This window comes from Chelon labrosus (genome assembly GCF_963514085.1).
Source record: "Chelon labrosus genome assembly, chromosome: 4".
In the NCBI taxonomy this organism is placed as follows: domain Eukaryota; kingdom Metazoa; phylum Chordata; class Actinopteri; order Mugiliformes; family Mugilidae; genus Chelon; species Chelon labrosus.
This window is the reverse complement of record NC_140340.1, coordinates 3,279,636-3,396,425: the sequence shown is the minus strand read 5'-3', so window position 1 is coordinate 3,396,425 and position 116,790 is coordinate 3,279,636. Positions and strand designations below refer to the sequence as shown.

Below are 116,790 nucleotides of genomic sequence, written 5' to 3'. Positions count from 1 at the left end.
TGATAAATGACTTGTTATGACCTTAAAATCGGCAGCTTTAAATCATTGTTCGCTACAATCCGTGGTAAAAATGTTCTTATGCCAAGTGAGAGAAGGAGAATAAACAATAGCTTATCTATCAAGACAAGAGGTGGACCTAAGATGATGATTGGTGACATCTAGATTTGATGGGTAAATGGACAGGTCAGAGCCTCCAGCAGAAACGGTGCCAACAAAAAATGCAATGAGCAACAAGAGCAAGAGACAAAAGACAAGACACACACACGGGACAAAGAATTCAGACAGTAGTACTTACATAGTATACATGGCAACAGTCTCATGCAATACTCGTATTATTTTGTGCCTGTATTGTGGAACTCTCTGGACCTCCTCTTTGGCATCCAGCTTTGCTTGAAGCTCTTTAGGGAAAGATGGGAGGACAAAAACATCGGGCAGCCTCCCAGCGACCTGAGAACTAGTTCCACAAGACAATATAAAGAGAATTTACATCTGTCACTCTGTCACTTTGTTATAGTAAGTACTACAGTAGCCAAGAGGGGCCACAACACATGCATATTCAGAAAATACTTCAAAATGCAGAAAACATCTTCACTCACACGTGACCCCTCTCAGCCACCGTACTTGGATTTCTTTAAACAGTAAAGTATGAGCGCTTAAGAAAAGGGAGTCGGTGTTGTAGTGTTATAATTGATTGAAACAACACTTGCCTTGTAGCAGCATCAACATCTAGCACTTGAAACGTAATTGTGTGCATCTCCTCTGTGTCCATCTCCTCTGCAAGAATAAATAACGATATTGCATTCAAAAATCACCTTTCCATCAATGAGAATGAAGTGCTGGGGAGGAGGGGCAACTAGAGTACACTAAAGGTCACTACACATCAACTAGTGACATGGTGAAGGAGAGGGTAAAAAGGTGGAAGGAAGGTGGGGGAATTAGGACTACCTGTGCCGTGAGCAGCTGTTACGGGACAGCCTTTACCTGTCTTGGGTTGTGTGTTTTGAGTGGAACAGGCTTCTCCGTCTCCAGGCTGAATCTGTCGCATAATTTGGAGGAATTTGACTTGTTTCTTAAAGGACCCTTTGAACAAATGGTCCAGCATTGCGTCGGTTAACCCAAGCTGTACAGTCTCTCCATCCACTTCATTTTCTGTGGATTAAAAAGCACATTGATTTTGATTGTACTCATGCATTATGGGTATATGGTTATTGCTATTGCTGTCCAAAGCCACATACAAATAAAAACAATACAATAATTAATCTAACAGTGAACAATTTCAAAGAGTTGATTAATAGTTGGGTATATACACAGTAACTGGTTGTCTTCAATTCAGATATCCCACAGATTAAATTTGTACCTTAAACAGTGGCTGTTGCTGCTCTTAGAAATAGAGGAAACTGCTCAAACAAAATGGTCAATTATTACATTGGACGAACTAGCCAGGAAGTCTAACACGTTATAGCATGTTCTGGTTGGAAAAATAGGCTAATGTAATACATTATTGTTTGGTGCATTTTCCGTTATATTTTAGAGGAAGCCGAGCTTCCCCTATAGTTCCAGCAATCGCCTCTGGTAGAGACCCGGGAATTCCACACAACATGGACGCCATCTTCTATCGTTAAACTGTGTTTCACAGGTCCACGTGTACAAATGGAATCGAACATCATCCATCACCTTCATCTTATAAATATGCAATACCCGTAAACTAAACACTAACATATTATATTATCTACATACCTGCAGAACTATGTTGGGCATTAGCTTAACTTTAACTCAACTTTTAATTGAGTACGTTGGCTGAGCGAGGGACATGAGCTAGCTATTGCTATAGCCAACTGTAAGCCAATGGCAAATTATCCAATTAGCTAGCCTGAATTGACTGGCAAACGTTAGCTAAGGTAATCTAACGTTATGCTTTCTTCTTTACAATATGTACGACTACATCTAACAAATGTTAGTGGTAACTAAGTGGTAAATATAACGTTAGCTTGATCTAACAGTAGCTAACTGGCTAGCTACAACGTTAACGTTATTTCGCTGGCGTCAGCATTCTGATGCACCAACTTTAATCAAGTGTCACATTCAAATGTTCGTCAGCTAATAACCGTATTACTCACCTCTAAATTTCTGCTCTTCATCACTGGTCATACATAGTCCTGCTTCTGACAATTTAAGTATGAGCTCATCTGTTGATAACTTGTCCATGTTTCAACTGGCAAGCGACGACGCGGAGGCGTGAACCGTCCGACGCCAAGCGGAGCACGGTTGCTTCCGCGAAGTCCATTAATTAACCCGCTTATACCATGGTCACTTATGAAAGAAAGAAATATTTAATCAATTAATAATACTTTAATGTGTTTTAGAGTTAAAATCGTGAGTTTTTTTATTATTATTATTTTTACAAGTCGAGCGCACTATTTAATATCTACCGTATGCAGGCGTTGCGCAGCAACGTGGCCATAGCGACCCGACCGCAGCAGTTGATCAGTGATGGGAAGTGAGATGATGGCTTAGCCTTACGTTACGTGAAGTTGATGTCCATGTTTTTGTCAGCCAGGAAGTCTCTTAATGTTTTAACTGCCCATTTCGTGGTTTTCTTTGTGTTTATCTCGTCCTTGTCGTCCTCTAATTCGTTCAATTCCTCCGGTGTCACCTCCTTGTGTCGCTTCTCCTTTTTCTTTTCATATTCTCTCTTTTTCTTCTGCTGCATCCCAGTCTTCAAAGTTGTCAAACTCACCAAATAAGTTAAAAGAAATGATAAAATCACTCATGTTTTGTCTGTCTTGCTGTTGCGATGAATAAACTGTGAAATAACGTTGAGTCTCCGTTGCCATGGTTACCATCTAGCGTTTGAGCCAGCGCAATAATTTAGAACTGTCATCAGGCAATTTGACGGAACGTCTTTCCTAGGTGTACATTATCACTTTTTAACCTACACCCTCCAGCCAATCAGAATCGAGTATTCACCCAGACCATGGTATAAATGGAAATAAACCGTTGTAACTCGGATATGTGTCTGAGGTAATAGTACACACCCCTCTGATTCCAAGCCCTCGATTTCATGGAAAAGGCATATCCATTGACTGTATATATCAGAGGATATCCCAGAGGATATCCCAGAGGATTGTGTACCCTTGAAAAAGGTACTTAAAAGCACCCCAGGTTATGTACCCTGTCACGAAAGGTACTTCTTAGTACCGCACAGGAAGTGTACCCTTTCACCGGAATAAAGTACTTATTTTGTACCCTACAGGCTGTGTACCCAAAAGATACTTCTTAGTACCCCTTAGGAACACAATAGGACTTTTAATGGTACATCTCTGAATGTTGTACCTTAAAGAACTAGATTGTACCTTCACTATTACTTTATGTGTGAGAATGTACCTTTTCAAAGGGTACCTATATGTACTTTTCAGCATTCATAATTCATTGTATACCCTTTTCTTTGGAAAGGTACTTATTTGTACTCAGCTAGAGACATGTTAGTAACTTTGATGGTAAAGTTGTGAAATTTGTACTTTGAAGTACTTGATTGTACCCTCACTGTACCTTTATTTCTGAGAGTGTATCCAGTCTATCCAGTATCCAGTCTTCATGGCCTCCTGCAGTTATCCACTCCTATGATTCCTCTTATATTCTCAAACTGTCATGTAACATCATCAGCTGTGTGTTGTATTTGTATCATCATCAGATTCTGCATGTACGCTTGTAGTCAGATATATGTATCTATGACAGATGTATGCTTTTCTTGTTCCTCCTGCTGTTCTGTTCTCTCTCTTTTCTGTCTCTACCTGGCCAGGTGTAAAGATGTGTCCCTCCATATGAGCTTAAGGTTCTGCTCAAGGTTTCTTCCTGTTAAAAAGGAGTTTTTCCTGCCACCGTCGCCTTCAGCCTTGCTCTGGGGGTATTCAGGCCGGATTTCAGACCGGATGTTGTAAAGCGTCTTGAGACAATTTGTATTGTTATTGACGCTATATAAATAAATTGAATTGAATTGACTTTAATTAAATGAGGCAATTGTTTTTATTTTCCCCCTAACAAGCCCACTTTTAAAGCTTTATTGTCAATGCACATCAGTACAACAAAATTATACATGCCACATCTGAACAGTGCAAACTACACAAAAAATAAACATTCACATGGTAATTATTATCTACAGTCATACAGACATGAGGTCAATAAATAATATGTGATTTAAAAATTATAACTGTTATTTAAAATACAATATATTATTGCATTTAATTAAGAAGATTGTCCCCAGTAAAAAGCTCCAGCTGTGTAACGACGCAAACGCGCCGCTAGGGGGAGATCATTGCGGACGGAGCGACCGGAAGTGGCTGCGTCTGGTTTGTTTACATCTCTGCTGTTCTGTCATGAGCTTCAGACATGAACGTGTTCAACAGCCAAGTGGTGGATTTAAGCTGTGGCTCGGAGGACGTTCCTGTTTCTGTCGAAGGGGGGACATGTCCAACATTTCAGGTAGTCTTCCTTTAGCTGGTTTCTCCCTGTAGGTGAAGACTTTTATAGACGTCCAGTAAACTTTAACAGCGTAGACCTTCAGCTTGTTTGACAGACCTAAGTTATTTCTCACATCTGTTATCGAGGCTTAATATTATACTCACAACACTGAACATACATCCTGTCCCTGTCTGTCCCTATGACCAACCACTTCTACACCTTCTTGTAAATGTGCTGTTTTGTGCAAACTTTGTAATATTGGTTCTGTAAATCTGACTAATTCTGTTTACTGTTGTCCTCTTATATTCCTGCTTCTTGTGGCTGAGCTGACCACAACATCTCAGAATCAGAATCAGAATTACAAGTTTAGTTGTAGATGGAAAGAAGCTGTTCTTGTGGCGTGAGGTTTTTTTCTTTTGGTCCTGATGGAGCAGCAGGGTGAGAGGGGGACCGGCTGCAATCTGTCCCTGCCCGCCTCGGACTCCTGGAGGCGTAGAGGTCCTGAGGAGACGGCAGACTGCAGCCGGTCCCCCTCTCGCCGCCGTCTGCCTTTGTCCTTGGCAGTGGCAGCAGCGTACCAGGCTGTGATGGAGGTGTCCACCATCATCATCTTTATCAGGTTGAACCTTTTCAGCTGCTGCAGGAAGTACGTCCTCTGGTGAAGGAGCTGATGTTCAGCTCCCACTTCAGGTCCTGTTGTGACTCCACTGGGTCAACCTGGGAGTCCCCCAGGATGATGGGGGCGGGCGGGTCGGCGTTCCTCCTAAAGACGATCGCCATAAGCTGTAGGTTATGGACACCAGACGATCAGTCTCCCACCTGTAGGCGGACTGGCCCCCCCATCAGAAATGAATCCGATGAGGAGTGGCGTCGTCCTTAAACTTCAGGAGCTCGTCAGACTGGTGACTGAAGGAACAGCTGTTGCTGTAAAGGAGGAACAGCAGAGGACACAGAACGCAGCCTTGATAAATGTCATTGCCCTGTTAACAATGTGTTGATCCTGCACACATGACAAATAAACCTGAATAGTGTGAAAACTTTCACGGGAGATGTTTGGGCTTCCGGGAAAATCATTAGTTACTTTAATGGAGCTCTGTTCTGTCAAAGAGTCTAAATATAGTTTAGAAGGGCAGTGTGGGCCGTAAGGCAACATGTTCAACAATAACATGTGACCTAAAAACAAAAATCACATCTGTATCTGTTCTGGAAGAGATAAACATTTTAAACATCACTTAAGCATGACAGCCCGTCCACCAATCAGCTGATTTGCAGTGAGAAGAAGCTTTGAATCATAACTCTTCTCTCTGCCCTCTCTGTTTGCTCTGTGGATAGATAGATAGAGTTGGTATCCAGTAGCATCATTACATAGAGACAGGAGGAATTACAGTCAGCAACGAGGGTCAAAAATAAAATAAAAGTGAGATAGAATGTATAAAAGTCTATAAAATATAATAATATAATATACATATGTATATACAATATACAAACTATAAATACGATAGATCATTTTTTTTCCTGACATACTAATATTGTGTTAAACTGAACCTTTGACACCATTTACTAGTTTTGTTCTCGTTAAAAGACCGTAATAATATGTTGACTAACCAAAACAACAGTGTGATGGTTTTAAACGACCACAATATGTATTTCTAACTCAGAGATAGTCTCTGTACAGCAGTCTTTTGTTCCTGCAGCAAATGTATACAGAGGTAGCAGTGGGTATGACTCATAAAAAACATCCTTAAAGCTCTGGTATCATATACAATCCTTGAGACACGCCCAAACCGAAGAGAGCGATGCGTTTGTCAATATTAAATACGATTCTTTCTTTCTTTCTTTCTGTCTTCTTTGGCTTCACTTTATTGCCCAGCTTCCGTGCAAACTGTAAAACAAAACAGTATTGAGTAGCTTTAAATATGTCGTAAATTCACTGCAAATCAAACTTTGTTAGTAAAACACGTGAACGGGAAATGTGTAGAATAATAATAAACACGTGCGGATGTACTGAATGATTAGTCTCAAAGTTCTGCAGCTCTGTTTCCAACAAAAGTGTTCAGTCTGTGAAATGTGAATAAAAACAGCCGTTTACTTGCAGCTCACTAAAACAACTGGCCGCATTACAGTATTAAACCATTCAACAAAGCTCTAAACTGTGGAGCAGCTCTTTCTGGTTCTCGACGCCAAGTGCATTATTTTACCAGCAGATGGCAGCAAATCATATCTCATCACATCATCGGCCTGTGGCGCTTTGAATCAAACAAAGAAGTACTTTACTCTCCTTTCCCAGGAGGACCCTCGTCCTTGTTTTGTTTCGTTATAATCCTAAAGACATGCAGTATAATTTATGATACCTCTGATTTTGGTGTAACGGTGGTCTGTTTGTGTTCATGTGGTTGTTATGGAGGTAAATGAGTTTCAAGTAGGCAGGTGCAAAGCATTTACACCTGGGCTCTTTAAAAAAAGAGTCCCATAAATTTAAATACATTTGAATTAGTGCTGCAGCTATTTGTTTTGCTTAGCAATTCATCTGCAGGGTTTTTTTTGTTGTTGTTTATGAGTTTATGAGTTAATGTAATGTCCTCAAAAGATAGTGACCAAACCAAAAATATTAAATCTACAATATGTCACAGCTGAAGGAGCAGGAAGCTGGAGTGTTCTTTTCTTTTTAATGTGTTTGCTGTCTCTTTTCAGTACTCTCCAGATAACGTTCAGGGACCGGGATGCGCCGTAGACCCCAGTGAAGTCACCCTTCCTGGATGCTCCTGCCTGTCCCACACCTGCTGCACCGAGAGCTGCTCCTGCCTGCAGACCCACGGTCAGGCGTACGGCAGCACAGGCGCACTGCTGGACCTCGACAGGGCGGACTCCGGGTGCTGCTCCCCTGTGTTTGAGTGCAACACCCTTTGCCCCTGCAGTGACGCCTGCTCTAACCGAGTGGTCCAGAGAGGGCTCCGGCTCAGGCTGCAGGTCTACAGCACCAGGGACAGGGGCTGGGGAGTCCGGACTCTGGAGGAGATCCCACGTGGGACGTTTGTGTGCGAGTATGCAGGGGAGGTGATCGGTTTTGAGGAGGCCAGACGGAGACAACTTGCCCAGAGGTCTGAAGACAATAATTACATTATCGCGGTACGGGAGCATGCAGGTACGGGCTCCGTCGTTGAGACCTTCGTCGACCCAGCACAGGTGGGAAACGTAGGCCGCTTTCTCAACCACTCCTGCCGACCCAACCTCTTCATGTTGCCAGTACGTGTGCACTCTGTGATTCCTAGACTGGCTCTGTTTGCGGGACGGGACATTGACGCTCAAGAGGAGCTGACGTTCGACTACTCGGGAGGAAACGGTAAACCTGCAGAGCTGCCGTCCCAGCAAAGCGACGCTACTGTTCAGGCCAGTAGGACGCATGGCCTCCAGAGGAAAGCGTGCCACTGTGGTGCCAACAACTGTACACGATTCCTTCCACTGGATTTATCGATTCTCAGCTGAAGTCATCTAAGACGCATTTGTTTGTTTTCATCTGAGTGCCAAGAGATGGATTTCCATTAAAACCAGTAACATCTGATTTTCTTTTTAACTGATATCTGCTTAGCTTCTCAGCCAGCCGCACATTAGACCAAGATAATGCAACACAACGGTGGCGCCACAAACACAATCTGCTGCGTGACTCATGTCTGCGCTCCTCATTGTTTCTCCTCTGGTCCCCCGAGTGTCTCCCGATCGGCCACAGTCTTATTGCTGTTGTCTCCCACTCAGTGTAAGACGATGCAATGAAAACCAGAAAAACACGTTTTCATATTTTGGAGAGAGAACACTTGTTGACATGCCGGTGTTCTCTTTCACTTGTACAATCAGTTTCATCTGTACAGGACGTGTCCCGCTGGATTTACAGTCTTGTAGCTATTATCTTGTCCTAGTAGTCCCATTTCTCACATCACACATGAACGTGGAAGTAAAAGGAGAATCATTTGAGTTGTTTTGTTTAATACGTTTATTCGTAATAGCCTTGCAAGCTACAAAGTTTGTTTTTACATCCTTTCATTTGCTAAGATGAAGGTTTTGTGTCAAACTAAAGTGGACAGTTCACATGTAAAGTCATAGCCGTCTCAATATCAGCTTGACATTTCTTTGTTTTCGTCACGCAAACGCGGCCTCCCCTCGTAGATATTCTCAGCTCCTCATCGCGCTCAAACCTCACGAGACGTGGGACCAATTAAAAAGGGCCAGGGGGTGTAGTTTTTATAGAAACAGACTTGATTCCCCTGTCAGAGGAGGGGCCAAGGTGTCCCACTTTGGCGTGACCATTCTGAAATCAGGACCCTCTCTTCCCAATCTGCCCCGTTTCCAGTCTAGACCTGCTTTCATCTTATTAATATCCACATCTGGGTTAATTAGGATGGAGACCGTGTTTCATCCAGAAATGGGACCAGTGCTCTAGCCACACTGGGGCTAAGAGAGAGAGAGAGAGAGAGGGGGACCAAATGGTGGTGGGGAGGGATGGATGCCTTCTGCTGATCGGAGACTGCTATTTGATTGGTTTTTGTGTCACCCAGTGGAGAGGGAGTGTTGCGTCGACCTATATTTTCTCCTCTGTGAGGGTTACCTGCTGTTATTTCTGGTTTTTGGCACCTGCTCTGATCCACATTCAGGGTTTAGGAACAATGAACAGTTTGTAAAAATGCACTTATCAACTTTGTTAGTTAGATGAGAAGAGCAATGCCACGCTCTTGTGCAGAAGCATAGGTGCACTTTGGGAGCATCTTAATAGTGTATAATAATAACAAAGTGATGAATTCAGGATGTTACATCCTCAGTCTGACTCAAATAACAAAGCAGATGTAGAAATGTAAGTTATAATGGATTCTAAGACACAATACACAATCAGAAATACTGTCTCGTATACTTTCTCTCCCTCTGTGACGGTGTGTACAGTGGTCTGATGTTTCACCTCTTACAGTTGTGCGGATTCAGTCGAGCAGCAGCAATCCTGCAGATAATCAAATTCATGACTCATGTCATTTTTGAGTCAGATGTCCCTGGAATCTCTATGGCAACCGACTGTGTGTACAGGAGGAGGTTTGGACGGCAGCGGTTGGTTCCGAGGTGCACGAAGGCTGATCTCGAATCCTGGCTGCTGCTGCCGCTGCTGAAGAGGAGCTGCGCTGCCAATGAATGGCGCCTCTCCAGCGCTGTCACCTAGCAACCAGCAGTTAATCACATGAGGTGAAGTTCCCCACCGAACTCCATTCACAGCCCCGAACTGACAGACAGACAGACGGACAGACGTGCTCGCTCACGGGAAAACAAACATGGCAAGGATGCGTGTTACAATGCAGGCGCCTTCTATGAAATTTGGAGATTGTGTTTGTGAGAGTGGCGGCTTGCATGACTTGCATTTCAGTCATGTTCCTTGCAGGGAAATCAGTTTTCCTCATTGTTTGGTGAAACTACATTTTTATATCTGGATATATCTGGAAATATGGAATTATCCAAAAACGTTGCAACGTGTAATTTTTCAAATGGACGTGACCACAGTCCTCCCTTCTTTGGTCAGAGAGACGTGACCCTGAATATATATTTCATGTTTTGTCACCACTTTTAGGAGCACTGCTTTCTTTCTCTCTCTCTCTCTCTCTTACTTACAAAATAGCTGAACTAGCTTGCTCACTGTAGTAGCATGTGGTGGTTAACCCAAGCTATTGTTAGCATTGCTGTGTAACGGAGCCCACGACTGTTCTCAGTTTGTGCTGTTTTGGCATGTCGCTGAGAAACACGGGACATCGCAAAATTAAAGCAAAAACTAAGCTAGCTAGAAAGCATGTTTGCAGCTCTCAGTTTGCCCTACAAACAATGTCTCCATAAGTAGTTCACCATTATGTTTAATATTCTTTGATAAGTTGCTTTCTTGTGGAAAGTTAGATCTTAATATCATCTCTGTCTGATGGGAAGGAAGCAAACCAGCAGTTCATTAGCTTAGCTTAGCGTAGCATATAGACTGTAAACAAGAACACAGCTAGCTTTGTCCAGAGGGAACTTGAGCCACATACCAGCCCCTTTAAAGCTCACTAGTTATTTAATATATAAATATGTATTTTAAAAGGATTACATCATTTAGTTTGAAATTAAAGACTCGGTTAGCTAGGCCAGTTGCTATGCAACCAGTAGAGACTCTAAATAGTTACTGCTTCTGACCAATAAAATATATAAAAATATAAATATCTTTATAGGTGGTGGTAGGTGGATTTTGTCACCCCTAAAAAGCTTGCTATTAGCTCCTGTTATTAGTGTTTATGCTAAGCTAAGCTAAGCTAACCTGCTTCTCAGTATAGCTACCGTTCAGCACTGACAGTTTAAAATGCTGAACTTTTTCCTCTAGAGGAAATAAAATAAACCGTGACAGACTTGGTAGCCTTAGTAAGGCCACATTAAGATTCTTATAAATAGGGTGTGTTCACAGCATGAATAATTTGAATGGACAACCGGTACGATGCACCTTGAGGCTTGTAGGAGTCATGCATCACATTGATGAAAGACACTATTTCAGGGGATGAGTGACCAGTGGAGAAATCACTGCTGGCAGTCCATTTGTTCGGAAGTGGAGCACCTCTCTGATGAGGGAGCAGATGTCCTTGCCTTGAATCTTGGAGCCAAATCAAATGGGTGGGGGAGGCATGGCAGCTATCTGCTGGGCCTCAGCTGGCAAAGGCATTTCAAAGTCCAATTTGAAATGCTCTTGACTTTGTTGGGATTGTGGCCGTTAGGAGATAAAAATGTTGGTTCAGGTCTCTTAACATGATGTTTTGGAAGATTTTGTGAGAGGTGACCCTGACGACATTTGATATCCATGTATTACATTACAGATTGTAGCTGAACCAATAAAAGATGAAGCTCAATAATGAGATCTTCATTCCTAAGTAATGAACTTGTTTCTTTGCGCAGTACATGCTGAAGTCTGTGATTGCTGTAACTGCAACCTGTTCTTCAAAGTAGTACTTCAAAGCCGCACGCTCTTGTGTTGCTCTGATGTAATAGTTGTTTAACGGGGTGCGTAATACGACTTGGTTTCACTTCAGCGTTTGGGGAAGGTGTGGTTAACGGGGCCTCTTTCAGTCTGACGCCTCCCTTCACAGATGTGAAGTTAAATTTGGCCCGGGACATCTGTATCTGAGCTCAGCAGGAAGCTCTGGAGCCAACGAAGCACCCGCCTCCACGTCTGCTTTCAGCACTGATCAGACATGCTCATACCAACGTATCTCAACCGCACGTACACTGTAGTTAACAGCGGACAAAGTGACAACTAAGCATCTTTGAGTGTTCAGTTCAGTCTTCAGAACGTCTCAGATTGGAACTTTACGATTATATGGACCATTTAAATAAAAGGGAATCCCTGGGAAGGATGAGTGGAAGCTTTTTATTTTCTAAAGAACCTGCATAATGCTGGGTTTCACCATGACTATAACACATCCCCCGTGATTTCCCCTTGAATTAAAACCTGTCATTATTTCCCACTGCAATCACAATTTTGCATAATGACCTAGCCACACTACAAATGAGCCCATTGGTTCTAAAATGCAGTAGGGAACGTTATGTACTATGTTGTGGGCCTGGTGTTACACTCGTACTCGTGCAGGATTTCTAAAAACATGTCCTGTCTCACCTTTGCAGTGACTTTTGTGCATACATTTTTGCATAACCTAAATGTGCAAAAGAACAAAAAGCAGTATAACGGCTGTAGTAAAGAGCAGCATGTGCACACTGAGTTCAGTCACCAGGCAGTTTATAACACGCACTGAAAGTGAGACTAGGAGTCCTCCCATCCTACTGATCCTAATGGATTATCTGCAGTTAAAGCAGCTTAAAGCAGAGCATGTTCTCCAGGTTAAAGAGGTGACTTCAGAACCTCGGCCTCCTCGGACGTAGTTTTGCTCCAGTGGGATTAACTTAGGCAGGAGAAAGTGTTTGAGGAGCAGCAGTGTGCAAAACTTTACTCATGCCTGTCCATATAATAATAATAATAATAATAATAATAATACACCTGGCAGACAATTCTCTGCAACTGTAACCAAGGGGATGAGGTGAAGTGATCCTCTGCTGTGTGTGCAGTGCTTATGAAGAGTGTAGCCTACTATCCAGGACAAATTAATGCTCAGTAATTTTATCACTACTACTGCTACTACATACTTCTTCACCGAGCCTGGCTTAGAGTTTGTATTGAAGTCAGACTCAGCTTGAAATATAAAACTTATTTTACCTTCCTCGGTAACAAGTTACAAGGCCTAATTAGAACATCTCTGCAGCTGGTCTAATCAGACTATTTCCACTGGGGATATGGAGGCCATTACACCAGCATAATTGTCTTTTATTTTTAGTGAGGTAGATCTCTTATGCGAGGTTGCCTCACTAACACCTGCTGTCTTGTTGGCAAGAAAGTCGGTAGTTTTTTATCTTAGATTTTAGAAACTAAAAGAATGCAAGTTCACAGCGCAGTCTTATCTCATGCATGATGACTTCTTTCTCGGTGGTTGTCGGAGGTCAGCAAAAGAAGAAGTGGAAGAGTCTTAGAGCAACCATGCAAAGATTATTGGGAGGGGGCAGATAACCGTGTGGCAATCAACATGTCTGAGTCTGGCTGAGTGTGTGAGTGATCTGAGTGAACTGCAGCGCCGTGCAGGGGACCGGACACCACGGGGGTGTGATGTCATGCAGACGTCACAGGCTGAAAACGGCCGTGGAGATGGTGAGACGATAGGCCCGTTGTCTCTACTCACTCTAATCCAGAAGATCTCGTGCTTCACTAATGACGTCTCGTCTGTTCACACCAAGTAGCTCTGTCTTCAGCTTGTGCACGCTGCACACTAGAGAAAGCAATGACTCATTGTTCCCGTCAGTCTTTATGGAACAAATTTCTACCAAACATCCACTTATAAATGTTCTATCAATATTCTACATTTAGCTAGGCATTAGCCATTATCCACGCTCCCATGGGTCTCAAGTCTTTAGTGGCTTGCTGTCCCAGATCTACCACAGCACTTAGAAAGTTATAACGTTACAGATCCATCAACGTCTCCATTTAACCAGACTTTATACACGGCCAAAATAAAATGTCTTCATCTGGATTTAACTGACCAAAGAGGTAGGAGCCTCCTATTGGATAATTACTGCATGGGTGATTATCTTTCAGCTGACAACAAGTTATTTAAGCCCAACTGATGCAATGAGTAGCTTCTCATTTCTTCAACAACCATGTCTAAAGACACATCCTGTGGTCGTGGAGAAGATGTTAGTCTGTTTGAGAAGGGTCAAATCATTGGCATGCATCAAGCAGAGAAAACATCTAAGGAGATTGTAGAAACTACTAAAACTGGGTTAAGAACTGTCCAACGCATTATTAAAAACTGGAAGGATAGTGGAGAACCATCGTCTTCCAGGAAGAAATCCTGATTGATTGTGATCAGCGATCACGTTTGGTGAAATCAAATGGAAGAGAAACAACAGTAGAACTCAGGGCTATGTTTAATAGTGAAAGTAAGAACATTTCCACACGTACAATGTGAAGGGAACTCAAGGGATTGGGACTGAACAACTGTGTAGCCTTAAGAAAACCACTAATCAGTGAGGCTAACCGGAAAAAAGGCTTGACCAGGTTATTCCATTAATGGATGTTTTCTTCCCTGATGTTCACGGGCATATTCCAAGATGACAATGTCAGGATTCATGGGGCTCAGATTGTGAAAGAGTGGTTCATGGAGCATGAGACATCATTTTCACACATGGATTGGCCACCACAGAGTCCAGACCTTAACCCCATTGAGAATCTTTGGGATGTGCTGGAGAAGGCTTTGTGCAGTGGTCAGACTCTCCCATCATCAATACAAGAACTTGGTGAAAAATTAATGAAACACTGGATGGAAATAAATCTGGTGACATTGGAGAAGATTATTGAAACAATGATACAGAGGATGTGTGCTGTAATCAAAGCTAAAGGAGGTCCAACGAAAGTTGTGTGTGACCATATTTTTTTTTTTTGGTGGCGACTTTTTTTTTGGCCAGGTAGTGTATTTTAAACCTGCTATCTGATATGAAGTCAAGATTCTCAACACTCCTTCCAAGAGGAGCATTGAAAACACAGGAAACTCTTTTCCACTAATTTCTGTTGCAGATTTAGTTTTGCAGGCATGGCCAGCACAGAGAACGGTCTGCACCTCATAAAACTACAAGAATACTACCGACCACTTTGCCCACACGTTTGCACATTAGAATACTGACTCTAGCACACGCACCATGCTGAATCTCACAATCTGTGCACCCACACAGATGGTCGCTGTGTTTTGTCGCTGCCACCGTCTCTGGTGCATTCCAACCGTGCAGATGTTGTATTCGTTAACTTGTTAGTCATTTGCAGAGTCAGTTGGAACAAGCGGCCCAGTGTTTCTACGTCAGCGACAAGTCAGGCTGCCAGTCGAGATGAATCACCTCTCTCTCACTCCCACCAAACTTGTGCTCTTGTTTATGACCTTACAGTGCACGAGAAATCACTCTGTCTCCACACATCCTCCCGTATCTATCTATATTATTCTGTTGCGCTTACGCATTGTGTGTGTCTGACCACAAATACCCCGACACTGAAGAAAGCACTACGTTCAAGCTGCAAATCAAACTGTTTCTGATGTCTGAATTACCGCAATTCACAAACAGCAGCAGCTGTGTCCATTTTTATATATTTATTTATTTACAACCTTTTTTTTTCTCTATCTCTCTCTGGTAGAATGGCAGCCAGTCGTCTGTACACTGTATCCATGACAACTACATACTCAGTGATCTGTATTCAGCATTTAACCAGAGCCTGGAAACACTTTTACAGGAAAGGAGGTAAGTCTGTGCGATGTCATGACATTCAGGTAATGATGCTTTGAGACAACAGAGCCGGTCCATCGTTCCTTCAGCAACGTAGTCTGTTTTTCCACAAGTGGCTCTGAATGATCTTTGAATAATATTAGATAATGACGAACGATTGTATATCCAATAAAGAGGGAAGAGCGTCTGGCAGTGCAGAAAATTGCATCCACTACATCGTGCAGGCCGTGGAGATCATCGAACTGAAGATGCTGAAGCGGTTTGGGCCTAAATAACACGGCAATCTTAAACCATTTCCATCTCAAAGACCTCGCTGCGCACGATGAAAAGCAAACGCAGAATGTGGAAAGAGAAAAGAAGTACTTTGATGGTAATGGACACTTGTTTTCCCTACCTCCGCTATCTCTAGATCCTGTAGCTGTGGACCAAATGAAGAGCTAATTGATGGGTTTGGTTAATGTCACCGGACCCATTTTAGGGATGTAAGTGCTCTTTCTCTTCATGTGCCTCTCTGTCTCCCATTCATGTTGCAATTAGGAATAATTATGAACACTCAAGCGTTTAGAGATTTTTCAAATGTAGTCATTTACTGCATGAAAGCTTTTCTGCTTTTCTGGAAGAACTAGGAGGATCCCTGAGGAGACGGCCCTCACAGGCTTTTATCAGTGTGGTATCTGACAATACTCATGCATATAAATATATGTGTGTGTATATATCTACTCATATGTAGACGGATATGTCCCAGTTGCAGTTGCTAACAGTGTCACATTGTGGTTTTAATGGGTCACATGCAAATAAACCAGATGACTCAAAGCTGTGAGGTTAAGGTTTCCAAAGCCTACATTACAAATTTAGAAACATGGTGGTCCACGGGCCAAATCCTCTCTGTCTAGGTGAGTGTAGGTGACACTACGGCGTGACAAAAGTCTCTTTGTAAAGTAAATAAACCCAGGAATCTGACATCCAGTGGCCAAAACCGTGTTTCTGACAGGACGCTGCACACACACGACTGATGGCATTGTCTCATGTCCTTTCACTCGTTGACATGCACAGCACGTCCCCTTCTTTGTAAGGCAGTATGTGCGCATCTGTTCCTGACATTACATACATACGTGAAATAATGTAGACATTGATTAAAAAAAAACAAAAAAACAACCTTTAGTCACATGGATTTGATCATTCACAGAGAAATGTGTACTACAGTTGTGTGACACATCTATGATGTTTATTTGTACAGAGCTACGAGGTTCAATTCCCTTGTAAAGAAAAGGTTTGTGGATGCATTTCATTGCAAATTACTAATTCATCAGCTGCTGCCCATTCAAATGAAATATGGATTATTTTCATTATTGCCTAGAAATAAATAAAATATCTCTTTTCAACGTGTTGTGTTCTTAAATTCCACCTACTTTTATCTGATTCAGTTCTCCCGCGGGGTCAAAAACGTCCCACATCTTAGGATTTTTCAGTTTCAACACCCGAAGAACTGCAATACCCAGAGAGCTTTGCCGCGGTATAAATAGAAACGAAAGGGGCGTTCCCGCGGTGACATGTGGAGGAGGTAAGAAGAGGATTGTTGCCGAGGACGCATTCAGCTGTCAGAAATAACGCCGCTCAGGCTGCTGCTACCTGGAGTTTCACTGCCATGGACTTAACCGAGGATAGCGCTGTGGAAATTATCCTGTGCTGACCCACTTCTTCACGCCTTTCTCTTCCTCTCTGCCCCGAGAAAGCCTTCTTTCACTGCTGCCAGGTAAAGTGCCTCTGCCTTCTCTTGTTATTTTTACAGCCAGGGCATTGTTCATTCTGTCACTGACATGAAAGCATCCCTGTCAAGGAAGTGGCCCACGCGCTCACTTGTTTCTCTTGTTGTGCTGCAGCTCGTGCGACTATAAAGAGAAAAAAAAAATGAAATAAATAATTAAAAAAGGGGGTGGCTGTGAATTTTAATTCTGCTAGCATGTTTTGTGCCAACTCAGAAAACAGTTCAATTGTCTCTCAAGACGTTTTAAAAATTCTTTCTTCACATTTTATTATTATGTTTAACTTTATATTTGTGTGGAGAAGAGTGTGTTAGCTGAACTTGGTTTATAAATATGACATTTAACTTGGATATACACTGTTCTTTATTGTCGTTTCATGCCACAATACTGCATTCTTGCCAAATGAAAAAAAAAGGAGTGGTTTTGGGTTCTCTAACACAACCTGAATACAGGCTGATGACCTAAATGTAAGATGTACTGGGTGCACCCAGCTAACAATAGCACAGTGCAGAGAGAAACTTTAATTTCATTGTTTCATGTCTAATAATCCCACGCAGGATTTTACATAAACGTGTCCAGCTTCAAATAAACTGCACGCTTATAGACTCCTGTTATTCCTCCTGGTTGTGTCTCATGTCTAAATGTTTCTAACTGATAATGGCAGAATAGAAGGGACCCGATGAAAGAAAGGGGCCGATTAGCTTAATAGCTCAGTTATTTATGCAAATAGTATTAACTTATGTTGTTACTGGTGCTCTTAAGGCAGGTGGTGCCCTGAGGATGAGCTGAAACATCAGATAGTCACAAGCAGCAGCAGCAGCAAATGCAAAGAAACTAGTTCATCTGATCATAACCACAGTATATTTGACGTATTCGTACCATTTTAACCTAAGAACAAACGTATTAATTATGCAACCTAATGCTTTTCAAACATGGTGACTTTTCAGACTGATTGATTAATCAACCTGTCACTGTTTAATTGATCTGTAAACTTTGATTTAATCGTGTTCTGCTCTTTGTCGTGACACTTCAAAGACTCGTGTTGTCATTTCTCTTTAGGTGTCGTCAACTGGTGTCGGCGCCATGTCGGACAAAATGTCCAGTTTCCTCCACATTGGGGACATTTGTTCCCTTTACGCAGAGGGCTCCACCAGTGGATTTATCAGCACTTTAGGGTAAGCCTGCTTATTTTCATGTGGGTTTCAATGACACCTTCACTCGACTCCGCTTCCCACTTCGTCGCATTTTGCCAGGTCCCTGGTGAGACTGATGGATGGATGGACCTTCAGACAGATATTGTTTCATTGTGGAGAGCATACACGGAAATAGCTCAGTAAAAAAAAAATATGCAATGATTTATTCTTTGAGCCAAAGAGGTGGATATGCAGAGGGGGTGTGTAATAGATGGGTTTAAGGCCTCTGTTTCGTTGGTGGCAATTACTGTCGAGTAAGATGAGCATGACCCATTTGCAGCGATTTTAGCAAAACCAAAGAATCTTTTAAAGTATTCCTAGAAAAATAAGTTATATTCAGTTGTAGTTATTTAGGTCTTCCGATACAGACATGAATGTGCATGGATGGTTTTGCTTGAGAAGCGGATATATCTGGCCTAAGCCCAATTGAAAATTTATTTTAAGAAGCCGGGTTCAGTGATGGCCAACGAATATTTAAGCTCAAGCAGTACTGCAGTACCAGGCACAAGTCATTTGCTTAGTTGTAGTTTGGTCACAGGATTTAACGTGTTTCTTAACAGTACCTGGTAAATGTTGTAAGTAGAAAATCCTATTTAACATGCTATTAACAGTGTATATATTGTGTTATCCACCGGCTCTAAAAATACCTTCACTGGTCACCTGATCGGCGGGATGGATTGAATGCAGTCAAACGTCTAGTTTCCATTAAGCGGATGTTTTGGTTTTCTCTAAGAATAAGCAGCAGCATACGGAGTCACTCTGGATTACTGTGTCTGCCAAGTGGTCTTATCTGAGAGGTGCTGGATCCTGTAGTAGCCAATTTACCTTCATTTCCTTGATATTCTGCGCTTTGGATGGCCCGGTCTCTTCCGGCTACGTGCTCAGAGCCATTTATTTCAGTAGCTGACATCTCTCCTCCTCCCTAATTGTAGGCAGTCAGTTAAAAGTGCGTCTCACTGTGTGAAAACTGAGCAAATCTTGACATACTGCTGACACCCACAGAAATAACAGAGGGCTAAAAGAAGAAGAGCAGAGGGTGACGTCTTTGTCCAGCGTATCTGGCATCCTTTCTATTTTCTACCCCCGGGGAGTTTGTTGTTGTTCTTCTTCCAAGGTGGAAATGAACACAGCATCAGCAGGTCTGCCCTGTCCTCCCTCTTCTTTTAAGTGCTGCTATCTCCCCCTTCTCTCCATGTCACCGCTCTGTTCCCAGCTTGAACCGTGCTCCCTTTCACAGTTTAGGGCTGTGCGTCACCCGCCATGGCAACAAATGTGTGCACAGCTTTGAAGACTGCCACCATGACAGGGCTCATTTGTCAAATTTCCCGTGTTGTGTTGTAATGCCTGGTAATCACCCCCCCAAACCACCCTCCCCTTCCGCTGCTGCGTTCTCTGTGTTGGAGAAAAGAGCTGAGAGTGTGTTACTATAAATAGCATTATTGTGTTAGGTGTTGATTTTGCAGTAAGCATACTGAACATGACCCCTGAGAGACAGCTGGACCACCTGGACCACCTGGACCGTGATATAATCATGATGCTGTCTCCCCCGAATGCAAGAGCGAGCGTTTTCTTGACCTTGGATGAGAGTGACTCTTATTCTTTTTGGACATTGGCCCATCAATGCATCAGTGTAATCAAGGCTCTCCATTCCTACAGAGAAGCTTCTCACAGCATGCGACTGTACTCTTCATCATCACAGTGCTCCTGTGGTGCAGCGTATACCGCACGAGCTATAAAAAGAAAGATGCAACCAGCTAGGACGTCCTACAGTGTTTTCTTTGTGCTGATCTACTATCACGCAGTATTCCCCTGTCGGTTTCCCCAGATTCCCTCAACATTACACTTTGTTTTTCTCGATTAATATTACTAAAGAGGGGCTTAGAGAATAACAAGGAAACTTAGGTAGTTTTTGCTGTTCAGTGCAGTGGGGAATGTCCCGACACAGGAGAGCCAGCTCATCAGGAGACGATTCAGCCAGAGAAGATGGATGGTTTGAAAGAGGAGTAAAGGAAGACATACACTATATTGCTGAAAGTATTCACTCACCCGTCCAAATGTTCCAATCACTTCCATGTCCACAGGTGTATAAAATCAAGCACCTAGGCATGCAGACTGCTTCTACAAACATTTGTGAAAGAATGGGTCGCTCTCAGGAGCTCAGTGAATTCCAGCGTGGTACTGTGATAGGATGCCACCTGTGCAACAAGTCCAGTCGTGAAATGTCCTCGCTACTAAATATTCCACAGTCAACTGTCAGTGGTGTTACAACAAAGTGGAAGCGATTAGGAACGACAGCAACTCAGGCCACGTAAAATGACAGAGCGGGGTCAGTGGATGCTGAGGGTCGTAGTGCTCAGAGGTCGCCAGCTTTCTGCAGAGCCGATCCCTACAGACCTCCAAACGTCATGTGGCCTTCAGATTAGCTCAAGAACAGTGTAGAGAGCTTCATGGAATGGGTTTCCATGGCCGAGCAGCTGCATCCAAGCCATACATCACCAAGTGCAATGCAAAACGTCAGATGCAGTGGTGTTGTTTTTCAGGAGCTGGGCTTGGCCCCCTAGTTCTAGTGAAAGGAACTCTGAATTCTTCAACATACCAAGAGATTTTTGGACAATTCCATGTTCCCACCTTTGTGGGAACAGTATAAAGACATGGATGAGCGAGTTTGGTGTGGAAGAGCTTGACTGGCCTGCACAGACATCAACCAAAGAACACCTTTGGGATGAATTAGAGTGAAGACTGTGAGCCAGGCCTTCTGGTCCAACATCAGTGTCTGACCTCACTAATGTGATTCTGGAAGAACGGTCAAAACTTCCCATAAACACACTCGTAAACCTTGTGGAAAGCCTTCCCAGAAGAGTTGAAGCTGTTCTAGCTACAAAGGGTGGGACGACGTCATAGTTCATATGCGTATAAAGGCAGATGAGTGAATACTTTTGGCAATATAGTGTATATATGTTAAATTCTAAAAATCTTTCTCTGAATAGAGGAGGTGGACTGAGATCTGCCATCAGTTTACAGTCTGAACTTCTGTCCCCAAAAAGTTTCACCCCCATTCACACCTTGAGACTAGAGCTTCTCTAGTCTCAAACTCTACAATTCCAGATGTGTTTTCTTTTTGATTTCAGAAATGTTTTCCCAGGTTTTTGTCTCCTTCTAAAGCGTGGTGGTTCTACTCCTTGGACTCCTCTACTCCAGAGCTTTACCTCAAAACTACTTTTAATCCTCTTTGCCGTTGCTGTAACCCAGTCTGCCCTTTTCTCGTCAACTTGATGGCACGGAAACGCTTTGAGGAGATTTGTCTTCAAAACACAAATATTCACTCTGACTTAACAGTGAACTGACGAGACTTTGGTGGTCAAATGTCGAGGCCAACGTTACCCAACACAATACGTAGGAATATGTGTGGTAATTATTACAAAATGTCAGCCGACGTCTAAGAGGAGCCAACCCTCGTAACATCCTCTTTCTAGCAACGAGAACATTCGGCCTTATTCTCCACAAACTCATTGGTTTTGCTGATGCTGTCCTTCGAGGGATTTCTGTTGTTAGGAATGAGAAAAACAATTCAGAGGCGATTTAAATCTGGCTTAGGGTTAGGGTTAGGGTTTACTGTTGGGGGATTTGGTTAAATAGCACTTTTGATATATATAAATATATTTCTTTTAATCTAACCAGACGACATAGAAGTATTTCTGTTGGATTAAGTATTTCCTATTTTACTTTTTAACCAAATAATTGCATACTTTTATTTTATTTAAGCTGAATATTGTGTTTATCACAACTAATAGTCTAATAGTGACTTTTATGCTGCTGTCTTCATCAGGCCTCCCTCGAAGAAGAGATTTTGTAATCTCAGTGTTGTTGTTCTATTTGAGCAAGCTGTTGGGGGGTGTGGGGGGGTTATGTGCCGGTGAGACTATGAAATACGATCCAGGAAGTCCAGTTTGCATAATAACTGTGTCAATGTGGAGGCTTATCAGATGTGACAAATCCTGTACATCAGTTTGTAATTTTCAGAGACAAAACTTTGCAGGTAATCTGAGCTGCAGCTGTTTCATGTTCACAGCCGCCGTGAGGTCACGAATACAAATATCATTTATGTTGTACAAGGACATGTTCCACCGTGAGCCGATTGGCCAGCTCGGTGTCCCAGTTGAGCCGGGACCTTAAAACTATTACATGTCACAGTCTCTACCCTCGGAAATGTTTATCTTTCTGTAATTAAATACAGAAATTTAAAGCATTACCACATTTTCTGTGTAAAAAGTTGATCACTTTTATTAGATTAGTAGATGATTAGCTGAATTATAACCCACATTAGAGGCAGGAGTACGTTTATCATCGCTCTGATTGTTTATTGCTTTTAGTCCATTTTAGCTGCATGTGTGTTTAATGAGTGACTCATTATATTGTTGTCTGTGTGTGCAGGCTTGTGGATGATCGCTGTGTGGTACAACCAGACACAGGTGACCTCAACAACCCGCCCAAGAAATTCAGAGGTAAGTTCATCGCAATCACTCGCGAGTAAATGTAGCAGCCAGCTGCGGTCGCTGCAGCCTTGTCGCGTTCAAGACGCTATTGAAAGTGAAAGATTTAATCTCAGTGTTTGTTTGATTGAACTGAAGAAGAAGTTGCAAAATGAACACACAAGACACGGTGAAACAAATAAAAAATCTAATGTAGATTTGTAGATCAGCGTCATTATCCAAGCCGAGGCTGTACGAGTAAATAGGATAGGCTTGTGGTTGTCTATCTAATAAAAGAAATGCTGTGCTCATGTTTTGGTTACGGTTCGATTTGGATGGTCGTACGGTATAAAGGTAATTAGTTTAGTGCTTTGTAAGAGTTAGATCAGTGGTTCAGTGTTTGGTTCATCAGCTCAGTTATGGTAAATCTTGAGACATCAAAATTAAAGGATGTTTTTATTGTCAACCATGTAAAGCAGGTACAGCTCATAGTGAGATGAGAGGGCGATCCTCCAGGACCATGGAGCTACATCCAGACAAGTTGTTTAAGTCATAGCCTGCATCTAAGGTGTGTAGTGTATCTGTAAATCTCCTCCTTGCATTGGTTAGACCTTTTCTAAAATGTAATTTAAAGGATGCAGACTAAGTGGTCCTGGTGCTGTCTTAGGGTTAGAGTTGATTTTTGTTAGATATTATAAACACAAATTGCTCTCCTTGTTGGTTCAGTAGCACTTTATACATTTTAAACCACACGTTCACCACTTTCAGAAAAAATGGTTTACTGCATCAACATTTGGAAGCTGTGGATACCTCCCTACAGAGTCTCTTTTGTGGTCTGAACCCATATTTTCATGGTCATACTAGTGTATGTTATCTGATTGAAACTGTAGCCATGGTCACCTGGTTGGCAGCGAGGCCTTTGGGCGCTCTCTGAGTCACATATTCTCAATTGGCACGCGAGGTAGTAAGATATTTGGCACACCTCGGTCACTCACTACAGAAATGGACACCTGGCCAGGGGACAAGTACTGTAATATACCCACCGCTGTTAATGTGCTCTCAAATTGGCAGCCTCTTTGCGGCAATTGAAAAAAACATTTATTTTGGCAGCTTTCTAAAAGGGGATCCATAGTAAATGAATTAAAACTGAAGTGGCACAATTGCTAAGGTAGTTTTGATTTATCTACGACAGTGTTCCTATTAAATGATTAAATTGGCCTTTTTTATACACAAGTACCCCAAACACATCCCTGTGATGTCACAACTGATGCTCCCTTATGTCATCCTTGAGAGATGACAACCAGGAAGTGCATAGGGCGCATATAGACCCATTGACGAAGACTTTATTTTATCCTTCCTTTAAAATCTAGAGGTACAGATGCAGCTTTTTATATTTTGTGACATTTCTACCAGGTGACCTGAATAGTATTTTTATATTTTTTGGTGGTAGACACAGTTTGGCGTCATGAATTGTATCCCTGAAGGACAAATTAAGCTTTGCACCAAAAACTGCATGTGTTGCATTCGTGAATTTCTAAAGAATGAATGAATACTATCAGTGTTGTGTGTACGTACCACATGGGATGTTGTTGTTTGTGTTCCTAGATCTCAGATTGAACGGTTACTCGTAGGCAGGATGCCAGTCAGAATTTAGCACAAAGCCCGTCCCAGCAACCTGCCATAACAAGTTAACCTCTGATAACAGACTCTAAACTGACAGCGTGAACATGTGCACAGATTGGCTGCCGGCTATGTGTCTCAAAACACAATATGTTTTTTGTTTGTTGTCAAGACCAAGTGTAGTTTCAGTTTTCCCAACAATTTGAACATTTGTACACTAGGGGATGCACGAGTTCAGACTGTTATGTGATGAAAGTCAAGTCACTGATATTGCTGATAAAGACACAGTAGAAAGTAATGAAATCTATATTGTTGACCTGAATCCATCTGCAGAGAACAGACAGCTCATGTGCTAGATACTGTGAGCTGCAGATATGTATAGTCTGTATAAAACAGGCAGCACCTCAGCACCATCAGTAGCATTTAATAGTACTCCACAGCGTGTTGTTAGATGGGATAGTGTAGCAGCTGAAGGTCTAATAACTTTATCAAATAGTTGATGTGCAGCCTCCTTCTCTCTGTTACCACAGGACGTTTGGTGAAGTTGTTAACTGACTGTTGTCCAGAGGATTTGGACCGTTCCTCTGCTAGCGTTAGCGTTAGCCTTTTCAGATGCATTGCAGTAGTACTTTAGTTGTATTTCAGGACTGACATGCCACGGTAGTATGGACTTCATCTTTAGTGAAGTATGTCCACACGCTTGATGAACCGATGACCCACTGGGCTCCTCACTTGTCTTCTAGGAGGCGTCCATGTTGTTATTGTCACATGATCAGCAACTATTCGACCTCAAGTGTCTGAAGTTGACAAACCGTGATGTTTATTTGAGTTGGCTTGAATGATATTGCTGCCCGTGATCTTTCTTCACAGTCATCGTTAGGTTGTCAGCTGCTTGGTGTTTCCCTTGAGGCCACAACAACCCAGGTTTATTTCCCCATGGCGCCAGTAACAGTTGGTTTATGTGGAGCTGGTGTTTTTGCTGCTACTACTATCATGATTATTATTATTATTAGTAGTATACAGTAAATGTTATTTGTAGTAGTAGTAGTGGTAGTAGTGGTAGTAGGAATGATAATAATTTAGGCCTGGGGTTCACAAAGTCAATGTGTGAAGCATGTTCTGGGCCAGTGACAAACAACAGCCCTACATCAAGTGGCATACAGCAGGAAAGAAGAACCCTGAGGCAAAGATAACTGTGCCAACTTGTCTGCCAAGGCCTGACATACTTCTGTGTACTACCAAAAACAAACACTGATTGTTAAGCGCTGTTTCCATCAGCAACATGTCCTAAGAGATGGACTGGAAGATGAACAGAGACCGAGAGAACAAGATTTTCAGTTTGTCACCTTTTTGTGGCAAACTGTATAATTTGCTTTCATTTTTCAAGTTTAGTTTTGCCTTTTCCACAGTTTCTGTTCTCTCTTTGCATCTATTTGTTCTGTAGCATTTGAATTGAAATGATTAGTATTGTTGTTGTCCTAATTATCATCAAATGGTCCAAAATAAATGGACTTTTCTCTCTCACTTTCAATGACAGCGATGCTCTGAAGTAGCTGGCATTAAAACTGGTGCAGCATACACATTCATGCATATGAAAACAAGTCGGCTTTGGCGTTGGCGTGACCTGGTGTGAATAAAACAAAACTGAACAGTCCAGCTAGATTTGAACTGGCGACTTTCCTGCTCAACGTATTGTGACGATACATGGACCAGACACTTCTGTGGGGCTAATGTGGCTACTTTGGGTTCATTGCTTTTGAGCAAGTATTTGTTACTGATAATCCCACTTAAGTGCTTGCTTAAGTCTCTAGGCCGGAAGTCAAGGTCTCAAAGGCACTGAATTAGTTTTCTAGTCTAGTATGTATATTGGGTTAAAGTGAGTAGTAATGACCCAGTTATTGTTTTGCCTGTTCTCAGTCCAGCATCGTTGTTTCCTGGAGTCAGTTCCTCGTCAGCGCGTGCTCTGTTCATGTATGCAGTATAAAGCAGTTATACAGTACACTGCTGTTGGTTCACAGATGCAGGTGGTGGCTGGACTACTACACATGGACAAGACCGGCGTGTGTACAAAATACAATTTTGATGTTTGAACAGTAAATAGTCTGGAGTGACGTGTTTCCATTAACATTAGAAGCTTTTCTTTGTCTTATTAAATGGATCATCTGCCTCATTAAATTTTGCTCCGTACTCATATTTCCCTCAAATTGAGTATTACGGTAATTACAGATATACAGAAAAACATATTGCTCATTGGCAGCATTAAAGCTCGACAAGTAACGCGTCCTCCATCCTGTCACACCTGTCAGTTTACAGAAAGGTTGCCAATGAACGCCTTATGTGTCCGATCTGAATGTTGAGTTATCACTGTTTGCTGCTAATCCCGTCCGTTCAAGAGGTGCCGTCCTCCTGCGCAGGGAGAGTTCTGCAGATTGTGTAAATGGCAGATGGGTATCTGCGTTTTATGGATTTAAACAAGGCCCGGCCTTTTCCAGCTGAGGATATGAGTGACTTCTCTCGTCTGTTTCTAACTGGCCTATTCAAATGACATTCAAAGATGTGGCTTTAACAGCATACACTGCAGTGTCAGCACTGCAGGCGTCGAGCTTGTAGTCGCTGCATGACCACATATGTTATTCACTACTGCAAACGGCACCATGTGTTTCAGGTTTCTTGTATTTTGGAGAACACTGTAGTTTGAGAACATATTGTGAAGTTATGTTTAGTTTAATGCCACCAAGTCTGTGTTGCAGGGAGTTGCATGTTGCCCTCGCTTCTTTCTCTCTGATCTGAGGGGGCCTGCACATGAAAGGAAATGAAATGTGTGTTTGCCTATAGTTTGATTGCACAAATACCTTGTTAGAAATGAGTTTCTCTTACCCTTTACACACAAAGCAGTGAAAATGTTCTGCATTAAGGTGTCCAGCATGAGCTGAAACGTGCAGCACGGACGGGTCTTGGTGGGTTTAGATTTAAAAAACTCTGTCTGGGTCACACTCACCACGCCGGTGTACTGTAAACAGGCAGAAGCATGCATATCACAACCACTCTTTTCCTTACTGTAAACGTTTCAAGCCACAGTAGTCAAGATTTACAGATAAACAATTAATATGTATTTGGACAGTCACACATTATGATAGCATCTCAAGAGATTAACAAATATTTAAAGGGCTACAGTAAATCAACAAACTTATCTCAATCCAGTCTACTTCACAGTTAAGAAGCTGAATGTGCAACGCGTGCGCTATAATGACTACAGTACACTTTAGTGACAGAAGAGTGCGTAAGTCTCAAAGTCTTAGCTTTAGTTTTTATTTTACTCCTGGTTTAATTGTGCGAGCCGTTACAAACCATCACGTAGTAAATGCGTAAATTAACCTCCTTTCTTCTCCAGCTTTGTGTTGCCTCTCTGCCCGCTGAATTCATATTCTTCCTGGTTTATTTTCTTTCTTTCCCCCGTTGGGCAGATGTTCCCCCAGTGCCCCATTTTCCAGCTGGTCCTTGGCCTCTTCTCTTCTTGTCCTCCTTCCTCGTGATGGTTAATCCCTTGGCGCTCGAGCATTGGCCGCATTTCTGACAGAGGCAGTCAGAGGGACTTTTATTTTATTTCTTTTTTTTTTTTACAACAGTTATAACTCATCGTGTCTTCTGTACCAGTACATATGCTGTGACTGTTATACTATCATGTATAAGAAGTAGTACTGTTTCCAAACGCCTACAACAACTGTCTTCAACTTTAAAACTGCAGAGTGTAAAGGACCAAAATACTAAACGGGTTTTACTGAATAGTAGACTCTTTGTTGTGTGAAGTATGCATGTGTGAGATCAAGGTTTGGCATGAAGACTGCGGATCCAGTCCAGTTCAGCTTTATTCATAAAACCCTTTAAAAAAAAGCAAAGAGCCGCACAGAATAAATAAATAAAAAGTAAATAAAAACAGGAGTAAAAAGACAACAGCAGCCATACAATAAAAACAATAAAATAGAATGAAGTTCACATCTTACAGGGCGTCAGAGGAAAAGGAGGAGAGACGGGTTTTAAGGAAGGTGCATGTGAATGAGCAAACATACAGCTGGGTGTGAAGACATTATGTGGACAGCTGTTGTGAGGATGGGCTGATCTGCTAACCAGCGTTCATCCTATCTTGGTCTGCTTGGTGTGTCGGGGTCAGCTTTTTAGCGGTCGGGGTGTCAGTGACTCTCTTTGACCATAGTTTTGGTGTGTTCCTCATCAGTGACACTAGTCTGGCCTTCCTCTCTGAAGCTGCTCTCTCTGGTTGGTTCTAAAGGAACACAGAAGACTCTTCTTGTTTTCTCATTTTCATCTAAGTGCTTTGTATTGTACTCAGTCCTTTGTCCTCATGTAGCTCCATGGTCCTGGGGGAACGTCCTCTCATCTCACTATCGACTGCGCCTGCTGGTTGAAAGGACAAGAAAAGCCTCTTTGACCTCTTTGACCTAAAGATTCACAAACACAAATTTGCCCACAGCGACATGATCGTGTAGAATTCATGACCTATAGACCTGGTTGGCGTGATCCAGGAGATATCAGCTCTATAGGACAGTTCTTAATAAGCTTCTCTAGCCAGCTAATAGTCGTTATTCCTGTTTCCCTTTATTGTTTGATGAACACAGACTACCGCCGCCTGCTGGTGTAAAGAGTCACCTCCTTTCACGCAGGCTCAGGACATACATACATACGTGTTAGCAAGTGCAATTTTTTGAGGTTGACACAGACTAGTTTGGGCAACATCACAGTCGGCCTTGGCAGACTGTAGTTCTTGGATGTCTGCTTGGTGTGTCCATACCTCAAGACTTACTGCAAAATCTTGCACAACTCGTTTGCTAAATCCTCAGAGGCGGATCCTGCACCAAATCAGTGTGGAGACGGTGAAATACTTGAAAGCAACCCCAAGAGTCCGCAGTGTGTTTTCTGACCAATACAGACATATGTGGTCATGTGTTTTATGAGTAGCTCTTAACTGTTTCTGATAATTGTGTCAACATGTCGTGCATCACCTTCAGTTCACCAATGCACGTATTTGCTTTGTTCTTTAGAGACACTAATCTCTACTATGATGTTGAGTAGCCAGGCGTCTGTGGAGACTAGTACTAATGCCGACTCTTTTCTTGTTTCTCCCGTAGACTGCCTTTTCAAACTGTGTCCCATGAACAGATACTCGGCCCAGAAACAGTTCTGGAAGGCGGCAAAACCCGGAGGCAACAGCACCACGGACACCGTCCTCCTCACTAAACTTCACGTAAGACTCATCGCATCATTAGTTCCAGAAGTCTTGATCGCTGCAGCGTTGTGTGTGAGATTTGCTGCCTGTGTTGTGTTGTGTGTTTCCTTGAGCACCTCTGTCCCCTGCTGTGTGCATTAGCATGCCGCTGACCTTGAGAAGAAGCAGAATGAGTCTGAAAACCGCAAGCTGCTGGGAACAGTCATCCAGTATGGAAATGTCATTCAGGTGCGTCCCGGGGCCGGTGAGATAAGGTCCCTTACATAATAGACACTCATTTAGCGCCATGCATGACACCGTGTGTTTTAATCAGAGAGGAGTTTTAAATAATTGCTTCAACGCAAAGATGTGCTATAAAGTCGTCCGTTGCGAAGTCTTATCGCGCCTCCTTCTACAGGAATGTGTTGCGCCTACTGTAGGTATGAGATCATTCGAAACCAAGAATAGTAATGCATTCCTGTTCTATGACATGCACAAGGGAGACTGTATGCAGAGTGCACTGTGTCCTAGTTGTGATGAGAGGTTATTCCTGAAGAAACTTGAGCACTAATTGGTCCGTGCTTTGACACAGGAACTCATTTTTAAACGCATATTTAAGGATCAGTTAGGTTAGGTCGGGGAAACCTGCTGCGCCAGTCTTTCCGTATTTCTTGTGTAGCTGTGTGGATCTTAACCATGCCTTGTAACTGTTTTTGCTGTCTTGCCAACAGCTGCTGCACTTGAAAAGCAATAAATATCTGACGGTGAACAAGCGTCTACCTGCGCTGCTGGAGAAGAATGCCATGAGAGTGACGCTGGACTCGGCAGGAAACGAGGGGTCCTGGTTCTACATCCAGCCTTTCTACAAGCTGAGATCCCTGGGAGATAGTGTGGGTAGAGAGTGTGGGTGTGGGAGTGAAGTTAATTATCGTAATTATCAGAAGGATAAGACGCAATTGTAGTTGTCTTTATATATATATATATATAGATATATAAAGACTGGATGAATTTATTAGATTATACACTATATTGCCAAAAGAATTTGCTCATCTGCCTTTACACGCATATGAACTTCCATAGGGTTTAATATAACGTCGGCCCACCCTTTGCAGCTATAACAGCTTTAGTCCTCCTGGGACGTTTTTCCACAAGGTTTGGGAATGTGTTTATGTGAATTTTAGACCATTCTTCCAGACGCGCATTTGTGAGGTCAGGACTCTGCAGGCCAGTCAAGTTCTTACACAACAAACTTGCTTATCCGTGTCTTTATTCATTGCACTTGGTGATGTATGGCATGGATACAGCTGCTCAACCAATTCCATGAAGCTCTCTACACTGAGCTAATCTGAAGGCCACATGAAGTTTGGAGGTCTGTAGTGATTGACTCTGGAGAGTTGGTGACCTCTGCGCACCATGCGCCTCAGCATCCACTGACCCCACTCTGTCACTTTACGTGGCTGAGCTGCTGTCTTTACCAATCGCTTCCACTTTCTTATAACACCACTGACAGTTGACTGTGGAATATTTAGTAGCGAGGAAATTTCACGACTGGACTTTGTTGCACAGGTGGCATCCTATCACAGTGCCATGCTGGAATCCACTGAGCTCCTGAGAGCGACCCATTCATACGCAAATGTTTGTAGAAGCAGTCTGCATGACTAGGTGCTTGATTTTATACACCTGTGGCTGTGGAAGTGATTGGAACACCTGAATTCAAATATTTGGATGGATGAGTGAATAGTTTTGGCAACATAGTGTATTTATGAAAGGCCCCCATTGTGTGTCGGTAATGTGATGCGTTTTATGAGCCGAGCTGCAAAGATAATGAAGAAGAAATCCAGATGAAGCCCATATTAGCTGCAGCAAAATCTGTGCTTATTAAACAGATCAATAAATAATAACACTACTGATAATAAAAATATAATTTTAGAGTTATTTAATACCTATTTTCTGCTCGGGGAGTATAAAGAGTTGGAGGATGATGGCTGAGGCTGCCACTAGTGTGACACACTGTCCTTGGCTTGGTTGCTTTGTGGGTAATGTAAGTCGCAGGAAGATGTAGATCGTCCTGCTTTTGTCCACCGTGACTTCAACAACATTGTGGTAGATATGGGCTGTAGGGTGGGACACATCACATGCGCATAACCTCTCCTGCTGGGGCTGCAGTTTGTACTAGTACCTGGTGGAAGAGAGTAGAATTAATTTGCCTAATTAGGCTGCACTTTATTAATCCCTCTGGGGACTTCTGCCCTCTGCATTTTGTGGGGACACGCGAGGGTAGCTCCAGTGCAGAGCGGAGTCAGCAAGCTCTGACACAGAATCACGGTCAGGAGCAATGACAAGCCGTGTGATGATTCTGTGAGGACATGAAGGTTTTGCTCAGAGGTACAGATTTCCACTACTTTAGTCAGCTGGATTAGTTTTCATAAAATCAGTCCTGTGCAGTAAGAGATGTGCAGGCTGGTCCTTGCAGCATACTGTGGATCTCACCTGTGATTTAAGCAAATGCAAAAAAAGCTACTGAGCAAAAGTCTTTTTTATTGTTTTTACTCATGGTTGCCGCCTCCTCACATTCCTTTATGGTGATTGAGCAGAGCTACGGTTTAATGATTCTGGCTGGGCCGGTTATTTTACACATAATATGACCTACAGCTCCACCTAGTGTTCATCTGGAGGCAAACACACCAATGGGTGTTCTTTTTAGGAAAAGAAAAAGTGTCATTTTCATTTAATTGATGAATCCCTACTCGAATATGTTAATAATTCAAATCAATTACACTAATTTGACTCTCATTTGAGTGTGTTTTTCTGTGCTGTGTTTATGTTGCTCCTGCAGGTGGTGATCGGAGACAAGGTAGTACTTAACCCTGTGAATGCGGGACAGCCTCTGCATGCCAGCAGCCACCAACTCGTTGACAACCCAGGGTGCAACGAGGTACGCTTCGCCTGCCGTCTCACAAGGCTGTATATCACATAAAGGACAGAAGGAATTCTAGATGAGAGCACATGTCCTTTAAAAGTGTTCACAAACTTCTTTTGTCTCTTAGGTTAACTCAGTGAATTGCAACACAAGCTGGAAAGTTGTTCTGTTCATGAAGTGGAGCGACAACAAGGAAACGATACTCAAAGGGGTAGGTACCCTCACATGTCACATCACTAGTCAGTTTTCACAGACGTTTACATGCAACAGCTTTATTATCTGGCTACAAATCCCAGCACATCACAGCAGAACACAGTAAACATGGTTGAAACTGAACTATTTGCTGCTTTAACATGGCTCGTGCATGCCCACGCGTGTATTTGTATGTCATTACAGGGTGACGTGGTGCGGTTGTTCCATGCAGAGCAGGAGAAGTTTCTCACCTGTGACGACCACAGGAAGAAACAACACGTATTTCTCAGAACTACAGGCCGGCAGTCAGCCACTTCTGCCACAAGCAGCAAAGCACTGTGGGAAGTGGAGGTTAGTACAAGATATAAAAACCTAATTTATTATTTTTATTTTTTTTGTCTTGTCTGTAAAAACTAGTTAACTAAATGTCTAAATGGAAAATAAATGGAAAATAAATGAAAACACTTATTTGTGTCTTGCAGGTTTGTAGTAATTTCAGTCATGTGGTTTTGTCATTACCAGGTGGTCCACCATGACCCATGCAGGGGAGGTGCAGGCTACTGGAACAGCCTGTTCAGGTTCAAACATTTGGCCACCGGGTGCTATTTGGCTGCTGAGATGGGTGAGGTGTGTATCAGCATCTTTAACTTCTTTAGTCACACTGTAATACACCTGTATCTATGACTTAGACTCTATTTGTCCACAAGGGAAATTGCTTGGTCACAGTAGCTCAGTTGCACATAAAAAACGGTGATAAATATGTGTCTGATGGTTAAAAATGATGCATGTATATACGACCATTTATGGGCTTTCATTTGTATCTTACACTGCTGCTCTGTGGTTTAAATGCCTGTGACATTGGTGGTTGGTGTAGTATGACGTTGTATGCACAGAGCAGGGCCCACATTATGACATGAATGATGCTGAGGTGGACGTTTGTTGTGTGATTTCCAGGTGAATCCAGACTTTGAGGAGGAGAGTGCTGAACAGCGGTCTTCAGTAAGTAGGCCTAAACCTCTGAGGGCTTTGCAACGTCAATGCTGGCTGCCCAACCTGTTTGATCTAATCTGTTAAAATCTATGCTGGATCTTTGCTTCCTGCTCCAGGTGGTGGACTTTACACCTTTTAATTTCCAGGTACTGTCATAAACTCTTTACTTGGCTGCAGCTTAAAAAAACATGTTGTTGTCACGTCTTGGGTAAAGCAGATAAGGCAGTTCTTGTTGCTGCTTTGTGTCCAGTTTCTCCATCTGCACACATAATGATCACCTAATGTTTTTCTTTATCTACACGGATCAGGCATAACATTATGACCTAGTATAGTGTAGGTCTCCCTTGTGGTGACTCATCAGAGAATGGACATGGGCCTTCTGAGGGTGTCCTGTGGTGTCTGGGAACAGATTGTTGTTAGTTTTCAGGCTGCATCCTGCTGGGGATGGCTGCTGCCATCAAGGAGTGTCATTGCTATGGGGTGGGGGTGCCTGGTCTGGTCTAGGTGGGTGCTACATGTCTAAGTAACATCCACACCAATGAATGCCAGGTCCAGAAGTTTCCCAGCAGAACAATGAACTGTCACAAGATGGTTTAAATGTTATTTACTTCTCCTGTCAGTGGTCATAATGTGCTGGCTGATCAGTGTATTTAACGTGTGCCTTCATTTTTAGTAGCACTGGTTTACCACATGGTGTCACCATGCCGTCATTTCAGCTGATGCAAGTCTCAGAGGAGAGCGTCATTAGGTGGCAGTGTTGTTATCAGGGATGTTGTGTGTAGACGTATAATCACAACATCGCTCCAACGAGACCCAGCGGTCTGTAGTGATCTCTGCTGCTGCTGATTTATCAGATCTAAACTCTAAACTCTAAAGTTGTGAAATCAGCTGCTGTGGTGACATGTAGGTAAAAAGTCAGAATCTACCTACACCTCTGCCTCATGACGGGTGACAGTTGTTAGTGTTTATCTGTGGTTTGATTTCCATTCATCATTTCTTTTTCTCTCTCTTCTCCCTCTCACTCCCACTTTATTTCCTCCTCTAGCTGGATGCAGACAATGAGGCTTTACGAGGGCGCCTGCGGGCTCCACAGGAGAAAATCATGTACACTCTGGTGCCTGTTCCTGATGGTATGGATATATCCTCCATCTTTGAGCTGGACCCCACCACTCTGAGAGGAGGAGACTCCATGGTGCCCAGGTATGACGCGTAAACACAACCTCAAGCGATACTGTCTCAGGAGCTCCTGAATGAATTATAATCCATACAGTATTCAGATGCCATAAAAGGAAGCATACCTACAACGGCCCAAAAAAGTCAGATGCAGAAAACTTTATCTGTCCCCGGCTGCCCATTACGTCTAAGAGGTGGTTAAAATATATCACAGACAGATGATGTCAGAAGTGACGTCAAATACCCCTCAGCTGGAAACTTGTCTTGGCCTTCAGTGGAACACTTGTAAAATGTTGTAAAAATATGTTGAATGACAAACATTTCAACACAAGACCACAATGATGTCACGGCCACAACAATTCAAACGGTGACTGCAATAAACTTTTGAGTCATGTGTGGTGTCGAAGGGGGAATTTGGAACATCCGTAGAAAGGGAGTTTCAGAGGTCGTGACTGCGTTTGGTGTTGCAACTATGGACAAGGGCCAGTTTTGTTATGTCTGCTGCGTCTTGTGACCACCTGTTGCTTTATAGTTGCATTTTGACTCGACTACTCAAAACATGGACCGTTGCCCAGTCTCCTGCGTGTGGTTGAATCACAGAGTAAAGGAAAATGCATTGTCAGTTCAGGGTGGGGTCATATTTTATGGGTTTTTCTATTTTATGCGTCTGTTGCTCACTTTCAAATCGCTCTTGCCAAGGAGAGCGAGGAAAGTCCCGCTCCGGCATCAAGCAGGAAACCGATCCAGCATGGACAGTGGGAACAAGAGGGGAAAACCTTTCAGTTTCAAAATGTCATGCACCATCCTTCTGTGTAAACATCCTGTAGCCTATGCATGCCCAAATAACAGTGTCATTTTCCTGATTTGGCGACTGCGTGGTTCTAGAGTTACCGTAGTTGAGTCGTCCTTGTCACAGCACATCAGATAAGAACAGATCCTCTCCACATCGCATCAGAGCGTCTGGTGTGTGTGACGACCGTGGCTTGCACCTCCCACACCAACCTGAAATAACCCCCTCAAACTTTAGCCAGGTGACTAATTAATGCCTGGGGTTGTGTGTGTGTGGTGGTGGTGGGGAGGGGAACAGGGGATCGGTACACAAAGGTAAGCCTGTTAGCTTCAGTAGTCGGTTACGTAACGCCTGCCAAAAATATGGCTACTGTCTGCTGTCTGAATACACACCAGCTTACTCCCCCGCGCACACGTGGAGCGAGCTGCTTTGAGAATGAAGGACGCGGCTGGCTCAGACTTTACTATGTGTGGAGGTTTAGTGATTAATGGGGAGGAGATGATGCTGTATAGGTCAATACTGGCTAATCGTGTCACACACACTTGGCTCAGTAAGCCGCTGTAAGCAGTCTGTTACCTCCACAGGCACCTTGTTTACAAACCTCTCTCGCTTGTTGCTTCTGAGCAGCAGCGACAGAATATGCAGTGATGCAGTTTACAGTGATTTATCATTTACTTCATGCACCTTCATCGCATCTGAACGCCTCTAAGTCAGAATCTGTCCTAGACGATACCGTAGCGGTGTGGGTCTTCTTCGGTTGGTCTCGTTTAGCCGTGCCGGTGTAGGAGAGACGTTCGTGACGGGGCCGGGGTGCGGCCGGACAATGGCCACCCCTCTCCCATCTCACAGTACATGTTTGTGGAGAACCTTGTGCTAAATCACTTGCAGACGACCTGATTCTGGGTCAGCGTTTCGTACGTAGCAGAGCAGCTACCTCGCTGTATGGGGCGGCTGTGGCTCTGTAGGTAGACTGGGTTGTCCATGAACCAGAGGGTTAGCGGTTCAATCCCCAGAATGTGCTACATGCCGAAATGTTCTTAAACAAGACATTGACACTGTGTGTGCTTGTGTGAGCGAATGGGTAGATGTGTCTGTGACTGTAAAGCGATTTGAGTACCGATATAAAAACAAGGCCTTCTATATCTGGGTTTCTCACAGTGCTCTGTTTTTGGTAGCTCTGTTTCAAAGAGGTGTTGTTTTATTTAGCCCTGGAGGTCCTGTTCAGGTGTTGCATTAAGATCTAATCTTAGCGATCTGATCAGGTAAAAGACAGGTGTGAACACCCCCAGGACCGGTGTTGTGCATGAACTTGTTTATTTTTGTGAACTGTGAAATGAACGCATCATTTTTCCAGAGATGTGAGCGTAGACGTGAGTTTCGCTCAATATGGAGGTCACCCCCCGTTCAGGAAAAAGAAGTTTTACGACGGCTGTCAGCCAGTCTATTTACGGCATACGGCATGGCTGGTGCAGCTGAAAGAGAAGCCACCTCTGTTATTCAAGGGTTATTCAAAAAAGCAGAACAGATCCTGGTGGAAAAAATATGACGGGCTGGGGATGGATGGGCAGGTCAGTCAGAGATTCTATGAGCATGAACTGTTCGTTTTGGAGTCTGTGAATTTAGTTCATAATTAAAAAAGGTGAGCTATGAACTTGAACTAGTTCTTGTTTAGTGATTAACTTGTACGACACCACCAGGACACATTGAGATCTGATCTCTGACCACATTAGAAGGTGGTCTGGGTCGCATGCGCCCTCATTCCTTTGGTTTAAAGACCTCCCATACTCAACTCCTGCCTCAATGATTTAGAAAACAACACACGACCGCCACTATAAATGATCGCCTGAAAAGGAAAAGGATGTTGTTATTTGTAGTCTTGATGTTTTATTTATCATTCATTTCCTTCTAGGAGCTCCTATGTCCGGCTAAGACACCTGTGCACCAACACATGGGTTCACAGCACCAACAACCCGATTGACAAAGAGGAGGAGAAACCTGTCATGTTACGGGTGAGTAGGCAGTGGCTCGGTAAACATGTGTAACGTGACTGATGTCTTTTGAGCAGTCGTATTAAAATCATTTTCATTTTTCTAGATTGGAACGTCAGCGGTGAAAGAGGACAAGGAAGCTTTTGCCATTGTGCCGGTGCCGCCAGCAGAAGTGCGTGATTTAGACTTCGCTAACGATGCAAGTAAAGTGTTGGCGTCCATTGCTGGCAAGCTGGAGAAGGGTACCATTACACAGAATGAAAGGAGGTATGCGTGGAAATCCTCCACAGGTCTTCCACATTATTAGGCTTTATCTATAACATAAGAACATGCAGCAGTAACGGCATCAGTCTGAGCTGTGGTGTTCTTTTCTTGTACTGTCTCCAGGTTTGTGACCAAGCTTCTGGAAGATCTAGTTTTCTTCGTGGTAGACATTCCCAACAGTGGGCAGGATGTTTTGGAGATCATGGTTAACAAGCCCAACAGAGAGAGACAGAAACTCATGAGAGAGCAGAATATCCTTAAACAGGTACGATTTCAACCTCAGGTTCAACATTTCTGTTGAGATACTTCTTTTTTTAGTTTATTTATAAATTTCCTGTTGCAGATTTTCAAACTCCTCCAAGCCCCGTTCACAGACAGCGGTGACGGCCCCATGCTGCGACTGGAGGAGCTCGGAGACCAGCGCCACGCGCCTTTCAGACACATTTGCAGGCTTTGCTACAGAGTTCTCCGCCACTCCCAGCAGGACTACAGGAAGAACCAGGTAGGTTTCACACCACGACTCTGCTCCAGATTCTCCTGTTGCTTCTTCTCTGCTGTAATCATAACCTGCGTTTATCTTTTCACAGGAGTACATAGCCAAACAGTTCCGCTTCATGCAGAAGCAGATAGGATATGATGTGCTGGCAGAAGACACGATAACGGCTCTGCTTCACAATAACCGGAAGCTGCTGGAGAAACACATCACTGCTGCTGAGATAGACACATTTGTCACGCTCGTGAGGAAGAACCGGGAGCCGAGGTGAGACTTGCAGGAAGAAGCTGGCCCGGGCTGCTATCATAAAACTGGCTTAAGTCCTGTTCGCACGGGACTAGTTTTATCTGGGACCTACGGTAATTTGTAATAACTGAGGAGGTCGTCTGTGATCTTAATCCCGTGCAAATATGCAATGTCTGTAATTTGCAAAGTAAAAATTACAGTGTAGTTAAATATGTGCAGTAGGAGTAGAGCTGCTTGTGCATGACTTTGGCACTGCAGGTAATTTATATCGAGAACAGTTAATGTGAATCAGTCTGAAGAAGAAGAACAGTTTTCACAACGATAATATATATATATTCTGTTGTTTTTCCTAGTTTTACTTTCTAATGTTGGACTTTCTATACAGTAATGTGAAACTGACATGCTCTTAACCTTTATTCCCTCAGTGTCTGTGAAAACATATTTAATATCTGATCATCTACCTAGGTTTCTGGACTACCTGTCAGATCTCTGCGTGTCCATGAGCAAATCCATCCCCGTGACACAGGAGCTCATCTGCAACGCGGTGCTGGACTCCATCAACGCCGACATCCTCATTGAAACCAAGTGAGCTGCTCATTTTACATCGATTATTAAAACCTAAACGTAATGAGGCACGCTTAGAAATGACATCCATGTTGTTCTCCAGACTGGTCCTGTCGAGGTTTGAGATCGAGGTGACGACAAATGGCGAGAACCCCGTGGAGGCTGAAGATGAAGAGGAGGTGTGGCTGTTCTGGAAAGACAACTGTAAGGAGATCCGGAGCAAGAGCGTCCGGGAGTTGGCCCAGGATGCTAAGGAGGGCCAGAAGGAAGACCAGGAGGTGGTCAGCTACTACAGGTTAGATATATGTGATTATGTATGTGTAAAAACTGTTATGAGATCACTGTAGATTTGAGCGTCACCCAAAACAGCTTAATTTGATGAAGACATGTCTAATAAATCCCAACTCTCTGCCAGGTGTCAGCTCAACCTCTTTGCGCGGATGTGTCTCGACCGTCAGTACCTGGCCATCAACAAGATCTCCGGACAGCTGGACGTGGATCTGATCCTGCGCTGTATGTCTGATGAGGACCTGCCCTTTGACCTGCGGGCGTCTTTCTGCCGCCTGATGCTGCACATGCACGTGGACCGTGACCCCCAGGAGCAGGTCACGCCCGTCAAATATGCTCGTCTGTGGTCTGAGATTCCTTCTAAGATTGCTATCGACGAGTGAGTTACCTATATTATTATTATTACTATTATTCCAAAGAGGCCACAGCGTCTCTTACACATCTTCCTCTTATCATCTAGCTATGACAACGACGGAACAACCCGAGACGAGATCAAAGAGCGATTCTGCCTTACCATGGAATTTGTGGAGAACTATCTGAGAGAGGTGGTTTCGCAGAATATTCCTTTCTCTGACAAAGAGAAAAACAAGCTCACCTTTGAGGTAATTCCCTAATTCCCTAAATAAACAGATGATAATACTCGCTGGTTTATTGTTATTTAGAAATCACGCTTTGGATTTTTGTTGTTTTGCAGGTCGTGAATCTGGCGAGGAACCTCATATACTTTGGTTTCTACAACTTCAGTGATCTGCTCCGACTGACAAAGATCTTACTGAACATTTTAGACTGTGTGCACGTCAGCACCATTTACCCCATCAACAAGATTGAGAAGGGAGAGGAGAGCAAAGGTATCTATTCAGTTCATTAAGCAGGAGCACGCTGTTTAAGAACAGATTTATTTTAGTTTCACAACTTAATCTCTTATGCAGATACAGTAACTCATGAGACACCATTAAAGTGTCATTCCTTAAACGCTATTCTGTCTCTGCGTGTCTCTACTGTAGCTGGCAGTAACGTGATGAAGTCCATTCATGGAGTTGGGGAGCTGATGACCCAGGTGGTGCTGCGAGGAGGTGGCTTGCTGCCCACCACACCGACCCATCAGCCCGAAGGAGATGTGGTTAAAACCCAGATTGAACCGGAGAGAGAAGACATTATGGTCATGGACACGAAGCTCAAGGTCATTGAGATTCTTCAGGTGGGACATCAAAAAGAAAACTGGTTCTCCGTTAAAGCCACACCCTTAGTTCACAGTCTAACTTTTTATTGTCTTTTCCTTTAGTTCATTTTGAATGTACGGTTAGACTACAGAATATCCTGCCTGCTCTGTATTTTCAAACGTGAGTTCGATGAGAACAACCCACCTGGAGACAACACTGCGAATCAGAATGGAAGCAATAATGTTCCAGGTCAGATGCCAGGTAGGTAGCCTCATAACGTACTGATATCACTATAAAATGTCATGATTGTTTATTATTTAGTCTCATAAACAAATATAAAACCTATCTGTATAGTAAATATGTGTTTTTTAAATTGTCTTTAGGAAATTTTGACTTTGAGAACATCGAGGAACAGGCAGAGGGGATCTTTGGAGGAAGGTAATTTATAGATCTCTAGTGTTCCCAAAGTTTTAAGCTGGTTACCACTAAAATAAATGCATGAGGTTAATTTTATGTGACTTTTGTTTAGTGAGGAGAACACTCCACTCGACCTGGATGACCACGGTGGTCGTACCTTTCTGAGAGTCCTGCTGCACCTCACCATGCACGACTATCCACCGCTCGTGTCTGGAGCGCTTCATCTGCTCTTCAGACATTTCAGCCAGAGGCAGGAGGTCCTCATGGCCTTCAAACAAGTAAGGAAGCCGTGCCACACTTAACACTTTAATAACAAACCATGCAGCACATCTAGGAGAACGTCACATTACTCTAAATTTAGGTCCAGCTGCTGGTGACCAGTCAGGACGTTGACAACTACAAGCAGATCAAGTCCGATCTAGACCAGCTGCGATCTATTGTGGAGAAGTCTGAACTGTGGGTTTACAAGAGGCAGGGAGAAGATGGGATGGATGGAGATGGACCTTCAGAGTCTGATAGCAAAAAGAAGGTACTCTGAACATCTTCATCCACAATGAGACAAAGAGATGGAATTTAAAGGACATATTATTGCACTGATTTTGTTATTATTATTATTGGTCCTTGTTTTCCAGGGAGAGCCCTCGGATAAAAAGAAGACAGAAAGTACCAGCAGTTACAATTACAGAGTTGTAAAAGAGGTATACTTGTTTGTATTTTTGATTGTCACTCTCATATGTGTGACATCTATTGTTCATGACTGATGTCCTCGTGCTGCCCGTGATCAGATCCTGCTGCGCCTCAGTAAGCTGTGTGTCCAGGAGGGAAGCTCAGGGAAGAAGAGCAAGAAGCAGCAGCAGAGGTTGCTGAGGAACATGGGAGCTCACAGCGTGGTGCTGGAACTCCTGCAGATCCCCTACGAGAAGGTGCTGCTCTCAAACATGCATACAAACAAAGCTGTACAGCTCCTCACTGTTTACACACATTTGAAGTTCCCCCTTTAGTGTAACATGATTAAAGTCTGTATTGTATCTTGCAACAGGGTGAGGATGTTAGGATGCAGGAAATCATGAAACTGGCTCACGAGTTTCTGCAGAATTTCTGCGCTGGGAACCAACAGAACCAGGCTCTCCTCCACAAGCATATCAACTTATTTCTTAACCCAGGGGTGAGTGACACTAAGTGAGCAGTTTGTTTGATTCAAAGACTTGTATTTACACTCCAGCTGTCTCTCCCGTTCCTTTCCTCCCTCTCAGATCCTGGAGGCTGTCACCATGCAGCACATATTCATGAATAACTTCCAGCTGTGCAGTGAGATCAACGAGCGCGTGGTCCAGCACTTTGTCCACTGCACTGAGACGCACGGCCGCCACGTCCAGTATCTCAAGTTCCTGCAGACTATTGTCAAGGCCGAGAACAAGTTCATCAAGAAGTGTCAGGATGTTGTCATGGCGGAGGTCTGTTCTGTGAGATCTAACTAAATCCATAATGCTAGTGAAGACAGTGAGACCCAGGCATTCACAAAATAAATTAAATGAGTGGTGATACTATAGACAGTAGGAGTTTTCATAGTGACAGATGAACTGCAGTAGTTACACCTTACTCTCTCCTCACTCAGCTGGTGAACTCCGGCGAGGACGTCCTTGTCTTCTACAACGATCGGGCGTCCTTCCAGACCCTGATCCAGATGATGCGCTCAGAGCGGGATCGCATGGATGAAAACAGCCCTCTCATGTACCACATCCACCTGGTTGAACTTTTGGCCGTCTGCACGGAGGGCAAGAACGTCTACACGGAGATCAAGTGCAACTCCCTGTTACCCCTGGATGATATCGTCCGGGTCGTCACCCACGAAGACTGTATTCCTGAGGTGGGAATAAGTAGTTTTTCTTCGTTTGTTATTGAATTTGAGGTGTATTCAGAATATGTGTGTAGCAGCAGATGGGATTAGATTTACCTGGGGACGTCATGCACGGGATATTCAAACTCTGTGTTTTACTCTAGTTTATTATCCATAGTTATGTCTCTGCTGCATGTCAGAGGACATTTTACACTTTTACAGCTTTAGTTACTTTGCAAATTCTGGATTGATAATGAAAAATATATTTTTAAAAATAAAACATGATGTGATCAGAATATTGATCCCGGGGAAGAAATTACGAACGACCTGTCAGTATTTCAGTCAGCCCCACCTTTGCAGATGAACATTATTAATGCTTGGATTAATGTTTTCATCCGTCTAAATGGGTGAATGAGTCAGAGACATCTTGGCTTTGATTTACAGGACATCTTTCCTAAGTGACCACAGGCAATAAAAAGCCGCGAATCAAACAAAAGAAAAATTAAAAATCACAGAGATTTGCACCGGATTAGTTTTATCACATGACCTCTGTGTTAGGGGAAACAGAGGAGGTAATTTGAGGTGTAGTTTTTACCTTACAAATTACAGACATGACCGATTCGCACGGGATTAAGATCACAGACGACCTCCTCAATTAGGACACATTAGTCTAAACTAGAGGTCCCAGGTAAAACTCGTCCCGTGCGAATAGGGCTTAAAAATGAGACACATTTATGACCTAAGAGTTACCATACTGGGAATAAAAGCACAAAGGGGTGTTAAGAGCTAACCGCAAACTACAAGGTAAACCAGGGAAAAGCTCCATACTGGTTTAGTGTAACCTATGCTAAACTAATAACTTCATTTGTCTGAACCCTAACAGGTGAAGGTGGCCTACATTAACTTCCTAAACCACTGTTACGTGGACACAGAGGTGGAGATGAAAGAGATTTACACATCCAACCACATGTGGAAGCTGTTTGAGAACTTCCTGGTGGACATTTGCCGGGTAAGCAGAATGCTGTTCTGCCCCTATAGACCCAAAATACATTAATGCAACCTGTCGCCTACATGCAGGAAGTCTGACTCGGTGGCTGTGCGTCACGCTAATATCTTGTTCTCTCTGCTTAGGTGTGCAACAACACCAGCGATAGGAAGCATGCGGACACCATGCTGGAGCATTATGTAACTGAGACAGTCATGAGCATTGTCACATGTTTCTTCAGCTCTCCCTTCTCTGACCAGAGCACAAGCCTGCAGGTAATGTGGACTAGTGTTTGAAATACGTCCCACAAACAGGCTCGCAATAGGGATTCCTCTGTGAAGTCTATAAATTATAAATGTCTTCGGGTTTATTTGTCCAAGAGAGAGAGAGAGAGAGAGAGAGAGACATTGTCCTCACATATAATCTGTATTTCTATTTTAAAATATCACATTCTCCCCTTTGCATAGATGGCCCATCATATGTATGTAAGTAATAGTAACTCCCCAAATTGTGTTTCTCAACCTCTGGGTGTGTTCCTTATCAACAGAAGTGTTCACTGTGTGGGTTTTCACTTTTTCATAGCTTAGTCAGCACACAGACTCTGTTCTTCCCAGATCTGTGGGTGTGTTACACAATGCCTTTGCTGGGATGTGGTGCAGATGATATACTGATGAAATGTGGCCACTGCAGCCGTGTCTTGTCGCCCACGTCTTTCCCAATAAATCACAACCACCACCCTCAGTCTATAGCGCCCTCGTACAGTAACTTGGTGGTTTTTTTGGACTGCCACTCGACATCCTATTATCTGTTTTGTGCTTCAGGGTGGTTCCCGTAGAAATAGTCGATGTGCTTTATGTAAACATTTGCACTTTGCTGAGGATTAATAAAATCCATGATCACGCTTTGGCTCTTTTTGCTTTTTCTTTTGTAACAGGCAGCCATTCTTGGAAAGATAACTGAGGTATTTATTGCACTCTAGGGTTGTGGCCAGGCAGTTATACTTCTCTGTTAAACACTGGTTTTTGTGTTAGGAGTGCATATGATAAAAACAGCTGGTCCTCTGCACCTGAGGCTGTTAACCCTTCCACATTAGAAGCCATAGTATCCTCACATTGTCATGTCTGCCACAGATTGGGGTTATGAATTCAACCTACTCTAGTCACCCTGTTGGATTTTTTTGGTTCCATCTTCTGTGTACTATACAGTATGTGTCCTCCTTTTCTCTCCTTTACCCTGTGTCATCCTGTTCTTCTCTGTCTTGCAGACTCGCCAGCCGGTATTCGTGCAGCTGCTTCAGGGAGTCTTCAGGGTGTACCACTGCAACTGGCTCAACCCTCTGCAGAAGGCCTCGGTTGAAGCTTGCATTAAAGTGCTCTCAGACGTGGGTAAGTTGTTAGGCTGACACCGACAAACTGTTCCTGTCTAAGCTCTCCTAAACTTTAGAAAAGACACGTTAACATCTTCATTCTGGCGTCTGTCTAGCCAAGAGCAGAGCGATCGCCATCCCAGTGGACCTGGACAGCCAGGTGAACAACCTGTTTGTCAAGTCCAATAATGTCGTGCAGAAGAGCATCCTCAACTGGAGACTGTCCGCTAAGAACACTTCCAGACGGGACTCCGGCCTCACTACCTCGAAAGACTACAGAAACATCATTGAGAGGCTGCAGGTCAGTGGAAAGACTCATTTAGTTTGGATGAGATCGGTGCTTTTAATTTGAGATGTCTGTTTCTTATATCTGATGCTCTTTTGTTTGTGTAATAATGTATTTATATGTGTTTTAAAGCCTTCATAAGCATGTTTTTTTTTTTTTTTTTTATTGTGCAATTCTTCATGAGGGGTGGGAAGGTGCAACAAAACCTTGCAATGCAGATGTTTGATTTAATTTTATTGGTTGAAAAGACGCTGCGATTACAATCGTCCCTCGCTCCTTCGCGCCACGGTTCACTTTTCGCGGACTCGCTTCTTCGCGGGTTTTTAATTCTTACATATCTAATTTTTAAAAAACCGCCAATAAAAAGGTTAATGAGAGTGTGGGAACAGTTCATAAAGGTTTAAAATACACATACAACAGTATAACTAATACAATAAATACATATAAAACAGTATAAGTAATACAATAAATCTGTGGTCTCTACTTCACGGATTCTCACTTTTCGCGGGGGCGTTCAAGTGAATTCGTAAACCCCGCGATAAATGAGGGAACACCTTATTACTGTTTCACCTGTGTGTGTAGAGAAGGCCGGTTCATAGAGCAGAACAGATGGCGGTAATGGCTTTTGTAAAGTACGCATCTGATGGCGGAGAGGAACGAGACACGGAGTTCTTTCACCATTTATGTCATAGTCAGTTTGGCTGAGAGGAGCTGGAAAAAAGAAGGTGCAAGAGCCCTTAATGCCAAATGCACAGCTTGCACATGGAGCTGATGTTTTTATTTTATATATTTTTTTGTGTGTGTGTCTGGTTTGACTGGATAAATGACTGTCTGGACGCCATGTGATCTTTTATAGCTGCAAAATTATAATCTTTCTAAAAACACATGATTGACTGTAATTCAACATTTGTAGGGGAGACATAATGGTGTTGGTAAGTACGTGTAAAACAAATTACTGCAGGAGAAGGCTGTAATTGCATTTAAGGGAAAACAAATAAATATAAAGAGCGGTGGTCTTAGTAATACGGGAGGTGTTACACCCAAGTTTCTTGTAACACAAGAACCAGTGACTCAGTATTCTCTGGAAGCCTGTGAAATCACCGACATGCCTGGTTTAAGCCGGCTCTTATCTCACCTCGACAGGAAACCCTAGTGTTCAGCGGTTCATTAAACAAACAATTACTAATAACACTGTCCTAGTCTTCTGAGTTAGTTTTGACTTATTCACCGACCCATTACCAGGCTCAGAGTACTATCCCAAAATAGTTTCCTTCCCACTTTTCCTGCCGTTTTTTTATTCTTTTTTTTTAAGCCATGAGTATTTCTCAGCCTGCATGATTCAACGCAGTTTAATGTGTGTGTTTGCGTCTTCGGCGTCTCTTACTAGCCCCCTCATTGTTCCTCCACTCCCCGGTCCACACGGTGACATGATAACCACCATCAGTGTCATCAGTCTTCACGGTCCATTTAAGCTATTTGCATATTTTCTAACTAATCCTCACCAGATGTGACAGGAAGGAGGAGGAGGTGGTGGTGGTGGTGGTGGTGGTGGTGCATCATATAAATAGTTTGATTTGGTTAAGAGTCATACGTGCTCAGAATATATGCCCTTATGTTTATCTGACATTATCCTCATACATGAGCTGTTGAAATGTGGACGCATGTAGGAGTTAATCCTTAACATAAGCTACTCTGATAGAATAAATCTTAGCTACTATAAGATATTAATATTATATTTAACTATACTTCATATATAAAACAATTATTGCATACTGTGTTGGTTATTTTATTGGTAGATGGTGGATGATTTAGAAAAGCTTAATTACTAAGGATATGTTTGTGGGATGTGTGTTTTTAAGTTTTTGTTTGTTGCTAAAAATATTGTTAAGCTGCCTCCGGCTTCCTCCCGCCGTCCAAAGACATGCTCGTTAGGTTAATTGGTGATTCTAAATTGTCTGGGTTGTCTGTCTCTCTGTGTTAGCCCTGTGATAGACTGGAGACTTGTCCAAGTTACTTCCAAGTTACAGAAAATGAATGAATGAACGAATATCTTAAACTGTTTCATTAGGCTGGAGATGAAAATAAGAGAACGTGGAGATAAAGAAATCACCTGAAGTGACCTTGTCTTCTCGTAGGACGGCCGATTACGACTCTTAAAAAGACACTCTTCAGTCTTTTGTAATAAAACCACAGTAATGCGTAACCATTAACCTCTGGTTCTGTCACTGCAGGACATAGTGTCCGCGCTGGAGGACCGCCTGAGGCCGCTGGTCCAGGCCGAGCTCTCGGTGCTGGTGGATGTCCTTCACCGTCCTGAACTGCTCTTCCCTGAGAACACAGAAGCTCGCAAGAAATGTGAAAGTGGAGGATTCATATCAAAGTGAGTGTCAACTTTTAACCATAGAGGCCAGACCTGGGTTATGAACATTCCCTCACTGGTAAATTATTATACGCTTTAGTGTAGACACGACTAAAGTTAATATCTGGGCCACTGGTGGAGTCTTGGCGTGCGTGCACATGTTTATGTTTTACTCTACCCGAATGTTTTTTATTCCATTGGTGGCTACACATGTTCATACATGCGCTCACACGTATATAAATAAAGTATATTTAACTTTATTTTGGGTCTAGTGTAAGGTCAGGTTGGATTACAGGTAATCTTCTGGGACAGAGGGACGTTGTTGATGCAGGGATTATCCTACAATTTAAAGCTGCCACTGTGGGCTGGTGGTAGTTTTACGTAAAAGTGTGTCAACCTTCGCTGTCGTTGGGCAATCACTCAGCTCTGCACAGTTCTCTGAACACATTAAACATCTGCCATTGTGTGTTGGAGTGATTGTCCAAGTTGCTGTCTTGTCATTTATGTCCAAGTCTCTTAAATGGGCCCATAACTTCCCAGTCTGTGATTTTAGGATAAAAGAAGAGTCGCTGCATGATGGAAATTAGCTAAAATAAATTAGTATTTGGTTGTGTGGGAAGTATGTACTCACTTTTTACTCTTGATCTTCAACCAGACTGATCAAACACACCAAGCAGCTGCTGGAGGAGAATGAGGAGCGCCTGTGCATCAAAGTACTGCAGACACTGAGGGAAATGATGACAAAAGACCGGGGCTATGGGGAGAAGGTACGTACTGTCTGTTAGTAGCTGTGCCCGACATTCATCTGCTCATGAGGGAAAACCATAGACTGTATATTAAAGATGGACAAAGGAACTGCTCCTCAAAAGTGAAGCCAAAGCAAGTAGAGCTCCCCCTGGTGGCTGGCTGCAGTATAGGTCATATAAGCTCCACCCCCTCCATGTTAGTGGGCGGGACTTGGGCCAAACTAAAACACTAAAATACACAACAAATATTTTTGTTTTTTCAGTCGTTTTAGGTAGTTAATATAATGTTGATGAATGTTCAAGTGCCCATTTTTCTGATGAGTTTCGTTTTAGTTATTTGACGCTATAGAAACAGGATGTGACGTCATGATGACTGCCAGTTGTCATGCCAACCGCTCTGTGAAGCAGTCCTGTAGGACCGTGAGAGTAGGAATGAAATAAATAAATAAATAAGTGCAGTGTATAATCCAACATTTCCTTGTAACTGGTGGAGACAGAGCAGAGCGTAGTATTAATTAAATGAAAATACGTGTCCTGATCAGACTCTCTCTCCAAAGTTGCAAGATGGCGCCACCCGTTAACCAATGGGAAACTAGCATCAGTTTGACCAATTCGAGGAAGTTGGGACGCATTGTCCATATTTATATACAGCCTATACAGTCTCTTTTAACTCAAGAGTCCCTGCTCCTTGTTCCAATGTATAAAACCTACTGGTAGACGTGATTGAGTGTTTGTTGATTGCCTTATACCCTGCGTTAGCACACTGAAAGACAATGACACAAATGTAGAGTTTATCATCACGTCTTTACAAAAAGAAAACTGTCAGAAACTAAATAATCACTGCTTTCCTCTCAGAATACAAAGTGCACGGTACACAAAGTTATGAATATCAGCGTTATTAACACTATTAACAACATGCATGGTCCAACACTGTCACTCAACCATTCATCGACTGTCTCCTCTCTGTCGGCTTGTTTTCTGGTACAAGGCTAAAGCACCAGGCCTCACAGCTTAAAACAAGGTTAACCCAATTTTTAAAGTTAATTAAATTAAAGGCTTTTTTTTTTTTTTTTTGCTTTTGATTCGGTGCTTGTTTATAGGTTTTAAAGTTACCTCTCGTAACACTATGTGGAATAATATACTGTAGATGTACAGTGGCTTACTGACACCACGGCTGAAACACGTGTACTCGAGTGGTGCTCCTGGTCTTGGCTCGGTATTCTTCTGGGCACGTTGACTGGTGGGAAGCCAGCGAATGAATCACGTCATTCTCATTGTGACTCCTGCTGCTCGGTCTGTGCACCTGTGCAGACGGGCTCAGGAAATAACAACAAGAGCAACTCTGAAAATGGTACTTCAGTTTGTAACGGTGCGGCACCTCGACAGATCTTATCTATACGTGTACCTGTTGTTGTGTCTTTAAGGGACAGGAAGCTCTGAATCTATATATGTCTATGTGATATGAGTGTTGTGGAGGCTTTATTTAGACTTCAGCTTTGTTTGTATTTTCTATTTCCTATACATATAAAAAAAAAGTTTCTATCCTTTGATGTTTTATTGTTTAACAGCGTTGGATTTTTTTCTCACACTCTGTTCTGATGCGATAAAGTTCTTTAAATATAATATTGAGGCGGAAAAATGACCGAATGTGTTGCACAAGAAGCATTCGACAAGTCATTTTAGATTAGACATGCCTATATTTGTGACATGCAATCACTCAAGGTACACAAGAAAATTCATGCCCGCGTCTCCACATGACTACAAACAAAAAAATAAGGCCTTAAAGACTCAATTTACAAAACACTGTGTACTAGGACATTTGCTTTTGTAGCTTTAAGGCAAAGAGATGTAAAGATGCAGGTTTTACCAGAATGCATGAATATTTGTGTCAGTGACGTTTAGTATCTCCTGCGCTACGGTGATAAAACATGAAGGTTTTTTATCAATTAGCTCTGTTTTTAAGCTTTAACATGCCGTCCTTTAGCCGTCTTCACTACATGCTGCACGTGTGTGTGTGTGACGGGCTTTACTTTAACTCCACTAATCGAGCTCTACTAACTGTCTGCCCTCCCCCCCTTCCTTTTACTTTTTCTCTTGCAGCTGATTGCCTTTGATGATGAAATGGATGTGGCTGAGGTTGATCATTTTTTACTTACTATTGTGATGTTCATTTGCTTTGTCTCCCACTAACAACGTAGACGTGCTCATTCTCCAAATAGACTACTTCTAGCATCGCAGCCCCATCTGTTACATGTGTCGGCAGCTTAGTCCACCCCTGCCCCCCCCCCCCCCCCGCTGTGTGCCTGTTAACAGTAGCTCCTAATCTCCCAGACGCGTCCAGCTCACATTACGCGATACGCTCGTCTCTCCGTGCCAGGTCACGCTTCTGTATTTATTTGCCGTTTTGAAGTGCAGCTTTTAAGTCCAGAACGTGTCACTGCGATTTGTCGTTGCAGGTGATTTTGGGCGTACTGTTGTGATTCTTTAAGGCCGTTACATACGCCACGAGAAACGAGAAGTTTGTTCTTCTTTTCTCTATTCTGTGATTAGTCAAGGGGAAGTGGGCGTGGTTTATGTGGAAAAGCGTCCGCTGTGTGAGCTCCCAGATGCTAATATTCGCAGCGTGACCGTTAATCTCTGCATACTGTGTGTGGGTGCACGCTGAACAGTCACGGTCGTCAAAACGTCTGGACGACGTCCGAAAATAATAAGAAAAGTGCCTCTCGTTGTCCCGCGTCTTCCACAATGCTTAGCGCAGCGCTGCAGTGGGAGGGGCCTGTGAGGACTTGGCTCTGGAGTTTCTCGTGGCCAAAACTAACTTTCTTCTTGTTCTCACAGCCCTCACCCTTCTCGTGGAGTACGTAACCAGACTTTGACAGACAACTACTATGGGTCAATTCTAGACTGTTGAAAATCATTCAGTTCTCTTTGAAGGGACAGAAAGGGATTTCCTATTTTTATGTAAACCCTATGTTTATTTTCTCGCCGTAACAACCAGTTGCATTCCTTTCTCTTTAAAATTCCTCATCCAGCAAATGCGATTTGCCCCTCACAGTCATTACATTTCCCCATAATTGTCTTGATCTTAATCTGATCTGAACAGTTACAAGATGAATGAAATTACAAGAATGACCGGGACTCTAGTCATCTGGATGCTGCTGAGCAATTCCAATTTCAAAGCGTCAAACATGAGCATTACAGAGTTAAAAAAACCATGTTTTTACTTATTTATTTTTGCCCAGAACACTGGAACACTACACCGTTCAGTACTACGGCAGTAAGTCACACGCAGACAACCTGAGCGTGGTAAGGTGCTATTTATTAGGGCTATTGCATTACATTGCGCTACATCACTGAGCTGTTCCTGTTTGTTCGGTCACTCAATCTACATGCCGCACGGCTCCCTTATGATGGATGGTGGCAAGGGAGCTTTACTGCCGTTCTGAGAGCAGCTGTGAGTGTGTATATATAACCGGGGATGCTCCATCTAACAGATTCATGGCACACGATTGGACCCTGACCTGTGACCTTTTTTTTTTTTTAAAAGAAGTTTATAAAATGAGGGTTATGGGTGTCACTGCAGAGGGCACATGTTTTAAATGTCAGTGCTGATTAATGCTGGTGGAAAGAATCCATTAAAGGTGCTAAACTAAACTTGTTTTTTAATAATATAAGCCAAATCTTGAAAAGTCAAGAAGTCCATGTTCTTGTCTCCCTCCTCTCGCAGCTTTCTTTCTTAATAACACTCATCTTAAGCTTTCTGAGGTCGACCTTCAGACATTTTTCTAGGAGATTATAATTTCAGAATTTCTGTTCCTGTTTCATTTCCTTATGTGCCGTAGCACAGCCAAAGATGACCCTTTTTAGTCTTTTCAACCGGTCATTTGATTACCGGGGTAATTGAGCCTTTTCAGTCTGGGCCTATCAGGTTCGGGACCTCCTGACTGAATAATTCATTGTAACTGGGTCAGCCTTAAACCTTAAATTCATTTCAAATCGTTAACACGCAGTTTGATCGGATCCTTTTTGCGTTTGTATGTATTTTTTATTATGTGAGCTTTCTATTAATTTATTAGAAAGCATATTTAAATGTTAAACTAGTGGCTCAACTCCCCTTTTTCTCCCCTTTCTGGAACTTTTACCCATATCATATATATTTATCATCCGTTTTGGCTCAAACTAAACATGAAAGTTAATTCTTCACCTTGTAAGTAGTAGTTTGACGTTAAAAAAGCCATACCCAGGGTCCACATTAGCTCTTTTTTCTGTAAGATCTGTGAGGAATACTAAGCTTGGATGTCAAAAGATTAATCTCCATGAAAATCATAGTTTTTCTCTGTTAATAGAAACTTGGAAACTCTTAAAAACGTCGACGGTTGAGACTGAGATGGACTTGTTTCCTAACTTAATATGTACAGCCTACTCAAATCATTTAAACTGATAAATACTGAAAGCACGCATTGTCAGAGCAGGAGGATCCAGGCCAGAAGGCAAATAACAGCGTGGGGTGAAATACAGGCCAGTGGCACAATAGCCACTTAATCAAGAGTGTAGCGAATAAGGGAAGTGAATAAATATGTTAGCTGGGGGAAATGGAGAAATTGTCGGAAAGGGTCTTTCCAGAGTTGCCAGGAAGCATCTTTCTCTGTTATGTCTGTGTTTTATTTTCCCTCCTCCCTCCGCTCCCTCCTCGTACGCGCCACTTGATTCTGCAGCGATGGAAATCCCCAGCTTCCACGAAAACGAGGCTGTTCCCACAGAGGAGCACTTTGTTTCATCTGCTCCTCCGATATGCAGCATCTCAAGAATGTTACACACTCACTCCCCCTCCCCTCCCCACCTCCCCTCCCGTCCCGTCCCAGCACATGCTCCGTGCCACTCATTCATGCACATGAACAACAGGGCGCCGTGCCCTGACGGATGACTGTCAGCGTGTCTTCGGGTATTTTAGAGGGAAGACGGGCAGGACAAAACCCCAACTTCCCCTCAGCGGCAGCAGAAAGATAAACTGCCATTATGGCTGGAGCCGTTACGTAACCCAAGTGTTTAACCTGCTGCTGCTCTCTCACCACCCCACCCACCCCACCCCGCCTAAAAAAACACCCACCCAAAGATCTCTAGGAATCAGTGCAGCTGTCCGTTTCACTGCTGTCTGTCAGACCCCTATCATACTTTTAATTGCTGCGTGCCCAGTCTGTGCGCTGGGTTTTTGCTCGACCAGCCAGGGTGATGAGAGAGCGGGAATTCAATTTTCACCCATTAATGAGAGCCTATCTCACTCTTCCCAAAATAGAAACGTGATAAAATGTGAGCCAGGGGAAAACAAGACTTGACCAGCCGGCCAGACTCTCTGTCAGGCCCGATCATATCATCAGCCGCATGGGTTTGTTTCCTCCACTTGCGTGTCTTTGTCTGAATGGCAGAAAGGGCTTTAAAGAGGTCACACGGAGATGATGTCTCTTTCTGTCTGGGGACGTAGAAAGGTTTGCTGAGGATTTGGATGAATCCACATTGAGCTGAAGGTTATATAAGGAGCTATTTCCTTCTGTTTGTGCATTCTCAGTCGTGTTTGTCAGTCTGTCCAGCGCTCCTGTTCAGTCTCTTCATTATCTTGACCAATTACCGTTCGTAATTACTGCTTCCTTGTGTTTTCTGTGGATCCTTTGGCAGTCGTTATTGTTTGGCCTTTACTTTTCTTAGCAATGCTTTCCGCTCTTCCAGTCTTTACTTTAGAGCCACTCCCATCAGTACCTCTGCCAAACTGCCTCAGATAGCCTCCCCGTGTCCTCGTTTATCCTCATGCTTGCCGCTGAGGGTGAAAGCAGGCTACGGGCTGCTGTGTTTGTTTGTCCTCAACAGGGGGCGCTGCAGACATTTCTCAGCACCTCGCAGCGCTGTCCCAGTTCCCTTAACTTAATGCCGCACGATTCTTGGGCTCCAGCCAGCTCTCAGGCAGCAGTTACATAAGAGCCAGCAATGTTTTCTCTTTTTTCTGTGTTTTTCTGGAAATTTAAACTCTCCACTGATGTGTGACCTTCAGCGGTAATTGGCAATAAAAGTGCAGCAGGCACGTCTTCCAGTTAAGACAGGAGCAGCGGTGCACCTCGGTTTAGACAATGCAGTGTAGACATGTGGTGGGAGGGGGTGGGTGGGAGGGGGACATGGGAAAATCAGGACTTACTTTTGGTGGTGAATGGGCGCTTCAGCCAACCCACCACCTTTTAAGGTTTGAGCTCTGCTCTAGGTTCAAGGCCAACTCTCTGTTGTCAGCAGAAAGCTACACCAAACCCTCCGTCTGGCCTTTTTTCGCTGAAGTCTATTTTCTTTGAAATTTAAAAAGTTTCCTTGATGATGATGGTGATGATGAGGAAAAGCAGCACTCACTGCGTCTGGCTGCTTTGTGCAGTTCGGGCTAACGGTCTTAGTTATTCCAGACAGGGTGCTGCTTTGATTACTGCCTGCCCCGCCAGAGAAGATGCAGCAGATTTTTTTATTTTCTCGGAGACTTCCGTGACCTTAACTGCCGCCGTATCGGCACACGGCCTGAATCCCGTTTAGTTTATTTGTCTGGCACACCTGGCATTGCCTCTGTGGAGATTTTATCACACATTCTGAGAAGCACAAGTGGAGCTGACGCAGGCAATGATGGGGTCAAGAGGGATGATCTTATTATACCGGATAAAAAATTACACATGTTGACTATAAGGTCAGATTTCACAGGTTACAGTTACAGCAGCTAATTTTTACCTAATTTGAATCAGACTTGTCAGGGATGAGTGCTACATATACAAAGCTGCTTCACCATTTTCTGTGGAAATCAATATGTTGACATTAACTGATGTTTGATTTGGGGAAATTCCTGTCCAGTTGCACAATTAATCAGCATAAAGCTGCATGACTAGAGTGGAAGATGTACCCGTGTTAGGCTGCATGTTTGTTATTTGGTTTCTCACATTTGCTGCCCCCCCCACTGCCGTGACATTTTAACTGTCTGTGTGACTACACGCTCGAATGTAGTAAGTGATTTGTTTGTTTTATTTTAGTTTTTCATTAAAACTGTAAAGTCATTTTAATAAATCTAATAGAAAAAAAGGGAAAAGGGGGGAAATTGTGTTTGTATTGGAATTACAATTTTACTTTTTTACCTTTGATTTTATTTTGCTCACATGTGCATTTTATTTCAACAATTTTTTATTTTTTATTTTATATACATGTTTTATTTTATATTTCCATTCTAAATTAGATTTGAGGTGTAAACTTACATCTGTTAATCAGGGATTTATTTATTTATTCCTCTTGAACGCTGCTGTGTCCTTTTTTCTGTATTTAACTGTATTTTCCTACTGTGATTGTCATCGAGTTTAAAAATGACTAAATCATAAATAATTCTCCACGTCGAATCGACAAACGTGAATGTGCAGACACGGGACAACAGAATACCGAACACACCGAGTCTTTGCATACTTTTTTGTTTTGCTGCACACAGAGCTTCTGCTTTCTCGCTGCACCAGATTAAGGCTGCTTCTCATCCACGCTTGTGTCTTCAGGCTAACCCCATAAAAACTAATTACATGGGAAAGAAATCACCGCAGCATCTTCTTGTCTGCTTCCTATCCGCCCCTGCTCTCGGCAGTGTCCCGCTGTGTATGTCGCCGGTCGCGAGCTGTCAGAATCTAGACACAGATATCAGTAGATTGCTAGATAGAGTTTTTTTTTCTCTCTTTGGAGGCAGAAGCTACATGACAAATGCAGCGTTTTCTAACTCTGACTAACACCATCCTTTTATTTCCAATCAGCTGGCACCTCCACCTGAGCCTGAAGTTCCTGCTGAGGTGTGTTTAAGAGCCATTATTGATCACCACTGCTCAGAGATCATCTTCCACACATTTATACGCTCACCTCCACACCCCGTTTACATTTGTGCTCGGTGTTTTTAGCGTGTCTTTATCTCACCAGATAAAAGACACTACCCACCCTCATGCGTTTCCTCTTTCGAAGGCCCCTCATGCATCACACCCCATCACTGCTGCCTCTGTGGATTTCATATCATTTGTGCCCTTGTTTGCACACCACCTCTCACCTCCACTCATCCTTTCTCTCCTCCCTCCCTCCTTCCTGCCTTCCTTCATCTTTCCTTCCAGCTCTTTGCGTTTTGAGCAAGGTCCAATTTCCTGACCTTCTTTCAGTGGGGTGGCAGTGAGGGTGGAGGGGTGGAAGGGGGAGGGGGGGGGTTGAAGTCATGGGCGAGGTGTTTTTCCACGCCATATCAGTGCTTACAGTGTGTGTCAGCAGCTCACGACTCTATTATGTAACTTTTTTTTTCCCTCTTTCTCATGGCTTGTGTTTCTCCCCCTCCGTCAGCTTGTCGTCCTCTCGTGTAAATAATTCAGGAGCTCTCGTCCTTGTCACTGTAAAGTAATGAGGGAGTCGCCACATGCCAGAGAATACAGCCTACAGTCTGAACTTTTATTAGATGAAGGGGAAAAATAAAAAATAAAAAAGTGACGACGACGTGAAATCGTAGGTGTTCACAACGAGCTGTGAAACAAACTCTCTTATAAATGATCAGTCCTCGGTAGAATGAAGCCTTGCATGAGTCAACCTCACATCTTCCCTGACACAACCACTTCCCTCTTAACTGCATGATCGAATTTGCACCCGGTTTCCTGCATGCTAGTAAAGTAACTAATTTGCACTGTATTAACACGCTGTTTTGTTTTCTAATTATTTTTCCTTTCCAACTTTTTTTCTTTATTTTTTGAATTTCTTTCTTCCTTTATTTATTTTTTCTTTATTTTAACGCTTTCTGCTAACTCACCTCACCTTTAAGGAGCTTGATCCCAACCAGCCACTGAAGCAACTGGAGGATCAGAGGAGGGTAGGTACAGTGTTTGGTCTGGTCCAGGCCTCCAGGCCGTCTGAATGACTCCCCTCACAGTCGCACTGCTTCCACAGCATGGCACGCACTCACTCCCCTGTCAGTTATACAATAAGTAAGATGTGAGAGAGATCAATGGCGGGGATGGGTGGGGGCATCAGCTCTGGTTGTCTCTGACGGCTTGTGCGATGTGTTGGACACGGAGGGGTCATGTAGTTGACGGGGCCGCTGTGATTTACACCAGAACAGTAAAGGGGCAACGCAGAGGTCCCAGTGTTGCCTTTAAAACATCCTCGACTGAGGTCAGATGATAAGGGTCCAAATGAAAGACTGTGCTCTTCCATTTTGTCAACTTATGTTTTGTTTTTAATTCTATTTATAATTTCACTCGCAGTGCGTTAAAACTTTATTTTATCATCTTCAACATCTCTGAAAGGACCAAAATAAAGAATGGAGAAAAAAACAAAGCTGATGATGAAGATTTTAAACTTTTATTTTATTATTATGTCTAATGTCTTACTATTAAACTACTCTATAAGTGTGAGTTTAATCTTATTCCATGGTTTTGTAAAGCTAAATTAGCACCGTAACTTTGGTCTACGGCTCAGTTTCTGAGAAAAGAAATCTGCGTTCTCCAACTAACATCCGTTTTCCCTGCTAGGGCGAGGCTCTGCGGCAGATTCTGGTCAATCGATATTATGGGAATGTCAAAGCTGGCCAGAGGAGAGACAGCCTCACGACCTTCAGCAACGGGCCGCTTGCTCCCGGAGCACAGGGCAAATCACCTACAGGTGTGTGCAGCAGTACAGTACGTGTGTGTGTGTGTGTGTGTGTGTGGTTATAGTCATAATGATAAATGATTCACTCTAGGAAACTGGGCCAGGGCTGCACCGAGCTCCACGCACAGCACAGACAAAATTAAGTTTTTAGTCATGCGTTTGAAATGTTACTGAAAGTTAAAATACAGAGGGTCGTCCTGTATGGGTTTACTGGCCAGTCAGGACAAAAGGAAGGCGCCAGAAACATTTAAACATGTACTTCTGAGCTATTCAGAAGTCTTTTGTGTAGTTTTAACCAAAGATTAAAAAAAAAAAAAGTGTATTGATTATCTCCATGATAATCTAGCCTGCGTTAAGATTTTATCAGTAACCAAAATTATGCTTTCACCCATGTAAGGTTTTCTTTAGCTTTTATGATAGATTGATTAGTTTTTTTACAGGATAAAACACTCCTCATGTGTTGGATGGATTTATTTAAACTGATCATCAGCTGTCAACATTATTATTATTATTATGATGATGATGTTTTTTAAATCGTTTTTAGTCAAGTTACGATTTTACAGCAAACTGGTTATTTTGAGTTTCACTCATGCCGGAAATGTTAGTTACCCAGATTACAAAGCAAAACAAATGAAAGACGTCAGTGAGGATTTTTCCAGTGGGTTGCAGTAAACACGGCGTGGATCGAGCTCACGGCCGCTACAGAAAACGATTGATGCTACAAACCGAAGCGGTGTTTCTGTCTCTCCATCTATCAATCAGCGCTAAGTCGAGACTGACATTCACAAATCTAATAAAGTGTTGCTAACTGACATTTATTCATTCCAGTGAGTCGCTCGTCGCAGAGATGACTCATATATCATCAGTTTTGGAACGGAGAGGAGAAAAAAAAAGAAAAAAAAGTAAAAGTGGTATTATTGACAGCCGTGGCCTTGCACTCCATTAAGCCGTTGGACCTCGGCTCGGCCACCGAGCACGCTGGCTCTCTCCTCGGCATAACGTAGGCCGTGTTGTTGCCAGGCGACCGGAGAGCCAAGCTCCGTCTAGAATGGGATGTGTTGTTGATTCAGTGGCTCGCACGGCCAGAGATGGCTCTGATGGGCGCCGTTATCTCACCAACTCTTCCCTGGCCGGCTCGGCTAGCCAGCGGTAGCAGCAGTTAAAGTATCTCCATGGATTACAGGCTCATGTTGTGATGTATTCCTGTGGCTGTGGCTGAATGGATAGAGATGACACCTGTGGCTTGTTGAAAATATCAGGACATGCAAACCTGATTGGAACGATGTGATTAAAGCATCTCTGTGGTTATTGACTGCTGTGCTTTGCTGAACAATGAAAGTTGCTGTTGCTGCAGAGGACTGTTGCTAATCCCTCTTGAAAGTGCACTCGCTTTAATAATCTGAACACCTAACTCTGATGTGTTTTGTTCTCAGCATCCTGCACTCTTTGTTAGCTGAGCTAGCGTAGCACACATTGTAGTTATTCATTCTGGATAAAGACGTCCATGAAGATTAATAAAAGTATAATGTCAACGGTCAATCTCAATATCTGTACCCCTTCTGGTATCTGAATGCTTCAGTATTAACATGGAAGATAATCAGTTTCCCTTTCTGTGGCTCCAGTTGTCAGCTCTGGGGTTGGCGGTCGAGGGGAGCTGAGTTTGGCCGAGGTCCAGTGTCACCTGGACAAAGAAGGAGCCTCTGATCTGGTCATTGACCTCATCATGAACGCCACCAGTGACCGGATCTTCCAGGAGAGCATACTGCTGGCCATCGCACTGCTAGAGGGAGGAAACACGGTCATCCAGGCAAGTACGGGGTTACTGGGCTCAACTGAAGGTGCACACTTCTAACCTGCTGTTACATAAGAAAAGGATTGACTGGACTGCTGTCGATGCATCAACCTGGTCATGTTTTAAAAGGTAGACTTCACAGCTGGGTGCGGATATTGTCCCCGTGTGTCTGAACTTATTGATAGTAAATGTTGTGGAAAAAAAAACAAAAAACGTAATATCAGGCCATGAACTACAAAGGAAGAGGATCCGTAGTCTGCTGGGAGAGGTCCAAGCTGCACAGCCAAACACGTCATCGCCTCCCCGCAGCCAGCCCAGGGGTTGCTACGGCAACCCTAACTCTTTGCAAACCTCACAGAAAGCAGAGAGGAGTGCGAGCCGCCGTGTTTGCTTCTGCATTATTTCAGCTTTGCAGGGTGTGTGCGGCTGTGTGTACTAGAATACGTGCACGCATGACTGTGAGTGAGTGTGTGTGTGTGTGTGTGTGTATGTGTGTGTGTGTGCGCCGCTCAAAAAACTGTCTGTCAGAGTATTCTGGTTTTGTGGTTTGTGCATGCGTGCTCTTGTGTGTTGTCTTGCATAAACAGGACCGTTGCATAATGGGCTCATATTTGCATAGTATCGCTACCTGACTTCCCAAAGAGTACACAAAAGCACTCACATGACTCCTGTTACATAAGCCGCTGCTTGCCTGTGTGAATGACGCCCCGAGGCACAGGCTTCTTAACATTCCTACCGGACTCTTAACTGGGTCATGCTTTGCTGGTGGAGAGCGGGCAATAAAAGGCGCAACCCTTCAGAGGCCTCTGGAGAGATTCTGGGGATTTCAGACACTCTGCTGCAAACTGGGGAAACACCATTCCCTGCTCTCTCAGGACAATGCACTTATCTGACTTACTGAGTTGTCACTGAATTACCTCACAACAGGGCATACTGCAGACACCCAGTGGCAGCTCATGAAAATGCCAAAAAACCCTTTTGTTTGCCTAACTACTACAGTTTTTCTCTAGATCTGTGCTGAGGCAGTCTCTTACTGTTAAAAGGAAAACTTGATAAGCTGCTCATAAATGAGCTCGCTTGTTTTTTAAAGACTTTTTCTGCTCCTCCGGCGATACACGGGGACAAGCGAGCTTTGTTGGAGAATCACGTATGATCCGCAGTAAATTTACAACATATCAGCAGATGCATCACATTTCCTTGTCTTACACAACAATTGGTTGCCTGCTCCCCTTTTAGAACAGAAGGGTTCTTGTTGTCTTAATGAAAAGCAGGACAAAAACATCCCCGCAAGATTTTTCCAAGCTGGCTGCTTGTTTGTTTTCAAGGTAATCCGGGCCAAGCCAACAAAAATGATGAGGGGGGAAAGTATAAGAGAGAGAAAGAGAGAGAGAGATTGAGAGCTCTTTTCTTGGCTTCAGAATGAATCATCCGGGGCTTTGAGCTTTGTGCTATCTTGACTTGATACGGCGGCCTTGAGGAATAGGGTAAGTGTGTTAGGACAGTCCTGCCAGCCTATCCCCAGCTCTCTGTCTTAACCAGGGCACCACAGCTCCCTATTTTGTCCTCCCGCGTTTAATTGAATCTTGTATTTAAATGAATGCCAAATCAGGTCACATAATCTCCTCTGAGCCCATGAGTCACTGAAATGAAATTGCATGAAAGAGCTTCCATTTGCAGTATAATGCAGTGGGTGTCTGAGACGTTTCCAGGCAAAATCACACACCGTCCTCATGACGAGATTTGCCGAACAATAATATAAGAAGACTGATGACTAGACATGTTGCTTATCGTGGAAGCGTTTGCTAACAGTGCTAACAGATGTTAAGAGTGTTACATACACCGTGAGAAGCCAGAGGTTTGTTCTTTGTTCTTGCAGCTTGTTCCCGACACATCAGCCGCGCAGAACGTTTTTCTCGCGTCGTCTCGTATTACTGTTCTGTGATTGGTCAGACATTGGAAGTGGGTGTGGTTGATGTGGTAAAGCGGAAATGCTAGCCGCTAATATCCGCTAATGTGACTGCTAATCTCTCCTGGGTAGAGATCATACTGTGTGTGGGTGCATGCTGAATGAACGGCGCGATCCAACGGACACGGTCGTCAAAACGACTGGCCAAGACCCAACTCCGTCTCCAGCATCTCCCACAATGCTTAGCTTGTGTGATGTATGCTGCAGTGGGAGGGGCCTATGAGGACTTCCCTGGAGTTTGGCACTTGAGTTTTAAGTTTAAATTACCTGACCAAAACAAACTTTTGTGTTGTTCTCACAGCCGTAGGACCGAGAACAAATTTCTTGCCTCTTGCAGAGTATGTAACAAGCTTTAGTGTCACACTGTTTGGATCTCTGGGCAGTGAGTCTCAAAGGCTCACCTTGTAATTACCACTGATTGCCATAGGTGTCGCCAAAGAGTCAATGTGGTCATCTTTGAGATTGTCTCTTTAAATCCTAGTAAAAGCTGTTGGCATGTCAGGTGACATTCTTTACAGTAAATGCAGCTGATCCAAGTTATTACCAGAAACTGAGAACACGTCTTGCCCTGCCAATTTATGCAAACTGTGTCTCGTAAAACTCAGCGTGCAATCACTGTGCAATCTCACTACTTTACTTTAAACAAAGCCTTTTTTGCTTATCTAGACATCTGCACATACACTAGAAGTGTTTCACTTAATGTAGCATAACTGAAACACAGGCATGTTTCACGTGGTAAAGCTGCCATATTCATGCTTAGTTGGTCTAAGTAGGAAAAAGGTTTTACACTCGTAATCTTGTAAAGTTTTTTATATTTAAAGAAGAAAGGTCTCGACTGCTCCTTAGCCGCATGCATATGTCAAACATTAGTTACCGACCTACATAACTTGCCAAAAATAGCTGAAGCCTGCACAGCTCGCCATGGACAAGATAACACGTTGTGCGACACGTATGCTTACACCCTCCAGGTTGCTCAGTGATAAGCAGCAGAGTGCTGGGACCCTCCGGAGGTAACCTGGCACGTAGCAGACACACACACACACACACACGGCGTACCATAGTGTAAAACCACACTCATCAGTACACCCCATCAGCACATGCACACATGCAAACACATTGCAAGATATACTTGGAGGCTGCAGAGCCTATTCCAAACACAGCCCTTAGAGACAGAGAGAGAGTGTTTGTGTGTGTTATGTAAGAGTAGAAGTGTAAAATCTCTGCTCCTCCCATCCCGCCATCCATCCGCCTTCTCAGCGCTGCCTGGCCTCAGATCCCTAACTGTCACAAGAGCAAACAGGTGCCACCTCTCTTACTCAATAGGCCTGTTGTGGCACGCCGCTACCCTCATCCCCTTTCCAAACCCCCCCCCCCCCCAACCCCCCTCCCCGTCTTCTGGGTTCAAGTTCACTTCACCACTACCTCTTGGAAAGCTTTAAAAAGATTCTGTAAAGTGAGTTTCCCGGCATCAGAGCCATCAACATATCTGCTCTCTTTTTAGCGCACACTGGCACACAACTTTTATATCATTCAAGAAGCCCCTGCTATGTATAGTCACAGCCGTGCATATCCATCTTTTTAATGTTGTTGTCGAAGTTCTTTATAGACTTTGCATGGCCGGTTGCCTGCGCAGGTTTCTGAGAAAACACGATCACGTGTATTTCGCTTTGATTTAAACCAACTATTTGGCAGTCTTGTCGTGGCTTCAAAGAACAGATCTCCGTGGATACCGGCTGGGCGGTGGCAGCGCACGCAACCGAAGCCCTCCAATAGGCACAGAGATGGCTTTGTCACTCACCAAGGTGTCAGGCTGCTAAGGCGGGAGACGGATAAAAAAGAAAAAGGAGAGCCGGTGGTATAAACAGGCCTTACATAACCGGCCCGTGTTGACTCCAGGAGGCTGGGGTGGCAGCTGGAGAGAACGTGGAAGTGCAGAATGAGAAGGAAAGGAGGCCCCGCTGTGCCACCGTGTTATTTCTGGAGAACGGGAGACAAATTATGAGTCCACGTAAACCTGCTGGGCTGAACATGACTGGCAGCAGCAGGATGAGCACAGCTCCCAGGAGGCTTAATGACTCAAGAGTCTAACACGCAGAGGGTTAAATCCCCTCAGGGGGAAAAAGCAGAGGCTGATTGGCTGACTGACCATTTTCTGTGTAGAATGACTCAGCAGCCTGTATGGATAAGAGGGGGCTACTAAAGTTGTTATCTGGACTTTTTTGCCTTATGTAACATGAAATGCATCTTTGAATCACGTCTTATCTCATTACACAGTCGCTCATTTGCTGTCCCAGTAACTCCCTCGCGTCCAAACGCGTCCAGTTGTTTGTTTTCTTATGTTATCTAAGGGTCACAGGCTAACCAGCAAACTTTTGGAGAAAATAGTATGTCAAAGGTCTTTTTTCACCCGCCCCATATATCTAGCATTCAACATGTTGACTATGAGAAGCTTAACGTGCACCGTCGTTGAATATTATAAATGTTATTCACTTCTTAATCTTTAATTAAGATCCAAACAGGAAAGTAGCCCACGCTCAATAAGTGATTTACCTATAAACATTGCTCTCATGTTTTATTAGTAGGCCTAACGCTTCATTTTTGACTAAATTATGTTATTTTGGACATGTGATCCTGCGCTGACAGCTAATGTTAAACATCCAAAGTTCAAATGATTTCTTTAAACCTGTGATGAGCCACTCCGTGCAATCCTTTAAGCCACCTCCTGATTATTTTTTAGTTGCTTCTGCATCACAAACACCGGGTTTGATTGGTTAAAAACAACAACTGTGCAGACGGAGCACAGGGCAACAGTTGCCGCATGCTGTTTCCTTTTTGCATATGCGTCATACGGGCGTTAAGATAATTATTTCCTCCACGCTGGTGAAGAAATTGGGTTTTTAAGGCCACAGTCATGAGGTCGGTTTAATATTGTAACCCTGTAAAGATGCTGTCCCAGACCTGTTTGGAGAATTATGCTTGCTTGCATAAGTCTCGCTGATAATCAGATTGCTATCAGCGGACGGCCTCATCTTGTCAACAACATGATGTTAGCAGCTCGAAAAAACAGGCAAGAAGAAACTGTTGCATAAACGGAAGGAGGAAAACAACTTAATTCATTAAGTGCTCCTCTTCCCTCAGGGCCTGGGTCAGGTGATTCTGCAGAGATTCTGTCTCAATGGGTTCCACTGTTTCATATTTTCAAAGCTTTTCTGTGATATGTTGCTTCCATGAACTGTGCTTGTTTGCGTGTTTCCCCCTGTCACAAACTTAAGTGAGTTAAGCTGAACCTGGAAAGGTTTAATCTTACGCAACAGGCTTTCAAAACTGCCCCAGAATCTCTGTATGTGATAATTCCCACTTGCATCAATGACCCCCTCCTCCCTCCCTCCCTCTCCAACCCCCAACCCCACCTCACCTCTCCTCCCACTTCCAGACCATTCCTCCTCCCTCTCGCACCACACGCTCACTCCGTGCCGCTCTGGCAAGGAAAACTAGGGCAGGGTTTTCCTCTTTCCCTCTTCCTCTCTCTCCCCCCTGCTCGCCTCTGTAGGCTGATGTAACAGGGTTAGAGTCGAGGCGCTGTGTGCCCTCACTGTAACCACTCAGCTGATTACAGGTCTTATGTAAGGAGGGATTGTTGAGAGGAAAATGGGACAGAACATATGAGCCTGTTGCAGAAAAACAAGCCTCGTACAAGGATTTCAAACAAGACTGCCCTTTATCTAGCAGGACATGTCCTTGCTCACACTGGCTTCATAAGGCCGTTACTCATGCCTCTCTGCAAGCAAAGCAAACTTCTCCACTGCATAGCTGAAAGGCTCGTGCAGGAGAAGACTTCAGGTGTTGTCCCCTGACACAAATCTATCCGCTGTTTGTTTTTGCTGTCACTTGTGTGCGTAGTCCTCGGTGTGCCAGAGGCGTGTTGAGAGTTCAAGGGACAGAGAACAGATAGTGTGGAATCAGGTGAGCGTGGTGCAGCCTTACGTCATGCTTTCCTGGCTCTGTGAGAGGAGGCTTATGTAACTTCTTCAAACCAAATCTTCGGCACGCAACGCTGCATAAAAAAACAGTGTGGCGGTGATAAGAAGTCGCTGCAAGAAATCACAAATGTATTCTCACTTAAAGAAAGAAAACATGGCTGGTAGCATGTTGGACCATGTGGGGTTGAAATACATTTTAATTTTGTTTAGGCATCACAATCATTCTTAAAAAAATGAACATAGCAGAAAAGAGTGTGTAAACTCTGGAAACTCTTATCTTCATTTCCTCCAGCGGTCGTTCTATCATCGTTTAACGGGGGACAACAAGTCGGAGAAATTCTTCAAGGTGTTTTATGAGCGGATGAAGCTGGCCCAGCAGGAGATTAAAGCCACTGTGACGGTCAATACTAGCGACCTGGGCAGCAAGAAGAAGGATGAGGAACCGGCGGACAAAGACACGCCGGCACGCAAGAAAGGTCAGGGCTCAGACGTTGGCATCGAAACACAACAACGGGCTGGAGAAGTGCTCTGTACTGTGAGCTTTATGCTGCTGCAAAACACAAATAACGTGGCCGTGGTTTATGTCTCTTAATGAAGCATTTAATTGTAAAATCTTATTTTTCAGTTTGATTCAACAGGTGTTTTTTTTCTCTCTTGCATCAAACGACGTCTGTGCATTTTCACCAAGTATAAAAATCAGTAGATGTTTCTAACATGTCACACCTGCATTCATTTGCAACACTTGTCTCACTGCCACTGGTCTGTGTTTGACTCACTCTCCTGCACCTGTGGTTAGTGAAAGACGTGCCGGTGGTGGCAATGGTGACCGAGGAGGTGAAGGAGCAGCTAGTGGAGGCCTCCGCCGTCACCAAGAAGGCCTACACAACCTACCGCCGCGAGGCCGAAGCCGAGGAACACCAGGCGGCTGCTGACGGCGCTCCGGTCCCCGCGGCTGACAAGAGCCAGGAGGAGGGCGAGATGAGCGTCATCATCACCATCATGCAGCCCATCCTGCGCCTCATGCAGCTGCTGTGTGAGAACCATAACAGAGATCTGCAGGTCAGCCATCGGACCGAGCTTTTGTTTTTGCCACTCGTTGCCCCCTGACTTGCTGACATTTCCTGACCTGTGTTCTGAATTTCAATCACCACACTCACTTATACAGAAACGAAACCACGTTGAAAATAGGCACCAGTTGCAGAACTTCCTGAGGCAGCTGTTTCCATATCGCGTATGTCTTGGTCTGGTTTCACTCCGGCAGACCAGACAGAAGACTTCCTTCTTGCACCGATTGTGTTTACACCACAAACCGTGGCAGGCTTTCATTAAATGAAAGGTCTCTGCACTGAATTACTCTGTCTCGCCCATTCTGACACTGCGTGGGTGTTCAGATATTGATTACCTTTGCTAGCCATGCTACCCAGAAGCTAAAGTATATTTTTAGTCCTCACTTCAAAGAAAAAAAGTCGTGTTTTAGAAGAACCCTGTTGGGTTTTGGGTTTAGCATTTTCTTATATGTCATTTTGGTATGTGTACATTACATCGCTCAAGTCCATAGTGATAACACGAGTGCCCAAACAGAAGGCTATCCTGTTTGAGTCTTTAATTTTTCTCACCGTCTTTCTCCAGAACTTTTTACGCAACCAGAATAACAAGAACAACTATAATCTGGTGTGTGAGACTCTTCAGTTCCTGGACTGTATCTGTGGCAGCACCACAGGAGGACTGGGCCTACTGGGACTGTACATCAATGAGAAGAACGTCGGACTCATCAACCAGACTGTGGAGAGCCTCACTGAGTACTGCCAGGGCCCCTGTCATGAGAACCAGGTGATATATGATGTACTTTTTTTTTATATTTCACCGGTAGTATTGCAGTTATTTCTGAGCCTAAGCCGTCTCGCGCCTTTCTTCAGCAGCCGCGCACCAGCCCACTCTGGGCAGCGGGCCTGTGTTTGTTCTTTGGCATAGATTAGCGTTGCCTGGTCTCCTCACATGATGGCGGCATCCTCTGTTCCTGCTGCTGTGGGGTCATTTCATGGCGAGCGTGAAGCTGGCATGACTAAACAAGCAACTGGCTAAATGCACTCACTGTTTGAACTGATTTCAATTCCTTCAAACGCTGCTAGAAGGCAGACTGCCAGACTAAACACGGCTCTTTGTTCAGAAATCTGTTCAGGGAGACAAGCGCTGGTATTATTTTATTTCCTGTTTGTGTGGTTTTTAAGTATGTTTGTTCAATTGTACCAAACCATCTGGCTGCCCAAGTTATTATATTATGTTATATTATATTATATTATATTATATATAACTGTTCAAGGGAAATTGTTTGCAAGATGCTCCTGAAATCTGAAGACAGTTGGCACAGTATTGGTTGAGCTCACTGGAAGTAAAGTTCCTACAGACGAACATGAGATCTCATTGCGGCTCCAGTTCTCCAGGTATTCTGCAGGTTACTTGTTCCAGTATCTTGAAGAACTTTCTGTGAATATACTGTGTCTTCTGCATCTTCATGTGACCCCAGACTGACTCTGTGATGTTGAGATCAAATCCCCAGTTGCAGGACTCCTTGTTCTTCCTGCCTCAGATGATCGTTCTAATTTTGGGGCTGCTGCCGCTTTCAGCAGAATGAGTTTCAGGTCGATCAGACGCTTCCCCTTTTGCTTCTGCGTGACTGAATATCCCGTGTTATTAAGATTTGCCAGGGAGCATTACAGAACTAAACACTGCTGATTGGTGTTTATTAGGTTAAGACGCTGTTTTTTTATCTGATCATGTCAAATTTTTTGTGAGATCTTTAAAAAGATTTTCAGAAAAAGTAAAAAAAAAAACGTCAGCACACATCCTCTTTCCTCACACATAGCCCGTGTTCTCTGCACGGCGTACATCCATCTGTTCTCTTGAAGCCATCCAGAGTGGTCGCTAATGGATTCAACGAAGTCCGCAAGGGTTAGAGTACGGTGCTACGACGAGTGTGTCCCCTTGTGCTTTTAAGTGTTCTCTTTAAATCCTTCTCATTCATGTGAATACAACGCACCGGGCATAATTCTATGAACCTGCCAGATCCAATGAACGGAGAGCACTGGCCATTTAATTTCTTTCCTTCCACAGAACTGTATCGCCACTCACGAGTGTAACGGCATTGACATAATCATCGCCCTCATCCTCAATGACATCAACCCCCTCGGCAAGAAGAGGATGGATCTGGTGCTGGAACTCAAAGTGAGTTTGTGAAGAGAGGAAACATTCAGCCGATAGTTCTGTCAGAGACACGACACATCTGGATTGCTTGAAGATTTGTTTTAAAAGTGTACTTTTCCGTCCATATGTGGGGGAAATGGATCAATGGATTACCGAAGTTAAAATACAATTTAAAATACGCAAATGCAGCTAAAGCTACTCGCTCATCAACTCACTGCAGGAAAGTTTCGAAACTATTATGACAGAAAGCATTCAGGTCAGACAATGCTTATACAATACTTCCCTGTTAGGTTCTCCATCATGAATTATATAACAATGACGAAGTAAAAATAATTAGACTTGGATTTCCTCTTCAGTAGTTCTCGAGTTATTTCCTTTTTACAGCCTGGAATTCTGAACAAAAAGAAGTTAATGATGTTGATCCGTGTCTCTCTGTCTTTTCACAGAATAATGCCTCCAAGCTTCTCCTTGCTATTATGGAGAGTCGCCACGACAGCGAGAACGCTGAGAGGATTCTCTACAACATGAGGCCTAAAGAGCTGGTGCGTACGACCTCACACAAGCCGTCTCACGCCGTTGAGTGGACGTTGTCCTGAGTGTTGGTGTGTCTGCAGGTGGAAGTCATCAAAAAGGCCTACATGCAGGGCGAGATAGAGGTGGAGGAGCCGGCAGAGGGTGAGGACGGAGAGGAGGAGCACTCTGCGTCTCCGCGCAATGTCGGTCATAATATCTACATCCTGGCGCATCAAGTAAGTGGAGAGAGATGGGCACGCATGAGAGAATGCTGCAGCCACATATGACAGATGGATCTATAGTGACCTCATGTTTACTGTGTGTCTGAATCAATCTATCCTGCATACTGAGCCTTTTTAGCCGCTAAATGTCAATAAACGTGGTTCAGCACGTGCTAGATAAACAATCTTTCTTAAAGATCTCTCGTCGTTTTATCTGTTTCAGTTAGCCCGTCACAACAAGGAACTGCAGGCCATGCTGAAGCCAGGAGGGACATATGGAGAGGGTGACGAGGCCCTGGAGTTCTACGCCAAACACACGGCTCAGATTGAGGTCAGTCGTCCGCTCCGTGCCCCGTCTAATCTGAGCCGTTTTATCTCTGCCTGCTTGCATTCCTTTTTTTTTTTTTTTTTTCTTCCGGTCACATTTTCCCGCAATTTTACTGCAGCATGTGTACAATCAGATATCCTGTTCCAAGATATCTGAGGCACACTTTGATTGAGGTATGTGAAAATGTTTTTCTTGGCCTGCTCCTGAGTTTCATTGTGTCTCGTGACAGAATGACAAACGCCTTCGGTATGTTTGCACGTTTTCCTGCGCGCGCTCAGTGAGCAGAAGGAATGCAGATTGTTGACAGAGTTCCGAGCAGAAGCTGTTGGTTAAGTCTATTAGCCGGCCTCGCAGAGAAAACAACCTTTTGTGTTTGCAGCTTAGCAGAGTTCATAACCCTAACGCCTAATTTTTATATAATCTGCAGACACTGAGCCTTAAAGAAGAGTGTGGGATGATGTGCTTGTATGTGTTTGTGATTGGTTGGCTGCTGCTGTGGTTGTGTCCAGATCGTACGGCTGGATCGCACCATGGAGCAGATAGTCTTCCCTGTGCCCAACATCTGTGAGTTCCTAACTCAAGAGTCCAAGCTTCGTGTCTACTACACCACGGAGCGGGACGAGCAAGGCAGCAAGATCAATGACTTTTTCTTGCGCTCTGAGGACCTCTTCAATGAGATGAATTGGCAGAAGAAGCTGCGAGGTACTCAAGAGGCTACTGGTAACACAAACACGGTTCCCTGTGCGTCTTTCTCCTCAACTCTTTATTAGTGCTTTGTTTACACTCTTTGCTCTAGCATCCCTCCAGGCCGCCCCCCCACCCCCTCAAGCCCCTTTCTCACATAAATACTCCATTAATATCAGGTTCATTTGACATTTTGGCGCAATAAGATGTATTTAAAATTGTTACGATGAAAACTTGAAGCACTGCAGCTCTACTTTGAAAATATTTCTGCGGTGCTTCAGATGTCGTAAATGAAAGCAACTATGTTTTAAAAAGGAAAAAAAGAAAACTCACAGCAACAACAGTAACCGCAGCTTAACAGATCTTGGCACCCTTCCTGGCGCCCTCAAACAGGTCTAACCAGTAACTTCATGTTTGAGCTGTGTCAACCACAAAAAAAAAAAAGAAAAAACAAGACAAAACGCCGGGGTGTTAACTGCACACTTAAATGCAAATGAGCAGCGTCTAAGTAATTAACAACCAGACACACTTCACAATGAAATGGGCGCAAACTAAATCCCACAACCGGCGTTTTGATGACTGAACTCATAAATGTGGCGTGTGAAAGGGGCTGCAGTCCGTCCGATTAACTCTGGACCCTGGAGGGATGGAAGTGGAGAGAGCATATAAACCTTGATAAGTTTGTTTAGTGAGTTCATTAAAAGCTAAGATGTGATAACAGTATATGCTGTAAAGTGATGTTTTCCACTCTGGAGTGAATGTGTTCAGGCCTGTCAGTGTGATGTAGTGGATGATTTACAATGCAAGCTTCACGCTGGAGTTTACACATGCTTCCTTTATTCTCTTACTTCATGTGTTTTGCAATGAGGTCACAGAGTTCCTGTAGTTTGTCTTTCTGGAAACTGAAAACCAAGAAAGGAAAGAAAATTCAACTTGGCCCGATGCATTTAGCTCCACTCAGCCAACTAGGATGCTCCCACTCACTTCCATCCTAATGGTATTAAAGGGTCGAACTGCTTCATCCGTGTGCCAGCTTGAGGTCATGCCCAGTAAAAGATCCGCTGCTGTGAATTTCCCTCTGGTGTCAGAGCAGTTCCCTTTTGGCCCGTGCTGATTCTCTCTCAGTATTAGCTTTGTTTACGTCTCTTCTCTCTCGTGAGGAGCATGCTGTGGCGTGTCCCATGATCAGGCCCGGGGCAGTATGAGAGAAACACCTCTTTCCTATGTGAATGAATCACCACCACAGCTGGAGACCATATTGTTCCGCTGGTGCTAACCACTTGTCATGATTAGAGTGACTTCTGTTGCTAAAAGTCCCCACCTGCAGTTCTTCTTTTCTAATGAATAGCTGGCCTCAAAATAGCGTTGGCTACGATACTGATCTCCTGACCGAGGCCTAAGTAGGCAGTGTGTGTGAGTGTGTGTGCGTGTGTGTGCGTGTGTGTGCGTGCATGCATGTACAACAATGTGCATGCAAGTATGTTTGCCCTCCTTAAAATAGAAAGTAACAGTTGAATGTATGTTCTTTAGAGGATCTTTAGAGGAGTGTTTTAGTTTTTATTTATTTATTTGATGCTTATTATAGCGATGTTTAATTAATGTGTTTCACCCCAAAAGTCAGTCTATTCATCAAATCCACCAAACAATATGACTGGTTGATTAAACATGTTAATATGTTGTGTTGCTGAAAAGAAATATAAGATGTGTTTACAACTGAGATTAATTGTTTTCAAAGTGAGAATTAAAATAAGCTGCAATGCTTGTGATGCATATGTAATTCAAGGATTTCAGCAACATGTTTAATCTGATGCAGAGTCGAACATCTTTATCTCTGCTTCATAATATTTATTGAAAATTAATATTATTAAGGGACAGAATCTGATCTTTGGTGTGAAACACTGATTGTTTTAGGTGTAAAGTTGTTGTGAACTAAAGTGGCCTTTGGTGTAGAACGCAGGTAACGTGGAGACGTGTGCAGGATGTTTGGATGCTGCAGTGTGTGTGTGTGTGTGTGTGTGTGTGTGCTCTGCAGTTTAATGACCTTTCCTGACCTGCCCCGTCCCGCAGCCCAGCCTATCCTGTACTGGTGCTCCAGGAACATGTCCTTCTGGAGCAGCATCTCCTTCAACCTCGCCGTGCTCATGAACCTGCTGGTGGCCTTCTTTTACCCCCTGGAAGGTGTCCGTGGAGGTCAGTTACTTAACAGATGTACTCTCCATCCCATAATTCCCAGTGCTCAATTGTCAGTTAAGACCGCAAGCATGTGAAGCTTTGACAGCGGCTCATGCGGGACGTGTGATGCGTTGCTCTACTGCATATTCACACATGCATGCGTAGTTAAGCGCTCAGGACCGCAAGTGTGGGTCCGTCTCTTTCCTTTAACACTGGGAGAACAACATTTTTTTTTTTCTTTTATCAAGCCCTGATTGCCATCTGCGTGTTTGTGCCCTGTGGTTAACACAATGAGTGTGACTATTGCAACACAGGAAATGGGAGTGAGAGGCGCAAACATTAGCTCCTTGGGTCAGGGGTGGAGCGTGAGGCATTGGGTACATATTGTACATAATCAGAAACCTGTATGGCAACGATGAATGTGAAAAAGAAATTTGGTTTGTTTAGCTCTTTATTTTAGGATCTGGTTGTTACACCCTTACATATTTTACTCCAGGTGCTGCTGCCAGGTAGTCTGTCCGCTCTGTGTGTCATAATAATAAAGCTGTCCTGGATCAGAAGTCGATATTAGAAGGACATGTAACGCTTCTTTGTAAGCCAATAAATTAGCAGCCACGCCCATTTTCTACTGTAATTTCCAGGTGAGAATCTTCTTCATCTGTAAATGAACTCGCACAAGTTTGAAAATCAGTCAAATTATATCACCTTCTCATCTCCACCTGAGGTTACAGGCTCGTTGGTGTATTGCCCACTGCTCGCATAACACGTCTGAATCTCTGTCACTAGTCTTAACGTATTGTAGATGCTGCAAATATAAATAATCTATTGTTTTAGCTGTGCAATTTGAGTCCAAGTGTTGTTTAAAAGTGTAATGCTTTTGCTTCAGATCTCCTAAAAGCCAAAGAAATAAACCGTTTTCATTCTGAATTCTGACGCCTCTCACTTTCCATCCCGAATATCTTTGCAGGGAATTTATTTATAGGACCTGGCGTGTGTTCAGATCAAATGACGTACAGTAAGGTGCATTATTAGTGCAAAGCTTCCACGGGACTAAACAGAACATTGTGTGCTCCCGTGCCTGTGGTTTGGGTGTAGCCTCACACCTCCCTAACCAAAGTGAGTTTCACCACAAGTAGAGGTGTGATGAGAATGTAATCCTAGCCGTCGATCTGGATCTCAAACTGCAGTACTGTCTCATTAGGGGAAGGAGGAGGATTCGTTCTTAATTAGGTCCTGACCTGTTTATTGACACGGAACCTTTTTCTGAGGTTGACACTGACGCGACTTAACACGCCATCAGATTTCTAGTGTCATACTCACACCGGTACTGGTTTGAGTATTCTTCTTCTCCATATGTATCACTTCTGGTAACTTGGTGTGTATCTATACGCGAGTGAGTGCGTGCAGACTGTAAATACTGTCTCTAGCAGGAAGTACAATATCATGCTGCAGCACTGACACTGGAGCTTCAGATACAAATGAAAGTGACACCTAACAGATAAGACTTTAACTGTCGGGTCTCTTTACTGTCATCTAGTCCACCACATTGCATCATTTTAGACATTCGTGTCCTAGCTGCTGTAGACCTGCTGTAGACCTGTTGCTCCTATATCCTCCAATTTGGACACGTAAACAAAACCGCACAGCATACAGCGTACAGCATAGCGTTGGAAGCCGTGATAAAAGGCGCCTCGATCCGTTCATTTCGATATTGAAACTGCAGATAGTGTTAATTTCTAGCTTCTTAGCCAATTCCCGTGCTCCGTCCTCCTTTCAGCGCTTGCCTCGCCGTCATATCTGACAAGGAGTTAACATTTTGTTTTTTCTTAGTGTTTGAATTTTGAAACTGATGCTGCATTCGTGTCCCAGCACAATATTTTAACCATGAACGTTGTTTTAAACTACATAATGGAACTAATAATCCAGCATTGAAAACGTATGTTCAGTTTAAAGTAGAACTTCTAAGTATCTCAGATGTCGGTGTAATGCCAAATACAGTTTTTACAGCGTATGCATCCAGAAGAAGAGTGAGACAAACAGCTCACCAACTCTGAATCAATAAAATATGAACTTGATTTAAAATAGCTTTATTAAAAACGTAGCAAAGACGAGGATAAAAAAAAAAAAAAAAACGGAGGTCACTGAGATTATTTGTGGGATCTGCATATTTGACCTCATCATATTAACCCCGGTTGGTCTGGTTCTCTCATGTAGCACTGATTTACACATTTAGATTAGGAAAGTCTGTCTGAAGTAAATCTGTTACACCTTGTGACCCGACACCAGAGACAGGAGAGACAGGTCTGAATGAATGAATGCATGTTTTTTTACGTGTAGGTTTTTTTTGGTTTTTTTTTTGCCGTCTCTTTTCACTTTCTTCTTTTTCTTCTTCTCTGTTCTTGAGTGCAGCGTTTGTGGAGATGTGAAAAAGCCGCCGCCGTTAAGGCTTTCATTGTTCCAAAGAGAAGACACACATTGTGACACGCATAAACTTTCAATTGTTCTGTCTGGGGTCAAACGGCGAGGTCCCTTTTGTTTGAACTTCCTCACAGTGGTATAGAAGAAACAAATAAAAAAAAAAAAAAAGGGTTGTTAGCTTAGAAACTCCATGTGGTTTTTCAGAGTCAAAGGTCCTGGACAGGCCAGTCTGTGAAAGATGGGTTAAGTTATGTTGGCTTCAAATGGAAGTCGGTTATAAAGGAAATAAATCTCAGCCTTAACTTGTGCAACGCAGAAAACATAATATGTCCTGATTTCAATGCTAACGTGACCAAACCAAACACCACAAAGTCCCCTGACACCTTATTGTACACCCCGTTCACGTTCCTGTTGCATGGTTTCCTGTAGGCGGTCTGTTTGAAGGGAAGCTGTGGTCGGGAACTTTTCCCAGTTGCAACCAGAGATGTGGATGTTTTTAATACCTTGAACAACGCCTGTTAGTGGCTGCACATCTCCCGTTCGGGTTCCTGATGCGATTCAGGTCAGGTGTTTTGTTTGTGTGCATGAAACTAACTACGTCAAAGTGACCAACACCCGGCCGCAGATGCTGATGGAGCTGTAGCTTGGCAGCCTGACAAGATCAGAGAAACCTGGACATGCAAAGTGTAGTGTAAGTAGTTTGGCGTAAAGGTCAGCCAGTCTTATAGCTGCAGAGTAAGCCAGTAAGAGAGATGAATGGCCTCAGACAGTAGGCGAGTGTGACGTCCAAGCTTCTGTGTCTGCGTTGCTTGCCAAGTCCGAGCGCCCAGTCAGCCTCTCGCGGTGCCGTACCTGGGATCATCCTTGATGAAATCGGCTGGAGCCAAGAGTATTTTTAGCCAACGAGAAGTTATGTAACAAGTACCTGTCATGTGATCTGTACGCAGAGTGACAAGGAGGAGGAGGCTTCAGAAGGGAGTGATGTTCTTGGTGTTTCAGACAAAAGAGAACCTGACCCACTTCCTTTTACAACTTAATAAATTGGTTCTTGTCTTAACAAGATTAACATTAAGGAAGGGATTCAGCCTCTCTGCTTTATTCTGTTCAGATTGAGCTCGTGATAATGCTTTGCTGATCTACAGTGATTGACGCGCAACACGTCACAAACAGAAATGCACACACAAAGGGTGAGGATAGGAAACGTTCCGTGTCATGACGACATGTAGTGAAACAAATACCACGCTGACCTCTTAGAGAGAAGTATGAAAAGTTAAAAACTTCTCCTCTGGGAAAAAGAAAGTTTCAGTTTCAGTGCAAGTTTCCAAAACACATGAAAAAAATATGTAAAAATGCTGAAATAGCATGCATGCTCTTCCTTTGCTCCAGCCTGTTCACGCCTGGCGTTAACGTGCATCTCAGGTGATCCAGTCATTAGTGGACCGCTCTGAGTAACTCTGCTGACATCTTACACAAGAAGGCATCTCCACATTCATCTCCAGTAAATGCCTGGGGTGGATCTCACTTCCTCACGTCATACGCACGTAAACACATTTCAGGAAGCGTCTCTTCACACAATAATGTCACTGCTGCAAATATACACGACTGGGAGACTGTAAAATCTCACTAATTAAAAAAAAAAACAGACAATGATTCAGCCTGAGGACGGTACAAAACAAGATATTTATCTCTTACTTTTACCATGTTTTGGTTTCATTCACACCTGTACCCTCCCAGTAAAACATGTGCTAATGCCACGTTTGTCACATTCACGTTGATTCAACTGTTCTTTTGTGGTTTAGCTTGGCGTACAGATGTAGAGGATGTGTGGCACGTATCACCTCCGAGTGCCTGGATTGACGTTTGAAGACAAGAAAAAACAAAAAATGTTTGACTCACATCCTCCTCCTAACGCGACTTCCTCCATCTTCAGGCACTCTGGAGCCCCATCTGTCTGCTCTGCTGTGGATGGCCATGCTGGTGTCTCTGGCTATTGTCATAGTCCTGCCTCAGCCTCACGGTGTAAGGGCGCTCATCGCCTCCACCATCCTGCGCCTCATCTTCTCCGTGGGCTTAGAGCCCACGCTGCTCCTGCTGGGGGGCTTTAATGTAAGTGTCCATCAGCGTGTCCTGGGACGCAGCGAGGATGTGCCCCGATACGCTTTAATTCTCAATAGATGGTTGACTGCAATTTGCTTTGGCACGAGGGACGGTCACATGCCAGACGTTAAACTTACTCATAGAGGAATAATGTGAACATTCTCCTAGATTTTGCATTCCAGCGAACATGCAGACGCACAGGAGGTCGTATTGTAGCTGCTAACAGACGTGTCACTCACACTGTAGCAGTTAGGTGTGATGCATAAGTGGGAGATTCCACTCTGGCTCTCAAACACATTCCACTTTATTTTTAGTTGTTTGAACAAATCTTTATTTTACTGGCTTTGAACTCGCCGGTTATTCTTTCTGCGTGTTTCCATTGTTCTTCAGTTGTGTAATAAGGTCATCTTCCTGATGAGCTTCGTCGGGAACCGAGGGACCTTCACGCGTGGATACAAAGCCATGATCATGGACGTGGAGTTCCTGTACCACCTTCTCTACCTGATTATCTGCAGCCTCGGAGTCTTTGTCCACGTCTTCTTCTACAGCCTGCTAGTACGTGAGACACAAAAACATATGTTCTTATCCCTATATACACAGATCAGCCACAACATTATGACCAGTGAAAGGAGAAGTCAAGAACATTGACCATCTTGTGACAGTTCAGTGTTCTGCTGGGAAACTTTTGGACCTGGCATTCATTGGTGTGGATGTTACTTAGACATGTAGCACCCACCTAGACCAGACCAGGCACCACAGAGGCCCCCTCCCCTCAAAGGCCCCCCCACTAACAACATCCTGTTGCCAGACACCACAGGACACCCTCAGAAGTCCATTCTCTGATGAGTCACAACTGTTTTGAAGACCTACACAATATAAGGAAGGTGGTCATAATGTTATTCCTGATCGGTGTACATATTGTACTAAAATAATAATTATACTAATCCTGGAAGAATGGGTTCAGTTTACATAATATATAAAGTCAGGCTAGTGTGAAATTGTTCATTTGCATCGGTGCCTGGAGAAACGTGAGACTCGCTTGGTCACATGCTGTCGTCTGCACACAAAGCTCTTTGTTTTGACACTGTACACACATTTCCGAATCCTTCCTCTTTCCAGCTCTTTGATCTAGTCTACCGAGAAGAGACTCTGCTGAACGTAATAAAGAGCGTCACCCGCAATGGCCGCTCTATTGTTCTGACGGCCGTTCTGGCCCTCATCCTCGTCTACCTCTTCTCCATTGTGGGCTACATCTTCTTCAAAGACGACTTCATTCTGGCCGTCGACAGAATACCCAACAAAACCCTAGGTACGTTGAAATGCGAGCGTCTTCTCCTTCCTCCCCCTGCTTCTTGCACTCACTGACCCACGGCCTCAAGTGACCCCGTCTCCAGTGAATGCCTGAGAAGCACGTGGGCCACCTACTCTTTGTAACACACTAAGATTATCACCATTATTATAGTTTATATAAATGCTGTTTCACGTGCAGTTTGTGCATAATGCCTTGTCTCGTTCCCAACTGAACAGAGCATGGAGCCAGCATGGTGGGAGAGTTCTTCTCTGGAGGAGTATGCCAAAAAGAAAACGGAGAAAACTGTTCAACAGAGGCCGTGATGGATGGTAAATGTGTGTACATGTATGTGCGGAGTCTTGGTGACGGGGTCGACCAGTTCACTCCACATGTTTTTTTTTTTGGTATGCAAGAAATTGTGTTTGTGTGCTTCTGTTTGTCGGTGTATTTGAAGGCCCTCATGTCCTCGGAGATTTGTGACTCACCCTCTGAGCTGAAAATCTGGGCAGCCGGGAAGTCATGGGATTAAAACTGGCCGGGGTAACTAGGGTCTTTCAGGGAGCTACGTGAAACGTAGGGGTTTAGATTCTTTGTGGTGTCAGAAGACCGACCCTAAGACCCGACGTCGTGGCCCAGGGTTGAAAGGTCAGGGATTACTTAGCATCAGGTACAAGCGGGTCGATGGGTCCACTCGGTCACCCTGCGAACAAAGAGTTCATGCAAACTGACTAACCTTGATGCAGCACCTTCAAATTCATCACCCAACAATTGCCTCCTCAAGCTGCTTGGACCTTGTCTGTTTATCACCAGGATGGCTAATTATGGTAGTCTGGTGACTTGTTGAGAAAAATTCCCAGTCTCATTAAGATCTTAAGGCCCTTGATGGGACTGATTCAATAAACCAATAATAGTGGCATTGGTTGTATATTGGATTTAAATGATTCTATTCTAGTGAGCCTCATTTTTATGGGTTTCTTTCGTTATTTTTGATGGTTAATAGGAATGTATAGTAATGTGTAGTAATTATTCGGGTATGTCTCCGTAGCCTCCCTCTCCATCCAGCCGTCAGCAGTGGTGATTGAGGACAAGGAGCGAACGTGTGACTCCTTGCTCATGTGCATTGTCACGGTATTGAGTCACGGCCTCAGGAGTGGAGGAGGTGTTGGGGACGTCCTGCGGAAGCCATCCAAAGAGGTACGAAGAACAGGAACACGATAGGAAAGAAAGACAGAAAGAAAGACATCACAACAGAATGCATGAAAACATACTTCCACATTCCCCGAGCACCGCCACAAAGATTAAATTAAACTGAATTCAATTAAAGCGGCCATTCATGTCCTCATGAGGACAAATGAACAACCGTTTCATTTCCTCTAACTTCAAAAAGAGCATTATATTTTTGACCCAATAAGCAAAAAATAGAACGGGTGACGAATTTTGCAGCCGGTGGCATGTATAAAGGGCAGTGAGGGCTATGGTATGCGTGACTGGCAGATGTGCTCAGTGGAAAGTTCACGGGGTTGCAGAAGGGGGGACTTTCATAACTCCAAACACGCCAGAAAACGCATTAATGGTGCTTATCCAGGATGAAGACAAGCTCGTACGCCACCGCAGCATGCTTCAGATCTGCAGCTTGACCCACAGAATGAGGGCATGACTCACACAGTCTTATATAAACTTACTTAGCTTAGCATGCATCTGAATTCTCTGCACTGTTTTCAGTTGTGTCAGGTTCGACAGGATGACGTGCGTACGTGTAACTCGGTAACTCGCGCTGTACACAAAGATGTCACTATGAGTCACCTCCGTGTGTTATTCTGACGCTATTGTTGTTCTTTTATTTGTCCTTGTACGGTAAATAAGAGATTTCCCAGTTCTAAATAAAGACCGGATCTATTTTGGCGACGCGTTGAAGCTCCACACATTAATTTTTAAAGTCCTCTCGTGGTCGTTATTGCTTCTCTTGGATTTTTTTGAGCTTCACCGTGCAGAGTGATGCATGTGCAGAGTTCACTTTTGTGTGCTCACCTCAAGCCTCACTTTTAAAATGCGTGCACATTAGCATGATTCGTGGCCCAAGTGAAACCTCTGGTACACATACACTCAGAAACCACATGTGTCCAGCACTTCAGCTTCTGTGATGAGAAACGTTTCCACTCTGTATTTATAGATTCTTATTTTTCTATCAAGCAGGAAGAGGAGCTGTAGTTTAGGAATTTAGCAAATTAAATAAATCGACTCGTAAATCAGATATTTTCCTATTCCTTTAACCTCTTTAAATCGAGTCTTCTAAATTCCAAGTCATACAGGAGCTCAACGATGAGCTGGCAAACCCGTGAATGACTGGGTAATGATATTATTTTAACGTACACGTGTACTCTCAATTGCAGTTGTACGGTTGAGTTTCTGAGCTGACTTATTATCCCCTCTCAAGTGTGACAGCAGCTCGTGAGCTCATTTCGTTTTGTTCTCAGAGGTTTTGTGGCTTTTTTTGGCTTCAACAGGAACCTCTGTTTGCAGCCAGAGTAATCTACGACCTGCTCTTCTTCTTCATGGTCATCATTATCGTCCTCAACCTCATCTTTGGTGTCATCATCGACACGTTCGCCGACCTGAGGAGCGAGAAGCAGAAGAAAGAGGAAATCCTGAAGACAACATGTTTTATTTGCGGTGAGGAAGTAAATGAAGACTCGTTCTCACCGTCGTGTTGTTCTGTGTGGTGATTTAGAAATGAGTGATTAAATGCCGTCTTGTTTTTAGTATCCGAGCCATTCCTCTGACTCAGCAGACACCATTTTTTTTTTTTTCACCTTTATGGGAATGTGACTCACGACCTTTGACACATCTTTTCCTGTGTTTTTCCTCTCACTGCTGCATCTTAGTCGTACTCCCTTCTTAGAATTTAAAAAGTCAACTGGCATCATCAGTTCCATTCGAGCCGAAGCTGCAGCTGCTTCACTGCGCCCTGCGAGCAACGCGCTCAGCAAGTGTGAACGCCGAGGCTTGCAGACGACGGCGAAATTAAGAGAAATCGTACGAGTGGTCTGCTCTTGCATGAGTGTGCAAGAGCCGTAGCGCAGCTTCACGTCAGGGTTGTTTGCAAAATGGGGGCTGTTGTTCTGGGTAAACAAGCAGACGCCTCCTCTTCCCAGAATGAATAGTTAGTCATGGCAGGTGTTGCTGTGGAGGAGGAGTGTTTCTTCCTGTTGCCATATGATTCTTGACCATGTTAGACTGTACGCCGGCCTCATCTGTCACCCAACAGTCACTTCTTGGCATTTCATCTGAATAGTCAGCAGTCCAGATTGTGTTTGGCAACTCTTTATTTTTTTTTTTTCAAAGGCATTGTGTGTGTGCGCGAGGATGTGTATGGATTACCGGATGGGGCGAGCGCTACGTTGACTTTTTAGCAAATCTCACTTCTGCCGTCTATTACTTCTAGTTTGTTCCTCATTTCGGTCACAAGAACAATTATGTCATCATGCAACTCAGTATAGAGTCAGTGTATTGCTTCACCCTTCCTGAGAAATGAGAGTAATGTTTATTTGGTGTGGGTGTGTGTGTGTGTGTGTGTGTGTGTGTGTGTGTGTGTGTGTGTGTGTGTCCTGTGTGGTATTTGTTGGATTTTATTTTTATCCTCAGGTTTGGAGAGAGACAAGTTTGACAATAAGACGGTAACATTTGAAGAGCACATCAAAGTGGAGCACAACATGTGGCACTACTTGTTCTTCATTGTCCTGGTGAAGGTGAAGGACTCAACAGAGTACACTGGCCCGGAGAGCTATGTGGCTGAAATGATCAGGGTGAGGATGACGTCACTCATGTCAGATGTGCAAACACCGTTCACACACAATCACATTTGTTTCTTTTTATAGATAAAGGGGCCGTGTTAGAAATAAACTGATTCCAGGTAGTAGGTGTTAAAAAGGTCTTTAAAAACATCTACACCCTGAGAGACCGCTGGAGGTCTTCAGTTTAATCTTACCTGCCACAGACAGGAGCAAAAACTTCAGTTAACATAAAATAAACACATTACCAGTTCATCCATCAGTTTCCATTTGTGTCTGGATCAGATGAGATCAGCTGATCGTATTAATTCATGTATTTGATGATTTCATTCAGTCGTATGACCATGAAAACAGCAATAAAACACTTAATCTGAGGTTTTAAGCAACTCTGCAGAAATATCATTCTAGCTCCCTTCCTTTCAGAACGCAGCTTCCTCGTCGTCTTGTGAAGTACAGGTAACAATTCATGTGTGGCTCAATAACGACATGTGCAGACGTACCGTGCAACACAGCTGTCGCTGTGGTCTTTACTGAGGTTAACCTTCACTCTTGAAGAACATTGTAGGCGACGTGACATTATGACTCCGGTGTTCAGGCTTATATAGGTCTGGACAGAATTGATTATCGCAGCCTATTTGTTTCCTGTGCTGGCGACGCGCAATTCTTTTTTCTTTTTATTTATTTATTTTTTTGAAACCTCATTTGCTCCAGACTACGACGGCTGCGTTATGTAATCCCTGCCTCCGTGGCCTTGAATCCCTCCAAAGTATTATCACATCAGTCTGCTCCGTGAACGGAGAATTAACATTCAGACAGAGTCGGCCATCGGCATAAAATGTGTTAATCCCCCAAAGCAGCCATGCCTAGCTTAATCGTTAAACACACACACAGGTCTCACCCCACGTATCACCACATGATGACCGCACTTAGACCCACCGGCACTATTTGGTCTCTTATACCATATAAGTGTTATAATATTGAGATTAATATTAAGCTATATGCACGTCCATATTGTCTTTTTATGCTGCTAGTTATTCAGTCAGATGACATTTGTGGAAACCTGCCATTTAAAAAAAAAAAACAACAGAAACCAGAAAGCAAATGAATTGTTTTCATTGATGCATCACAGTGACAGCCTCTGAGCGATTAGAAAGCATTTTAACTGCCGAAGGAAAGCCCCTTCTTCTGAAGTGGTTGCTTCCCTGACGCACTTGTGCTTGTGTCAGTTTCTGACACACTTTCTGACGAGACGCCATTTAGCCCCCCTCTCTTATCTTTTGGCTTGATCTGCTACACTTAGTCTTGTGAGGAACCACCTGATTTGGGATTAACCTCCATTCTCTCTCTCTCATTAACCTTGCACCCCGCTGAGCCAAAATGAGTTTGTCAGGGATGCCTTCTGAACGGCAGGTTGAAGGGTCAGGCTGAGCAGAAAAAGGCGCACATTATGTGAAAGACCCCGATGACCCATCAGCTGACCTAGTCATCCCTCACATCAAGTCTCAGCTTCACATGCAAGTGTTTAATGCCGAGCCTCCTCGCCTCGTTATCCCCAAAGACTGTTGAGTTCACGGAGTTTGGGGAAATGTATTTACTACGGCGTTCGTGGGGGCTCCGTCGCTCAGTGTTTTTTATGCAATATTTTGTTGTTGTTTGACCGATTTGACCCGTTTTTAACAGACACAGACAGAAAATACAGTGAGTGAGAGAGGGTTCTCAGTATGATTCAAGTTTCAAGACGTTTGCCGTCATGTGTGCAGTAAAAACAGCAGTTCAGACCGTACAATGACGTGTGCAAGTCTCCATTACTAACGAACGCCGCTAAATCAATCAAAGACATATAAAAGCTACAGAAGCAAGGTGCAAACCAGATGATGCATATACGATGTGCACAGAACGTCACTGAATTCATTCTGTGGAAACATATAGAAAAGCTGTGTTGATTAGATGCCTCTATTTCTGTTTTGCTTTTTGTAAATACACATTTAGCCTGTTTATCAGTGGTTTGCATCAGCAGAGTAATGTGCAAGGGCATTTTTTTTTCTTCAATCAGTACAGCCTTTCTCCCACTGTGTTTCGATTTATTTGATGCAGCAGTACCATGGAAGAAGCGACAGGACAGAAGGGGGTGTAGAAGTCAGACAAGTCTGACAATGACTGGGACTGACGTCAATTGTGGAGGGCTCTGGGTGAAATGTCACAGCTAAGGTGTAAAAAGGATGATGCTAGGTTCACGCTCACTGCCCTAATTCTTGTTGTGTCCGATACTGAAAGACGCCCCTGCTCCATGGGCAGATTTCAAACACTTTCTGAGTCACAGCAAAAAAAAAAAAAAAAAAAAAAACTTCAGCCGCGTCTGTGTGTGTGTGTGAGTTTAGACGTGCGATATTTTTTTGGCATTTTTTTTGCATATTGTGTAGTGAGTGGGCTGTCAGCTCGTCAGGTGGCTTGTGGCATGACTGTGACGTTTTCTGTTGGTTTTTTAACCACACAGCATCCTGTTTCTCTGTCATGGCCTCTGCGGTTTTAATAATGAAAAATGTACTTCCGTCATTTCCATTGAACCGGCGTGTTGTAGTCTTAAAGTCGTGCCTGCACTTATCAGTTTACTGGAAGCGCTTTCATTTGTAAACAGTGGATGGAAAGAGAGCCGGGGTGCTGGTGACACAAACACGTCACACAAACACTCACACGTGTGCCTTTGGTTGGAAATGACCTTTTTTTTTTTTTTTTTTTTTTATTAAGAAGAAGAAGAACTGTGTGCAAAAAAAAAAATAACGTTTTTGCAATATCACAGCTGTATGTGATCATTACTATATGACGAGCGCTGTGCTTCATCTAATAATGATAAAATGATAAAATCAGCACATACTTACTCACACGCAACAAATATTGCAACAACAACAAAAAAAGTCATATATTTATTAAAATGTGTAAGTATATCATGAAAAGCCGACGCTGGGTTCAGCTCTAGGTAAACACAGCCTGTATCTCTTTGCATTCAGGAAGGGGAACTTGCTCACAGCCGTCCTCTTCTCCTTTCACAATGAGTTTGTGCTACTCATTATCTTAGTGTTGTGTGATTCCCCTCAGCCTGCCGTCTGACCCAGGACGGTGTTTGTGGTGCGCACGGCCACCTCACTCGCCCCTACGTCTCCAAATCGACCACTGAAACCTAGGGACTTTTTCAGCCCGGCTCTTTGGCACCGTGCCGTCTCTACCCAGTCACCTCAGCGGCGGCTGTGCAGCATCCTCCCTCTTCATTCATGCAGCATTCATGCAGCATTCATGCAGACGTGTTTGTGCTGACTGGAGGCGCATGACGGCGACATGGATGCGTGCTTATGAAGAATTAAATATAGACGCCTTCACATGACTTTGGCTGTTTGGGGGAGCGCGTAATGACCGTGGCATGTAGTGGTCAGTTGTTAAAGGAGATAGAAGCGTGAAAGAATGCAGCAGGGTGGCGCTTAGACGAGCTGAGCAAAACACCACATCCTCTGAGGAGGCTGCTGCTGGGTTCCTTTTACATTTGTGAATCAAGTGCATTAAAGTCACATTATACTGAATTTAGATGGATAGAGACGAATAGACGAATAGCTTAATTGATTCAGTGGAAAATTCTTTAAATCTCACATCAGAAGTGAATTTAGTTTTATCAATCAATTCAATTTACTTTTCTTACAGTCCTTACAAGTTCAGTCCTGGTTGTAAATATATAACTGGGCTGAAAATAATTTAAAAAAAAAAATCCCATCACACACACAGATGTGTTTAATAATAGACAGTAATGGCTTTAAATGAACTGCCTCTGTGACATCTTGTCAGCCGTTTTAAAAACTCCCTAAACTGTGACTTCATCTGATAAAACCTACATGATGGTGCTTGTGTTGGCTGCTGCTGAGGCCACTGTGCCAGCACTGGTTCATGACACCTTTCAGTAAACATCACTTAATACCAATACATCTGAGAAACAAACTTAAAGAAATTCCTTTAAACACAAACTCCAGCGGAGCCGAATAAACTCCGGCGGCTCGGTTCTTCATCTCCTGCTGCTGTTGTGATGAACAGACCTCTAGATTTCTTGTGCTTTCTTGTTCTCACAGGTTTTGTCTGCGGCTGACGGGAGCTCTGAGCCGTGTGTTTAAGTCGAACGAAGCGGTTTCCTAGTCTCGCCTTTTTTTTGTGTGTGTGTGCGTGCGTTTGACAGTTTTAATGTATGTACAGCAACACGAGGCGTGACAAAAACATGTCACCGATCAGTGAACCTCCTGTTATGAGTGATTTCAAGAGTGCCCTCGTATCCCATGTGATTCTAATATGGAAAGTCCCATCATGATTAGTTTGATTGCTCTTTCAGAGCAAGGTTCAAATCACTGCACACAGACAGAGAGATTAAACAAAACACAAGTCACACGTGGCTTGATGATCAGTGTTGTACGTAAAACTGGCACTTCTTGGGAAATTGCAAACAAGATTGGAGAAAGTGCCAGGGAGTGTGTGATGAATTGGGTTTTAATGCCTTGGCACTAACTAATCCACATTTATTCTTGACAGGAGCACAACCTGGACTGGTTTCCACGCATGCGGGCCATGTCCTTGGTCAGCAGCGACGCGGACGGGGAGCAGAACGAGATCAGGAGCCTGCAGGAGAAACTGGAGTCCACCATGAAACTGGTGTCCAACCTCTCGGGCCAGCTGACCGAGCTCAAGGAGCAGGTTGGTGTGACGGGGGCGACACGTGACTGAGCGTTGACGTCTGCCACTCAGACGCTTCGGAAAGTGTGATGAGTGGCAGACGTTTCTGTAAAGACGTGGACGCTGCTCGGGGTTTGTTGGTTCGCCGCTCGCTCGCTGCCCTTTAGATGCAGGGCTTAGTAAATGCAAAAGGCGATGAGTCATAGTTCACGACAGAGCTCACGAGGCTCTTGATATGATTTTAATTGAATCATCGAACAATCATGTCTTTAGTTTGAATGCATGTCACTATTGAGACGTTGGCAAAGATTGGTGGTTTTATTTTTCTTATTTACAAAGATGAAACTCTGGATATTTAAAATCACACAACATTTGTCTTCTCCTTTCATAACGGCTGCGTAAGACAGTTGTCCTGTGAGAGACGACCAGTGTGTGACTGCACTGTATAGTGTAAGAATACATTCTGCTGATATCACAACTAAAGGCAAATAAAGGCTAATATTGCACAATTTCTGTTTCTAGTAAACAGAATTGTAAAAAAAAAAAAATGTCTTTAACCCTGAAATGAGAACTATCAGAGAGGAAGTGAATGTCTCTGAGACATTTTGACCCAGACAGACGGAAATGATTATTGTGTAGCTGAAAGCTGTGAAGGGCACAGTAACATCAGTCACATTTCACTCTGTCCGTCGTGTTAGGGCCTGTTTAAAAATGATTTGATTAATAAAAATAAAAAAAACATCTAAAGAGTAGGACGTGCAGACATTTGTTGATGGATTTAACTGCTCAACTTTGTCATGAGCTCGATTCACGGATGAGCACAAACGGCCAAATTGTGCAGCAGGCTCTCTCTATATTGGTTTATTCCAAATAAAATAGTTTAATTGAGAGATTTATTGTGAAAACAAAAAAGATAAAGGACAGTAGGACAGTATTTTACTGCTGAGTTCAGACATAATGTACTAACATGATATTTTTCTCTGACACGTCCCTCCACGCGGAATTATTTCTTCTGCAACACTCATTACGGGACCACTCTGTCCTCTCACTTTTAATATTGTCGTGTTTCAGTGCTAAGGTGCAAATCACTACCTTATGTTAATTAAAGTTAATTCTTAGCAGAAAAGCCGTTCTTGTTCCTGCTGCTATGAAGGTTAGCACCTGTGTTATGACTCATGTGCCTCTCTTGATCTCTGAAATTTCTATTGACTCACTCTCAGTCTTAGTAGTTTATATTCTTCTGCTTTCTTCAGAAGACACGGTAAAGTGGATGACAAAGCTGGCAGGATTTCAGAGCAACCCGTTCCAGTCGAGCACGGCGCCGAGTTTGTGCGGCGTTTCTTTCCACAGATAGATCAGAGAAGCTGGCAGCTTTTTCAGCAGAAGAGGACGTGCATGGCGGCTTTTGTTTTTTTGGTTATTATTATTATTTATTTTCCTTTTTTTTTTTTAAAACCTGTTATCTGTGTGTTCTTCAGATGACAGAGCAGAGGAAGCAGAAGCAGCGTATCGGCCTGCTGGGACACCCTCAGCACATGAACGTCAACCCTCAGCAGCCCGCGTGAGCTCGGCTTGGCGGCGGCGTGAAGCTTGGACGGAGCTCGCAGTCCTCACCCCGAGGTTGCACATAATGTATACTGCACTGAGTGTCACTTATAACGGTAGGGAAACACTGTAAAATAGATAGTCATAACGCGATGTGTAGCTCTACCCCACGCACGTGTTGCTCCGGGCGGTAACACACACCCATCTCGTTCTGTTCAGTCGGAGTCGGTGCCAAATGCTCTAGAAATAAATCAGATTTCTCATCACATGGCCTTTTACAGGTTGAACTTGATTAAAAAAAAAAAAAAGTCGACTGGACAGGAATGAGCCCCTTTTGTTGTTCATATTTGTTTTTTATTTCACTTTAATGTTTTCTGTTTCTATTGCTGGCTTACTGAGCAGTATTAAATGTCTTATTTTTGTATGTTGTGCAATATATTAACTTAAATATGCAACCTCACCGGTGTGTGGATTTAAGTTCCATCAACTATGTCTTATTTAAAAGTTTTGGGCCAATGGTTTTGTACTTTACTGTCACTGGATAGGTTAGGGAGTTGTTCGGTTGTCTGTACCTGCACAAAAAAAAAATAATAATAATAATAGAGTTAATATTTAATAAGCCGGCCTTCTCGATCTTTCTTTTATTTCTTGAAAACGCGCATACTTCCTGAGTGACTTCTGCACTCGGTAGCGAGGTAGTTTCCTTTCACCTGTGTGAATCCGACGGTGTCTCGTCTCAGCGCTATACTTGTCTTATGATATATCTTATTTAACAGGGTCGTAAAAGACATTTAGAATATTAATTTAAACCGTCACTCATGCTATTACAGTTTGCTCTCAGGAGTTGTGCAATTTGTACGGTAATAAAAAAAAAATCACAGGCAGAATCCTCCCCCACCCACCCTTTCCTTTTTTTGCAAACTTGCTCCATCTGTGCCTGTTCTTGTCCTCCAGCTGAGTCTCTGACATGTTTGCTGCTTTTCTTTAACCTTTAAGTTCTTAAAACATATTAGTTCTACTACTTATTTATTTATTTTATTTTATTTTTTTGGACTATATATGTGTACATAAGGTTTGTTGCTTACCTTCGCTTTTGTATAGAAAAATGAGCTGAAGAAAAAAACTCTTATGTATGTTAAGACTAAATAAAATCTAAGCACTGTCAATTTGTATAATAAAGTAGAATTATTTATTAAAATGGATGTAATTATCCTTTACTTCACACATTGTGTTTGTGTGTTTATTGTTTATGGGATTACTATGAAATGTGATGTTTATTTTTCAGCGTTGGCTTTAAAGAGCATTTCAACACCTTCCGTTACGCACTCGTGACTCATTTGTGTTCATGCTGGTGTTTTCAACTATTTTTAATTTAAAATCCAGTAAATTGTGCGGGCACGCCTTTAAAAGCACGAAAATAAAGACGGGTCGCGCTTTGAGAGGACTGAGCGAACGTACGTCGAGTTTCTTGTGACTTTTTAATTATTTGATGTGTTTGTGCACAGATTAGTGCAGGAATTTCAGTCAGCGTTTTCCGGTTCAAAAAATAAAGTGGGCCACATCCTGATTCAATCTTTCGGCTTTCGGAGAAACCGTCTCTGCTGACTGGAACCCGGCCTCCCTTTTGTCTGAAACCAGCACGAGTGGACCGTGTGTAATTTGAGCATTTAAAATTGCGTATATCCTCGTTAGTCAGGGACTTTCCTGGAAGTCTGTGTGCAAGACGGTGTCTGAGGAAATATCATCTACAGCCAAAATGATTGGCCCAGGTTTAAAACTTGTTTTGTAATGGTATGTCAGGCTGATCATCTTTTTTAAAAAAAAAATAAAACTTGTGAGGGACTTATCAGACTTTTACTGAAGACTTACAATAATCTCCACACACATATCAGTACAACGTAAGAACTATTGTCCTGCACGTCCAATCAGATGATCTCCAGGTTCTCCAGCTTCCTCCCACCATCCAAAGACATGCTGGTTAGGTTCATTGGTGATTCTAAATTGGCCGTAGGTGTGAGTGTCTCTCTGTGTTAGCCCTGTGATAGACTGGAGACCTGTCCAGGGTGGACCCCACCCCGGATAGGCTCCAGCCCCCGTGACCTTTCACAGGTCAAGCAGTTACAGAAGATGAATGATAAATGTGGAGGAGACCATTAGTAGAAGTAAAAGATGTGGATACTGGCCCAGCCCTGATGAACATTAATAGTGGAACCTTTGACCTCCACATATTAATGGATCTTATCTGAGGTGAGATGCTGCTATGAGGCTGTTATGTCACCTCTCAGACAGAAAGACGTGTTAGAATCAGAGTGTTTAAGAATTAACATCAGATTATTATTATCTTTTTATTTTTTATCTTCAAATCTTATCAGAATTCAGAATAAGTGTTGACTGAGAACCCTTCCCGCTCCCTCAGCCCCCCGCACCCCCCCTCCTGTTGTTTTGAAGCTGTTTCTATATATAGTCTGTCTGCTTCGGGACGTCGGCGGGTGGAACCGACCGACCAGTCGGGCACTCTCGGTTGTCTGACGTCACCGGCGGCAGTGACCTGCTCCCTCTCTCTCTCTCTCTCTCTCTCTCCCCCCTCCCTCTCTCTCTCTACCTCCCTCTCCTCCCTCCCTCCCTCCCTCTCTGCCCGGCCATGAGGAGCTCAACGTGACGGCCCGCCGGGTACAGAGAGGCGGGTCGTAAACACTCGTCAGAAACGCTCCGCTGCGGCGCGCGGCTGTGTCATCTCGCCGCAGGTGCACGTGCCGCACGGCGAACGGGTACAGTGTGACATTACACGGTGTCCACGGTGAGCGCGTGATACCGGAAGATTGGCCGCAATGAAACGATAAAAAAAAAAAGAGAAAAGTCACACACAAGGCGTTGAATCAGACTGGCTGTGTGTGTGTGTGTGTGTGTGTGTGGGGGGGGGGGGGGGGGGGGGGGGGCTATAATGTAATAAATGTTGACCTTTTATTATCTGTCCTCTGTGTATTGTCCTTGTAGTAAAATGGAATATGTGAAGCTTTATTACTACTATTGTTATTGTTGTTGTTGTCATGTTTCCTGGAGCCATCTTTAAATCCTGACCCTTTAGTATTTAAGCATTAATCTAAAAGTTGAATTTATTTATTTATTTATTTAGTAAACAGAACTCTCTTTTTTTACTGTTCTATATCGTGCATGCCCGTTTCCACCGTGATGTCCCAGCTCCTCTCTAATGTCATCTGGGGAACTGTTGCTCTACTTTCTGTCAGTGTAAACACTCAACTCTCCAAACACGGCTCAGCCTCGAGAGCCGGAGCATGGTGGTACACGGGACTCAGTGGAGGAATACTACAGAAATGGGTTGTGCTCCAGCAGAGGGGAGGGAGGGAGGGTGTGTGTGTGTGTGTGTGTGAGAGAGAGAGAGAGAGAGAGCGAGGGGAGGGAGGGTGAGGAGTTGAAAGCACCGTCCAACACGTGAGGCTCATGTGACGGAGCGGAGTCTGTGTCTGTAGCTGAGAGACGTGCCTGCAGTCACAGGGTTTATTTAACACGTAGTCACAAACCCACCCAGCTCTCACACATTGATCCGGGCGTGGAGCCTCCCTAGGCATACTACCGAGTCCAGACCTCAGGGTGACAACATCCAGCCTGCGCTCGAGCTGCAGCTCTCCACGGGATCCCAAACACTGGATACTAGGACATACTTGTTTTGTTTTTTGTTTTTTCTTCCTCTTTTCATTTGTCGCTTTGAAGCGCGCTAGCAGACCAACATCTGGGACGTGTTTCTGAGGCTTTTTAAAGAATTTCCTCCGGGTTTTACGGTGAAGCGACATGGAGAGGATTACCAGCGCGCAACCGCCTCCCTGCGTGCCAAAGCGCCAGGCACTGGACATGCACGGGTAAGATGAACATTTCATATTGTGTTGTTTTTTATATATATATATATATATATATATCCTCTTCTGTTCTACTCTGTCCCGCCGCCGCAGCTCAGACACTCAACTAAACTCATTTTTATCTTGTCTCCAAAAAAAGAATGGAGTTTCCCATCTATGTGTACAAGCCCAGGAGGGGCATGAAGCGCGGGGATGAGAGCAAGGTAAAATTCTCGCACATTACTGTCAAGTTTGAAGCGATCGGTGTCTGAATGAGTCCGCTCAAGCTCACCACGCTGCCGCCTCCTCCAGGAGACCTACAAGCTGCCGCACCGGCTGATCGAGAAGAAACGACGGGACCGGATCAACGAGTGCATCGCTCAGCTGAAGGATCTGCTGCCAGAACATCTGAAGCTCACGGTGAGTTATTTATCCGACATGTGTGACGGCGCCGCATGCTCCTAGGGAGTCTGGATCCAGGTTTTAAGTTCTTTAAGAAAAAAAAAAAATATAAAAAAAAATAGTTTGGGGTTTTAAAAGAACAAATAAAAAAAAATGCATTCTCTTTTTTAACTTTTGCAATTTAATTTTTTTTAAAAAAACAATACTTTTACTAATATTTACTATTTTGTGTTGTTTTTCATTTTTTGTTTATTTATTTTTTTAGATTTGAAATTGTGTGAAGAATTGTGTGCGTGCGTGTGTGTGTGTGTGTGTGTGTGTGTGTACGTGGATTGCATGACTTCCTCCGTGTTGGAGGCTTTGTCCTCTGTTCAGCTGCAGAATGTGTTACATAAGAAAGATCAACATGCTTATCGAAGGTCTTCCTGTTTTAGACGCTGGGTCATTTGGAGAAAGCCGTGGTGCTGGAGCTCACTCTCAAGCATGTGAAGGCCCTGAGTTCCCTCCTGGAGCAGCAGCAGCAGAAGATAATGATGCTGCAGAAAGACCTGCAGAACAGTGAGTTTGGTTTTCTGTCACTGAGCGTCGGTGAACGCGGAAGTACGTCAAGGATAATTCTGCGCGCGTTGGTTTAGATTTTAACGCTGGGCTTCTAATCACCAGGTGACCATGGAGGCGACGGCGCAGAGAGCAGTGAGGAGATGTTCCGCTCCGGCTTTCACTTGTGCGCTAAAGAGGTCCTCTGCTATCTGAGCAGCCAGGAGAGCAGCAGAGACCTGACTCCTTCACACGTCATCAGTCACATCCAGAAGGTGGCGGCCGAGGTCCTGCAGCATCCCAGCGGTCCCCAGCCAGGCGAGTCCACCCTCCAGGCTTCAGAGAGAGTGAAGAAACCCACCGCGCAGCCGCAGAGGGCCTCCGAGGGCCCCGCTAAGAACTGTGTCCCCGTCATCCAAAGGACTTACCCCCACGGGACGGGGGAGCAGAGCGGCAGCGACACAGACACCGACAGCGGCTACGGGGGCGAGCACGAGAAGCGCGACCCCAAAGCGCAGTGGTCAGAGAGCCACGCCAGGGAGGCGGAGCTCAAGCACCCTGCAGCTGAGCGGACGCCTGGCGCAGTCAAGCAGGAGGGCGACGAGCCGCAGGCCAAGAGGTCAAGGTCGGACTCCTCGGAGGATAAGATCCTGTCCGGGCACGCGGCAGGAGGTCCTGGCGGCTACATGAGCTTCTCCCCCAACCAGCCCCCGTTCTGCCTCCCTTTCTACCTCATCCCCCCGGCGGCTGCAGCGGCGGCGGCGTACCTGCCCATGCTGGAGAAGTGCTGGTACACCGGGGGCATGCCGGTCATGTACCCAAGCATGAGCGGCTCCGCGGCGAGCCTGCCTCCGGACACGCTGCCCTCTTCCCTGGTCATGTCCCCGAGGGCAGGGTCTCCAGTGCCCCACCAGACCCAGATGGACTCCCCCGCTCTCCACAAAGCTTTAAAGCAGGTCCCACCTTTGAACTTGGAAACCAAAGACTAAGCAGATGTGTTTGTGTCAAGAATCTTGTCCTCTGAATGTTGAACGGGGTTTAAAGAATAGAGGGCAGGAAAAAAACACACACACACAAACGCTTTGGCGTCCCTTCAAACCGCCGCCGTAGTCCCGCCCCAGCACAGCACCCCACACGGTCACTGTCCTGTCATCGGCTCCCGAACCGAAGCCGAACTTTTGAGGGCAAACCTGGAGCGGCCCAGGCGAAGGCTCATATCACACCTGTTGCTCTGAAACACTGTGAACATGGTCAGTTTACAGCGTGGACACGAGATGGCGAGAGTTGTTTTTAAAAATGTTTTTTTATTTTTAGCGATGTTTGTCTTCTCTGCGCTCAGTGTTGAATGTCAGAGTCGAACCCAGAATGTAATGCACAGATAAACCCCTCCGCCGCCCTTGAAATGATTAGGACCCATCCTTTACACACACACACACACACACACACACACACACAGCAGTCTCTAATGAATGTAAAGATTGAACTAAAGGCCCCTGTAGATGCTGCTTGAATTCTTATTACCTGCTGTAGATCTGCTCATGGAGGATCTATCTTCAGTGTTTGTCGCTCCAGCAACTGCAACAAAACCAATGTTTAGAATGTCTCTCTCTCTTTCTATAAATTTATATATATATATATTTATATATATATATACATATATGTCTGAGGCTTCACCCTTTAGTTATGTTGGAGCTAAATGTACACAAGAGATCACGATGTTCAAAGAATTCAGGGCGTTGACACTGTACGAGGTGTGTCACTCATGTGGACATACGTGCTTTTACCATTTTATTTGTGACTCATGACTGTTTGTGCATTTAGATGGAGTTCCTGTGAAGTAACGTCTTGTAATTATTTTTTCTGCTCATACTACTCGTACATCTCTATTTTTGATACGTGGCCCCGCTGCTGGGGGTATTTGTAGAGCTGCCCGAGGGAGGAGGGAGGAGGTGGCCATTTTGCTGTATGCCACAAGAGCGTGTACAGTGTGTAATAGCGTGAGGCCGATCTGCGTCGTGGCCCACGGGTTCCCCGGTCGAGTCCAGGCCTGGTTCTCGGCCCACGCCGCTTGCCTTTACTCGCAGACGCGACGGTGGCAAAGTGTTTAGACGTGTTCGCTTCAAATCTCTGCGTCTGTGGCAAAGAGAGTGAATGTAAAACAAAAATAATAGTTTTATATAGAGAGAGGTACTTGGGATTTTTATTTTGAAATGTAACACATGGTTGTACATATTTTGTATATAAAGTATTATTGATATATATATTAAAATATTAATAAAGCTTCTTTTTTTTTTCCTCCCCGTGGAATTTGTGTTTGACTGCCTGTTGGCTCCAACGTGTTGTAGCCAGCCAACCTGACAGCTCCTCATAACAACACACACTTACATAACACTTACATAACCCATAAAGCAGCACGGCCTCTGTAAATCAATAGCATGTCTTGGATTACAGGATGTACGCATTTCAAATTGTGCAGGATCTATGAAGAACTTTGCAAAGGATATATATATATATATATATATATAATATATAAATATATATTAAAAAAAGATTTATTTATTACATTTATTTCTTAAACTTTCTTTCACCACTGGGATACAAGAACAAGATATTTCTTGCTTCACTGTCAGTAATATTTCAATAAAAGTTTAAAAAGTAGAAGAAATCAGTTTGGTAAAAATGAAACTTTATATTAAACTATAAATTAAATCTAGTTTACTTTTGTGGATTAATAATAAATCATCTCGTGTGTGTGGCTACAGAACCTGAGAACACGGCTGTGTAAGTGGTGCCTGTGTCGTGCGTGGAGGGACATCACAGCCTCTGATTTGCTTTCACTTTTAATGATATGGAATACAAGCATCCCTCGACCTGCTGCTCCTTCGCCCCCGGGCCTGTTTCCTGGGTGGTTACGCAGCTGTAGTTGTAAGTAATAGTGAAAATAAGAAGGATGTTGATCTGCTCACCACCCACCTCGTCTACCGGACGTGTGTGGGAATGTTTTTTTTTTTTTTTTTTTCTTGTAATCACAACAGTATTTTGTCATTTTGGAAGAGATCCCAGCTGTCCTGACGCTGACTCTGAACAGGAACTGCTCAAAGGTCTCTGCAGCTCAAAAATGCAACAGTGGCGCCACCTTGTGGAGTCTGTGCTTCACTTCATGCTGGCTTCCAGTTTCTTTTACAGTTTATAAGATGCTGCTTCTGGGATCTGTCTATGTGTCTATTTGTCCATTTGAATAATCTTCTTAGTGGCAGTGTTCCTATAACACACATCTATATCTTGATGTATTACTTCGTCCTCAGTAGAATCCCAGTCTTATCTGAATCCTCTGTAACCCTGGTTTCTAGCGGCGGCCTTCTCCAGACTCTCTGGCCTCAAATCTTCTGAAACAGATTTGAAACTACAGCCGTTTACAGGCGCGTTGTTCTCGCTTTAAAGGACCACATCAGAGTTTCTGTTTGTTTTATCAGATTTACTACAAATCACATACATCAGCTATTCCTATGACATATCATGGTTTGAATTTCTTTTGCAAGACTCAGCATGACAGGACATTACATGTAACTTTATTACCTCGGTTACACGTGCACCGGGACAGCGTCACACCCCTAACTGTCCCACCATAAACCAAAGAAAGGTAGAAACCATCTATAAGTACTTAATCCTGTGAAGTCCCAAAATAATATTGCACACATAAAAATACAACATCAATTATTATAATATAAATGTATCCTATAAAGTGTGTAATAACTAAGGTTACACTGCCTTCTACTGACTGTGACAGCTGATTTGATAACTGAGCCGAGGCAGGATGTGGCCTCTCTGGAGCCTCGCTGACTGAAGTGAAGAAAACAGTGACCTCTGTGTAAAAGCAAATTAATATCATGAGACGAAACCAGGCTTCCAGGAAGGCCTGAACCACAGGAGTGTGATAGCATCAAAAAGAATGGTCGCGTCATCCAGGACCCTGTCATGGCTGAGGGGAGGATTTCCCATAAGAGAACTCTGACTGAAGAAAAAGGATGACACTGAAGAGGAGGTTAAGAAACATGAAGGACAGGTTTCAAAAGAACCTCATTCAGAAGCTCCTGCAAATGTTTCCATAGAATGAGCTCTCAGACTTTACAAAAACACATCTCTGCACATAGCAAGAACTGAGATCTGGGGAATCTGGAGGCCGAGTCAACTCCTCACACCATTCCTGAACCATCTTAGCTTTCTCCTGCTGAAAGAGGCCATCAGGGAATACCGCCTCCATGGAAGGATGTACATGATCTGCAACCACACTTAGGTAGGTGGTACATGTCAGATGGATAGCAGGACCCAAGGATTCTCAGCAGAACATGGACCAAAGCATCACACTGCCTCCATGGTCCAGTTCTGATGCTCACATGCCCATTGTTGGTGGTCAGAGGTCAGCATGGACACCCTGACTGGTCTGCAGCTCCACAGCCCCAAACTAAACAACCTGTGATCCACTGAGTCTTCTGACTCCTTTCTATCAGAACCAGCATCAACTTGTAGAGTAACTGGTGTATTGTATAAAAGGAGACATGGGATGGAGGTCAAGGTTTCAATGACCTCATATCACACAGTGCTAATAGTTTATGGGTGACTGCTGCAAGGCATCACAAGAGAAATGAATATTTACGTATAGAAATAAAACATTTTTATCATTGATTCATGAGTAAACATTCAGGAACATTGTGTTGCAGTGTCAGACGGAGGAAGCAGAGGGACTGATCTTCCTTCCTGTGTAGAAAACAACACCCCTCTCACCAGTACTGTGGGTCATAAACCTAAATCCACTCTTGCTGACAGATTCACCAAAACATTTACGTCACTGCATACCCGTCTCTTCCAGGCAGTAGTCTTAGCTGATGCACAACAGATTGTGTTGGATTTTGCAACCTCACTTAAGACATCTTTACTCAGATTGGTGGTCTGGCTTCAACATGTTCCACTGGCAAGAGCAGCTATAAGAAATCTGTTTCAGAATAAAAGAGTGCACAGTGCAGAACTAAAAAACTCAGCAGCGGCAAAGTACCGCTTAAAATGAGATTTTATTTTTTGCCGAAGACTCGAACATGTGTAGTAGTGGAAGTAGGATTGTTAGTGTCCTTCTACTCCAGCTTCCTCCCACCGTCCAGAGACATGCTGGTTAGGTTCATTGGTGATTCTAAATTGGCCGTAGGTGTGAGTGTCTCTCTGTGTTAGCCCTGTGATAGACTGGAGACCTGTCCAGGGTGGACCCCACCTCTAGACCAATGACAGCTGGGATAGACTGGAGACCTGTCCAGGGTGGACCCCCCCTCTAGACCAATGACAGCTGAGATAGGCTCCAGCCCTCCCCCATGACCCTTCACAGGACAAACAGTTACAAAAAATTAATGAATGAATATCATTAGTAGTAGTTGTACTAGTAGTAGTTGTCTTTACACATTAATGTACAAACATGGTATATTACAGGTAAAACTGATGTTTAGGTTATAAACAAGTATTTTGCACACTGTACTTTTACATTTAGCACAAGGAAACTGTGTTTTCCTGCTGTGATAAGTCACAAAGGGGCAGGCAAAGACATGTGTGCTATCGCCCTGGTCCAAACTTAAATGAGGGGCCCTTGTGGCGTGTTGTTACACTGTAGGAGGTTTATCTTTGCCATTGTATCTGGGGGTCTGCTTGGTTTGACTGCCCTACGTTTACTTAGTAAATCCAACAAAGGTTCAAAAAAGGCAACTGGACTTGTAGAGGATTTTATTTATTTATTTTTTTGAGAAGATGTTTCACCACTCATCTGAGTAGCTTCTAGTTCTTCTCAAAAAACTCTACAAGTCCAGTTGCCTTGTTTGAACCTTTGTTGGATATACCATGACCTGGATGACCGAGAACCTTCACAGACACGATTTACATTTGCTCCACTGAGGCTTTTTAATATAGTATAGTATACTTGTGACCAAGTCAGAAGTCGTGAGAAACTACTACATTTTAGGTGAGCCGTGCAAAGGCTTTTACTTTGAAAAGCTCCGAGCGGAAGTGTCGCTCCTGTTTACGTCTGGTTCAAAGATACGTAAGAGAGAGCCGTCGGTCCAATGCGGTGTCAGGCTGCGGCTTTCTCGGACCGGAGCGGGTGTGATGGCGCGGACGGAGCAGCTGCTGCTGCGGCTGGTGGCGGTGCTCGGAGTCACAGCAGCGCTGAGCCGGGCAGAGGTCACTCCACCCTCGGTTAATATCAGTCTGGACGAAGCTCCGGAGGAGAGATGGAGGCCCCTCCTGAAAGTCTTCGACGTAGACTTCCTGAACAAAGCATCCGCAGAAATCATTGAGTAAGTTTATCAGACACTTTTTATCTGTTAGTTAAAGTCAGTTCAACTATTTGAATGTTTTTACTTCTGGTTTAATTACAGGACAGCTCCATGACTTAGAACCATTATAGGTAGATATGTAACTAACACAACAACAAGAAAAACATCAAACCATTGAGATGAATCCTTTAGAAAGTTGCTGATCTAGTTTTATGATGTCTTCCAATAAACTAAATAATATAACAGTAAACTAGAGCCACACTGATCTGTAGCCTTGTTAAATGTTCTACATGGAACATTTGCTACAGTAAGTAATGTTGAAGACGAGGTAAAGAGTCCTGAGAAGACTTGGATAAATAAACCTTTTTGCAAGACTCTGCATGGAAGTGTTTTTAAAAAAGTTTTTTTTAGATAGATAGATAGAGAAATAAACAGATGCAGTATCTCACAAACGTGACTACACCCCTCACATTTTTGCAAATATTTCACTTTGATCCGGTGTAAAGTAGTCGGTGTACAGCTTGTATAACGGTGTAAATTTGCTCAACACACTGTCATTTATTAAACGCTGGCAGCAAAAGTGAGTCCACCTCTAAGTGAAGATGGCACGGCAGGAATCTTGATTATCCACATCGTGTTCTGAGGAATCTGACCGTCACCGTTTTCCTCAAGAATAGAGAAGTATGTACAACTAAATAGCTGTTGTGCCTCCGTAAAGGGAAATTACCATTTTTTTACATCCTGGACCTTATTTCTGGCATAAAATACGATTGTTTACTCACCCATATAACTTTGGTGTCATTTGAAGTCATTCTGACGATATTTAGATCCGCGTATATCCATATAGTGGGAGTGAATGGGGCACCGAAACGCAGCCTCTAAATAACACATTATCTGCCGCGAAACTCGTTCATTTCACCAATATTTTGTTATGATACGCTAGTGCTATTCCCTGTTGAGTCCAGAGTTACCTGTTATCTATTCGTGGACGTGCAGCGGTTTGTTGTTCTTTGGCCAGCTGTTCCTCTCTCTGCCTCTGCATCCTCCTTTCAACGAGCTCCTCATCCGTATACTCTGGCTCAAAACGGTAAGGACGTCCATCATAAGCAAAGTCGTCGTCCACAACCTCAGAATCGTAAAAAATATTCAGCCATGTTGCAAAAAACTAGCAGTAGCAAATTACAGGTAAACAAGAGAGATGGCATCATCAGCTGCGTTTCAGTGCCCCAGTCACTCCCACTATATGGGTATATGCGGATCTAAATATCGTCCGAATGACTCCAAATGACACCAAAGTTATATGGGTGAGTAAACGATCGTATTTTATGGCAGAAATAAGGTCCAGGTTGTAAAAAACAGTAGTTCCCCTTTAAAGCATACACAGCTAACTATCCTTTAAGTACAATCACCAGTCGGTCAGTCGGCTTGAGTCCGTTTCCTGACACACTCTTTCAGGTGGCTTACCAAGAAACATCCTTCGCGGGCTATGTTGACTTGTGGGCTGGAGTCCAGTGAAAATGTCCAAATTGCGCCCAATCAGCTATTCTCCCTCCCTGGTGTTATGTGGCTCGGTAGTATTACCATGTCTCAGGTGTGTGTTATGACTCTCACACTCTCTCATGCTCGTCACTGGAAGTTCAACATGGCACCAAAGAACTCTCTGAGGATCTGAAACAAAAGCCTTGTTGCTCTACATAAAGATGGCCCAGGCTACAAGAACATTGCCAACACCCTGAAACTGGGCTGCAGCACCGTGGCCAAGACCACACAACGGCTTAACGGGACAGATTCCACTCAGAACAGGCCTCGACATGGTCGACCAACGAAGTTGAGTGCTCTGCGTCATATCCAGAAGTTGTCTTTTGAAAATAGATGTATGAGGTTGAAGGGGTGGGTGCTCAGACCATACTTCTGCAGAAAGAAGCGTCTGCAAAGCCTGCAAACAGTTTGCTGAAGACAAGCAGACCACAGGACATGGATAACTGGAACCATGTCCTGTGGTCTGCTCAGACCAAGATAAACTTATTTGGTTCAGATGGCGTCAAGCGTGTGTGGTGGGTGTGTCTTGGTTTGGTGCTGCATGAGTGCTGCCAGCGCTGGGGAGCAACACTTCGTTGAGGGAACCATGAATGCTAACATGTATTGTGGCACGCAGAAGCAGAGCATGATCCCCTATCTTCAGAAACTGAGCCACAGGGCAGTATCCCAACATGACAACGACCCCAAACACACCTCCGAGAGGAGCGGAAGAGGATTCCAGTGGCAATCTGTGAAGCTCTAGTGAAGTCCATGCCCAAGAGAGTTAAGGCAATGCTGGAACATAGTGGTGGCCACACAAAAATATTGACACTCTGGGCACAATTTGGACAGCAGTTAGTCCAGTTCTGACTGTGGACACTTAGGGTTTTTTTTGTTTTGTTTTTCAGTGATACAATTCCAAAATGGGTCCACCATGCAATTGCACCTGTTGTGATGGCCCTGGAAAAGTACGTTCCTCAGCCTTACGCGGGGGAGATCCGCGGCCTGGCCACTCATCTGGGAGGAAGCCTGTCCGATGTCATCATGCTCAACTTTGCCTACGAAGCATCTGCGTACGTATGACTTTGAATCAACTTTGTAGTGAAAACATATGTGCTATGCTGAGACCCACCGTGTCTGACAAGTACCAAGGATGTGGTGAAAGCCTTCTCATTCATGCCAACAAACAAACAAATTTTATGCATTCCCTAGATTTTGCACTAGCATCGTTGCTCAGGACAAAGATGGACACGTGTACCACGGCAGGAATCTTGATTATCCGCATCCTGTTCTGAGGAATCTGACTGTTGACATAGTTTTCCTCAAGAATGGAGAGGTATGTTTTCAAGGCATGTACAACTAAATAGCTGTGCCTCCTTAAATCATACAAAGCTACCTAAGTCCGTTTGCTGACGCACTCTTTCAGGTGGTTTACCGAGGAACGTCCTTCGCGGGCTACGTTGGCTTGTGGACCGGACAGAGTCCTTACAAGTTCACCGTCTCAGGCGACCAGCGAGGTACGACCACTCCCAGCTGTAGTAAAGTTGCAGTGGATTGTTTCTCCTGGTTTTTAAGTTTGCATCGTGGCCACCACAGGCACCGAGCACTTGTGGAACTGGTGGAAGAACTTCGTGTCTGCTTTCCTGTATCGGAGGTCTCCAGTCAGCTGGCTGGTGAGGGAGGTGAGTGTGATAATAGTGAGGACGTTTATAGCACATTTATGGGGGAAATGAAACCCCAGCTAACTGTGCGTATAATACTCAGACACTGGAGGAAGCTGAGAACTTTCAGGATGCGGTGATGCGTCTGTCCAAAACCCCCATCATTGCGGGGGTGTATTTCATCGTGGGCGGGGTGCAAGCGAAGGAAGGGGTCGTGATCACCAGAGATCGACCGGGCCCTGCTGATATCTGGCCTCTGGACCCCGTGAATGGAGGGTAGGTGAAATAAAGGATCTGAGGCGTATGAAGGTTTTCAGTGCGATGGCACAACTTCTTAAAATGCGACTGTTTTAGATGGTACCGAGTGGAGACGAACTTTGACCACTGGCTTCCTCCTCCGGCCTGGGATCATCGAAGGTGAGTCACCTCACATGATGAACACAACCACACTTTTTTGGGTTGTCGTTGTTGCTATTTTTACACTGCTGCCATGTGTTCATTTATCAGAGAAGCGGCCAACAGAGCGCTGAATGCCACTGGGCAAGCTCACATCAACTTGGACACACTTTATCAGGCAAGTATGGACCAAAGTTGACTAGCGCTGAACGTCACAGACAATGTATGAGTCTTTAACACGAGTCTCGTCCTCCAGGTTTTGTCGCTGTATCCCGTGTGTAATGGGTAAGGAGGAAGCTATCTGTTCTCTATCTGTGCTCTCTCTGTTGTTTCACGTGACTGCTCATGCTGCTGACATGAGGCGGTTACGTGCATACCGGTTTCAGTTCCCTTCGTCCGACCTCAGCAATACTGTCAATAAGACCTTTGTTTGACTCCATAGTTCAGCACGTAGCCTGCAGCATATAGAACGGCAGTAGCTGAGTCTCACTCCGGTTCTGCAGTTAATGCATGTTTTTAAGAAGCCTTCATGCGGCTTGTTTTAATAAAGCTTGTGTGGTATCTAATGGATGTCAACCGTCCCCTAGAATCACTGTTTACACGACAATAATGAGTGCAGCGACCCCCGAGAAGTATAACACACTTGTCCGGCCACAGGTAATCTCATTACATCTCAAGAGTATATAAGCAATGTAGTGGTGACGCTCCACCTGCTCACTTGTTCCATCTAATCTCTTTCAAGGGTTGCCCCCACACCTACTGACCGGCACGGATCACGCTGCACAGGGGCCGAACTTCACAACGCTCTGCAGATTCATGTGGAGATTTTATAACAAATGTGATTACAAGGGAATCAAGACATTTTTAAGATGACTTTTGCAATAATTTTTATGACTTTATGTACGGGTAATTTGCATTTTAAGCTTTAATAAAACTGATTGTGATCATCTGGAGTCAGTGGTAATCTTTCGCTCAGCACATACGTCACTTCTCGGAGTTTGATCGGGGTTTACAGAGACGAGAGGAGTAGAAAGTAGTTGGCTGCCAAATCTTTATCTTCAGCCTTTAATCATTTTTAACTAACATTTCTAAACAGTAGCGGAAGCTCCATTTTAGCTGGCTAAAGTGTTTAACAAAGGTTAGATAGCTACGTGGCATTTAGTCGGATGAAATTTAACAGAGAAGAGCAGTTTTATGTTTTATGAGGTATTGTTCCAATCTACAGTATCTGTGATGAAACTTCCTCCAGTCTCAGAGGAAACATGCTTGGGTTTTTTTGAAGTAAGGAAGCAGAGTGAATATTGTATATAGTGAGAAATTCCACCATGAGCAAGCACTTGGCAGCAGGGGGGAGGAATAACTGGGGGAGAGGTGAGAAACTGGTTGCTATAGTGTCCTTTATAATAATTTGAGGGCTCCATATTCACTTGTTCTTTGGCTTTCACGTGTATGTTTAAACATTTCTTTGTTTTTTAGCTGCTGAGCGGGCCGTACAGAGCAGCATTTAATTAGTTCATATTACATTAACTGTAGGTTTGAACTGTGTGGTCCTAACTTAACAAAACATCAGTGAAGGGAGGTGTCCACTTTAAAACTACAGTTGTGCGCTGCATACTGCTGTTGACTGGACATCTGATGACTTCATGTTGGTTGGTAGATGGCCAGCTGGCTGCTAGGCTCCTGGGTGGTTTTTCAGTTGGGCTGGGCCTCTAAATATGTTTTGCCGATGGCTTTCGGCTGTTTATCTAACCCTTGTGTGGTGTTCATATGTTTGTTACTCAGTCAGTGTTCGTGGGTCTGGGGGACCCGTTGCATTTTGGGTTTTTAATTCACCACAATCAAACTATTTGATGTTAAAACGCTCCATAGATGTTCACTACATCCTAATTACAAGCAATATAAACATCTTACACGGTAAATATTTGCTATCTACCTTTGTTAGATCACATGTATGACTGATTCCTTTTATTTGATCCATTTAGGTCAGTTTACACAACACATGCACAACACAGTAACCATGTCAGTCTATACAACAGCCACACTGAACACAAAGCCTTTCCATATTGGCCTATACAACACATAGGTTTTGCTGTGTGTGTGTGTGTGTTGCAAATGTACTTCTTGCACTTGATGCGTGTACATTGTTTTTTTTCTGTCCATTTTGGGTTCACACTCTTTGCAGCGCTTCTTTTTGTTGTTGCTGGCTACAACCTAGGATAATGACAAGATCAGGAACTTTACTGAACACCTCTCTCTCTCTCTCTTGCAAGGCACGAGTGTCAGACCTATACTGCAACAGCATTACAAACTTATTTAAGGCTCTGCAGATGGTGGTTCTGTAGCTCGGGTGGATGGGGGACCAGCTGTGTTGGCCCTGGTTGCACTCTTATCGCATTGGCAGCTATGTGGGGTGGCTCATTTCTCGGGCAAGAAAACCATTCAATTTCAACATTTTCTGCAATCCATGTTTCTTGATTTGCTGCCTGATGATGGTCTTATTCTGGTCTTGGAGCTGGCTTCTGACTGGCTGGTCCTGGAGCTGGCTTCTGACGGGCTGGTCCTGAAGCTGGGTGCTGACGGGCTGGTCCTGGAGCTGGCTTCTGACGGGCTGGTCCTGAAGCTGGGTGCTGACGGGCTGTTCCTGGAGCTGGCTGCTGACAGGCTGGTCCTAGGGCTTGTCTTCATTTTGGAACTAGCTGATGCTCAATCTCATCCTCTTCTTCAAAGTCACTGTCAGACTTTGACTTTTCAGAAATGTGATCCTCACATTCTGAAACCTCTTCCTCTACATCATCATAAAGAGTCGTCTCTCTTCCAAAATCAATTTCAAGGCCCTGTGAGCAGATAATCTTTTGATCAGTTGTGATAAGGAACCAAACTGGTCAAAGCTATAATATGTTTATTGTGTCCCACCTCCATTTTGCAGCTGGGATAGAGCATTAGTAACAAAGATAGATGGTAAAATGTGTGTGAATGTGATGTGAGAGCAAACTGGTTGCAACAACTCTGCAGCCATATGCAGGAATAGTAGAAACACAAAACTCACACACACACACACACACACACACACACTAACAACAGGCCCAGTTAAAGTTACAAAGAACCTACAATTTTCACACTTATATTCGCACCCAAACGTCCTGTGAGGAATATGAATATGTAGAGGGGGTGTACAGTGTGTGGTTATTGAAATTGTTTTCTGGTATCTGTTCTCCACAGAAAATGAGCCTGTGATTCTGAGTTTTATTAAAATTAAAATGGCTCCCTCAGACCTGAACACCATACAAGGGTTAAATATGTCTTTCTTTGTGTTTTAGCTGCTGAGTGGGCTGTACAAGCCAGCAGCATTTATTTAGTTCATATTACGTTGACTGTAAGTTTGAATTGTGTGGGCCTAACTTTACCTTAACCCAAACCCCACTTGAAAACCCTGATGACGTGCTGCGTACTGCCGTTGACTAGCCCAGGTATCTGATGTCTTCATGTTGGTTGGTAGATGGCCAGCACTGAATATATGGAGCATCATGGAGCTGCTAGAGTTTAGATTTCAGGAGCATGTACACATGGTGGTGTTCTCTTTGATGAGGAACTTTCTGTTCATCAAACTTTCTGAGTGTTACATTAACTTTATGTCTTCTGTTTCAGGGCCATCTATTGCATGGATTGTTGGTTTTGTAGTTGTCTTTGTTATTGGTGCAGTTCTTGCTGTTGTTGTCTGTTATCTTTCCAACTACACAAGATAAGTTTAAATAATTCTTTCTACACAACAACATCTTGTTTGTGTGTTTCCATGCTCAGAGTCTTGACAGTAGTTTAGTCAGAAATGAAACCTTCTGTTCATATTTCCACTCATGATCACTGAACCTGTTTCTGATTGCTGTAATCCTTCCTCCTGTTCATACTGATCCTAACATGGACAGGACACAATCTACAGTCCTCATTCTATTCTCTGGAGTTAATGTGAGGCTTTCAGCAGTCTGACTTCATCCACTGGATATTTGTCAAAGTTTTCTCCTTCATTAAACCAAATGTCCTTTCAGTGTTTCTGTTCCTTTCAGTTCTAAAGTGACAGGAACTTCTGAAGAGACCCACTTGATTTGAGTCTGACTGAGACTGATGAAGCTTCATCTGAACTTTAGAATCTGTTTTAGTTCAGAATGAGGATTGTGGATTTTGACCACTATCACAGGAGGAAGTATGAACAAGAGGAGTGGATCAGAACAACATGATTTAGTTCATTTCTGATACTAAAACACTTTGAGAGTCAGACACACAAAGAAATGTTGAGTCAGAGGAAACTCCGGGGAAATAATTGTGTTTTATTTCTGCAGACAAACCTGAAGCAGCCAGAACAGTCAAATGTGAAGAGGATGAACAAACGGAGCTCAACAGTCTATGATGACTAAAATTGATGGTGACAGATCTTGAGTGATTTATACGTTTCACCCTCGTCTGCTTTTATTCCTGTGAGGACCACTTTGAGTTTCAGTGAAAACATTTTTACAGAATATTTTCTCAATCAGAGGGTAGTTTAATTTTTATTCAAATCCAAAATGTACAGAAGTTGATCCATGTCACTGATGTGTATTTTATTGTAAAATGGTGAATGCTTGTGTAACAGCAGACATATGCTAGCTGTCATTCAGTGCTGCTATGTGCACTTAGTGCCACTGGTGGGCCAGTATAAAAGCCACCACCCTTCACTGGCTATTCCTCTTGCGCCTCTGTCGTCACTGGTGCGTCACTTCCGGCTCGTAGGTAGGCTCGACAGGTATGGTTGCCCGCTGCTTCACCACACTGGTTGCTCGGTCCTTTCTCTGTGTGCTCACGGCGTTTGTGTTCATTTGTAGGGCAGCTGCTCATGTGTTGCTCCTTGCGTCCCCTATGTGCGGCGTGGTTTGTGCGTGGTAGGTGTCCTCCTTTCTCGTCAGTGTTGATGCTGTCTGAGGGCTAACGCTAGTGTGGTCACAGGTAAATGCCAGTAGTGCCGGTCTTCTCCCCCCTCCCTCCTCCTGTGCGAATGGGTGTATCATCAAACGGGTATGTGTGTTAGTACCTATAGCAACCAACCGCAATAATTACCGTTAAACGTAGGGACGCTAATGGTTTGTTTTCTGTTATTAGGTGTAACGTGCGATCAGCTGATTGGGGACGCTGCTGCTTTGTCCTGTGCTAAACTTTTGAGACTCTGCTGCTTGGCTCTGTTCTGCCTGGACTTTTAACTGTTTTGCTTTGCTTGGTCTCCACGCTGCTTGTGCGGGACGGTCTCCACGCTGCTTGTGCGGGACGGTCTCCACGCTGCTTGTGCGGGACGGTCTCCACGCTGCTTGATTGCGTGGCTGCTCCGCTCTGCTCGGCCTCACCTGGCGGTTACCGCGGCCTGTCTGCGGCCCCCGCCCCAGAACAACTTCGTCCGACTCAAGCCTTGGTGTTTTAACTAGGGCCTGGCCCCTATGTGTGCGTGTGTGTTTAAGTGTTGGGTTATTTATGTACTTTGGTTATTTTGAATTGATTACTTAAAGTGGTTTTGTTTTCTTTAGTTTATTTTTCATTTCTTAAAGTGGGCTCTGTTGATATTGGTTAAGATTATTTGCCCCTTTTGTTTTGTGATTGGTTCATTAATCTGTTTATTTCTCTCTTTAGTTGCTGGAGACTGGTGGTGGCGGTGCTGGTGCCCGGGTGGTGGTATCCCTGTCTGCTGTGTCTGGGGAAGCGGGCTTCACTTCACTGAGTGTGTGTCACGAATGTCGGGTGTTTTTTGAGTTGCTTTTTTTTCCTTTTGTTGATTCCCCCCCTGCACCAAGCCCCTGTCCATACACTCAGTTCCAGCCCCTTTTTGTTTGATTTCCTTATTTTTGGTTTCCTTTGGTATGAATGAAACTGAAATATTTTAAACAAGTCCTTTAACAATAAAGTTGTACGGTTTTCTATAAATACCTGAACCACGTCTCATGCCTTACTGAGTAAACTTACCTGTGTGCTTTCAAAACTTATTCTCTGGGCGAAATTCCCAGGGTGGCGTCGTCGGTTTCTTTCTCTAATTTGGTTATCGGTTTAATTTCTCTTTTTTTTTTTTTTTTTTTTTTTTTTGTTTTCACCTTATCCTCGCCACACTTGCATACATAGTGTTTTTCTACTTTAGATAAAGAGGCCTGTTCGATATATAGTGATGTCAAGTATGAATAAATATTTATTCCTCAGGGGACGTTACACCTCCAAGAAAAAAACTTCTGTCAGCTCCAGAAAGGCCCCAGTCGGCTGATGGATTCAAACCCAGAACCTTCTTGCTGTGAGGCATCCGTGCATGACTGGACGTATCCCAGCTGGCAGACAGGTTGACAGCAGATTAATTATATGGCCAATTCATGTTTTTTGCATCTGTGTTCGACCAGTTCACACATATCTATTCATAAACACATGGATGTTTCTGAAAGGCTGGCTGCAGGGTCTACACTGAGCTACAGACTGTAACTGCAAAGTACCAAAGAGGTGGTGGTGTGTTAAGGAGCTTCAGGGACCAGAAAAAGGTCAACGTCAGGTGTTTACTGACATCAAATTCAGAGCAAGAAGCAACAAATATAAAGACAGTTCATTTCCTCCTTGAACTCTTGTCTTTGATTCTCTCTCGTGCACAAGTCAAAACCTTTCATACTCAGTGCTTGAAGTGGAAAAAAATAAGTGCCAGTACTCCCCTTATACAACTGTTGCCAGGTAAATTAGGCGGTGGGCGGTCGGTTCCAGCAGATCATTAAGTGATATATTCAAATACTAGAACACGATGCTGATTTTTAAAAAGAAAATCGCTTTATTGAACTTTCAACTCTCCAGACAAATTATGTTGTTCACTTGCATGTGGCCCAAAAGAAGGTCTTCAGGGAGGCTGTTCTCAGGTAACATACAGGCTGATGAACAAGGTAACTAACTGGCACCTGGATAAGAGATGGAGAACAGACATGGAGAAAATTGGAGAAGCAATGCGGTTGACAAGTAAATTGATTAAATGACATACTCCTGTGTTTGTTTCCATCATAACAAATCAGTAGACAATGACTGTCTATTATTTTAGACCTAAATATATTACAACATAACATTGATATTATTGATGAATAAGATCTTCATATACTTACACAAATGCAAACAAATCCTGGAAAGGAGGTTGACGTACAAGGCAACAGGTACTGAACATACCCTGTGGACACATACATCAAAGACAGACATGGATAAGAGATGGAGAAAATTGGAGAAGCTATGCAGTTGACAAGTAAATCAATTAAATGGCATACTCCTGTGTTTCTATCATAACAATATATATAATTTTTTTCCAGACAACAAATGTTAAAAACTACTAAGCTTTTTTGAAGCAGAATTCATGGCAATGTTGCTGTTCTGGATGACATTATATTGTACAGATGTGTCAAAAGAAGTAGACTATGAGTATATAAGACAATTGTGATTATATTTCAACCTACTTAAAAAAGGCTCCAGCAGGTCTTGGGGTCATCTTTGCTCGAACGGCTTGGAGCTTCACATTCCCTCTCATCTGCGCTTCGTCTCCCCTTCGCCAGCCATGACATCACATAACTTTGTGGACTGAACTGTTCTAATGGTGGCCCATTTGATTTCAGAAAAATCAGGTTTGAAAGTCTGGTAACTGCAAGGGAGTTCCTCTTGTCAGTAAGAATGTTGTTCATGCAACTGAAGGCTCGCTCACATTCACTGGTAAACACAGCAATGGTGTGGACAGCTTTTAGCAGAGGCTTCAGAGCTTCTGGTGTCTTGGATCCCCTCAGCTCCTTGTATTCCCGAAATCCTTGTATACTTCTTCTCCTCTCCACTTTTAGCCTGTCACACAAGCGGAGCACCTCTTCTTCACCATGTTGTATGTCCAGTTCTCCCTCAGGCCAAGTGTCTGGCTGTAGAGCCTTTATGTCTGTTGTCAGTTGACTGTCACCTTTGTGTGAGGAGCTCTTTTGTGTGCTGACATGAGAGGAAGTTGTTGGAGACATCCTGCATTTAATATTTTCAGCCATGCTGCGGAAGAACTGTCCTGTGTTGATCTTCACAATTCTCAGATTTTCATGCAGGGCTACATTCTTGAAGGACCCCTCTGTTTGAGCTTGAAGAACACTTTTTGTGTATGGGCCTGGTAAGGAAACCATTGACTCAAAGACTCGAACCTGTCGAGCCAGCAGCTTGTCTGCTTCAGGTAGCGTCGTGTCTCTCTTTTGGAGCAACCTTGACAGATCACTGAGTTCTGTGAGGGCATCATACATCACACCAAGATTGAAAACAAAGGACACTGAGGTGAAAACATCATTGAGTCCCTTGTATTTCGCTCTCTCTGTTGAATCCCTTGTATCATCACTGGCAGCACTGGAAAAATGCGCCTGAAGAGCTTTGTAGCTTTCCCATACAGCTTTCACACTCCTCTCACTTGAAGCAACCCATCTTACTGACAAAACTCGTCCAATGGAAAGGAGATGTTGTCCAACACTCTGTGCACAATGACACAGTTCTCTTTTGTTTTTGGGTGAGGCATGATAGAGGGTGTAGAGCTTGTCAAAAAAAATCTTAAAATGGTTAAGTCCACTGACCTCCTTGACAACATCGCCAACTGCCAATTCCAGACGATGATTTGAGCAGTGCCACACATACAGGTGTGGAAATCTGGTGCAAAGTTGTGTAGCAACTCCGGCTCTTCTGCCCAGCATTACTGATGCTCCATCACATCCAAATGCCACAAAACACTCATCCAAGAAATGGTCATCAAAGCCATTTTTATGTAGACATGCTAGCAGTTTCTCTGTTATATCATTTGCTGTGGTCCCATCCAACTCAAGCAGGTCAAAAAATATTGTGTCTGGCTCTGCGTTGGCAATAGCTGACCGCAAACACACCACCAGTACAGACTTTCCACTGATTGTGGTGGATTCATCAATCAACACACACAATTTTCGTCTGTTCTTGACTATGTCATCAGCTACTTTTTTCTTCATCTCTGTTGAAATATGATCAGTGATATCAGCACATGTGTTATTTGAGTGAAGAACTCGACCCATGTTGACTCCGTTCAGCTCCTGCAGTCTCACATCAACTGGCATATCCGTGAATGGACGTCCATGCTTACCCATTTTGTACGCTGTTCGGAACACTCTGCAACTTGTATCATACTCAGTCTTGTGCATGTCTTGAATGTGTTTTTGTATTTCGTTGCGTGACGAGATTTTTTCTATCTCTGCTGCTTTTATGTGTGACTTGGAATCTCGGTGTTCTTTAATCTTTTTACGCAAAGACAACAGTTGTTTTGCCTTGTCAGCTCCAAATGCAGAGATTAAACAGCCACTCCATTCATGTGACAACCTCAGTCCCTGTTGTGTTTGGGTAGCAAGGGAGTTAACTTTACTACATACCTTGCATCCAAGCCTTTTGTCTTTACTTATAAGCCACTCATTCTGTGAGCAAAAATACATTATTTGGTCCTGTGACCAGCAGTCTGGCCATTCTTGTCTTGTGAGGTTATTGTTGACATCACTGGCAACAGGTGAATCACACGCCCCCTCTGTGTTAGCAGAAGCGCTAACATTACTGCTAGCTGGCTGCTCTTCATTTGGGAAAGTGACGCTTGTCTGTCCTCCTGTGTCATCCTCACTGATCCGGGTTCTCTTTTGGCCCTTTTGGAGCCACGCCAACATTTGTTATGAGGTTCACTAAACCGTCTGGTCTGACTCAAACAACCGGCAAACTCGTTTCGACTGGCATGGATGTTGACATTCAGCGTCGCGCGAGATCTCTTCTTCTTCACGCGACGTCCTTTCCGGCACACTCGATTCGCGAGACCTCCTCTCGCGAGGGGCAGGAGTGCGGTGTGACCAGTGCACACTGGGTAATGTAGTAAGTTAGTAAGTATAGGAGCATGGGTATCACGAATCGCAAAGCGAGAAATAGAACAGGACAGGGTACTATGAGCTCATGAGAAGTCCCGGTACGCCGTAAAAAGTCCCGGTACGCCAGAGGCTAAAATTGAGAAGTGTGCGTACCGGCCCACTTAAAGCACTGTTCATACTCCAGATCATGACCATGCTGCCTCAGCTGCTGCTTTTAATTTGCCTCAGCCTTAAAATGCAGCTTCCTTAATCCCAGATCTCTAAAACGTAAACCATAATCCTCATGTTTTCTTGTTCTCAACTGTCAAACTTGTGCAGTATTACAGCATTTTGTGACTTTCATTCAACTGTATTTGTATTTGACAAGCGGGCAGATTACTGTTTCCTGTTTTTCAATAGAAAGCAGATCAACATGTTTTTATGGTTTTTACTGACAGCTCTCGAATAAATGAGGAGGAGCTTCTTCTTCACCGAAAAGAGACGCCTCCAGCCTAATCAAAACTCTACTACTGCTACCTATTGGTCTAACGGTGCTACGGCATGAAATTATTTAGTGGACAAATAGCTAATACTGCTCCAAAAAGAGGTCAATATTAAAAATAAAATACAATAAAAACAAAAACAAATGTGAAGACATGTTGTGTGGGTCACATATAATTATTTTTTTCTTTCTATATTCTTAAAATCCCTCCAGGTGATCACACTTTCCTACTTCTCTTTATGGATAAATCATCCAGCCTTCTTTTCAGATAATTCCATACACATATGCTGTAAAATTAAATAAGATTAGAATTTGGTTTTATTTGCCACATCCACAGTTATACATAGTACGATGCACAGTGAAATGTATTTTAGTACCTGCAGCCAGTAGTAAAAGAACAAAACAGTAATAATTTCACTAATAATCTCACCCAGCGCACAAGGTAAAAAAAATATAAGTATAAATGTACAGAGACAGGAAAATATAAAAGAGAATAAAATATAAACTCTAAACTTAAAAGGGGTAGCTGTTGTATATACTGTTCGGGAGGAATTTGTGGTGATGCCGATGAAGAAGAAGAAGTACCAGAATCCTATATGTCTTATGCTGAAGGAGTTTATTTAGGCTCGTACGAGGAGGACAGAAGATTCGTCATCACTACATAAGTGCATGAGTTCCACCTGAATTCTAAGGGACAAACAGTAAACACAGAGTCTTATACTAAGAAGGTGGCCCGAGGCAGGGGGAGATGTGTTAATATCCAATTGGCTATTGTACATAAACATGAAGATAAGGATTCACACCAGCTAGGAAATACAAATTGTCAGACAGTGAGGGAGGGCATTATCATCTAATTCTATAGCTGTGTCTAAAGACAGTGAGATTGAAGACGCCAAAAGAGCGACCCTGGACTTGGCATGTTCCTCAGAGAGAAAATAGGGCAGATAACTGACCCCAGCAGTAGGGAAGAGAAATTATTCTCTAACATATACATACATTTAGAGTATTGCAGCTGTGTCAATAATGCAAACTGTACAAACCACATGTATGCTGATATTAGTTAATGACAGCTGAGACAGTTCAGGGAAAGGAGAGACATTTATGCCACATTGATTGACTTTCTTTGAAATTATGTGCCTTGTTATCACACATGTACAAGTTCACGCTCTGAAATCCTATAGATGTTAAAATATGGAATGAAAGTTGAGACATCTCAGTTATGTCTCCACATAAAAACTAAAAACCAGGCTCAGGTTTTTGCAGCACATGTTCTATGTTGGACAGAAGTTCCCTGAGAATCTCCAGGTTTTAAATATTTCTCCAGCATCAGAGTAAGTCAGTGATATTTGTCAGTACATCCAACAGTACACAGCAAAGAATGAACAACAGATAGAGAACAGGACTCATGTTGCTGCCTGCAAAGCTGCTCACTGTATCCATGGCAACGCTGGACATTACTGTTCAAACTAGTGGAAACTTATTTATTTATTTATTTATTTAATGATTTTTATAATTTGTTGGGAAAAATAAACACTAGTTCTTTTATTTTGAAGAAACGGAAGTGAGAGAAAAACAAAACCGAAACTAACCAGTCTCCATTTTATCTTGGTGAACATACGCAGCATCATGGCGCTTCTACTGTTTTATTTTCTGACTTTGGCTGGAATAATATATTGTGACCAAGGTAAGAGTTACTACTTAAAGAGTCAAACTCCATAATTGAAGTAAAACTCCAGTATTTGTGTGTGAGGTGTAGTATCCTGGTATCGACAGATAAATGAAACATGAGCTCTGAGGTTCGTCAGGCTCCAGGATTTATGAAAGTTATAAAGTAGAAATAAAAGAGGAAGTCAAGTAAACCTCGTCATACTGAGGTGTTCCTGACTTTCTTTATTTCAGTCTCATTACAAATATACTCATCAAGGTACTGTGTGAATGTGGTGTGACTACAAAAGATCTCCTTTACTGAGATAAAACGTTTTATGTTTACAGACATTTTAGTGACTTCATGCTCGTCTCTGTTTAACGGTACAGTCTATGTGACACACCCGTCGCGGGGCCGCGCACAGTTAAAGCGGAAGCTGCTGTTTTATTTGAGTCTAAAGTTACTGTTTGAGTCTGAAGAGAAATACAACCAGGAAGAATCAGCTGCAGAAACAACTCTGCTAAATAATGCTCCACATGAATTTCAAACGTAACAAGAAGGAGAGGATGTAATGAGAGAACACCTGCACCATGTTGTAACTTTATTTCTGGAGATGGATCAAATGTTTTCTCAGTCAGAGGGTAGTTTAATTTTAGTCATATCTAAAATGTACAGAAGTGGATCCATGTGACTGATGTGTATTTTATTGTAAAAATGGTGAACGCTTGCATACATAGTGTTTTTCTACTTTAGATAAAGAGGCCTGTTGGATATATAGTGATGTCAAATATGAGTAGATATGGATGCCTCATGGGATGTTACACCTCGAGGAAAAAAACTTCTGTCAGCTCCAGAAAGGCCCCAGTCGGCTGATGGATTCAAACCCAGAACCTTCTTGCTATGAGGTATCCGTGCATGACTGGACGTATCCCAGCTGGCAGACAGGTTGACAGCAGAATAATTATAAGGCCAATACAAGTTTTTTGCATCTGTGTTCCACCAGTTCACACACCATTCATAAACACATGGATGTTTGTGAAAGGCTGGCTGCAGGGTCTACACTTAGCTACAGACTGTAACTGCAAAGTACCAAAGAGGTGGTGGTGTGTTAACCCTCTATGGC

General features: G+C 43.6%; 4 protein-coding genes across 4 annotated transcripts; all 4 read left to right on the top strand.

Moving 5' to 3' along the window:
* Positions 1 to 4,232: 4,232 nt before the first annotated feature.
* Positions 4,233 to 8,377, top strand: setmar (SET domain and mariner transposase fusion gene). Its single transcript, XM_084542152.1, has 2 exons — positions 4,233 to 4,479; positions 7,150 to 8,377. The coding sequence occupies exons 1-2, from the start codon at positions 4,387 to 4,389 to the stop codon at positions 7,939 to 7,941; spliced, it is 885 nt and encodes a 294-aa protein (XP_084398278.1). The 5' UTR covers positions 4,233 to 4,386; the 3' UTR covers positions 7,942 to 8,377.
* Positions 8,378 to 29,314: 20,937 nt separating this feature from the next.
* LOC311486932 (inositol 1,4,5-trisphosphate-gated calcium channel ITPR1-like) lies at positions 29,315 to 90,200 on the top strand. Its single transcript, XM_084542954.1, has 55 exons — positions 29,315 to 29,608; positions 29,732 to 29,818; positions 30,301 to 30,459; positions 32,406 to 32,504; positions 32,617 to 32,700; positions 32,886 to 33,032; positions 33,204 to 33,308; positions 33,636 to 33,680; positions 34,717 to 34,871; positions 37,544 to 37,643; positions 37,729 to 37,889; positions 38,010 to 38,151; positions 38,230 to 38,388; positions 38,474 to 38,646; positions 39,091 to 39,210; positions 39,293 to 39,484; positions 39,605 to 39,856; positions 39,938 to 40,079; positions 40,172 to 40,325; positions 40,482 to 40,675; positions 40,760 to 40,898; positions 41,021 to 41,075; positions 41,167 to 41,332; positions 41,416 to 41,583; positions 41,687 to 41,752; positions 41,840 to 41,977; positions 42,094 to 42,219; positions 42,308 to 42,508; positions 42,670 to 42,921; positions 43,775 to 43,900; positions 44,023 to 44,151; positions 45,141 to 45,261; positions 45,359 to 45,543; positions 47,760 to 47,908; positions 48,543 to 48,654; positions 58,173 to 58,302; positions 59,913 to 60,097; positions 66,321 to 66,504; positions 66,825 to 67,087; positions 67,658 to 67,858; positions 69,140 to 69,250; positions 69,676 to 69,771; positions 69,844 to 69,978; positions 70,187 to 70,294; positions 70,801 to 71,032; positions 73,043 to 73,165; positions 77,496 to 77,671; positions 78,053 to 78,217; positions 78,782 to 78,971; positions 79,190 to 79,282; positions 79,999 to 80,147; positions 81,458 to 81,623; positions 82,596 to 82,756; positions 87,299 to 87,460; positions 88,918 to 90,200. The coding sequence occupies exons 1-55, from the start codon at positions 29,423 to 29,425 to the stop codon at positions 89,002 to 89,004; spliced, it is 8,106 nt and encodes a 2,701-aa protein (XP_084399080.1). The 5' UTR covers positions 29,315 to 29,422; the 3' UTR covers positions 89,005 to 90,200.
* A 2,258-nt stretch (positions 90,201 to 92,458) lies between these two features.
* Positions 92,459 to 96,069, top strand: bhlhe40 (basic helix-loop-helix family, member e40). Its single transcript, XM_084542146.1, has 5 exons — positions 92,459 to 92,859; positions 92,996 to 93,059; positions 93,148 to 93,255; positions 93,672 to 93,795; positions 93,901 to 96,069. The coding sequence occupies exons 1-5, from the start codon at positions 92,792 to 92,794 to the stop codon at positions 94,761 to 94,763; spliced, it is 1,227 nt and encodes a 408-aa protein (XP_084398272.1). The 5' UTR covers positions 92,459 to 92,791; the 3' UTR covers positions 94,764 to 96,069.
* A 3,680-nt stretch (positions 96,070 to 99,749) lies between these two features.
* LOC311487587 (N-acylethanolamine-hydrolyzing acid amidase-like) lies at positions 99,750 to 104,604 on the top strand. Its single transcript, XM_084543917.1, has 11 exons — positions 99,750 to 100,103; positions 102,509 to 102,673; positions 102,813 to 102,936; positions 103,027 to 103,117; positions 103,197 to 103,282; positions 103,365 to 103,537; positions 103,616 to 103,678; positions 103,769 to 103,835; positions 103,914 to 103,942; positions 104,245 to 104,314; positions 104,400 to 104,604. The coding sequence occupies exons 1-11, from the start codon at positions 99,913 to 99,915 to the stop codon at positions 104,418 to 104,420; spliced, it is 1,080 nt and encodes a 359-aa protein (XP_084400043.1). The 5' UTR covers positions 99,750 to 99,912; the 3' UTR covers positions 104,421 to 104,604.
* Positions 104,605 to 116,790: the final 12,186 nt, after the last annotated feature.

Bases quoted from the DNA above. Each gene is read 5' to 3' on its own strand.
- bhlhe40 (XM_084542146.1), top strand. From the start codon at position 92,792: ATGGAGAGGATTACCAGCGCGCAACCGCCTCCCTGCGTGCCAAAGCGC. The intron at 92,860-92,995 runs GTAAGATGAACA...CTCCAAAAAAAG, and splicing joins CAGGCACTGGACATGCACGG to AATGGAGTTTCCCATCTATG. The intron at 93,796-93,900 runs GTGAGTTTGGTT...TCTAATCACCAG, and splicing joins GCAGAAAGACCTGCAGAACA to GTGACCATGGAGGCGACGGC.
- LOC311486932 (XM_084542954.1), top strand. From the start codon at position 29,423: ATGATGTTGAGTAGCCAGGCGTCTGTGGAGACTAGTACTAATGCCGAC. The intron at 30,460-32,405 runs GTGGGTAGAGAG...TTGCTCCTGCAG, and splicing joins TGAGATCCCTGGGAGATAGT to GTGGTGATCGGAGACAAGGT. The intron at 40,080-40,171 runs GTAATTCCCTAA...GTTGTTTTGCAG, and splicing joins AAAACAAGCTCACCTTTGAG to GTCGTGAATCTGGCGAGGAA.
- LOC311487587 (XM_084543917.1), top strand. From the start codon at position 99,913: ATGGCGCGGACGGAGCAGCTGCTGCTGCGGCTGGTGGCGGTGCTCGGA. The intron at 100,104-102,508 runs GTAAGTTTATCA...TTTGTTTTTCAG, and splicing joins GCATCCGCAGAAATCATTGA to TGATACAATTCCAAAATGGG. The intron at 103,283-103,364 runs GTGAGTGTGATA...TATAATACTCAG, and splicing joins TCAGCTGGCTGGTGAGGGAG to ACACTGGAGGAAGCTGAGAA.
- setmar (XM_084542152.1), top strand. From the start codon at position 4,387: ATGAACGTGTTCAACAGCCAAGTGGTGGATTTAAGCTGTGGCTCGGAG. The intron at 4,480-7,149 runs GTAGTCTTCCTT...GTCTCTTTTCAG, and splicing joins GGACATGTCCAACATTTCAG to TACTCTCCAGATAACGTTCA.